Genomic DNA, 111206 nt, shown 5'->3' on the forward strand with positions numbered 1-111206 from the left:
GGTTAAGCCACAGAGCCTAGGACTTGCCGATCAGAAGGTCGGCGGTTTGAATCCCTGTGATGGGGTGAGCTCCCATTGCTCGGTCCCTGCTCCTGCCAACCTAGCAGTTTGAAACACGTCAGAGTGCAAGTAGATAAATAGGTACCACTCTGGCGGGAAGGTAAACGGCATTTCCGTGCCCTGCTTTGGTTCGCCAGAAGTGGCTTAGTCATGCTGGCCACATGTCCCAGAAGCTGTACACCTTGGCCAATAAAGCGAAATGAGCGCCGCAACCCCAGAGTCGGCCACGACTGGACCTAATGGTCAGGGGTCCCTTTACCTTTACACTTTCTGGCAGTGACTCTCCAGAATTGCAGGCAGGGGACAGTCCCAGCCCTACCCAGAGGTGCTGGGGATTGAACCTGAGATCTGCATACCAAGAAGATGCTCTGCCACTGTGCTACTCCCCTAAAGAGCCCAGAAAGCAGATGCCAGTCAAAGTCGTAGACAACACTGGTCTAAATGGATAAACAGTCTGACATGTTGCAAGGCAGCTTACTAGACTCTTAAAAAAAAAAATCACCAGGGCTATATTCCACTCCAAGCCAAGCTTTGTTTTATAATCTAGTTCTTACTATTTTAAGATACTTGGGCAGTTACAGGAACAGGCTGTTAGTGTCCCTAGAGGAGAGGAGATGGGTTATTGTTAACATTCCTCCGTATTGCTTAAGGCCTCTCTTGTGAAAGAAAAAGCAGAACCGCCAGGCAGGCTTAGTCGCCAGAAGTTTTGAGACAGACAGACTGACGACGGCTCCTCCTGGTTCTAAATTGCCTTCTTCTCCCAGAGGAGGAATGTTTTCTTCGCTGCTAGTTGCCGTGTAGCTTGAGCGTTTCTCCCAACATGAAGGTAAGGCAATCATTGAGCCAATTTCTGCAGATGAAACCCAAGTCTAATGCAATATTCATTTATGCAAGGCATATGGATGCAGAACTACCAGGATGTAAGGAGGGGGGAGTGTCGATGGGGACATGTTGAGTTGCAATAACTGGAACCTTTAAATTCAGCCACACAACTTTCACAGCTTCTTGCCTTTGAGTTCTGCCTGATTTGGATGCGATCCTAACCCCATTTACCTGGGATTTGGCTCCCTTGCAGTCAATACAAGTTGCTTCTGAGTAGGCATGGTTAGGCTTATGCTGTTATACTTGGAAAATCAGTCCAAATGTGAGCCAAACAATAATCGAAGCCTTCCCTTCCTTCTTTTTAGGCCCTTGGAACATTCGTTCTGATGGCAATTGTGGGCTCCTTTCCTGCTTTTTCAAGGTGAGCGGTTCTTTGGCACTTTGAAAAAGGATGAGCATATATATTCAGCATGTATTTTCCCCTGTTCAGCGGTAGGGCTTGAGTAGCTAGTATAAGTTTAGGATTGAGGGTGATCTTTCCTTCTTCTTATCTAGGTTGCCAACTTTTTTCTCTCTCTGGTAGGGCTCCTGTGCATTTAACAGCTGCACGATAGGCAGAAATTCAGCTGGTATAAACAGGTAGACAAAGGCTATTGCAAGGGAGGGGGTGGAATCACAAACAGAATTCCTGCTTTTAATGCAATTGTTAAAGGTAGAAGTCCTGGACACTGATGGCTGCACAAAAATTAGAAATTCAAATCTGTGATTTCCACCACCCTGCAAGAGCTCTATGGGGGGGAAAGAACCCCATAGCTATTGCATGTGCAATCTCCATATGAGATTTTTCATATTAAGATAGAATCATAGAACCATAGAGTTGGAGGAGACCTTGTAGACCATATCTTCTCACTCCAACATCCCTAACAGATCACATCTACACTTATACTACTTTAGCAGTCACGGCTCCCTCCAAATAATCCTGGGAACAATAGCTTTTAAGGGTGCTGAGATTTGTCAGGAGACCTACAATTCCCTGCAAACAAACCACAGTTCCCAAGATTATTTGGCAGAAGCTGTGACTGTAAAAGTAGAACAAGTGGTACCACTTCAGTTTCTTCAGAGTAAACATGCTTTGATACTTGCTGCACATTTCCCAATGCCAGGAAGCACTGCTGTACAGTGGCACCTCAGGTTACATACGCTTCAGGTTACATACGCTTCAGGTTACAGACTCCGCTAACCCAGAAATATTGCTTCAGGTTAAGAACTTTGCTTCAGGATAAGAACAGAAATCGGGCTCCGGCAGCGCGGCAGCAGCAGGAGGCCCCATTAGCTAAAGTGGTGCTTCAGGTTAGAACAGTTTCAGGTTAAGAACGGACCTCCGGAACGAATTAAGTACTTAACCTGAGGTACCACTGTACTTTTGTAAAATCAATTGCTGGTGAAGCTGCAGCAACCACCGGCTGTGCTGCTTCAAACTTCCATATGATCTGCTACATAAAAAGCATGGCCTTGTGCAGTAACAGAAGGGGGAAGAGCTGTGGCCAGGCAAGCAGAGAACTGGAGCAGCCCAGCAGCAAGGCAAGAAGAGCAAATGGCTTTTCTCAATACAGTCTTATAGTGGGGATAGCAATCTTCCTGCACCTCCATTAATTCTCTGTTGTCCGTAGGACTTTCTCCTCCAAATCACTGCCTTCCCACACTTTCTCCTATATCAGTCTGGATTTTCTCTTACCAGGGATACTCCAAAAGGAGAGGGAATGAGAAAATCTGGATTGAGGAAGAAGAAAGTGTGGGAAGGCAGTGATTTGGAGGAGAACGTCCTACGACAAGGAAGAATTGATGGATGCACAGGAAGCTTACTATTGGCATCATATGACCATATGCATGAGCCTCTCATCAGCAACATGTGCAGCCTAATAATAATAATAATAATAATAATAATAATAATAATAATAATTTATTATTTATACCCCGCCCATCTGGCTGGGTTTCCCCAGCCATTCTGAGTGGCTTCCAACAAACTATTAAAATACAACAGTCTATTAAACATTAAAAGCTTCCCTAAACAGGGCTGCCTTCAGATGTCTTCTAAAAGTCTGGTAGTTGTTTTTCTCTTTGACATCTGGTGGGAGGGTGTTCCACAGGGCAGGTGCCACTACCAAGAAGGCTCTCTGCCTGGTTCCCGGTAACTTGGCTTCTTGCAGCGAGGGAACCACCAGAAGGCCCTCAGCGCTGTACCTCAGTGTCTGGGCTGAACGATGGGGGTGGAGACGCTCCTTCAGGTATACTGGACCGAGGCCATTTAGGGCTTTAAAGGTCAGCACCAACACTTTGAATTGTGCTCGGAAACATACTGGGAGCCAGTGTAGGCCTTTCAAAACCGGTGTTACATGGTCTCGGTAGCCGCTCCCAGTCACCAGTCTAGCTGCCGCATTCTGGATTAGTTGTAGTTTCCGGGTCACCTTCAAAGGTAGCCCCACATAGAGTGCATTGCAGTAGTCCAAGCGGGAGATAACCAGAGCATGCACCACTCTGGTGAGACAATCCACTGGCAGGTAGGGTCTCAGCCTGCGTACCAGATGGAGCTGGTAAACATCTGCCCTGGACACAGAATTGACCTGCACCTCCATGGACAGCTGTGAGTCCAGAATGACTCCCAGGCTGCGCACCTGGTCCTTCAGGGGCACAGTTACCCCATTCAGGAATCTTAACCACATTTACTCAGAACATTCTCCCAAGGAAATGTTCATAGGGCAGTAGCAGCACAGGGTTGCAGCCAATGCTACTCCTTCTCAGAGTAGTCCCACTGATGTTAATGGACATGATTAACTTAGGTTTGTTACCTGGATCTGCTCTGAGCGGGACTGACTATAACTCATAGTTTATATAGGGACTAGGTTGGAAGGGGCAGTGCTGAACAGGATGATTGAGATGCAGGCCATCCACTAACTCTGGGATTCCTCAAGATTACATTGTTATGAAGGAAATCAACAACTTTTCAAAACAGACAACTACAAGATCAAATGGGAATCTTTCCGAGACCTTCCTGCAGATGCTTGTGATTGAACCTGGGAACTTCTGCATGATCTTTACCATTGGGCCTATGGTCCTTCTCCCAATGTTGAAACCCTGACAACATTTTTCTTTCTCCCCATATAAAATCCAACAGGGCTTCTCCAGTCGATTGCAGCTGGAATCCATTTGGTCCTTGGTCAGAATGTGATGGCTGTACTAAGACTCAGGTACAGTATAAATGTGTGCCATTTGTACGCTACTCGGGTAGTAATAATAATAACAACAGCAATCTTGTTGCCCAATATTTTACCCAATATTACCCAATATTTTGTTACCCAATATTTTGAGGATCATATGTTTATTAATAATCATGAAATAATTGCATTATAGAGGTAATTTGTTGATTTTAAGTGATGGTTACGGATTAAGATCTAGGACAGGAATGGGCAGACTTGCGTGATGCACTTAGTTCTTTTATTAATACTCCAGTATCTACCAACCAGAACCAGGTGCAAATAGCATATACTTAAAATTTTAATGACACATACACACACACACACATGGTGCTTTGAAGTACATTCTGAACCCTAGGGGATTTATTTTCAGCACCAGAATAGAACTCAGCTTAACCCTTTCATGGGAAATCCTTTTAGCTTTCCTTCATTTCAGCAGTCTAGTTGAGATGGGAAAATCATTTTGTTATTACTGTTAAACGACTAAAAAATTGGAAACCCTGGCCAATCTACTGCAGATCTCCCAAAGATCTACCAGTAGATTGCCCACCCTTGGTCTTGGGCACAATCGTTTGGGAAGTTCTCCTGCTCAAGTGCCTTGGAATGGGAACTGCACAGCAACACTGCTGAGCTTCTGCACAGCCTGTTATTTCAAAAGGGTTTGCACAGGAGAACTTTCCAGAGGATCGTGCCCTAGATAAGGGGCTCCCAAACTGTGGTCTTCAGGCCAGCAGATGACCTATAATGTATCTGTGGATTTGTGGTTTAAGATGGGAGATGGTATATCCATCATATTAAATTGGTGTTTGATTGTATTTTTGTTGTTTCTTTTATTTCTTATACAGTGGTGCCTCGCAAGACGAAATTAATTCGTTCTGCGAGTTTTTTTCGTCTTGCGAATTTTTCGTCTTGCGAAGCACAGTCAAGTCGCAACTGCACCTCTTCAAGCAATGCACCCTGGGTTTTAAGAAAAAGGAAACAAACTTGCAAGACGTTTTCATCTTGCGAAGCAAGCCCATAGGGAAATTCGTCTTGCGAAGCAACTCAAAAAATGAAAAACTCTTTCGTCTTGCGAGTTTTTCTTCTTGCGAGGCATTCGTCTTGCGAGGTACCACTGTATTGTATTTCATGGCAATATGAATCCACAATTACACGTTAAGTTGCAATACAATGAAATACAATGTATAATTGGGGGGGGGGAAATAAAAATACACTTAGTATCGTACTACCACAATACATTAAAATTGCTACATTGGGCAGAAAAACCATTACAGGGTCCAGCAAGAAGACACTCTGCCATTTGCAAGTGGCCTGTGAAGAGAAAGATTGGGAACTGCTGCCCTAGATCTTCTTCTGCAATCATTGCTTAAAGTCATTCTTCTCCAATCACTACAGGTGCAACCAGAAGTCCTGTTTATGAGCATTCATTCATTTATTTTAACTTGGGAAGGTTAAATGATGCTGGCTATTTGAACATTCATTCTGATTTGTTTGTGGGAAGATTAGACAACATTGTGTGATGGGTAGCTCAGTTGTTACAGCATGAGACTCTTTAATCTCAAGGTCGTGGGTTCGAGCCCCATGTTGGGCAAAGAGATTCCTGCATTGCACATAGCTGTCAACTTTTCCCTTTTCCCTTATTCAGAATAAGGGAATTTCCCTTAAAAAAAAGGGAAATGTTGACAGCTATGGCATTGCAGGGGGTTGGATTGGATGGCCCTTGTGGCCTCTTCCAGATCTATGATGCTGTGATTGTGGCAGAGCAAGTGTTATCCCACACTTTCCAGTGTATCTTTCCCTACAAGGCATCTCTAACTGTGCAAAGTTAATTTGCCAGTACAGTGGTACCTCGGTTTTCAAACACTTCCGTAGTCGAACATTTTGGAACTCAAACGCCAAAAACCCGGAAGTAAATGCCTCAGTTTTCGAACATACTGAGTTCTCCATACTGAGGCTTCCATTTTGAGGCTTCTGCTTTCAGTTTTCGGTTTTCAAACGTTTCAGAACTCGAAGGGACTTCCGGAACGGATTACGTTCAAAAACTGAGGTAGCACTGTATATGACTGAATCCCACCTGAAACACCCTATACAGTGGTACCTCAGGTTAAGTACTTAATTCGTTCCGGAGGTCTGTACTTAACCTGAAACTGTTCTTAACCTGAAGCACCACTTTAGCTAATGGGGCCTCCCACTGCTGCTGCGCCACCGGAGCACGATTTCTGTTCTCATCCTGAAGCAAAGTTCTTAACCTGAAGCACTATTTCTGGGTTAGTGGAGTCTGTAACCTGAAGTGTATGTAACCCGAGGTACCACTGTATTTCACACCTCAATCTTATTTATCTTTACTCATAAGTAAATCCTACTGAGTTAAGTGGGACCACATGTGCATAGGATTGCTGCCTCACAGGGCAATCCTATGCGTGCCTATGCAGGCACAAGTCACATTGTGCTCAATGGCGCTTACTCCCAAGGTATAGGATTGCAACCTCAGCTAGCTAAACTACACTACTTTAGCTTTCCTATATTGATTAATTTCCTCGCATCTGAGTTCTCTAGCAGAGGATATATAAATCCAGGAACAGACAGCCTATAAACCAAACTGCTGTTTTTCATTTGCTGCTGATGTGGCCAAATAGAACCGCCTGTTTTCCCCACAACAATAACTCTCAAATTAAAATGCAAATTATTTCCGTGTTTATATTCTTCGCTGGTTACTTTTACAAGATTCATTGCCTGAGTAGCTGAAATGTTTCTCGGTTAAGGCAGCGCCAGTGAACAATCCAAGTTTCCTTACCATATTATTAGTTAATTTTCTCTTTAAGCAAACTCCCACACCATAACATGTGGTCTAGCAATACAGAGTTTTTGGCCTTCAGTAACCAACGCAGGGAAACTTAATAAGGATTTCTGCTTGAGTGACAATTTGAAACTGGGTCTCTCTTACCCAAATACAACACTTTTGAATATGCGGCAGTATAAAACACACATGGGTAGGGTTGCCAACTTTTAAACCAGATCCTACTCCCACGCCTTATAACAGCAGCTTGTTCTGCAGACAGGTGCACATGTGATGTTGCCAGTGACGCAATTAGGACTGCACTTTGGGGATGAAGTTCATGACTCTACATCTGACCACTGAGAGCGGCAGATGATAGAAATAGAGGCAAAAAGGCCCAGCATTGACCTACCTGCCTCCACAGGAAATTTGTGACATTCTCCTTTCTTCAAAGGGCACAAATTCAGAGCTAACATATCATCTGCCTTGCCCCTGAGAGCACCACCGGAACCTACCTCTAACCTAAAGGATTGCTTTTTGGATTTAGATTCGCAGACGGACCGTAGCAGTTTATGGGCAGTTTGGAGGACAGCCATGTCCAGGAAGTTCCTTTGAATCCCGTCCTTGTGTTCCTACGAGAGGGTGTCCAACAGAAGATGGATGTGGCAATCGTTTTAGATGTTCATCGGGTACGTCGCTTCAGGAATCCAACTGACCTGTTCATTGTCCTTTCCAACTCTATAATTCTATTATTCTATGACTGTTCCACAGCAGAATCTGATAGGACCAAAAAGGGGGAGATATGGGAATGCAAGTGTAACTCTTTATTATGATTTTTACTATTCATATACACACACACAGAGAGAGAGTTCTTTATGCAGGGTCTCTAGAGGGACTCACAGTAAGTGACTTATACACTGGTAAATAACAGAACTCTCAGGCATCAGGTAACGGCACATAAATATTGTTGCCTGCACCCCAATCTCTGAGCTTTGAGAGACCCCAGGAGTTCCAGTGCTTACCCAGGGTACAGTTTCCTTGGAAGGAAGGTTAATGGAGACTTGATGTCTTTAGGATATATGGTTTTATTTACACATATATACAACCTGAGGTTTCCAGAAAGCCCCTAAAGGGCCTGCCAAGGAAATTTGTGCCTTGTCACAAAGGACAAATAACTAACCCAAAAACTTAATGGGAGGTGGGGGCTGGCTTTCAGTTCCAAATACCAAACCAAAGCAACCCATTTCACAGAAAGGAAATTCCAAGACGCTTGGAGAAACATGTCTATCCACAAAGCCACAAAAAAATGGCAAAAATCTGCTGATCCATTCCCAAACATAAAACAAAAAGGAAAGAAAGAGGACATTTGAAGGCTGAAGCTTTGCTTTCCGCTCAGCCCAGCATTGTCAAAGAAAAGAAAAACCCAACAAAATATAAAATAAAGGAAAGAAAGAAAACCAGGAGAGGACAGGGGCCTCCATAAGTACCAAGTGAGTTATTTTGGGGCGTTGTGGTAGGTGATCCATGAGATAGTCATGTAGGGGCCCCACCTTTCCATGATGGAGGAGGAGTCTCAGAGGAATCAGTTCTGTTCTCTAGGGGGGTGCAAGAGTTTCTTCATCATTCCTATGTTACCTGTCTTTATGGCCATAGGGCAGTGCATTAGCAAATCCTTGGTGTGCAATGGAGATCACGACTGTGAGGAAGATGGCGCTGATGAGGACCGATGCGATGAGATCAAGACGGTGTGTGAAAACACCAAGCCACCTCTGAAGCCGCCTCCTAATGTAGAGCTTACAGGAGCAGGGTGAGTTCTTTGTCGTTCTTATTCATTTTGATGGTTATCTATGAGTCACAACAACATTTAGCTTCTATATAGGGCAAAGCGTTTATGTCGTTTCAGGTCTTCAAAGCATTTCGCATCAATTGTCTTGTGGCCATATGCAGCGAGAAGGTTATCTTTTCATGAGCGTTGTAGTTACTTCTTGGACAGGCCATTTGGCATCTGTTTTGAGGGGTCCTTAGGGAGGGAATTGCTCTTAAGGGGCCCTCCTCCCAGAGCACAAAGACCATTTCTTTCTTGCCATTGTTGTTGCTACTGCCCATTTCCCTGTCTCTCCCACTGAGCCTTACCTTCCTTGCCTTCCTCAAAAAGAGAACAAGGCACCTGGGCCGACTTTAGCATATGCGCCGCCAGGGTGCAAAGATTCGCTCAGCGCCCCCAAATTAACTTTTATTGAGCTTTTTTTGGGAGGGGGAAGCCAAAGTTGACCTTTTTTTAAGGGGGGAATCGCTCACCTGTAACAACCATGCAGTGGGGGGGGGGACTGCTTTTGTTTCCTGACTTGTCGGGAATATTTGATGCTACAGAATAACAGAGCGATGGAGACTTTCGCTCCATTGCTTTTCACTGTCGCTGATCGAAAGGGACCGGTATAAAGTGGTACCTCGGGTTAAGAACTTAATTCGTTCTGGAGGTCTGTTCTTAACCTGAAACTGCCCTTAGCCTGAAGCACCACTTTAGCTAATGGGGCCTGCTGCCGCCGCCGCACCGCTGCTGCGTGATTTCTGTTCTCATCCTGAAGCAAAGTTCTTAACCCGAGGTACTATTTTTGGGTTAGCGGAGTCTGTAACCTGAAGCGTCTGTAACCCAAGGTACCACTGTACAGTAGGTACTCCCCAGAATTCAGTGACTGGGTGCCCCACACCCCTTGCATCACTGGGTAAAGACGGCCCTGCAAGGCACAAAGAGGTTGCTACTGCTGCTCTTGTCACTGCTTGCTTGAGCAGCTACAGCAAGGCCAGGAGGCCCCAGAGCTCCAGAGGCATGGGCCTTGCATGACAATGTAGACTTCTGACCAGAAGCGCCATCTTCTCAAGTTGATTGTGGGGGCCCACCGAGACATCAGGACATCAGACGTCACGCATGTGATGTCATAGGAGGGGGCAGAGTTGAACAACGTACAATAATTGCCACAGCTGTTCTTACAAAACACTTGTGGGGTAGGCCAATATAATAATCCCTATGCTGCAGGTGGGTGAGGTATACTCTAGCACCTCCCTGCAATGGCTCATAGGAACGGTCACAATGAACTACTGCTGCTATTCCTTAGCTCTCGGTGGATTTACCAAAACTTCAGCATAAATGGCAGGTGATTATTTCAAAGCAAATAAATTACAGGCTTTATGTGTCCCCGTGGCCTTGTTGGTGACCTCAATTCAGGCTGAACACAGGAGGAGAAAAAAGATGCGAGGGGATTGACCATTGTTGTTTGTCAAGTTGCATTAATTTTACCTAGAAATGTAACATAGCAGGGGCAGTTGCCATAGAGATAAAATGCATTAGAATTATCAGGTGCTTGCTCTTTTCTGTTGACACACTCCAGGGGAAACATTTTGTTTTATTTTCCCTGATGTAACTTGCAATGGCAGGGATTTGCATCGTAGCTCTGCCAGTACAAAATCTCATTACAGAGTGCCCTGTTCTTTGCATTATTTAGTTTTGGAAGTAGTCTGCTGATGTATGCTAACATTTAGTTAACAACTGATGTTTCTAAATCCTGTGAACTTTGCAATCTGTGTCCTGACTCTGATTGGTTGCAGCTTTGACGCTCTTACGGGTGAGAGCAGAGGTGGAGTCATCCATACTAAGAGCTTTGGCGGCCAATGCAGAAAAGTGTTCAGTGGAGACCAAAGAGAATATTATCGGCTGAGTGACAGTGTCCTTGCTTACACATTCCAGGTGTGTTCGATTGCTTGTTTTTCAGTCACAGTATCATCTGAGGATAGGAACAGAAGCAGCCCACTGGCTGGGGGGGGGGGGGGCAGAACTTTAGCATCCTGGCAGCTGGGTCTCTGTTGCCTATCAGGCAAGGCAAAGAGTTTGGTGCAGTGCAAACACACTGGCAAGAGAGCTGGATTGGCTCAGCTGTTGCATTTGCACCTTGTTGAACTACTTCCGCTATGTTCCTCCCGACGACCAGTAGCAACACACCTGTATGGAAGCTAGTGTAGTGGTTTTGTCCCACACTGCAAACTGCTTCTAGACAGGAACATAAGAAGCTGCCCTATACTGAGCCAGCCCGTTGGCTCATCTAGTTCTCTTTGTTCTACACTGACTGGCAGCTGCTGTCCATGATTTCAAGCAGGGCTCCACATGAACATGCTGACACCTGAATCTGGGACCTTCTGCATGCAAGCAAATTCCCTACCACTAGTATACAGTCTTTTTCATGGGTGGCTCAGTCTGCTTCCAGTCAGAGTCCATTTTTCATGTGTTCATTCACAAGTCTATGCCAGCTCTTTTTCTCAATTTAAAAAGGACCGAAAAACTTAAAATGTCCTCATCACGTTTTTTATTTTTATTATGGATTCTGTTTTTTGTTTTTTTATGTTGTGAATCGCCCTAAGATCTACAGGTATTGGGTGGTATACAAATAATAATCATAATAATAATAGGTATACAAATATAAATGTTTTATCTCAATGCACACATTTTAAAAAGCACTTTATTCTGCAATATGCATTTTGGGTATGTTTTTAAAGCTGAGAACTGTATTGCAATGTAGAATGTGTGAAACCCATAGCATAATTATTTTATGAACCAGTGATTAGTCCAGGTGATGTGAATTAGGTTGGTTTGCTTAAAAATACAAGCTGAACAACGTTTTTTTTAAATGCAAAGGTGTGTTGCGGGAAGCAAGAATGTACATTATCTTTAGGGTTCAAGTTCAGCCATACTGCATGGACACAGCATTTGTCCACACTTTCTAGGCAGAGGTCCACAAATGCTCCGTCTCCGAGTGGTTTTTTAACCTTGGCTTTCCCCACTAAAACCCACTCTTTAAAGCTGAATCGGAGCAGTCAATTTTGGTTTTCCGTGGATGGATGTTTACTCCAATTGAGCTTTAAAAAGCGGTTTTTGTGGGGAAAGCTCCAGAGCAAAGAGAGGGGCTTGGAGACAGAGCTTTAAATTGTGGGCTTTGCCTGGAAGGAACAGAGGAAAGGCAACTCTGAAGAACCTGCGGTACAGCACAATAACTTTAAAGAGAAAGCATGTATCTGGCAGTCACGACAGAATTGCTGGTGCGGGGGACAGGTGCTTTATAATACACTAAATTTTGTGTAGTTTGTGGATTTTTAGGTTTAATGTTTCACACACAATTTTGGGTGGCATGAGTTAAATTTGTACCTTTCCTCAAGAAAATAGCTAGCATGGAGGTACCTAATGTCTGGGCTGAGAAACAATATAATTGCCAATATTTTATTTATTTCCAGAGAATTTTATATATAGATACCTTTTGCTTCTTTTTAATAGGTGACCATTCAGAATGACTTCAGCGCTGAATTTTACAACAGTTCCTGGGCATATAGAAAACACACAGAGAGGCTTGCAACTGGAAAAAATTACCACCGGGAAGAAGAAAAAACAATTGAAAATAGCCATTCAAAGGTACCCAGTGTTCTGCGTAATTTCTTGCAAGCAATTTCCCCAAATTTAATGCATTTTTAATGTTATTTTCACTATTTGTGTGCTTTAATACAGAGTGTCTATTAATATACACAGTTATGCATGCATATCGTAAGTTGGAAACGTGCAAAATTTAAAGGATCACTGTGCTTTGATTTGCGTTCTGTTTTGCACACCAAATTCATGTCAAAATGTGAATAGAACTGAATTTCTTCCCCATCCCTCACCATCCATTACTGCAGTGGTTTTCAACCAGTGTGCTATGGCACCCTGGGGTGCCTTGAATGATGGTCAGGGATGCTGTGGGCAACACTGGCCCTCTTTCCTTCCCTCCCTCCGCTGATGCCCTCTTGCATCTCTGCCTCTCAAAGGCTTGCACAGCTGTTTGTTGCAGCAGCCCTGGCTACAGACTCCACAGTAAATGGTGCCTCTGGGGCTGGCCCAGGGGGTGCTGGTTGCCAGGAGCTGAGGCGGCCTTGGGGCAGGTGAAGCAGCTCAGAGACTCAGAGACCAAGCAGAGCAGAGAGGAGAGGAGGCTGAGGAAACATTCCACAAGGAAGGATGTTCGAAAAGAGTGAGAGGCTGCCAGCTCTGCAGGCAAGGGGTGATGTAACAGAGCTCCTGAACCCCACAGGGGTGCTGCAGAAATAATGTAGTTGGTCAAGGGAGCCGTGGACCCAAAAAGGTTGAAAACCTCTGCATTACTGGATCGGGGAGTTTGAAATTTCAGTATTTCCCTGTTTGCTGAACTCTGACACCAAATAGCTAACCAGCATGTGGAATTCAGCAGTTAACAAAGAATTCTTTATCCAGGAGATATCAGCTGTAAATTGCTCTTTTTATAAACATTTTCCTACTATTGTAAAACAACTGCCTGAGTTCTATATATTTTTTGCTTTCCTAGAGTAATCTGCTCATGGTTATCGAAAACAGTGTGGAAGTTGCTCAGTTCATCAATAAACAGCCGGAACTTCTAAATCTTGCTGAGCCCTTCTGGAAAGAGCTTGCTAACCTTCCCACCTTCTATGAATATAATGCATACCAAAGGCTGATTGAACGTTTCGGAACACATTTCTTGCACTCTGGATCTTTGGGAGGACATTACAAAGTTCTGTTTCATGTTGCTTCAGACAGTGCAAAAGCACAAGGTAGTGTACCGGTGCACTCATTCCCAAATAGTAAAGGAGTGAGGTAAAGGTAAAGGGACCCCTGACCATTAGGTCCAGTCGCAGACAATTCTGGGGTTGTGGCAGTCATCTCGCTTAACTGGCCGAGGGAGCCGGCATACAGCTTCTGGGTCATGTGGCCAGCATGACTAAACTGCTTCTGGTGAAGCCACAGCAGCGCACGGAAATGCCGTTTACCTTCCTGCCGCAGCGGTACCTATTTATCTACTTGCACTTATGACGTGTTTTCAAACTGCTAGGTGGGCAGGAGCAGGGACCAAGCAACGGGAGCTCACCCCGTCACAGAGATTCGAACCGCCAACCTTCTGATCGGCAAGCCCTAGGCTCTGCGGTTTAGACCACAGCGCCAACTGCAGTATAAAGGAGTGAGTTTGGGAATAAAATGCATTCTATTCTTGCATGCAAGCAGCAGAGAAACCCCAAAACATTATTCTCTGTTTATATGAAATGCGGAGGAGCCCTTAACCTAGTAAGCAAGAGTAGAATCTAGTTTTAGAACACTTCCAGACTGTCGCTGTTTTGCGGGTGGGATACAATGGTGTAAGGTAAAGGGGACCCCTGACCATTAGATCCAGTTGTGACCCACTCTGGAGTTGCGGCGCTCATCTCGCTTTATTGGCCAAGGGAGCCGGCGTACATCTTCCGGGTCATGTGGCCAGCATGACTAAGCCACTTCTGGCGAACCAGAGCAGCGCACGAAACTGCCGTTTACCTTCCCGCCATAGCGGTACCTATTTCTCTACTTGCACTTTGACATGCTTTCGAACTGCTAGGTGGGCAGGAGCAGGGACCGAGCAACGGGAGCTCACCCCCGTCGAATCCCCGTCGCGGGGATTCGAACTGCCAACGTTCTTATCAGCAAGTCCTAGGCTCTGTGGTTTAACCCACAGCGGTGTATCAGCCATTAAATTCACTCTCTGTTTTCCCACTCCTTCCCACCCGCAGAGGACCCTCAGAATGCGACTATACTCTTACTTCAGAATATACTGGTTGGAGTTGTTGCTACAAGAGCTCAGACCCCCTTTAAATCACTGGAGTCCTTGGCGTTGATCCTGTTTCTTACCCCTATTAGCTGTATGATCCACAGATCTCCTGTTACAGGCTGCCACTGGTATATCCAAACCTGTTTTTCTCCTCCCACCTTCCTTTGGATGCTGCTGTCACTCACCATTTTTACCTGATTTCCTCTCCCTCTTCCAGAGTCTGGGATACTTACCTCTTTTGTTAGCCTTCCTCCCCCAAGATGGTAAAAGATTCATGCAGCTAGCCTATGTAGGTTGTGACACTACCCATCTAAATGGCTATTCATCTGCGTCTTCATCTACTAATATAGGTGATGTCAGCATCTTCATCTCTGCTTGCCAGCTGATTTCTGGCAAGTTGTGCTTGGCCTTGATGGAACCAGAGACTGGAGTCACCTGTTGATGGTTCCTTTACAGTTCTGTTTGAGACCTTAAAAAAATGTGTAGGCTGCCTTGAAGCCTTTCGCTTAGGCAGAAAGGTGGGGTGCAGCTCTTAATAAACAAGCAAATCAGTAAATAAATCCATCTTGCTTAAGAAGTTCCAAGCTACCTTGGGACCCAGTTCTGTGGGACATTTTCCTGCACATTGGAAATGATTGCATCGATCGTTCATTGATCATCAAGGTTAATGCCCATTTCTTGGCCTAGGTTTGAGCATGCTGGACATGCACAAATGCACTTCATCAGGGTGGAATTTTCTGTTCGTAAAGAAGAAGAAAACAGAATGCAACAAACTAGATCAACTGCTGCAGCAATCTTCAGGTAAATAGTTGTGTGTGTGTTCTTGGAGAGGCTTCCTGATCAATAGCAGTCGTCCGGCTTAACCGATTGGAATGTTTCACTAAAGCAAACAGGAGCCTGCTGGTCCTACTGTATTCAGCTTCGCAGCTCCCTTGTCTCCAAGGGCACAAAGAGGCAGAGCAAAGAGCACATGGGGGCCCTTCTCTGAAGGAGTTTAAGACTGCTGGGGAAACAGGTGGATGAGGAGGAGATGCAGGGGGAAGTGCGAGGCTCTGGCAACTGCTTAACTGAGGCCAGTCTTGCCGTACGTTTCTCTGTTTGTATTCTGTTTCACTGAGCGAAAAATCAACTTGACTGCTTGTCTCCGAGTCTCTGTGCTGACCTGCAGCTGAACCAGCCCTGACCCAATGATGGCCCCCAACCTGGTGTCAGGAGTTCAGCCTACACTCGAGTACGACCCTGGTAGAGACACATGCCTGACTGGCATGTTCCCTCCCTCCTGATCGATCGTTCGGGAGCTTCATAAGCTTTCTTCAGCCCAAACATCACAGCGACCGATGCCAACAGACACCGGCACACTTAGGGATCCACAGAGTTTGTGCAGTTGCATAACAGAACCCCAGCAACTCAGCATTTTGGCTAATCTACTTTATTTACATATAAACACACACAGAGCACTGCAACATGGCTCCCTCTCTCTCTAGCATCAGACAGCAAAGAGAGAGAAAACAAAGGACAATAGTCCCACTTCACGGAACGCAGTAACACAAACATCCTGTCTCCGTCACTTCCCACTCTGTGGAGTCAAAACATATACCGTCATGTGATAGACAAAAATCCCATGACTGCAATCATGGAGCAGGAATTCTAACACTTGGATGGCTTTACAAAGAGAGTTAGAAACAGTCATGGAGATGGCTGTGCTCTGTCTCCAAGGTCAGAGGCAGCCATGCTTCTGAATATCAGGCGCCACATTAGGGAAGAGGGCTCTTGAGCTTGAGTCCTGCTTGTAGGTTTTCTATAAACCTCTCATTGGCCACTGTGAGAATAGGTTGCTTGACTAGATCAGCCACTGGCCTGATCCAGAATGCTCTTCTTTTATGTTCTTATACTATACAGTCGTATGTTGGAAGTCGAACGGAATCCGTTCCGGAAGTCTGTCCGACTCCCAAAACATTTGGAAACCAAAGCTCGGATTCTGATTGGCTGCAGAAAGCTCCTGCAGCCAATCGGAAGCCCCGTCGGACGTTTGGGTTCCAAAGAACATTCGCAAACTGGAACACTCACTTCTGGGTTTGCAGCTTTTTGGAGCCAAAACATCTGAGTACCAAGGCGTTCAGGATCCAAGGTACAACTGTACTTAATTTATATGTTCTTAAGTCCATTTAGATGTCAGTTGTACGTGCCACGACACAACTGTTTGACAATATAAAACGCTTGTTTTTAAAATGCTGTGCTCTTTTTGTGCTTCCAGGTACCAGAAGCAATCAGATTCGAGCTGACCCGTTAGTAGAGGGAGGAAGTCCCGGAGCTGTAGCTGGGCTAAGCTACATGGACATAAATGATCCTGTGGCAAATACGCAACGATACTCCTTCTGGGCTAGATCGGTGTCCTATTCTCCTAGAGTCATTAAGCAAAAGGTAAAACTCTGATTTGTGTGATTTATTTTTTTTATTAGATGAATCATTCTCACACAGTTAAACGCCAGGGATTTTCAGCACATGAAGTGGGAATATGCTTCTGAATACCAATTGCTGGAAGCCAGAGGAGGAGAGAGAGATCTCTTGTTCTAGAATCCTTCTTTTAGCTGTTCAGCCCCTGTGAGAACAGGATGCTGGACTAGATGGACCATTGCATTGACCCAGCAGGGCTATTCTTATGTTCTTATCATGCTTTTTGTCATTGTTTCCAACCTTCAAATGTTGATCTCATCTTCTGCACAGAGCTTACACACATGCCACTTGCATGCTGCATGAACCCTAGAGATAGGTGCAACTGTTTCAGCTACCCTCATTTTTCCAGTCTTACATTCAGTTCTCCACAAAATGCCTCTTTATATGTTCTCCCAAAAATTAATCAGCGTTTTAGTGCATTTATCCCAATGTAAACATTTTTGTATGCCTAATTTTGCCTAATAGACACATTTCTGCAAGCAATTTCTCCTAATATAATGCATTTTTGTATTATTATTTTTTAAGAATGCTCAGAATTTTATGCACACTTCCCCCCAGACATGTGCATTTTCCTACATATTATTTGGTTGGAGAATGGCATCGCAAAGTTCAGAGACGTGCAAATTTCAAAGGATAGTTTGGTTTCGATTTGCATCTTGGTTTGGGGGTTGCAAATTAGATCGGTTCGCAGTTAATGCGAACTGAACCAAATTTCTCCCTCATCCCTGAGTGTGATCTGGTGCACTGCAAAATGCAGGCTTCACTCATCACACACAGAGAGCTTATGTGGATATCATGTGTGCATGCAGAGGCTCTGTTTTTACAAAGGAACAATCAATGCTTGGGCATCAGGAGCAAGGCAGTGGGCATGATGTTGAGCATCCTTGAGTCGTGACCATCTGAGAATGTCTATTGGCTTCTTATAAGTGCAAAAGGAGGACTCCTACTGGAAGGCATCATGAGGGAGGCTTATGCCTTCAGTTCAATACCACTCCATATATCCTGAAACAGCTCTACCATCACTGTCCCTGACATGGCTACTGCCACCCAGATCTAGACAGGACTTCCATTTAGTATAAGTTACTCATGCCCACTTTTTAAAAAATAAAAAAAAATCTCCTTTCTTTTTCTCCTTCATTGCAGTTTCCCCAAAAAACGCCATTCAAGTGAAAGGAAGTTGCTGCTGAGCTTGCTAAGTCAAATAAATCAAATAAAAGCAGAAATCCCTGTGAGCATTGTACCTTGTTTGCAAGTTAATTAAGGTCCCTATACTCAGCCTGAGCATCTAGTTTGCTCAGATCCAGTGAGTAAGCAGAAATTTCAAGATGTCAGAGTTAAGCAAAGCAATTCAGCGTTATTGCATTTGGCATAATTAAGATTCATGTGCACAATGCTTGCCAGCTGTGTAGCCCACGTGAGCAAGTTTGGTTAGGTATAGGCATCACACAGCAAACATTATCCTGGGTGACTGGCTAACTTCATCTAATGAATGAAACACCCCACCCCCCCAAAGACAAAACCTCAACAGATGCACAGGTCAATACTTATTCGCCTGAAAACACGGTCCACTTTTTTCATGAAGTATCTGCGAAAATTCTAGTTACAGGTAGGTAGCCATGTTGGTCTGCTGTAGTCGAAACAAAATAAAAAAAATCCTTCCAGTAGCACCTTAGACACCAACTAAGTTAGTTATTGGTATGAGCTTTGATGTGCACGCACACGAAAAGTGTATCTGAAGAAGTGTGCATGCACACGAAAGCTCATACCAATAACTAACTTAGTTGGCCTCTAAGGTGCTACTGGAAGGAATTTTTTTATTTTATCTGCCAAAAGATGGACTTGCTTTAGACTATGCAAAGAAAAAAAGAATGTGAAACAGGTTGAGATGTACACGCTGCATCTTGCATGCCACATGCAATTTTAATTCTTAAAGGGATTCCACTGGCAATTAAAATAGTTTTAACTACTGATTATTTTGGGCTGTTTAGTCATTATTGTTGTCTTTCATCTGTTAATTTTGCTGCTGTCCTTTTGGAAGTTGCTCTAGAAATATGGCAAAAGGCAAAGTTAAAAATAAAAACAAACAATGGAAGTTTTCCACTCTGATGTCCAAGGAATAGTCTGAGGATGCTCAGATTCTCTGTCACTCTTAAGCAGGTCTGAACCTATCCACCTCTTGAGTGAAATACCACCTGGAAGCCCTATTATCATGATTGTAACAAATAAAGGTCATTTAGGTCCCACTGATTTTTACAGGAATGTTAATCACACAGGACTCACAAGCATCAATGTTGGCTGCATTGAACATTGCTCCTAGTTTCTTGAGGCAAGAGTAGAATTAATACTGTGCCAAAATTTGGCCTCCAGTTTCACAGAAGTTTTCTTCCCCTGAAAAGAAAATAGGTTTCATTTTTTCCCCTGCCTAATTCTCAGGGCAGTTGAGAATTCCTTTAAAATTTCAGGGGTTTTGAGCGCACCCCTCATCACTGCAAGGTGGCTAGGCATGGGGGGGTGTTTCTGCTTTCTAATAAAGATCAGACCAGCACTGTGCAGCCTCCCCAGCTGTCCACGCTTACTGATTAAAAAAACAACAACCATGGGAGGAATTGCCTCCAGGTGTCTTCTCCTGGGTTTTAATTGAAACATGTGCACCTTACTCAAAAGTAGGGGAAATTCAACGAAAACACTGCACCCCACACATGAATTTCATCTTCTCTCCCTTTGAATAATTTTTGAGTGCAATTCCCGCCTCATGGAGAAAAAATGGGGAGCCAAGTAGAATGTAAAAAAAAAGTAATGTTCTTTGAAAACAAACAAACAGTAGGACATGTTAATTATATATATATATATATAGCTCACACCACTGTATGAGCTGGTGAAGGAGGTACCTTGTGCATCCGTCAAAAGGCATCACCTGAAACGAGCCATCGAAGAGTACCTGAGCGAAAACGATCCCTGCAAATGCCGCCCGTGTCGAAATGGCGGTGAGCCGGCTGTTGTGGAAACTCAGTGCCTATGCTTCTGCAAACCGTATACTTTTGGAGCAGCTTGTGAACTGGGAACTCTTGTGCAAGACCAGCCAGGCAAGTAATTTCTCTCCTGTTTTAGAGTGGAGGTGTTTAAAGCAGGTAGTGCAATGTGTGGAGACTACAGGCCCTCCCCCAAATGCACACACACACATGCATGCATGATGTTACTGTGATTTGAAGTTACTTAGGGCTTATCCGCACTACATTTCTCCTGCTGCTGACCCACCCCCAGGGAAACCTGATATTTCAGGCTTCCTCAACCTCGGCCTACAAGTCCTCTGATCCCTAGCTAGCAGTACCAGTGGTCAGGGATGTTGGAAATTATAGTCTCAGAACATCTGGGGGGCCGAGGTTGAGGAAGCCTGTGATATTTAGTGCTGACTTGGAGCAAACGGCAATGGGGTTTTCTGCCAGTTACCTTTTTGTTCTGATTTAGTGCTAAAAAGTGGGGTTTGGGGGGGGCAGTGGGGCAAAGGCAATACCACTTGGACCTCTCCCTACAAAGCATGGGTCAAGTGGAAAACCACCCAGACTCATGCTTTCTAGGCATGGGTTAAGCGAAAGTGTGGATAGGTCCTTAAAGTGCAAAAGGACCAACTCTTGTCTCTGGCCTCTTCAACGCCAGAGGCAGGCTTGCAGGATCTACTGTAACTTGCATTTCTTTTACTAGAACCTCAAGGTAAACCTGGTTTCAACCAAACCTGGTTCTAGTAAACCTGGTTTCAACTGAACCTGGAAGCAAAAGAGTGGTTCAGGGGGAGGAGAGTCTGATGCAAAAATGATAGCTGAGGAGCTGGAGATAATAACCCACCACATTCTGGAAGTCACATGCTGGAAGGTACACATCTGCTTTCCATAGGCATCCACAGGATTTTTTAAAGCAAAACACCAAATAGGGGAGCAGGCCAGTTTCTCACAACAACAGCAACAACAACAACGAGAATAGTGCCTGTGCATTTCCTCTCATTTCTCAGGTTATACAAGTCCTGGAAGCTTGCTCTTTGGGGGGAAAAATAAAGCTGGGAATCGGGATTACGATTCACCAGGGCAGGGGGGACAACAGTCAGCTTTTCTGTGAATTGCCATTTGCTCTGATTCAGCAGTAAAATGCAGGTTTCCTGGGGAAAGTACTAGGACAAAAAAGTGCTTTTAAGTGCTGATCTGTGCCTAGAAAGCATGGTGCAAAAGGAAGTCTGGATGAGCCTTTAGTCAACAGCAAGCAATTATGTACCCATAATTTATGTGTGAGGAACACTGGTGCTGAGAGATAAGAAATCAGCACATCAGGATTTCTGCCCCCTCCTTACTTGCAATTGTCAAACAACTGGGAGTCATGAACTCTTGCTGATTTACTGCAAATCACCTAGGGCTCTGCCAAATGATCTCAGTTGGTCTTCTGTGCAGTTGCAACAATGTGTGAACTGTAGGGCCACTGTAATAGTTAACGGCTTAGCTATTTTCACCTCTAAGAAGGGGAGCAGCTGATATTGAAAGCTGGTGCATAGACAAGGGTGCAGTTTGCCCTCACTCCTTAAGGGGAATCAAATATATCAAATTTCCTAATATTGTCCAGGTTTCAAGCGCTTCCCTCCAGAGGGAGGAGGGTGCAGGTGAATATCTTGTGACGGTGAGTTGCATAGTATCCTGTGTCTGATCCACTGAAAAATGATACATGACCTTTCCTGCCATTATGAAGGAGTCATTGATGGAAGCTGGAGCTGCTGGTCCTCATGGAGTTCTTGTACAGGAGGAAGGAAATCAAGAAGTCGAAGCTGTAATAATCCCAGTCCCAGTGGCGGTGGAAGGTCCTGCATCGGAGAAGCAGCTGAAAGCCGCCAGTGTGAGGATGAGGATTTGCAACATTTTCGGTAGGTGGAAATGATACTTGCTAAGAGGAAATATGGTTTGGCAAGTCCTGGAGTCACCTGAGACTTGTTGCAAATTATACATTGAAGAGAGAGTCAATGTATTGCTCTCCTGAAGTTGCTGAGCTACAGTTGCCATTATGCCTGACCACTGGTCATGCTAGATGAGGCTGATGGGAGTTGTCATCCTACAACATCTGGAGGTCAGCCCATATACATGGTGTAGTGAAGTGGTTCTCAAACAGTGATCTTTGGACCACCAGTGATCCACAAGGTTCATTCAAGTGGTCTACAGTGCATCTGTGGATTTGTGGTTGAAGACAGAAGACAGCACATCCATCACACTGAATATGCCTGTTGGCTTTTAATGGTATTTCAATTGCTTCTTTTATTTCTTATGTTGTATTACAGGCATTCTGTGTTGATTTTGCCACAGATCCTACCATTTTTACTTTGTGCTCATAAAGTAGTAAGAATAATTATAAAACAACATGGAGACAGGGAGACCCAGTTTTGGTGCTGGGTGCATGGCTTGGAGTTCTGAAACCACCACAAATGTCGTATAATATTATGGCCTATTAAAACCCTAGGTAAAAGCTGGATTATCATGTTTGTCCTTTGATGCTATGGCCTGTTGGCTACGCAAATAAAGTCCTTGTTGTTGTTGTTGACCACAAATGTCTACCAAGTGTTTCAGATGAAACTTTTCAGTGCCTTCAACAAATGGTTTGGGAGGACCTGAAATGGCAACATTGCAGAAATTGGGCAAGCACAGTTCTGGTTGGAAAATCCAGTTGTATGATCAGGATATACCGTATTTTTCGCCCTATACAACGCACTTTTTCCCCTCCAAAAATGAAGGGGAAATTATTATTTTTTATTCATTTCCCCCCAAAAAATGAGGTGCATCCTATGGGCCGGTGCACCCTATAGGGCGAAAAATACGGTAAACACTTTTTTTAAGTTTCAATTTTTCAATCTCATTAGATAATTTTTTGTGACCTGGAAAAAGTATTTATTATTTGTGACCTGGGAAAAGTTAGCTCAAACTAACTTTTTTTCATGCAAGGATTTGGAGCATTTCATTTAGGCTGGGACAAGAAAGGGACAAAAGTTAGTGAGCATCCATTAGCTGCTTTTTCTCTATGAGTGTGTTTGTGTCCCTCTCCAGATGCTGATAATTTAAATTTGATAGAAGCTTAATGGCCTTGCAGAAACAGACCCCTCTGAGAAGTAAAGTGTTTTGAGATTAAAGGTGACAAATCTCTTGAACTCTGAAATAAGTTATAATCATAATGTTTTGCTTTATAGTTCAATAGAACCACACTGCTTTGATGTGTCTATGCTGGGCACAGAATCCTGCCCACCACCTCCTCCCTTGGAAAATGGATATGTGCAGGTAAGTGAAGCACAATAAAATGCCCTCCTTATGAAGGTTCTCTGCATAGATAAGAATAGTAAAATTTAGGTTGCAGTTCTGCGTACCTCTAAGGTAGCCCATGCGGTAACCTCCAGATGTTGTGGAACTACAATTTCCATCAGCCAGCATGGGCAACAGTCAGGGCTGATGGAAGTTGTAATAATCCAAGCAGGATCTGAAGGCCACCTGTAATTCCCACTTGCCCAGGAGTAATCCCCATTGAACTCAGTGGAACTTAACATCTGAGTCCATATGTTTGTACTTTGATTGTACTACAGTGGAACCTCGGGTTACAGACACTTCAGGTTACAGATGCTTCAGGTTACAGACTCTGCTAACCCAGAAATAGTACCTCGGGTTAAGAACTTTGCTTCAGGATGAGAACAGAAATTGTGCTCCGGTGGTGCGGCAGCAGCAGCAGGAGGCCCCATTAGCTAAAGTGGTACCTCAGGTTAAGAACAGTTTCAGGTTAAGAATGGACCTCCAGAATGAATTAAGTTCTTAACCCGAGGTACTACTGTACAGTGGTATCTCTGGTTACATATGCTTCAGGTTACAGACTCCGCTAACCCAGAAATAGTGTTTCAGGTTAAGAACTTTGCTTCAGGATAAGAACAGAAATTGGGCTCTGGCGGCGCGGCGGCAGCAGGAGGCCCCATTAGCTAAAGTGGTGCTTCAGGTTAAGAACAGTTTCAGGTTAAGTACGGACCTCCGGAACGAATTAAGTTCTTAACCCGAGGTACCACTGTACCATTTCATATATGGATTTCATTGCTGGTTCACTGGTTTATTTAGGCAGTAAGCAAGTTTACCTAGGCAGAAATATCCATGTCCTGGGCCACGATGCTGATCATTCAAAAATGCAATCAAATAATTCTATAACGCTGTATATTTTGTATAATTATGTCAGAATTATTCAAGCATGTAAGAATAGAGAGGCATCCTTCCACTCAGTGACGCTCAATTTTTCTACTTTTTAGGATGCCGATTCATCCTATCCTGTGGGGAAGAGCATCATTTACACCTGCAATAATGGATATGCTGTTGTGGGGGACCCGGTGGTGACCTGTGGCGAAGGCTTGAGGTGGACTCTTGGACAGATGAGCTGCCAGAGTATGTATCTATAAGCCTGGCTGCAAAGTACAATTCACCATTTACATTTGCATGCCCAGGCAGAGACCCCGCACCCCGACCCCAGGCGACACCCGGGTGGAATAATGACTTGTGACAACGTGTTATGGGATTAAAATTGGCCACAACTTTATTAAAGATTCAGATGTAGGAAGACCTTGGCTTAGGCATTGGTCGTTTATCCCTCCCAGTCCCCGGCCAGGGATCTGGGGCACATCAGGGTTAGCCAATCTGTCTGGGGACTGGGCTGGCTCTGGAAGACGTATGTTTAAGCAGAGAGCCTGCCCCCTATTTCACCGCAACACAGGGGAGTGCACTGACAACCTTTCAGCGCATGGCCAGTGACTCCCCTCAACACAACCCCTTTAACAGGGAACCCTGGGATCACTGCCGCGGGGGGGGGGCATGTGTCAATGCTTCACACCCCCTACCCATTTAGGTAAGATAGACTAAAGGATTCCGCCCAAGGCCTATAACCGCCAAAGTTGTGACGATTTGCTACGGGGAAGGCGAAACCTGCCAATGCAGGGAAATTCCTTCCTGGTCCTTCAACAGCAACCATTGTAAGACTGTAGCAGTGCCTTGATGAGCTATGCAGAACTGGCTAAATTGACATACAAACTGCGGGACAAGGACAACTGTGACTTTAAGGAAGAATGGGAGCTTTTTACAAATTATCTAAAAAGACAGCAAAATGAACTGGACCCCTTGGCAGGTTTTGAATAAACATGCACAAATTTATTGGTTGATAACATGATAGATAGATAGATAGATAGATAGATAGATAGATAGATAGAGTAAGGATATGTATAATTTTATAACATGCAGAGAACAATATGTGCTGAGAAATCAGAGAGAGGAGCTGAGGGAAGTCTTGAGGGGGGAGGAAGGGTTTGAAGGGAGGAAAGGGGGAAATAATGAATATGATATGTTTTGACAGTGTGCATGTTCAAATTGTTAATAAAAATATTTTTAAAAAATAAATAAATAAACATTAATATAAAAAAATTAAAAAGACTGTAGCAGTGCCTGCATACCTGTAAAGAAGTAGTTAAAGGTAAAGGGACCCCTGACCATTCGGTCCAGTCATGGCTGGCTCTGGGGTTGCGGTGCTCATCTCGCTTTATTAGCCGAGGGAGCCGGTGTACAGCTTCCAGGTCATGTGGCCAGCATGACTAAGCCGCTTCTGGCGAACCAGAGCAGCGCACGGAAACGCCATTTACCTTCCTGCCAGAGCGGTACCTATTTATCTACTTGCACTTTGACGTGCTTTTGAACTGCTAGGTTGGCAGGAGCTGGGACCGAGCAACGGGAGCTCACCCCGTCGTGGGAATTCGAACCGCCAACCTTCTGATCGGCAAGTCCTAGGCTCTGTGGTTTAACCCACAGTGCCACCCGCGTCCCTAAAGAAGAAGTTAACCTGCAATAAAAGGCCTAAACGAAGGGCGGGTAGGGCGGGTGAAGCTCTGGAGCTGACTGAGAGTTCCCATGTCAGCTCCGCCCCTTTTATGCTTAAAGAGTGGACCCAACCCTTATTGTTCCACTCACCTGGCTCTGCCTCCCCAGTCACGATTGGCTCTTTGAACGGAGGTTTGGCGGGAACCTCAAGGTTTGCGACTTGGGGAGGCGGTCCAGGAGCGCTCCGCCAGGAGTCATGTAGGATCAGGGGTGCTGTGTGTATTTGATGTGGAGAGTGGTCATTCTATGCCAGGAAAAGATGCCATTCTTAAATTTCTGTCATGCAGCTGTTCAAGACCATTGCCGAAGGAGATGAGGAAAGGAGTAACAATAGTGTGGTGTGGTGTTTAAGAGCAGTAGATTCGTAATCTGGTGAACCGGGTTTGCTTCCCCACTCCTGCACATGCAGCTACTGGGTGACCTTGGGCTAGTCACACTTCTCTGAAGTCTCTCAGCCCCACTCACCTCACAGAGTGTTTGTTGTGGGGGAGGAAGGGAAAGGAGAATGTTAGCCGCTTTGAGACTACTTCGGGTAGTGATAAAGCGGGATATCAAATCCAAACTCCTCCTCCTCCTCCTCTTCTTCTTCTTCTTCTTCTTCTTCTTCTTCTTCTTCTTCTTCTTCTTCTAGGTGACTGCTGAGAGGGAGCATTTGTTTTCACCTCACAGCCCTCAAGGGCTAGGGATACAAATGTGTTTTCATTCTTCCCTCCCTCCAAGGAGCTCTGGCTATAGCTGACACGGCTCTCCCTTGCCCAGTTTATCTTTGGGGCAGGGCCTTAATGTTCACCCTAATGAACCAGCCCCCACAGCTTGCTTCTCCTCTTTATTCCTTAGAAACGGCTTGTGTCTTGCCTGCATTGGAAGGAGGACTGAGTGCAGACCCAGTGAAACCGTTGTATCAGATTGGAGAGAAGGTAAAGCTGTCGTGCCCAGAAGACACGCAGTTGGAAGGAGCAGCTGTCCTTTTGTGCGAACCCACCCTGAAGTGGTCTCCTAACGTCAACAATATCCAGTGCCGGAGGAGAGGTACGTAGTTCTAGGGCAATTTTTTTGGTGCACTTGAAGCCTGATCTTTCTTTGGAAACTTCAGAGCAACTCCTGTGGGCCTCCAGAGAAGCATTCCACTACCCAAACTTAACTGAGCATGTTAAGACCAGATCAGTTTCAGCCAATTAACAACACCCTGCACCGCAAAAGCTATTCACTGGGTGCAGAGACATTAACTGGATTTCAGAGAGTCTTCTCCCATTTGAAGGAAGGCAAGTCTTGTCACTTTTGCCTGTGTGCAAGAGCTGCTTCCTGCTATTAGGAAGGGTGGGATCAGTGTTGTTTTTCTAGAAAAAGAGGTGCCAGAACTCACTGTGAACACCTCCTTTGTTCTCTTAGAATGGCAATGGTGCTTACCTGAGAGGTGCTGGAACTGAGTAATAATAATAATAATAATAATAATAATAATAATAATAATAATATATTATTTATACCCCACCCATCTGGATGGGCTTCCCCAGCCACTCTGGGCGACTTCCAACAAAATATTAAAATACAGTGATCCATCAAACATTCAAAGCTTCCCTAAACAAGGCTGCCTTCAGATGTCTTCTAAAAGTCTGGTAGTTGTTTTTCTCTTTGACATCTGGTGGGAGGGCGTTCCACAGGGCGGGTGCCACTACTGAGAAGGTCCTCTGCCTGGTTCCCTGTAACTTGGCTTCTTGCAGTGAGGGAACCACCAGAAGGCCCTCGGCGCTGGACCTCAGTGTCCGGGCAGAATGATGGGGGTGGAGACGCTCCTTCAGGTATACTGGACCAAGACCGTTTAGGGCTTTAAAGATCAGCATCAACACTTTGAGTTGTGCTCAGAAATGTACTGTTCCTTTGAGTTCCCCCTGAAAAAAGCCCTGGGTGGGCTGATGATGATAATAATAATAATAATAGTAATGCCACCAATTTGGAGTCAGCTGGTAGGCTTAACTCCTCTCTTTCCCTCATTTTCAATGGGAGAAGGTTGAGTTTCAGAGCACTATAGTGGGCACTTGCTGCAGCATCCAAGGGTCCAGGGGAACTACATTTCCTCTGCTTCCCAGCATTACTAAATTGTGCAGTAACAACGCACCATAGCACCCATGTCCTCAGTCCCAGCTATGGCATTCCTTGGACGCCTACGCCCCCAACAATCCATGCTTCTTTTCACTGGTAAGTTGCACAGTGTGAGAGGAGGAGGATGGGGAGAACTCCAGAGAATGATGCAGCACAGAATGGGGGAGGTATATGATGGATTGATTAAATTTCTATACCACCCTTCCTCTGAAGATCCCAGGGCAGTTCACAACATAAAAATACAAAATGAAAACACAAAATACAGAATAAAACGAGAACAAAAACAAACCAGTGACACCCCCCAAACACATTTAAAAGGCCATAAAAAGTCCAGTCAGCCCAAGGCCTGGTTATGGAGAAACATTTTTCACCTAAAGATATGTAACAAAGGCACCAGGCAAACCTCCTTAGGGAGAAAATTCCACAAATGGGGAGCCACTGCAGAAATGGCCCGTTATCATGTTGCCACCCTCTAGAACTCTCACCAAGAAGATGGGCCTCAGATGATGATCGCAGGGTCCAGGTCAATTCATACGGGGATAAGCAAGCCTTGAAGTAGAAGAAGAGTTTGGATTTGATATTCTGCTTTGAGACCCGAAGGAGTCTCAAAGCGGCTAACATTCTCCTTTCCCTTCCTTCTCCACAACAAGCACTCTGTGAGGTGAGTGGGGCTGAGAGACTTTAAAGAAGTGTGACTAGCCCAAGGTCACCCAGCAGCTGCATGTGGAGGAGCGGAAATGCAAACCCAGTTCACCAGATTACGAGACTACCGCTCTTAACCACTACACCACACTGCCTCTTTTGCGGTCCTAAGCTGTTTAAGGTTTTATAGGTCAAAACCAGCGCTTTGAATTGGGCCGAGAAATTAATTGGCAGCCAGTGCAGTTGGGCCAGGATGTTTCAACCATCTTGGCCACTGAATTCTGTACCGGCTGAAGCTTCTGAACGTCTAACTCAGTTCTAAAGCCCCTGCTTTGGATGCAAAAGGTCTCAGGAAAGACTCCAGCTTGAAACCAGCTTCTGCCATTCAGTGTCAACGATACTGAAGCCAATGGACTGACTCTGTATGAGACAGCTCCCTCTGTTTCCAGTTATGGATCCAGTTCAGAAGGTTTGGGATTCAATTCAAAAGTATACTGGGAGGAGGAGATACCTATAATTTGGCTCCAAACTTCCCCTCCCCTCCTCATGTTGGAATTTGCCCCATGACCGCTGCTATATCAGGGTTAGCCAACGTGATGCCCTCCAGATGCTGTTGTACTACAACTCCCATCAGCCCCTGCCAGCATAGCTAATGATCAGGGGTGATGGGAGTTGTAGTGCAGCAACAACTGGAGGGCACCGCGTTGGCTACTCCTGTGCTAGATGGTTAAATTCAGCCCAAGGTTGTCAGTTGTTAACCCTTTCAGTACCGTGTGGGCAGAGAGAAGCATCAGTGATGAAGAAAGAGAATGCCTTTTTAAAAAAAGTTCACAAAAGAAATGAGTTGCCTTAAAACAGGTATATTAAAAATGAATGGGCTGCATTAACTGTGTTTGTGAGAGCTTCTAAAGTAAACATAATTGGCCTTTTTGAGTCACGGTACTGTGAAGGAAAAAAATCAATAGATTTCCTCCTCATTGTAAAACCAGAGGGAAAAGACAGGTCTAGTCGCTCCAGAGGCTGCAAAGGGGGAGGATTTTAATTATGTTTTGATGGATTGGGATTACATTTCAAGTAGAAATAACTCAGGACCGGAGGTTCAGTAACAGAAAAGGCCACAAACAGGCCAGTCGTCAAGCATCAAATTTGTGCAGTTTCTTTTCCTGGTCCTTTGGTGGTTGTCCTTCTGTATTGCTATGTGCGCCCCCAATCTCCAAGAAATCTCAGGAGTGGGGACTCGGCATGCATCTCTTCTTGGAGCAAAGGTCACCGGAGTCTTATGGCGTCTTTCTGATAGATGGTTTTGTTTACAGGCTGAGCGTAGGCTAGAAGGTGCACAGCATTAGCATTCGCAGCCGATCTTCCTTTCCCATCAGGTTTCTAGCAGGGCCGCCAGTGCCATTTCTTTGGATTCTTGCAGAAAGCAAATCAGACCACTGTTTGTTTTGAGCTGGCTGGCTGTTCTTCTTCCACACTTGCTCCCAGCCCAGGGAAAGAGAGGGAAACTGAGGCCCCATTCCCAAACGGCTTTCCTTCCAGCAAAGCCCACCGACTGAGAGGAACATAGAACGCTGCCTTATAGCGAGTCAGACCACTGGCTCCATCTTGTTCATTGCACTGATTTGCAACTGGGCCAAGCTCAAGGTGTTACTATCAGTATATAAAGGCCTTAACAACCAGGGGGCCAGTTTACCTGTGAGATCGCCTTGCCCCATATGTGCCTCCTTGGCTGCTTCGATCAGCGGAATTGACACAGGTACCACAAAACACCCTTTCCACATTTGCGAGAATTCAATCTTTTAGGGTGGTTGCATCTACCCTTTGAAAATCCCTGCCTATGGAAATCAGGCAGGCACCTTCACTGTGCTCTTTTTGGCACCTGCTGACAACACAACTTGAAGGAGCATCTCCACCCCCGTCGTTCTGCCTGGACACTGAGGTCCAGCTCTGAGGGCTTTCTGGCGGTTCCCTCACTGCGAGAAGTGAGGTTACAGGGAACCAGGCAGAGGGCCTTCTTGGTGGTGGCTCCCACCCTGTGGAACACCCTCCCATCAGATATCAAGGAAATAAGCAACTATCTGACTTTTAGAAGACATCTGAAGGCACCCCTCTTTAATGTTTTTAATGTTTAATGCTGTATTGTGTTTTTAATATTCAGTTGGGAGCAGCCCAGAGTGGCTGGGGAAACCCAGCCAGATGGATGGGGTATTCTTATTCTTATTATCATTAATAATAATAATATACTATTGTTTTGACAAGCCTATCAAGAGATGTAGGAAGTTAATGTGCGTTTTGGTCTGCTTTTTAGCCCTATTGTTGTTTTAACTTTTCAAAAGTTTTGCATCAATTTTTGTTTCCTCGGGGATCGTTTTATTGTTTTAACTCTTTAGTAAACTGCTTTTAGGTAATTTTTTTTTTTTACAATCAAGCGGTGCATAAATTTTATGAAATAAATAAAAGATATCATTGTCTACACTGACTGCCAGCAGCTCTCCAGGGTTTCAAGCAGGGATCACACTCCCAGCCCAAATTTGGAGATTGAACCTGAGGCCTTCTGCATGCAAAGCAGATGTCCTGCCACTGAAATGTGGCCCTTCCTGCCGAACCCACATAATGCTTGGATGGTGTCGAGGTCTTACCAAACATGCTAACAGAGTTAAAAGGGCATCCTTCGAAATTAGCCATGCGCCAGGCTCATTTTGTGACTGGGGATTGTCAGGAGGGGAGAGCGCTTCGAGAAGCCTTGTCACCGTGTATGGCTGCGGAGACTCGATAATAAAATTGCCGCTGCTGGCACTGAGATCGAGGGAGAGGAAATGCCTCGCCACCCAACTCCAGAGAAAACAAAGCAGGAAGGAACATTGTCGGCTCTGCCAGGGCTATCAAGATAATCTCTGGCCTGTCTGCTCATTCCATTCTAGATCTTCTGTTTCTTCTTTCTCCTCAGTTCCCAGCACAGATACTGGGCCAGTTGCCCCTGAATGCCAGCCATGGGAGAAAGCCCAAGAGGCAAAATGTGTGTGTAAGATGCCGTATGAATGTGGGTGAGTTGCCATAGGTATCTCATTTCTGTTAGAAAGCTAAAGCCTCCAAGGGCATGAGCCCATGACAGATTAGAAAGCTTTGGAGAAATAAAGCGAGCTTTGCTAGCAATAAAATACCATTTTCTCAGCCCTGTCCCACTTTAGTCCTTTTCATCTTTTTACCTGCCTTGATGGAGCTGTCGTTTGGTATTAGTAGAGAGATAGCTTGGCTAAAAGAACAGAAAAGGGAAAGAGGGCTTTGGTTGTGTAAAACAGGGAGAGAAAAGGAGACAAAAACATATATTCTGGAGATTTGGAAGTGTGGCAGCGAGTTACCTTAGATCCTGCAGGGACCTTTTTCTAACAAAGGCAAGTGAGCATGTGAAATAAAAATGGATGGTTTTTATTTGGGGGATGCTAGTCAGATAAGTAATAAATAATTTGATTCCCTTTTTCTGCTGAAGCGCTGGAGAATCCGTCCTGTGATATTGGGAATCTCTGTCAAGTAATGTGTGCCCAACCTGACATTCTTCTTTTAAGTTTATTCCTAAGGGCCCCTCCAGACTGCTGGGTGTATTTTTTGTGTGGGTATATTCTGCAACATGTCATTGACGGGTTTATACTGAACTGTCCACACATCATTATTTTGCTGTGTGGACTGTAGAGAATTCTGGTTGATGGGAAGCATTTGGCTTTGTGGGTCACAAATTGTGCAGGCTGTCCCCGTAAAGCAGGGATAGGTAACCTGTCACCTTTCAGTTTTTGTTGAGCTACAACTCCCATCATGCTGGTTGGCGCAGACTTAGCACAGGGCCTTTCCAGTGGTGGTCCCCCAATTGTGAAATGCCCTCCCTATCGAGGTATGTCTGTTTCCCCTTTTATCAACTTTCAGGAGGGATTTGAAAACATCCATGTTTACTCAGGCATTTGGTGGCTGAAGAATACTGTTCCTGCCAACCCTGGGATCATTGTTTTTAACCACAACTGCTTTTAGGGTGTTTTAACTTGTAGGTTTTTAATTCTTTTCGGAATATTTTAACTGTTTTTAAATGTTTTTGCTTTGTTGGTTTTTAGAATGTGTTCTGTTTATGAGGTATAAATTCAAAAAAATAAAAAAGCCCTCACCATTTGCTACTCTTGTTGGGGCTGATGGGAGTTGGTGTCAAACAACATCTTGGAAGGCTGCAGATTCCTGCTGTAAATTTCAGCCCCCTGTCAATAGTGTGATTTCTTGCTTTTCCTCCTAGCTCTTCCCTGGACATCTGTGCTACAGACCAAAGAACCAAGAGAAGCACATGGCTAACCATCTGCAAGCTACATGCATTGGAGTGCATGGGCAGGCAATATGCTTTGGTCAGCAAGGAAACCTGCAGGACTCCTGCTGCATCCACAAGACCTTGTGGCTCATGCCAGCTGTGGGAGACATGTCATGGTAAGAGGTTTCCCCAACATCCTTCTGCACCCAAATTCCTGACCAGATAATTCAATTTGTGGGTGCACTTGCTTCCCACCCCACCCCGGTACTTCTAAATGTGATTTACTGGGAATAGCAGGAACAAGCTTGGATTGAAGAAAAAAATATGTGGTTGACCTTCTAGATTTAGTGCAGAGTTATCTTAGGGTTGGGACGCAGGTGGCATTGTGGGTTAAATCACAGAGCCTAGGGCTTGCCAATCAAGGTCGGCGGTTCGAATCCCCGCGACGGGGTGAGCTCCCGTTGCTCAGTCCCTCTCCTGCCAACCTAGCAGTTCAAAAGCACATCAAAGTGCAAGTAGATAAATAGGTACCACTCTGGTGGGAAGGTAAACAGCGTTTCTGTGCACTGCTCTGGTTTGCCAGAAGCAGCTTAGTCATGCTGGCCACATGACCCAGAAGCTGTACGCCAGCTCCCTCGGCCAGTAAAGCGAGATGAGTACTGCAACCCCAGAGTTGTCCATGACTGGACCTAATGGTCAGGGGTTCCTTTACCTTTACTATCTTAAGGTTACCCTCCCCAGAGTTAGCTGGGGCATTTCCTCTGTTTCTGGCAGAGAGCTTCAGAACTATGGAGAAGGAAAATTATGATTTGTTACCAGAGATGAGAGCAAAGGTTAGCTATAGGATGAAGTGTACAATGGTGGTCTTCAAACTTACTTTTCTCATTGATTTGCTTGCTGAGGAATACCAGTACACCCGCACTGCAGGGTTCTAGGGAACATTCTTTGAACCAAACTACAAATTATGTTCACTTTATAGAAGCGGGTGTTTTTCATTTAAAACCCAGTTGCCTGATTGGACCCTAGTATGTACAGGTAAGGGAGTTGTTGTTGTTGTTGTTTTATTTCTATACTGCTCTATACCCGAAGGTCTCAGGGTGGTTGACATGAAGGATCACATACATAAAATCAAAATACAAACAGCAACCCAATAAAAAAAACACCCTAAAAGGAGCCAGCATTTTAAAAAGAGTATAGGATGTAGATCAGGTCAGGCAAAGGCCTGGTTAAAAAGGAACGTTTTTGCCTGGTGCCTAAAGGTGTATAGTGAAGGCACCAGGCGATCTTCCCTGGGGAGAGCATTCCACAGACTGGGAGCCACTGCAGAGAAGGCCCATTCTCATGTTGCAGGCTCAGCATAGAAGGGGAGGGTGTTAAAGAATTATTTATTTTAAAATATTTCCAGGATGCTTTGATGAGTAAAACTTACCCAAGGCTGAACAACGTACTGAGCAGCAGAAAAAATACAGCTTACAACAATTTTAACACATGAGCTATTGCTGCAATCTGCTCCGATTGTATATTTTATCTTTATGAACTCTGTTTTTATTGTGTTATGTTATGTAAGCTGGTCTTTGACCGTAATAAATTATCTGTCCATCTCAGCTTACAACAGTAATAAGATAGAATATGACACAAAACACCCACTGCACCCATGTAATTCATTGATGGCTCCTTGTACCCCACATGAATTTCACTCTAGATTGCTCCCTCTTCTACACACATACACTGGCAATTTGTGCAAAACCAAAACTTAACTGCAACCCTGCACTTCAAAGTAGGCGTGGCTCAGGGCTAGATCTGTCCTGGCAAGCTGCAGGAAGTGACCTGCAAGGTTTGTTTGCTGATCATTTCAGGAGATAATACACTCTGCCTGATATTTGCAGAGTGATCTTTAAATCAGCACCTGGGGCGGTGCAAAGTTACTGAGCCTTTTTTTTAGGAAATCAAAGTTGCTGTGCCGCATTGGAAATTCCCATGCTGCCCTACCGACCCCTGTGGTGCCCAACGCCACGCCCCCCGTGCAGAACGTAGGAGTGGGCTGTGTGACTATGCCAGATTCTAGAGCACTTGGACGTCAACTGACTAATATGGCTGATCACACAGGTGGCAACTCCACCATTTAACTGGCTTATTTACTGAAAGGTTTGCTGTCTTTTGAGAGAGGAAAGAGGGAGAGGTTGGGTGGGGAAACTGCAAGAAAAGCTGAGAGAAGAAAGAGACTGAAAGAGGAAAACAGAGAAAGTTGGACATACAGTATATGGTTAAAGATTTGGAGTTCCATGATTGAGATGACTAGAGGACCCCTCTGCTGCAAGTTGAAGCTTAGAGTGGTTTTGAAGAAGTTGAAGATGACTGTGTTAGAGTATGGCAGTGCATTTTGTTTGGTAGGTCTTTAGCTGTCTCAAGCCAGCAGTAACACAACACTTATTTCATATTGTCTTAAAGCAAGCAGATGGACTGTACAGAGCCAGACTTTGTCAGCCAACCTGAAATACTCAAAGGTCTTGACTTATCTTGTATCAATAAAGTGGGAGAGAGGCATCTAGCTGAGATAAGGAGAGGTGCAGTGTTTAAACATCAGGCCCCCCTCCTCCTTGCAGAAGCAGCTGTCTCCAAGAGACTCTGGGAGATGGTTGAGTCCCGCTGAGGCTGTATATCATCTGCCTGAGCGGCTGAGCTTCCCCAAACCAGCCCCAAACCTTGCATTGGTGCTGGGGAGGATAAAAGGAACACCTGCGAAGTTGGCTTCTTTTGGTCTTCCTGTAGCTGCTTGTTAATCCAGGTCGTTCGGTGAATTACTGTCTCATTCACTATTGTTTAATTTTTCTCATTTGTGGCGGTTGTTTAGATCCAACCAACCAGTGCACGTGCAAAGAAGCTGGACAATGCGGTGACGCAGGAATAAGCATTTGCGTTGAAGTGGAAGGAAGGGTCGCGCAGCAGACCATGACTGAATGCGAGGCTGGCATCCTCAAGTGCCAGGGGGAGAACATCACTGTTGTTAGCATAAGACCGTGCGATGTACAAAATCCCTAGTCTATGTTTGCTTATTGCACTAGGATAACCACTCGGCTTTCCAGTGTGTTATACACTGTATTACATTACTGCTGCAACCTTTGGCCAAGTCTCTCTGGGGCATATATCTCAGTTATGTATACTTGTTGGTTTTTGTTGATTACATTTGTATATTATTGAGAATTGTTTTATTTTGTTTTATCTACCCTGCTTAGGAATCATTTGATTAAGCAGTTTATATGTTCTTCTAAATAAAATAAAAAAGTAAAGGGTCAGGAGAATGGTGGGATGAGGATTATTAAAACTAGCAAAATGGATATAACTTTGTAGGTGATAGGGGAAGAGAAGGCTTGTTTATTTCAAGGACATATGGGGGGGAGTGCATCCCCCCCCCCCCCCGATGGCTGTCATAGAGGAGCAGCCCACCCAGTGTCAAACACAGGATAGATTTTATTCATACTTCAGATGTGTACTTAAGTATGGCACTTTACTTTTTCCTGTGGTGGTAAATGGCAGCTGTTCATTGGTATGGGAGAAAGTAAAGGAGGGCATCTGAGGAAACTAGTGATGTGCTATTGAATTGTTCTCTGCACTTACTGACTCACCCATGGAAAACCAGGCCTCCCCTCTCTTCTTCTCTGGTCTCCTTTGGGAGGAAGGTTCAGATATAAATTTAATAAATGCCCAAGAATATCTCCATAGGCTCACAGTTAGCTCTGCTTCTTGACTATGCCAGATTCTAGAGCACTTGGACGTCAACTGACCAATATGGCTGATCACACAGGTGGCAACTCCACCATTTAACTGGCTTATTTATTGGAAGGTTTGCTGTCTTTTAAGAGAGGAAAGAGGGAGAAGTTGGGTGGGGAAACCGAGAAGAAAGAGAGTGAAAGAGGAAAACAAAGAAAGTTGGACATACAGGAAGTCCATGACTGAGATTACTAGAGGACCCTTCTGCTGCAAGTTGATGCTTAAACTGGGTTTGGAGAAGTTGAAGATGACTGTGTTAGAGTATGGTAGTACATTTTGCTTAGCAGGTCTTTAGCTGTCTCAAGCCAGCAATAACCCAGAACACTTATTTCATATTGTCTTAAAGCAAGCAGATGGACTGTACAGAGCCAGACTTTGTCGGCCATCCTGAAATACTCAAAGATCATGACTTATCTTGTATCAATAAATAATGGTTGTTGTGTTTGTTTGTTTTTTAAAAAAGGCTTTGGTGTGATTCCTGTTCATAATCCCCTTGGAATTGTTTTATAACGTTGTTTGCCACCCTGGGCTCCTTTGGGAGGAAAGGTGAGATATAAATTAACTTCCCAGAATGCCTTGGGGGTGATGCAACATGATGTAGCCTTACTCTTAAGACAGTACAGTCGTACCTTGGATCTCAAACACCTTGGCTCCCGAACGATCAAAAATCAAAAGTGAGTGTTCCAGTTTGCGAATGATTTTCGGAAGCCGAACATCCGGCACAGCTTCCAACGGGCTGCAGGAGCCATGCTTTGGTTTCTGAATGTTTTGGAAGTTGAACGGACTTCCAGAACAGATTCCGTTTGACTTCCAAGGTACGACTGTAAAGGGAATGTGGCCAGTGGGAAGCAGCAGAGAGAGAGCATTGAGCTTAAAGGAAGAAAGAAAAACTTTAGCTACATCCTAAGTTTAAGTAAGGTAAATGGCAACTCCATCTCATATCCCTCAATATTTTTGGGGAGGGATTCATTTCATCACACACACCCATTCCACCTAATGAATGGTTGAAAAAGACAGTTCTGAAATCTTCAGCAGTGCTGTACTCTTAGGACATATGTAAAGCACTCCTTACTTCAGTGATTGTCATATATTGATACCAAAGTACTAACGTCCATTGATATTTATTCTGAATATACCATGCTACCGAAATATGTCTGTCCATAAGGAGATGAGTTTTGACGTCTATTTTAAGGCAAGCAGTTCCCAGGATGAAAGGATTCCACCTTCATCTTGGTGCATTTCATGGCCCCCAATGCACAGAGGGTGTATGTCCTCTTTGAACGCCCTCTTCTGGTCTGGATGCAGTAAAGGTGGCCCTCATCCTTTGGGCACTGGTTTGGAAGCAAGCAGGTACACCGTGATTCCGTTTCTGTGAATGGGAAATGGCTTCGGGTCAGCTGAGCATGATTTCTGTTTGCTTGTTCAGAGCAGGGGTGGATCACTTTCTGGCCCCCAGATGCTGCTGAAATACAATGACATCATCCCCAACAAACATGGCTGATGGCCTGGGATGATGGGAGTTGTAGTTCAGCAGCATCTTTCAGGCCAAAGGTTCTCCACGACCTGATCAAAGGTTTATACAGTGCATCATCCTGTTTTCTACAGCGGCCAACCAGATGCTTATAGGAAACCCACAAGCAGGAAAGTTTAAAAAAAGAAGAAGCAACAGTCTTTTCTTGCTGTTGCTTAGTTATTGGTTTAACTTATATCTGCTTTTCCATCAAATGGTACTCAGAGTTGATGAGCTCCATATGCTCCTCACTCCCCTCTAGTATGTGTAGAAACAGCCTTCTTGACTGCTGGACCTACTACTGGTTTCGTCTGCTCCATCCTCCAGAGCCTGTCTTTGCATACAGGGAGAAGTCCTAACTCACCGAGGGTATGAGACCCATCGGCTATCCTCACCTGGTTTAGCTGGCCAGTCAAAACCATTCCCGGGGTGTGGCTGCTGTTGCATGCTGACAGCTTCTAGGAGCCACAGGAGAGAGCTGAGTGCAGGTTGGGAACCAAAGGTGGACAAATTACTCCAAGGAGCACAGTGTCCTCCATGAGAGGTAAAGGTAAAGGGACCCCTGACAGTTAAGTCCAGTCGCGAACGACTCTGGGGTTGCGGCACTCATCTCGCTTTACAGGCCGAGGGAGCCAGCATTTGTCCACTCCACAGACAGTTTTCCCGGGTCATGTGGCCAGCATGATCACTTCTGGCACAATGGAACACTGACACCACAGCAGCACACAGAAACACCGTTTACCTTCCCGCCAGAGTGGTACCTATTAATCTACTTGCAATTTTTGGCGTGTTTTTGAACTGCTAGGTTGGCAGGAGCTGGGACCGAGCAACGGGAGCTCACCCCGTCGCGGGGATTCGAACCGCTGACCTTTTGATTGGCAAGCCCAAGGCTCAGTGGTACCCTACACACTATATAAAGTGTAAAAAATAGGGGATTACACCACGTCAAATATGATCTTCGAATTGATTATAACATAATAATGGAAATGGTATCCATAAGCTCCTTTTGCATGTCAAGGCCTCCTTCCAAGCATATATCACACATTCATTTTGACACATTGAGGGCATTCAATTGCAACGCCAGCAGTGGTGGTTAATTTAGGAATACCAGCTAAAATACACATCACCTATTTCTGGAATAAATCAGTTGCACCTCCATTAGCAGAAAGTTTTTAATAGAACTTGGGATTTTGCCTTTGGGGCCATTCAGACACAATGCCCTCACCGCAATCTGACATGACAAGAGTAAGCCAGCACAAGCTTCAGGGTCCTACACTCCCTCCCTCTTCTCGCTGCACATGGTGCAAAAATAACAACAATACTAATAACAAAGTCTGAGCATAGCTTGTGACAAACCGTAGTTTGCTTTTGCACCCAAACCTGTTATACTCTGACAACAATCCTCCATCTGACTCAGAGGCAGACTCAGAAGGAGCTGAGGCAATCGCTTTACCCTCCTCCCAGATAATCCAACGTCAGATTATCAGGTCTTAACAGACCCTTCCAGGCCAGAGTACAGCCCTCCAATTCTATTATTATTATTATTATTATTATTATTAGTATTAGTATTAGTATTAGTATTAGTATTAGTATTAGTATTATTAGTATTATTTGGATTTATATACCACCCTATACCCGGGGGTCTCTTAGCACCTCCTTAGCACCTCCATGCCATAGAAGTCAGAATAGGGCAACTGCTCTTTAAATGAAAATATGGTTCCTCAGAAGGGGCAGGGTAAATAGGAAGTTGAGGCCAGCCAGCCTTCATAAGAACTCACTAAGGTGTTGGGGCAATAACTCTGAGTGAATACTTCCCTGTGAGCTCTCCAGGGTGCTGACAAGCTGCCTTTTTGCCCTGGTTGGAACAGACATCTGAAGGCAGCCCTGTTTCGGGAAGCTTTTAATGTTTGATGTATTATAGTATTTTAATATTCTTTTGGAAGCCGCCCAGAGTGGCCGGGGAAGCCCAGCCAGATGGGCGGGGTATAAATAATAAATTATTATTATTATTATTATTATTATTATTATTATGGTAGCTCCCTCCTGACTTGCCTTGCTATGGCCTTGCTTTTGGGGATGTGACCTCTGTCGTATCAGTAAGTGCCTGGTGTTCACCTGGCCTCCGCTATGAAGGAGAAGGAGAGAGAGAGAAATCCAGCAGAAATGGTTTGTTTGGCTACAAACCAGGACTGCAAACTACGAGTACAGGCAAAACAGCAAACTCTCATCTGCTACAAAACATGGCTGTATCAGACATTAGTCTTACCCAGAGTAGACTCACTGAAGGTCAACTAATTTCAACTCAGTTGTCAATTAATTTCAGTGGGTCTACTCTGAGCAGGGCCGGCCCACAACATTTTGGAACCTCAGGCAGACCCCAGAATGGCTCCTCCTCCCGTCCAGGGAAGAAGGGTTGACGGAAGAGCTACATCAAGAACAGGGGGGTTAGGAAGAAAGATTGACATTGGGATTGGCTGCCCCGCTGAATCTTGCCACCTGAAGCAGTTGCCTCACCTTGCCTTATGGGTAGGCCGGCCCTGACTCTATGGCTCAGTTGGATACAGCCCTATAACGAGAGCTTTCTAATACGTGTCTACATTTGGAGGAGGCAGCACTGTGTCTGCTCACTCTCCTAATGCGAAATCATCAGCACTAGCTGCTTTAAATCAGGTGTCACCTCCCTTGTCAATATTTTGAACCACCACTTGTAAATAATGTATAATGTTTTGTTTTTCTAATCTCTTCTGATGCAACTGGAAGTTGCTTCCATCAATGAAACAGTCTAATGACAGTACTGAGACCAAGCTCTTTTACATAGGGCTGCCTTGCCCTGTAGCAGTCAGATTGTAGCTGCAGAGGGAATATTATTTCTCTGCTTCCAATCACTATATGTTATTTTCATAAAGAAAAATAGTTCTCATCCAAATTGGAAGGATGAGCGAGTGCGGTTTTGCTTCAGGTGTGAAAGCGTCTAGAGTGGTTTCTGCTTCTGGCTAAAAGGAAGATGATCGTCTTGGGGGAGGGGGGAGAAGGGAGAATTTAACCAGACAAACCATCTTTTTCCTGGCAGAAAACTTATTCATGTGTTCTCAGCCAAGGCAATTTACGAGAAAACCCACAATTGTTATCACCCTGTTGCACAGTGAACAACAAGTTGCATAACAAACATTGACACAAGGCTTCGTTTTTGCAGAGATCTACGTACTAACCAAAAAGGCATTTTCTTGCAGCCACTTTCCCCCTGAAATCCATAAATAAACATGGATCTCACACATGTTCCCCCCCCCCTCATTTAAGAATATGATTTTGAAATGTCTTGGAAATGAAACAGCATGACCCTCTCCACATTTTTTCCCTACTCAGTAATAAGCCCTCTAGATTTCAGTGCCACTGACCTCTCAGGAAGTATGTGGAGGAGTGCAGACGCATTAGCAAAATTATTTCAATAGTTGTAGGTTGATCGCCCACTAGCAAACAGACAAATCAAAAGGCAGGTGACTTTTGGACCAAGCTTGACAAGGTGAGAGCACTTTTATATGCCCAAGTGACAGCAGTGGCTAGAGGGGGTTAATCTCTTACCACCTCCAGGTTAGATTAATGTGCTTTGCAAGGGGATCCATTGAAGACGGTAATAATAATAATAATACCTTTATTGTCAATGTACAACCTGTGTACTGTGAAATTAACTGAGCCTCCCCCACAACACAAACACTCAATCTCATTGCACTCTGTGTGCTTGTTGCACAACACACCAACCCCGAAAGTCAGTTGCACTATATTATTTTCCATTCAGCAGCCTAACAGCCCACGGATAGAAACTGTTTTTTAGCCTGTTGGTACAACTGATTATACTTCTATATCTCCTGCTCGAGGGTAGAAGATTAAAGAGGTGCTGGACGGGGTGTGAATCGTCCCTGAGAATTTTTCTCGCTCTCCTAAGGCAACGATCCCTTGTGATGTCATCTAGCAGGCTCAGGGGACAGCCCATGATATGATGTGCTGTGTTCACCACCCTTTGTAAAGACTTTCTGTCTGTGGCTGTCAAGCCAACGTACCACACTGTGATACAATATGAGAGGACACTTTCTATTGTGGTCCGGTAGAAAGGTGGTGCTGTGGTCTAAACCAGTGTTCCCCAACCTTGGGCCTCCAGCTGCTTTTGGACTACAACTCCCATCATCCCTCGCTAGCAAGATCAGTGGTCAAGGATGATGGGAATTGTAGTCCAAAAACAGCTGGAGGCCCAAGGTTGGGGAACACTGGTCTAAACCACTGAGCCTAGGGATTGCCAATCGAAAGGTCACAGGTCGAATCCCCACGACGGGGTGAGCTCCCTTTGCTCTGTCCCAGCTCCTGCCAACCTAGCAGTTCAAAAGCACGTCCAAGTGCAAGTAGATAAATAGGTACTGCTGCAGCGGGAAGGTAAACGGTGTTTCTGTGTGCTGCTCTGGTTCACCAGATGCGGCTTAGACATGCTGACCCGGAAGCTGTATGCTGGCTCCCTCGGCTAGTAAAGCAAGATGAGCGCCGCAACCCCAGAGTCGTCCGTGACTGGACCTAACGGTCAGGGGTCCCTTTACCTTTTTAGAAGGAGGTCATCAATTGTTGTGTAACATTGTTCTTTCGCAAGACCCTGAGAAAATGGAGTCTCTGTTGGGCCTTCCTAACCACCTGAGTTATATTGTTTTTCCAAGTGATGTTTTCATTAAGGTAAACTTCCAGGAATTTAAAGGAAGAGAGCCATATGGGGACTCATAGCCCCATATGGGGATTAATATATCCCATATCAAATGGCAGAGAGGCAAGGAGTGGGCCTGCAGCAATTAGTCCCACCCTGACATCACGTTCTCCTTCCTGGATTCTCAAGTTTACTGCACAAAAGTCTGCAGGGAGTAGGCTTCACATGTGTAGTTGCCTAACCAGAGGCAACCTCAGATTCTACAACTCTAATTGTTCAGGGTTCCAAACTCACGGTTTGCAATCCTGGATTGTGGACAAACCACAGTTTGTAGGAACTGGATGCAAAGGCAAACTTTAAGTTGCAAGCTAATTTGACCAAACAGCAACAGGAAAATTAGTGTTATTGTGATAATCAATTAATACAATTAATTGTTACACACACACACTGTGATTACTTGGATTTATATTCTGACCAGTCATGGATTTACGTATAAGCTAAACAAGCTATAGCTCAGGGCATCACTCTCTTGGCCCCCCCCCCAAAAAAAAAATAAAGGAAAAAACACCTGGACATACTTTTCCAAAATATAAGATAAAAAACAAATAAAATAAAACCTACATACAGCAACAGTGTTTTGTGTTGGGCAGGCTCCTATTTGTTATGTGCAAATGGCTTTAGATACCTATTAGGTCCATAAATTACCATATAGCATATATTCAACACAAAAAACAGCGACAATTTGTTGTTGACAAAGGACAGTTGGACATATAAAGGGCCTCATTACCTTCAGTAGCTTAAGGCCTCATCAAACCTAAATCCAGCCCTGATTCTGATGATAAAAGCATGCATCTATAGTGTTTCATAATTTACGTATTAGCTAAAATTGTATATTTTCTCTTAACACTTAACTGTCTCTTTTCAACATGCCTTTCATTTTACGTTTAAAAAGTTCATCCTTCCAGGTCAAGAAACTTACCTGAACATGTTTCCCAGTCATAGCACACATCATATCCACAAGGTTCTTTCTTTGTGCTGTTTGCTGAAAAGCTTGCCCTCTCGACGGCCCAGTTCAAAGGCGTGTCATCACGGCAGGGTCCAGAATGGAGGAAATGGAACCGTTCGGAGCCATTGCACCTTTCAGCCAGATACTGGCAGCTCGGTTTTGTAAGGGCTTGTTCAGATGCCCCATCTAGCACACAGATCTCTTCAGAGTAGAGACTGTCAAGAGATAAGGGTGAGGGCTGGGATACAATATGGTCCCACCGTTTCTTCTTGCTTTTCTGAGGTGGCCTTTTAACAGACTAATGCATCCCCAGAACACCTGATCTTCCTTTGCTGCTTAAAAAAAATTACACTGAAAAGAGCAGTACACAGGCTTTTCACAGCTATTCCAGAGTTCAAGAGATGCCAAGGACTTTGCTGCTTCGTATCTGCGCTTGTGTTGGGCTCCAATTCATGCCCTTAATCTATCATTAGGACAAAACTAAGTAATCATTACTCTTGACAGGTGCATTCATCTTACACACCTCACAATTACACAATAATTATTGTATTTCAATATTTTGTTGGAAGCTGCCCAGAGTGGCTGGGGAAACCCAGCCAGATGGGCGGGGTATAAAATTATTATTATTATTATTATTATTATTATTATTATTATTATTATTATTATTTTACACTGAATAGAAATGCATCTCCCTTCACAACCATCTAGTTCTCCATAAAGTCCTTATTTAAGCATGAGATTGCAGGTATTGGGAATTTCAGAGTCCTCCAGAAAGTTGATGTGCAATTATGCCTGCATAGATCACAGAGCTCCAGGCTCCCCCGCCACCTGTTCCACTTGTTATGATCTTATCTTTAACATCAGCTTATGGCCACCATAAGGAGGAGTCAGGACTTTGAAGGGAATCATTAAAATATTTATTTATTTTATTTATTATATTTGTATACTGCCCTTTATCCATAGATCTCAGGGCGGTTCACAGCATTTGTGTGTGTGTGTGTGTGTGTGTGTGTGTGTGCTGGTGGCTTACCCTGGGCAGACCCTTTTGAACAATGGCATCAACACTTTAACAGAGGTCGCCAGTGTGGTGATCACGTGCACACAAGTGCCCACCGTGGCCTTCCCTGATGCCCGCAGGGTCCTCTCTCTATACTGAAATTAGATCTGAAATAATTCGTCTATTGTAGCCAAGAGAACAGGTAGCAGTGTGTGTGCTTGGCTGCAGTTTTGCAGCCTATGAAAGTTTCACAGGTTTGCAATGCACCCACAGGCCCCAAAAGGTAAAAGGTTGACAACCTCTTCTTTAGAACAACAGCATCAACACATTTACCCTGTTTCTTTTGGCATTTTGACATCAGATTGTTGTTTCAGAGAGCTTTGTGACCTCCCAGAATCTGAGATGGTTTTCCTCCTGGCTGTTTTTCTTTGTGAAGCATCTTCTGTCAAATTGCTTTGTCGCTTTTCTTCTTCTTGCTGTTGGTTTTACCTGATTGCTGCTGTCTAATTTGATTAGGTCCAGTTGATTAATTTTTTTAAATACTATTAAGCTTTGATTGTGGTGTGTGTGTTTGTTTATTTAGGGCTATGCAAAATTTGCTGGACCCAAAAGGTAGGATATGAATGTAGTAACAAATAAATATGGGTGCACGAAGGATGGAGTGAAGACAAGCTGCAGGACACCCCTATTCTTATCACCAAATAAACTTTGGTGCAGATCATAATCTGTGAGGCAGAATGCACAACATCAGACGTGTATTATGTGGTCCACCAGAAGCTCAACAAACCTCCTGCTTTTGCTGTCCTGCAACTACAGGAAGATTGCTGAGCAACCGCCAGGCCACAAGACCAGGCTTCTAGTCAGAATTAACTTCATCAGGCTTACTTACTCACAGTCCTCCTCAGCAGATATACAAACGCACTGAGACTCCACCTCTTTTTGTCCAAGTGGACAATTCCCTCTTGAATTCATCTGCCCATCTGAAGAAAAAGAATTAAGCAAGCATCACATATTGGCAGTTCACAGCTACAGGCTTCACGGTGGACTGCCAAGTAGGTGAGCAAAGTTTCATTATCCTAGCTAGTCTGGAAGAAGAACAGAAGTTAGGGATGTCAACAAAGACCACCATATACAACCCCCTCCCAACACAGCTATTTTTATATGATGTTTTTCATCTCCATTTAGAACAGTCCTGGACAACCCACAGCCCACCAGCCTATTGAAGGTTTGACAGCCCATCGGGCCCAAGCTGGCTAGCAAGCTGGACTGAATGAGCCCTGAGTGGGACACCATATCCTGGCTGGTAGACAGTGTTTGATTTATCGTCTCACAATTTGTGCATGCTTGATTCAGAGCCAGTGGTTGTCCCCTGCTAAGCCTTCAGCACAGGGTGAGGAAAATACAGTAAATGGTGAATACATAAGAAGCCTAATGTCATGAGTGCAGAGACTGGCATTGGTAGGGACTTACCTTCCTTGCAAGTAAGTGATGTCAAAACAGGAGGTGTCCATGATAGATCAGCCCCACAGGTGTACATCTTTTGGCCAGTAACAACATGACCACCTGGGCAACTCAGGTGGATGATGTCCCCAATCCGGTACTGGAATTTAAATGGGGTGATTCTGACATCATTGGACACAGGCGGTCTGGAACAAGTCGACACTGGAGTTTAAGAGATAAATTTGGATGTCTGAATGAGTAAGTTGATCTTTGGATGAAGGGTGGTGGGAGGTGGGAAACATCTCACTTCCTGAAAATGTAATGGGAGAACTGGGATAAATGTTGCACCCAATGCTCTTAAGTGTGTGTGTGTGTGTGTGTGTGTGTGTGTGTGTGTGTGTCTGTGTGTGGAATACACTTCTGCCTACACAATGGGACTTCACATTCCTCTGTGCCCGAAAATCTGCGCTGCAGTGGGGGGGGGCAGCTTCTGGATCAGATTTTGGATGTGCATGAGAGGCTGCAGGTGGTGGAGAGGAGGAATGTGAAAACCCATTGTCTGAGTCTGCTTCCACAATGTTGGATTCTGCCCGTAGATGATAAAGAGCTTAACTTCTATTCTTTACACCAGAGACAGGGAATCTGTGGTCCTCTAGATACTGGTGGCCTATAATTCCCATCACATCTGCCCATTGGCCATGCTGCCTGGGGCTGATGGGAGTTGTGGAGTCCCAAGGAATATCTGGAAAGCCACGGGTTCCCCATCCCCACTCTCCACTCAAGCTATTCTGCTGATTCTTACATTGGCACTCGACCGTGTGTTGATTCCATGTTTTGTCCGGCAGGCACCTGAGGAACTGGTACCCAATAAGGTTATAGCCACTCAGGCAGACGACTTCTGCTTCTTCTCCAACGGAATAGTGCGTTTTCTCATTCTGCAATCAGGGTAAGAACAAGTCATGAAGTGGGTGATTCACTGGCTAAATGACAAAAACTAGATGACCCCGAGGTCTAGTGTTGGGGGAGAGAGGTCATAACACACAATTAAGTATAACATGCAGGTCCTTCCTAAGCAGCAATGAGAAGATTAGGAGCAAAGCTGGGTTGTCACACACACCTCTACACACTACCACAAGAGGCAATGATGGCCACAAACCTGAATGGTTTCAAAAGTGTATTGGCCAAATTCATGGAGGTTAAGGCTATCAATGATTGCTATGCTCTGCTTCCATGACTGGAGACAGCAAGGCTTATGAATACTGGTTGCTGGAAACCACAGGTTGGGTGGGGAAAGAGTGCTTTTGTGCTTGGGTCCTATTAGTGGGTTTCCAACAGGTATCTGGGGTGAGGGGGCAAGGTGGGAACAAGATGCTGAACTAGGTGGGCCATTGGCCTGATCCAGCATGTTCTTACATTCTTAATCCAGGTCTTTTAAAATTGTTGCTACTGAATGGTCTCTCCATCTTCGGTTTTGGTGAACGTCTAACTAGTTCTGGCACATTTTAACCTGTACATGCTCACAAAACTATTTCAAAAAGGCGATTCTCACGAGACTGTTCCAGGATTAGTGCCCTGAGCCAAAGCCTTCTGCCGGATGGTTTGAGACACCCCCTCCCCCCAAAAAAAACCCCCTTTCTGTTGCAGTTTGTGAAATGTTCCTCACCCTGATGAATCCATTTTCTGGAGGTACTGGAGTCAGGCATCCCAAGTCTTGTTCAGGTTGATACATATCTACTTCTCTTACGGCTTCATCGTCATTTATGCAAGGAGCCCCTCTGAAAATGCATGAGTTAGGAGCTTATTAAACAAACAAGAGTAATAGAGAAGACATTACAGCCTTAGAGTGCAGTAAAGCTGTCACCCCCCTCCACATCAGCATGGCTTCATTAGTGTCAGATTCGTTTCTGTTTGTGTACACACCAGGTGGTGTTAACCGAGTGGGGGTGTCCATGGAGAAGATCCTAGGTCCAGCTCCCAGCATCTCTAGGTACAGTTGGGAAAGATCCTTGTCTGAAACCTTGGAGAGCCACCTCTAGTCAGTGCCTTCCCCAACCAGATATTTTGGACTACAACTCCCATCATCCATTGCCATACTGGAGTTGATAAGTGTTGCAGCCCCAAAATCTGGAGGGCTAGATAGACCAGTGGCTTGACTTGGTATAAGACAACTTCCTGCATTCCTATGTACCACCCACCTCCTCCAGATTCAGGGAGGGCTCCAAAATGCTAGTGCCAGCACTATTTGGGTTGCAACCACACAGTGACTTTGAAAGGGGACTTCTTTGTTTTTATCCAGTGCACATTCACTCCCTCTGGTGCACTCACTTATCTTTATCACTCAGCACTGCAGGATCAGGGGATGGGGCAAACTTTAGGGTACCGTATGATGTGTAGCTTGAGTTTGAGCAAAGGACTCTGTCCACTGGTGGCACTGCATGGATGATGTGATTCTTACTTGTCTTCAAACAGTGAAATATAGCAGTCTTCCTCTCCTTCTCCATCACCTTCACAAGGTTTTCCTCCACTTGTGGGCGGGGGATTGTTGCACAACCGAGTTCTCCTCCTCTTGAAAGATGCATCACATGAACTCCATGCAGACCAGCAGCTCCAGAAACCATCTACTGCAACTAGCATTCAACACAACAAGGTGCAGATGTGAGCTCATCTAAAGACCACTGGTATCAACAGAAAACCTGTTACCAAACTCAGTGGCTGCATCCATATTTAATAAAACCAATTTCCTGCTTTATGGTTTAGTGTGAACAGACAGAAGTGTACTCTCACATTGCCCGATCACCCCAGCTTCACTTCTCCCCTGGTGTGAGCAGAATAAGCAAACCCTAACAGGCCATCACCTCCTGGCAAATAGAAGGGGAAGAAATGGAGGCAGTGAAAGATTTTACTTTCTTGGGCTCCATGATCACTGCAGATGGTGACAGCAGCCATGAACTTAAAAGACGCCTGCTTCTTGAGGGAGAAAAGCAAACCTAGACAGCATCTTAAAGTCCCATGGACTGCAAGATCAAACCGACCCATTCTTAAGGAAATCAGCCGAGTGCTCACTGGAAGGACAGATCGTGAAGCTGAGGCTCCAATACTTTGGCCACCTCATGAGAAGAGAAGACTCCCTGGAAAAGACCCTGATGTTGGGAAAGATGGAGGGCACAAGGAGAAGGGGCCGACAGAGGACGAGATGGTTGGATAGTGTTCTCGAAGCTACCAGCATGAGTTTGACCAAACTGCGGGAGGCAGTTGAAGACAGGAATGCCTGGCGTGCTCTGGTCCATGGGGTCACGAAGAGTCGGACACAACTAAATGACTAAACAACAACAACAACAACAACAACAACAACAAACAGGCCACTAACACTAGCCAACTTCAAAAGATGACTTGCTGGTTGTGACTTCCAAGGGAGGAACAAATCCTGATCTCTGGTTCAGATGCAATGGGACACCAAGGCTTCTTGGATGGTTTGCCCTGCTCATGCCAGGGGAGGAGGAAAGCCTTAGAAACTGGACAAATTGCAGAAGCACAGCGCTCATTCCCAGTAAGCCATGATAAGCAGTCTGGCTTATTGTTCTGGAAAGCCAGTGTGGCAGTGTGGTTAGGAGGACCTGGGAGACCAGGTTCAAATCCCCCAAGGTCACTGCCTCTCAACCTAACCTACCACACAGGGTTGTTGTGGGGATTAAACGAGGAGAGGGATGAAGCATGTACCATCCCCTTGAGATCCTTGGAGGAAAGGTTGCGGATCGGTGGAGTAAATGCTTTGCACGCAAATTATCCCCACTTCAGTCCCAGGCATCTCCAAGCAGGAGAAACCTCTTTTCTGAAACTCTGGAGAACTGTTGCCACACATTGTAGACATTGCTGAGTTAGGTCTGGCTTAGCATAAGGCAGCTTCCTATGTCTGAATGCAGCAACTGAGTTTTCTCTCTCTCTCTCTCTCTCTCTCTCTCAACACACCTTTTGTAATAATGTTGTCTTGCCCCTTTCTGAAACCATCAAAAACAGTTCCACAGCCCATTCCATGATTCATTCATTCAACCAATCTGTATATTAGTCATCCGACAACAAGTGTTCTCAAGGCGACATGGCGCACGAAAACAGATTTTTTAAAAGATCACGGTCCCATTAGAACAATGATTGATAAAGCAACTCTAAAAACAAAGCAAGCACTTCAAAGCTGAGATCTATAGAGTGACAGACAACATGTTTGCCTTGAGCCAAGTGTAATCAGGAGCAGAAAACCTATCAAAATAATAATTCTCAGCCTTTCCATTGTCGCTCTTCTTTTCTACTCCATGGCCCCATTAGCAGGTCAGATATGACAGACTATGCAGACACACCAAGGACTCAGCTATAAAGCTGCAAATAAAACATTTTAATAGTGTTGTAAAGAGCATTGTACAAATGTGACACTAGATGGCGATGGTGAGCTATGGCAAATTCAATATATTTATCAAAACATTTTTTTAAAAAAGCATTTTTATGTTTTTTATATGTGTCTAGATTCCACTCAAGAAGCTCCTTGGGCATCAATATTTTCTATGGCTATCTGCAAAGTCATGCTTTGTGGGGAAGGGGGTCCCTTGCAACACTGGGTTTTAGATGGCAACCTCTTTCACTGTGTACAGCTGTTGTCCCTGTGGCGATCACACAGGGTCCCCAGACGTTTCACCATCTTTTGATCCCTGTGCCACCACTTTATTTCTCAGTGCCACCACCCAGGCCCTACCTGGTACAATACTAAGTCCAGTCAGGGTTAAATTGGAACATAAACTTTTGTTTATTTATTGCAGTTTGACAAGTGTGTGATTTCATAAACGATTTCGGTCAATTACAATCATGGGGTGCCTATCCAGACCTATAACTTCCACTACCTGCTCTCACTCACTAAACCACCTCTCAGATATTTACTTGTCTTCCTAGCCCCTAACTATTCCTAACTCAGCTTATTTCACTACACTAACTCAGCCTACCCACAAACTCTATCCCAATTCACTCCCACTCCAACCAACCACCCAACTCCCAACGAACTCCTCCCTTCACCCCTCCCAGAGGGGGTTTTATAGTCCCTCTGACTCCACCCCCTGGGTTCTGATTGGGTAACCTGTTTAACTATTTCACCTCCAGCACTCTCATATGTTAACGTCACAGTCCCCCTGCCCCCAAGATAGCACTTTTCACAGGACTCCAGGAAACACCCCAGAGGCTGTGTCCTGCAGCTACATGGGGCAGCAAAAAATGCTGCTGGCCAACCATTCTGATATGTTCACTCTTACTTTCACCAGCTTGTGTCTCAACCATTTAGCACTAGCACCAACATTCCAGGTGAGACTGCTGCAGTGCGTTGTACCTGGAGCTGCCTTTGAAGACCCCGTGATTACTTCACTTAGTACAAAATGTAGCAGATGGGTAGCCAAGGCTCAAATGGTACAAGATACCATATGCATGGTGAATACCTGACTGGTAGTCTGGGGCTCGTATCTCACAGTTATCACCGTAAGTTCCAGCTTTGCAGATACACAGGCATTCGGTCCCAGATAAAACAGGGTGACCATTGTTGGGGCATGGGGCACATCGGCATGGATCGTATTTCTCCATATATTCTGAAAAAGCCTTCCTGAGATTCCTGCGTTTGGTCACAGCACATGGGAAGTTCTTCACCAAATCCAAAATGGGGGTCACCTAAGAAGGAATTACACAGAGTTTCTCAAATGTTGTCATGGTGAAATCCCCTAGGTCTTGTTTGGCCCTTCTCTATACAACCAAGAAAAAACAAATGTTTCTCTTGTGTTTTCTGCTTTTTCTGTACAAGGGCAGTTGAATTACAGAATCATGTCACTGGAAGAGGTGTCTAGTCCTATTGCCTGTTCAGAGAAGACCAGCCAGATGCCCCAACATAGATTAAATGAAATGGGAAGAATCAGGACTTGCACAGACAAGGAACAATTTTACATAAATCAGCACATATGCAAATGGAAAAAATAATAATCCTCACTTCTTCTTTTCCGTCTAGGAGAGGTGAGTATCTTACCATCACAGTAAGACCCGTTTTCCTTGTATCTACTCTTTATTTTGCTTTCTATCTCTGTTATGTACTGAGTTGAATAGGATCCAAACTGCAGCAGTCTGATTGGTCCTAGAACAATAGGATCCAAAATGCAGCAATCTGATTGGTCCTAGAACAATAGGATTCAGAATGCAGCAGTCTGATTGGTCCTAGAGCAATGCAGCAGTATGATTGGTTGGCAGGAACCACCCAATCCTGCTCCAGATAGAAGTGAATCCACAACCTGATTGGCTTACAGTAGAATTCCGGAATTAGCCAATCATGTGCAGCCCATTGTGTAAATAATGTATATAAAGCAGATACTGTGAGGGGACATTCATTCATTCCTCCTCACCACTATGAGCTGAATAAAGAGCATGAAATCACTTTGCGACTCTGAGTATATTTCAATCTCTTACCTCAAAGTCAACCACCACTGGGTTTTCCTTGGTTGATTCCATCCAGTCGGTAAAGATAGTTTGTCCCGGGAAAGACCCTTTTTTCTCCCAGCCTAGCGCTGCAGCATACTGTGCCCTTCCACCCTTGACCAAGGAAATAGACCGTTCAGATGACTTCAGCATGGAACCTAAGATGGATATGAAATCAGCAAATGCAACACACACACACACACAGAGAGAGAGAGAGAGAGAGAGAGAGAGAGAGAGAGTGTAAGGTGATGAGGGAGGGTCATGAACTACAAGTTACAGCTGCCAACTGGGGGTGCCAACTAAAGGTGCCTTACTTCCTATACCCTTCTTGGTCTGGGCTTTGAACCAGTCAGTTAGAGGAGGATCCATAATGGAAGAGTGGCCTCTCAGCTACAGTACTGACTTGAGTGATGTCAGCTGACCCGACAGCCAAAAAGTGATCAGCTGACTCCGCAAACCATTGGAGGGGGACCAATACCTATTCCACCCTCCCTCCCTCCCTTTCTGTCTCATCTGAGCAACTTGTTCCAATGGCTAGTAAATGTCCTATCTCCCACTGGATCCAGAACTCGAACTTAGATTACGTTTTCATCCAGAAACTTTGATGTTAATTGTTAGTGTTTTGAATTTTATTGTATTACTTTCTTCCTTAGTGGGTCATGCAAACCACTATTCTGAATAATGCTTTTCATAGGGTAAAGGGGCACTGGGGGCGATATTATAGAACCAAGTGTGGGAGGCAGCCTGCAAAAGTTTAGATACTGGTCAGACTTGGCCAGTGGTAACCATTGTGGTGTCTTTCGGACTACACTTCCCAACAATTGTGACCATTTGGTCATGCTGCCCAAGGTTGAATTTCAACAGCTCCTAGAGGGCACCACATTGACTACCGTTGGACTAGTGTCTTGGGAATCTTGAATGCAGAATATGGGGAGCTCTAGATGCGGGTGGCGCTGTGGGTTAAACCACAGAGCCTAGGACTTGCTGATCAGAAGTTCGGCGGTTCGAACCCCCGTGATGGGGTGAGCTCCCATTGCTTGGTCCCTGCTCCTGCCAACCTAGCAGTTTGAAAGCACGTCAAAGTGCTCCGGCGGGAAGGTAAACGGCATTTCCGTGTGCTGCTCTGGTTTGCCAGAAGTGGCTTAGTCATGCTGGCCACATGACCCGGAAGCTGTACGCCGGCTCCCTCGGCCAGTAAAGTGAGATGAGCACCGCAACCCCAGAGTCGGCCACGACTGGATCTAATGGTCAGGGGTCCCTTTACCTTTAGGGTAGGATAGCTACCTTCATAGCTCTCGGTCATTTTACTCCTGACGCAATCGTAATGAATATCTGTTTTCTTAATGAAGAAAATATAGGTTCTTGTCGTTTCTGTTCGCACACAGCGTTCCATTTGTTCCTGGGTTAAGCCTAGACACCATTCAACAGCAAAAATAGCAAATGACATTTCACAAAGGAGAACTGAGCATCCACGATATCAAGCACAATGGCATCTGATCCTTGAAAGTGGTGGTTGTCAGGCTGCGGCCAGCAGCTCACACTCAAACCACAAGGCACGTTTGAAATATTCTTCCACTATGAGAATGTCACGTTTTTCTTTCTTTCCCTTTTTCAAGAGGAAGATCCAGTATCTCATGGCTGTGCAGGAAATTTAGCTTTCCCGTTGTTCTAATTTAGATTCCCTGCTAAAGCTAAGAGGGTTTGGAAGAAACAGCTCTATCACTTTAACCCATTTCTTGCCAAAAAAAGCATTTCCTTTATATCCATTTTTCTCTCCCCCTCCCACATGGAAGCAGTATTTTACCCTTTTCCAATACACGTTGAAAATCACCCCATCCCATTTCACCCCATGTTTGAGGCTGGGGCAAACAGGACTCACCACTTCCTACAAAATGTTATTTGGATTTCACTAGTGTGATGGGACGATGAGCTGCTTGTGTGTAAAATCCTAGTCCCTCAGAGTTTGGTCAAGTTTGCAAACCTCTGTCTGTAACGGAGCCCCTTAAACATGGCTCCGTCAGTCGCTGGCAGATTCCGACAGTGGTTGCTTTCGGAATCGCTTCCAACATAAAAGCTCCTTAACGGAAACACGTCTTCTGGACTCTCTGCGTGACAGTTTCCGGCGAGGAGTGGGTGTCCCTACAGGAGGTCCTGAAACCTCCCCACTGTTTTCGCTGGAAGTGTCTCTGAGCCATCCCTCCAGCTCCCTTTCCCTCAGCTCAGCTCCTCTCCCCCTACTGGTTCCCTCTTCAGCTGCTGAGTCTCTCCCAACCTGTGTGAGCCCTTTCACTTCCCTTCCTTCCGATGGCAGTTCCCTGACATCCACCTCCCCTCCAGGGCCCCCTTCATCCCCTCTCGCCCCCTCCTCTACGGGCGGTGAGGAGGCAAAACCCCGGAATGAACTTCCTTCATCTTCCGATGTCCCGAACACTTCTCTCCACCTGTTGCGGTTCCTGGTCTCGAAGTACTCCTCCTCCTCAGAGTCCATCTCCCCTTCCCCTTCCGATTCCGAGAATCCTTCCAACTCCTCCTCCTCATCGGTGGTCCCAAAGTATTCCCTCCGGAACCTCTCCACAGGCTGAGGTTTCCTTGGGAACCTTTGATGGAACGTTTCTATCAATACCTCGTCATTGATATCTTCTGCCATTACCCAAGTGTTTTCTGACTCCGGTTCTCCTTCCCACGCTACCAAATACTCCACCTGATCCCCCTTCCATCTGGCGTCGAGGATTTCTGCCACATGGCTGCTGCATTCTCTTTCTTCTATGACCGGTCCCCGAGTGGCCATCCCTTCTCGTCCCCCCTCATACGGTGACAGTAACGACCTGTGAAATACTGGGTGCAGTTTCATGTGGTTGGGTAACCGGAGCCTGAAAGCCACTGGGTTGACCTGTTGAATGACCTCAAAGGGACCCAATCTCCTGGGTCTTAATTTCTTACAACCTCCTTTGAACGGCAACCCTTGGGTTGACAGCCACACCCTATCTCCCACCCTTATGGTTTCACCTTCCCTTCGGTTCTTGTCTGCCTGCCTCTTGTATTCTTCCTTCGCCCTTTCTAAGTTGAGTTGGAGCTGACGATGGATTGCTTCCATTTCTTCTACAAAATGCTCGGCTGCCGGGACACCCCATCTCTCCCCTTCTCCCCCTGGGAAAGCCCTGGGATGACACCCATAATTAGCCAAGAAGGGGCTCATCCCTGTGGACACATTCTCGGCATTGTTGTAGGCAAATTCCGCCAGCGCCAACTTTTCTACCCAGTCATTCTCTCTGTCATTGACATAACACCTCAGGTATTGCTGGAGGACCCCGTTTGCTCTTTCCGCCTGCCCGTTGGTTTCAGGGTGCCGGGCAGTCGAAAAGTTGACCTCCACCTGCAGTAAGCTCATGAGCTTCCTCCAGAACCTGGAAGTAAATTGTTTTCCTCGGTCTGAGACCACCCTCAATGGCATCCCGTGCAACCTAAAAATGTGTTCTACAAATAACTTCGCTGTCTCTTCCGCCGTGACTGCATGCGAGCAGGCTACAAAGTGGCACATCTTTGTTAGTAGGTCTACCACCACCATGATGGCTGTTTTCCCCTTGGACTTCGGCAGATCAGTCATAAAATCTATCGACACTGCCTCCCAAGGTCGTTCTGGGGTTGGTAAGGGTTCTAATAGCCCCGCCGGTGCCCGCCTCTCCCCTTTGGCTCGCTGGCATTGCTCACACCCTCTTACATACTCCCGTACATCTTCCCTCACCTTAGGCCACCAAAATTCCCTGGTGACCAACCACATGGTTTTGTGTTGTCCAAAATGCCCCGCCGTGGGGCTGTCGTGCAACTGCTTGAGTACCCTCCCCCTTAAGTCTCCTTCAGGGATATACAGTGCCCCTTTGTAATACAAAGCTCCATTTCTTTCCTCAAAACCCCCTGGTTCCTCTCCCTCACCCCTAAGACCTCTGAGCTTATTCTGGGCGTATTCATCATTCTCTGTTTCCTCTACCAGTTCTCTTTGTCCCACCAATGCCGCCCCACACACCCAGCGGTCCTCTGGAATGACATGTCTCTCTTCGGGTGCTCCCTCCCCCTCCAAATATTCAGGTTTGCGTGAGAGAGCGTCCGCCCTAATGTTCTCTGGGCCTGGCACGTAACAAATCTCAAAGTTAAATTTGGAGAACTCCTGGGCCCATCTCACTTGCCGTTGGTTGAGCACTCGTGCCGTCCTCCAATACTCTAGGTTCTTGTGGTCAGTGCACACTTGCACCTTATGTTGTGCGCCAATTAGCAGGTGCCTCCATCTCCGGAACGCCTCATGAATGGCTAGTAGTTCTCGGTCATACACCGTGTAGTTCCTCTCGGATTTGTTCAGCTTTCGCGAAAAAAAGGCACACGGTCTCCACTCTGACTCCTCCTTCCCTGGCTGCAGAAGCACCGCCCCAATAGCTCTGTCTGATGCGTCAGTTTCCACTCTCATCGGTTTTTGTAAATCCACATGCAGGAGTTGTTGTTCCGAGGCGAAGGCCCTTTTTAGTTCCTCAAATGCTCGCTCCGCCTCCTCAGTCCAAACGAACTTCTTCTTACTGCTGAGACAGTCCGTAATGGGCGCCGTCAGGTGGGCAAAGTTTCGGATGAACTTACGATAGAAGTTCCCAAATCCTAGGAACCTCTGCACATCCTTCCTTGTTTTGGGTGTTTTCCATTCCAGCACCGCCTGGACCTTGCCGGGATCCATGGCCAATCCCTTGTCTGACAGGCGATACCCCAGGAATTCCACCTCCTTGGTATGAAACTGACACTTCTCCAGTTTCACCCACAGCTGGTTGGCTTGCAGCCTGCTCAACACTTCTCTGACGTCTCTCACATGCTGCTCCTCATTCTCAGAATACACCAACACGTCGTCTAAGAAGGCCACACAATTCTTGTAAAGCAAAGGCCCCAGGACATGGTTCATAAACGATTGAAAGCACGCGGAGCCTCCTTGTAGGCCGAAGGGCATAACTAAATATTCAAATGCCCCCAAAGGGGTGAACATGGTGGTTTTCCATTCATCCCCCTTCCTTATTCGTATCAGGTTGTACGCCCCCCTTAGGTCCAGTTTAGTAAAAATCTTTCCCTTCCTGACCCTTGTCAAAATGTCGTCAATCCTGGGCATAGGGAAAGCCACTGGTTCTGACACTGCATTTAAGGCCCTGAAGTCACACACAAGCCTCGGCTTGTTCGTGTTTTTTTTATCCACAAAAAACACTGGGCTGCCCCCCACCGCCCTGGACTCTCTGATGAACCCTCTCTTCAGGTTCTTGTCAATGAACTCTCTTAGCTCCTGCATCTCTCTGTCTGACATGGCGTGCAGCTTGCCTACAGGGAGCTGTGCCCCAGGGAGTAAATTGATTTGACAGTCAAAGGGTCTATGCGGGGGTAGTTGGTCAGCTTCCCTTTCGCTGAAGACGTCGCGGAGATCTGCGTATTGTCGTGGTACCTTCACGTTCTCCGTTACTTCAGTCCCTGCTAGGGTGGCTTGGGCCCCTGCCAAACCCTTTCCCTCTTTGCAGTGTTCTAAGCAATGTGCTGAACCAAAAGAAACCACTCTCTGATGCCAGCCCACCAGCGGATCATGTAACGCTAGCCAGCTCATCCCCAATATAATGGGAGCTCCTCCCAAGGTGGCCACATTAAACGCTATCAGTTCGGTGTGCCTTGCCACCTTCATTATCATTGGGACGGTCTGCAAGCTGACTTCTCCTCCCAACAGCTCCCTGCCATCGATCGTGGTCACCTGCAGGGGGTTGCTTAAAGGGATCGTCTGTATCTGGTGTTCAGCTGCAAACTCTTTGCTCATGAAATTGCAGGAGCTGCCTGAGTCCAACAGCGCCTTTATCTTTAGAGGGTGTCCGTTTGGCAGCTCTAGCGCCACTTCTATCACTAGGGCGGGTTTAGGAGGTTCTGGCGTGGGCACTTTCACTGCTCTTTGGCCTGGCTGCTGTGCCCCGACGGTGGCAGCCAGGCGTTGGCTTTTACTTGCTTCGGTATTTCTTCCTCTCTTCCCTCCACAGCTCCTACCATCCCTTGCCATTCCTTCCTCTGGGGGCAGACTCTGGCAAAGTGACCTGGCTGTTGGCAGAGATAGCATTTCCGGGCGCCTTTTCCCTCTTTCTTTCCCCCCTCACTGGGCTTTGAAACTGCGCGCGCGCGCGCTGTTCCGATTTCCATCGGCTCTGCCGGCGGGAAAGTTGGCTCTGGAATGTCTGGAATGCGGAACTCCTTCCAACGTTCCCCCTTCCCTTCCCGCCTCTCCAATGCTCTCGCCTCCTGGCGCGCTCCTATGGTCAGCGCTGATTTGGTCAGCTGGTCCATAGACTCCGCCCTGGGCGCCCGGGAAAGTTCGTCTTTCACAGCCGAAGAAAGCCCTTCTTCAAAGAGCATTTGAATGGGTTCCGCCGATAGATCCCACCCCAATTTATGGATCAACATGGTGAACTCAGTCCAGTACTCACGGACAGATCGGCTCCCCTGTTTGCAAGCCATTAACTGTCTGCGGACCACTCCCTGTTCAATATCGCTGGAAAACATCAGATCCATGGCGCGAAAGAACTTCATCGTGTCCTTTAGGACGTCACTATTCGCTGCCATCAGGGCTCTAACCCAGTCTCTCGCCCCCTTTTCAAGATGCCCAATCACGAAAGCCACTCGTGATTCCTCGTCAGGGAATTCATCAAACTGCAGATTGAGGGCATATTGCATCTCTGTCCGAAAGCCATGATAGTCTTTGGGCTCCCCCCCAAACTTCTGCACCAATCCTGGTACCTTTCTGACGCGCTGGGTGTCTTTCCCCTTTTTGTCTGCATCCTGAGCCCTCCTCTCCTCAAGCCTCGCCTTCTGCAGCGCTAGCTGGACCTCCAACACCCGGTACCTTTCTTCCAGGCTTGGACCCGCTCCAGCTCCTGCTTCTCCGGTTCCGGCTGGGTTGCTCATGATGCCTTCTCCTGCACAAGCTGCTCACGAAGACTGTCGGAATGCTGTGATGGGACGATGAGCTGCTTGTGTGTAAAATCCTAGTCCCTCAGAGTTTGGTCAAGTTTGCAAACCTCTGTCTGTAACGGAGCCCCTTAAACATGGCTCCGTCAGTCGCTGGCAGATTCCGACAGTGGTTGCTTTCGGAATCGCTTCCAACATAAAAGCTCCTTAACGGAAACACGTCTTCTGGACTCTCTGCGTGACAGTTTCCGGCGAGGAGTGGGTGTCCCTACAGGAGGTCCTGAAACCTCCCCACTGTTTTCGCTGGAAGTGTCTCTGAGCCATCCCTCCAGCTCCCTTTCCCTCAGCTCAGCTCCTCTCCCCCTACTGGTTCCCTCTTCAGCTGCTGAGTCTCTCCCAACCTGTGTGAGCCCTTTCACTTCCCTTCCTTCCGATGGCAGTTCCCTGACAACTAGTCTGGAAGCAGAGTTGCTATCTCACTTCCAGCTTAAAGCAGTCTTAAAGTCTGATTCTTTTATTCTTGATTCCAAGCAAACTCCACAAACCCAGGGTAGAGAAATGTTCCCAGACTCATGTTTCCCCATTCCATTCTCTGTTCCTTGAAAAAGTACCAATTATTGTCTCACGATGTAGATAGGCATACCTGAATTTTTTGTCTGCTCTTCACTGTACTGGTAAAGAAGGTCGTATTTGCCTCCCATTGAGCCAGATTTGTAGTAATGAGTCCCAAAGTCATCAAATATCCGGCTGTAAAGGGCATAGTTGTATTCCAGAGGCAGGCTGTTGAGGGCCTGTAAAAACACTCCAGAGAGGTGCAAGCCCGACTGCTTCACTGTGAAATTCGACACAGCAATCACTTTATGGACCCTAATGAAGTTGGAATTCTTGGAAATGGAAAAAGATTGATCATGATGAGAATTATTATGTCGTCTCTTCCCCAACCCTCTGCCCTGGCCTTAAAAACAACAACCCTATTTATCCTCCCTGGCCTATACAATGAACAACTTGGTCGAGGGTGGGAAATTGGTGGTCCTCTAGATGTTTGCTGGACCCCAACTCCCAACAGCTATGCTGTCTGGGGATGATGAGAATTGTAGTCCAAAACCTCTGGAGGGCACCAGGTTGGCAAAGGCTGTCTAGCACAGAGCTTCCATTTATCTGTGAAATCGTCATACACCATATATGCTCACCAGACTGCTTTGATCTGCAGAACTGGAACTGTTATAGGTGCCACATAATAGTCATTCCACACTTGCAAGAAATCAGCTTTTACATGTGGCAGTCCCTCCCTGCCACATAAAGCAGGCAACTTTACACTTTTAGGTAAAAGCATTTTTGTTTAAGCAAACCTATGCAGATATGTTAAGTATTTGCATGTGTTTAAATCTGTGTTTATTTTATCACTGATTTCAATTATTATTTGACCGTTTTAAATACCTGTTTTTAACTGTCTTTACCAATAATTTTATTGTTTTACTCTTTTCATAACCCACACTGAGAGGTTTTTTTTAAAACAATCGAGCAGTGTATACCTTTTATTTAAAAAGCAAACAGACAGACAATGAATAAACAGGAAGCAGCCTACACAAAGGGCTACACATTCTCACCATTTTGTGGGATGCTTTGATGGCTTCGTGGAAGGAACTCGATGCCGTAGTTTCTGTGTTTGACGTTGACCCCCATAAATACGGGATTCCCCAATTATCTTTCCCGTGTCCCCTGAAATACTGCATATTGCTAGAAGAACATACCAAGGGTGTTAAATCTGTATAATAATTTGTTTTCAGGTCATCTTCTCGATGCTTCACCTGTCAAGAGAGATCCACAGATTCATGTTTGGGTTGGAGAAGAACAATGGAAATAAAAGCCTCTGGCGTACAGCCAAGTGAAATAAATGTGTTGCTTTGCCAAATTGCTTTAAATATAAACTATGTGATAAGTTACTTTTAAAACGCCATTGTTTACAAAAGAAAAGAAAATGAACATGGATTTCAAAGAAAAACAATATTATGAATTGGTACTGTTCAGAATTTTATACCATTCATACAGAATTTGACTTCACCCCTGGAGGCTTACTGTCTCACAAGACAGACAGATGCCAACAACAAGAAGTCTACAGAATTTTGGACAATTTTATATACAAGTGCTGGTATAGCACAGAGGCGAAGAGATTGAAGGCTCGCTGGCCACCTTAGTTGCTAGTCCTACAGAAGGCCTTGCCAAGCCACCTGAAAGTGGACAGACTCAAGGTTTGCAGGCACACGAAATGTGCTCCTTTTGTCTTCACTCTTCAGAAGGACGCAGCTCCCGCCATAGAAAGAAAAATCCAGGACTTCTCCTCGGCTCTCTCCTGCCAGAATATGGTATCTAGAACGACAGGTGGATTAAGCAAAATTGTGATTAAGCAAATAAAGATTAGATTACCTTTAAATGATAGAAAGCCTTTGTTGCTGTCTTGCACCTAATTTGAACCAAATCACCAAATTTGTTACACGTCATCTAAAAAAGTACCACAAAAACAAACACCTCAGCACTCCAGGGTGGCCTCACCTTCATGGATGCTCTGGTGGGGCCCTTGCTTAAAGTTTGATTACCCTAATTCATAATTTTTTATGTAAATATACAGCATATCCCACAAGTGTCCCAGAAAAACAGAGACATCCCGTTTTTTATCGCAAGAGAACGGCAGCCATTTTGGTTGCTGGGATCTTGTGCAATTTTGCGCTGTCTTTTCAGGGCCGCAATCTTGTGTGGCAAGCCAAAATAGACATTTTGGTGCACGGTGCAAAATTGTGCAAGATCACGGCATCCAAAATGCTCTCACAATAAACAATACAGTATAAGCACTTGTGGCATTTGTACAGAGCCCCCGGTCATCTCACGGACTATTGACCCGTACACCACTAATCCGTTGCCACCAACCAGGTCTTCCCCGGTAAATCACTTAGTCTCAGTCAGGTTCTTAAGTTAACAAAGAAGAGTGTAGTTTATTGCAGACACAAATGAACTTTAACTGCATTCAAAACGTTGTTACTCTTTACCTTCTTAGTCTTATTTTTATCCTGTCTCTAACTCTTCTATCTCCCCTCACACAAGAACCAACTGCACTAACTGTCTCTCTGTTTCCAACTGTCTGCCAGCTGCTTTCCCAACCAACCAACCAACCAATCAACTAAAACCAACCAACCCAAACCTTGGGCTAAGCCCTTTTATAAACAGGCAGGCTCCGCCTCTGGCTTTTCTATTGGTCTACCTATTAACTCTTTCTCTCCCCCTGTACAGACATTTTCAAACAAACGGCAAACACCACAGCACTGCTCCCCCCGTAGCATCACATTCACCTAAATTGCCCCTATGAAGCCCAAGTGAAAGCAATATACCCCAGGCCCATGAGTTGCACACTGGGTATGGTCTTGACTGTTGAGCGGCAGGTGTTCTTTATCCTCCCACAGTGCCTTTCATCTGAATTGTCTCCACAGTCATTGTCTCCATTGCATCTCAGTTGTCTGGCAACACAGCGACCTGTTTCGGAGAAAGAACAGCAGGCATGACGACTTTCAGGTACGAGTAAGCCTCCCTCACGGCACAACTCAAGTTGTGCTAGCTAGGATTAATTGAACAGCCCAGCAGTGTATTTAATGACTACTTCAACAGATCATAACCATATGTGGGAGAGAGGTTGTTTTTCGTTCTTATTTTCATTATGTATTTTGTGCTTTTAAATATTGTATTTTTATGTTGTGAACCACCCTGAGATCCACAAATGAAGGGCGATATACAGATTTAATAAATAATAAAATACTAACAACAAGAAGAAATGTGCTGGTTTAAGAACCCGCAAAAGAGCACTCAAAATTGACAGGCCCTGAAGTAAAACAGCATCATAGAATCCCTGTTCCAACCATATATATAGGTGTGGTTTTTTTAATTGGAAAAGGGTTGCTTTTGTTTGTTTTATTTGTTTTGAGGGCGCTAAATATGTTTAGAAAGTTTGTACGAGTTTAAACTTGTTTTAGTCTTTCCTGTTGTAGTTTTAGCTTTCTGTATGTTTTAAATTGTGGTTGCAAATCTTTTAGCGATAATTGTTTTATTTTTATTTTTGTAAATTGCTTTGAGGTATTTTCTACAATCCAGCAGTATATAAATTTTATGAAATAAATAAAACAAATAATACTTTTTGGAGTAGTGGTGGTGGTTCTGAGCATCATCAGTTTTTCTTCTGTGAATTGGTTATTTTGTGGTGGGCACAACAGTTTATTATTTCCAGATGTGTCCTCTCACCCAGAAAAGTTGGTGACCTCAGGCCTTGAGGTTCAGAATCCATGAGGTAGAAATAGATAGATAGATAGATAGATGATACAGATAGATAGATGATAGATGATAGTTGATAGATGTTAGATGATAGATAGATAGATAGATAGATAGATAGATAGATAGATAGATGATAGATGATAGATAGATAGAGATGATAGATGATAGATAGATAGATAGATGATAGATAGATAGATAGATGATAGATAGATAGATAGATAGATAGATAGATAGATAGATAGATGATAGATAGATAGATGATAGATAGATGATAGATAGATAGACACCATCAATTGTATCCCACAGAGAGATGTATAAATGCAGAAAATACCATTTTCACACTGGAACTTGTTCCCACAATTGACTTCCTCTATCCTGCATAACTTTGTGGGGAAGCATCTCCGGAAATCTGTCATCTGCTCAGTACAGGGTTGACCTCCAAACTGAGATGGCTGTACCAGAGACCTGACACGAAACTGAAACAGATGGAAATACAAGGGTGGAATCTTCCCACCTATGTCCATTTGACTCACAATCAACTGCATATACGTGCAGGGCTGACTCGTGCCAGAGCACTGGGAAAACGGGACACCTCGGGATCCAATCAGAAACCAGGATTGGCTTCTGTAATTCTGGGACATCTCACTTCAATCAGGATTGTTGAGTGGTATGGTATAAGATCCTCCGGGCTTGGCTCAGCGGGTTGGATCTCGGCTGAGCCGGGAAGGGGAAGTCACAACTGTGTAGCCAATGCCGGCTCAAGACATTTTGCTGCCAGAGCCGAAGGGCAAGATGGGGGTCTTTCCCAAGGCAGAAACAGAAGCCAGTGGAATGACATTTGAACCCTACTTTAGTACTGGTGTCTTCCACTGTACTTGAGGGCAGCAGGCTAGCACATAGCTGTCAATCGTCCCTTAATTGCCTGGAAACTCCCTTATCCCAGCGCCGTGTCCCGCTGCTGTCCCTTATTGATGATGTCTCTTAAATTTCCCGGGTTTCAAAGGAAGCAGCTCCTCTCCCTCCCTCCCTGCCAGCCAGGGAGGAGGGAGGCTCCAACTGGGTTGCTTGGCTGCATTGCTCACCCAATAAGGAGTCTAAGAATGACTGGGGGGGTGGAGCTTGCACGCCTTGTGCTGATCAAATCGGCCACGTTGCCTGGGGACTCGCCTTTGCTCAGTGCTTCCCAGCAGAGAGGTGATGGTGGTTTTCCTTGCTGCATCCCCTTTGCTGGGTTGCTGCGCTGTGGGAACCACCGCTTGAGGCTTCGTTTGGCTGCTGGCTGGGCTTTCTGCCTTTGGCTCGGAGGGGCTCAGAAGTTGAACATACCTGTGCTTGGAAAATCCCTGATTTTGGCTGCTGATCCCTTATTTTCGAGGCTGCTGGTCCCTTATTTTCAAATCTGTAAGTTGACAGCTATGGGCTAGCATAGGGGTTATAGGGCAGGCCACATGGTACTCACAGCTTTGGCCACTCCCCGCACCTCAGTGTCTGCCGCCTGAGGCACAAAGGCAGATTACAGAGTTCCCGTTTTTTCATGTGTCCCTGCAGTCAAATTGCTTACTTGCTTTTTAACACATGGGTCACACTCTGACCAGGAGCCCCAGTCACTGATCTGGCAGTTGATGGGGCAGACTTGCTGGTTGCAGGCCCGAGTCTCTCTCCACGTGCACAATCTGTCGCAAGAATTCTTATAATAGTAGGCATCGTAGCTGCTTTCCCTGCAAGATGAAGGTGCTGCAAATCAGTGCTGATTCTAAATGGCCCTAAACGGCCTTGGTCCTGTATACCTGAAGGAGCCCATCGTTCAGCCCGGACACTGAGATCTAGCACCGAGGGCCTTCTGGCGGTTCCCTCATTGTGAGAACTGAGGTTACAGGGAACCAGACAGAGGGCCTTCTCAGTAGTGGCCCCCACTCTGTGGAACACCTTCCCTTCAGATGCGAAGGAAATAAGCAGCTATCCTATCTTTAAAAGACATCTGAAGGCAGCCCTGTTCAAGGAAGTTTTAATGCTGTACTGTTTTTAACATTTGATTGGGAGCTGCCCAGAGTGGCTGGGGAAACTCAGCCAGATGGGCGGGGTATAAATAATAAATTATTATTATTATTATTATTATTATTATTATTATTATTATGTCGGGGAAATGGTGGAGCGGGGTAGGGGAGGGTTTACATACAGTCAGTCCCAACCCTGTCATATTCATTCCAGGCATGGACAGGGCCCTCCCTTGCTGGCAACAAGTATCTTGACCACCCACCCCCTCCAGTCACATGGGGAGTATGAGAAAGGGCCCTATGCAATTCTCCACTTATGTGCATAGGACTCCTCAGCATGAGGCAGGAATCCTGGGCCTGTCAGGATGCCCTTCCCATGGGAGAGTTCTATATATGTCATGGAATCGTAGAATTGCAGAGCTGGAAGGAACTCCAAGGGTCATCTCGTCCAACCCCCAGCGATGCAGGAAACTCAACACATGGTCTCCCATCCAATCTGAAATCTCACCAGACACTGCTTAGCTTTGCAAATGTGCTAGAAGTTTTATTGCTGCACCACGGATCTTTACTGCATGGCACCCATCCCTCCACTGCCCCCTGGAAAGCTCTGTTGGGGAGGGGTGGTCCCAGAGGATTCTTTGTCCAGGACCCTCTTGAATGTGGCCCTTGCCAAAGCGTTGGTTACTGATGGAAGCAACTAATGTAGGAAGCTTTTGCTTCCTTTCCTAACCCTCTCCTTTCTGGTTTGTCAGACAAAGCAAATAATAATTATGAATGGATGACTATATAAATTCAAATTATTGCTGTTAAGAACTTCATGACAGTAAGAGCTGTTCAATAGCGGTACAGACTACCTTGGAAGGTGGTGGACTCCCCTTCACTGGAGGTTTTTAAACAGAGGTTGGATGGCCATCTGTCAGGGATTCTTTAGCTGTGATTCCTGTGTTGCAGGGGGGTTGGACTAGATATGGTAAAGGTAAAGGGATGCAGGTGGTGCTGTGGCCTAAACCACTGAGCCTCTTGGGCTTGCCGATCAGAAGGTCAGCGGTTCGAATCCCCATGACGGGGTGAGCTCCCGTTGCTCTGTCCCAGCTCCTGCCAACCTAGCAGCTCAAAAGCACGCCAGTGCAAGTAGATAAATAGGTACCACTATGGTGGGAAGGTAAACGGCATTTCCATGCACTCTGTTTTCCATCACGGTGTTCCATAGTACCAGAAGCAGTTTAGTCATGCTGGCCACATGACCCAGAAAGCTGTCAGTGGATAAATGCCGGCTCCCTTGGCCTGAAAGTGAGATGAGCGCCGCAACCTTATAGTCGCCTTTGACTGGACTTAACCATCCAGGGGTCCTTTACCTTTTTACTAGATATGGATTCCTTCCAACTCTACAATTCTATGATGATTATTATTTCTATAGCATAATTCTGGAAATTTAGTATGAGTTTGTTATGAATGAAGGTGAGATCTTTTCCCCCTCTGATGTTCTAAAGGTGGGGAGGAGATCTTGTAATTGCTAATACCAACCTTGATCTGGTTTGCGTCCCATGATTACAAGTCTGTGAACAGCTGGACCAGGAGCTCCATGGGTAATGGTCACAGTAGCACCCAAAACTTTTCCTAATTACAAGGCTCAGTAGGATAAGGAATACCAAGCTGGTTCTCTCCATCGCCTGAAAGCGTCCAGTTACAAAGAATATGCAAATAAGTAGTAGTAGTAGTAATGTAAGAATAATTTAATTCACTGTTTTACTTGTAGGAATAGTCAATAAATACACTATCCTATTTCCAAGAACCAATAGTATGTCCTGGATAATATTTTACACACCAGTAAGGACATGGGTGGCGCTGTGGTCTAAACCACAGAGCCTAGGGCTTCCAATCAGAAGGTCAGCGGTTTGAATCCCCGCAACGTGGTGAACTCCTGTTGCTCGGTCCCTGCTCCTGCCAACCTAGCAGTTTGAAAGCACAACAAAGTGCAAGTAGATAAATAGGTAAGGAAGGTAAATGGCGGGAAGGTAAATGGCATTTCCGTGCACTGCTCTGGTTCGCCAGAAGCGGCTTAGTCATGCTGGCCACATGACCCGGAAGCTGTACGCAGGCTCCCTCAGCAAATAAAGCGAGATGAGTGCCGCAACCCCAGAGACATTCGCGACTGGACCTAACAGTCAGGGGTCCCTTTACCTTTAAGGGTCTTCATTGGGCTGTGTTGTTGTAAACCCTGAGCATGCTGACATCTCCACCATGTTTCTTGATGTCTCCAATTCTGTTTGTACTCACTAGTTGCATTTGCAAATAGAGAGAGTGTGGTGTATGGGGTGTTAGGGGAAGGGTAGTACCTCTGTTGGGTTCATGTTTTTCTCCTCTTGGGGTAGTTTGTCCACCTTTGCTCCCCAAGTTACCCTCAGCTCTCTCCTGTGGCTCCTAGAATCTGTCATCATGTTACAGTGGCCACATGCTAGGAACAACTTTGCTTGACCAGCTAAACCAAGTGAGGGTCGCCAATGAGCCTCAAAACCTCAGTGAGTTAGGCACTTCCCCTGCATGCAAAGACGGGCTCTAGCAGATTGAGCGGATGAGACCAATAGTGGGTCCAATGGTCAAGAAGGCAGTTTGTGCACATACTGTAGAGGGAAGTGAGGGGCTAATGGGGCTCATCAACCTGGGAAGGTAACCCATCTAGGAAAACGCTGATCCTAAACCTCTGCTGCCTTGTGGGATATTTTCAGAAGGAAAGGCTAAGAAGTAAACCCTACACAAATCCAGAGTGGAGTTCCTAAAATGGTTGGATGGTACCTTGTAATAATAATAATAATAATAAATTTTATTTATATCCCGCCCTCCCCAGCCGAAGCCGGCCTCAGGGTGGCTAACAAGAAGTATGCCTCCTTCCAGCAATTCCTGGAGCCAAGCAGGTGCCAAACTTCACCCCTAGAGAGGCACTCGCATTGTCGCTTAAAACAGACAGATGCCAACCAAAACCTTAACTAAATGGAATCTCTGTGTCCAGAAGCAACAGAAAGAAGGCCGTTTTCAAGCCCTGCTAGGGGCATTTCTCATAATATACATTTAAAGCATATTCATTCAACATATGTTTAAAGCACATGACTTCCCCCAAAGAATCCTGGGAACTGTAGTTTGTCAAGGGTGCTGGGAACTACAGCTCTATGAGGACGAAACTACAACTCCCACGATTCTTTGGGGGAAGTCAAGAGCATTGAATGTGCTTTAAATGTACACTGTGGAGCAGTTCTAGAGGCATTTGGATGTCCTTTGTTTACAAAAGAGGTTGTTGATCTCAAATCTTCATGTGACCCAACATGGCAATTCATAGATTTGCATATTTCCCTGAATTAATGCACATAAAGCCCGATATGCAAATGAATCAAGCATCTGTCAAAGAAAGAGACTTACCCTGCTTGGCCAAAAACCATGTATGGAAGCCACAAAATGCCAAATCCACTTGGTAAGAGAAAGAGAAGATTTGCAGATTCAGACCCTCGGTCTACTCACAATTAGTATTGAATTCTTTTCTTTTCTTTTAGCTGGCTATCAAAACTAGAAACTGGGTTGGCCTTTCTGATGAGACGTTTATTTGTATTAGTTACGTTTTAACAGAACAGAAACTTTATTCCCCAAATGTATGTCAAGCGGACTCGAGGTTATGGTCAATCAATGCTGAACACAGAATGGCAAGGCAATAGGCAAATACATATTGTACTACAAAATAGCCCCCAAGCCACCTACATTAGACAGGATTCTAACCATCACAATATGCACCAGTGGGGATTGTGTGAAACCAGAATTACATAATAGCCCTAAAACTGCCACTTTCTGAAGCTCTGGACTTCCCAGGGAAGTTCTCTGAAGCTGAGGAAAGCTTGCATCATCCAGACATATCTGGAGTGTGGCCTCCTACACTCTTGGTTGGCTTCTGAAGTCAAATTTACATCTAAGGCTGCATTCACATGGCAGCTCATTCCATTTCCCCACATTCCCTGTCAATTTCCACATTGCATTTGATCTTTCGCACAATGTAAGAGTCACTTCTGAGAATCTAATGGAAGTTTAGTGCTTATTTTCTTGTTAACTGGCTCTGGAAATAATCTGTTTGCAACCTCATTAGCCTAGAAAATTGATAGAGTAAACATGATGGAATTCAGGGTGGTATATACTGGCATGCTGTTCTTTCCTGTCCTTTTCGTGGGTGACGAGAGAAGCAGGCATGTGTGGAAAGGGCAGGGGAGTAGAGGCATTGTCCAAAGGCTTCCGTTGTTGGGCCACACCACGCCCACTGGTGTGAGTGAAATTTAGTGTGACATGCCGGTCAAAAAGCCACGGCATGCAACAGGTTCTGTTGTGTGAAAGGAATATTAGAACATAGGATAGAAGTAGTGGCATTATAAGCAGGAAAACAAATACAACGTTCCTCGCATCTGAGCAGTGCTGGATTTATGTATAAGCTAAACAAGCTATAGCTTTGGGCCCCATTCTCTTGGGGACCCCCAAAAAATTAAAGAAAAAACAACTGGATGTACATTTTCAAAATATACGATAAAAACAAATAAAATAAATCCTACATACAGCAACAGTGTTTTATTTTGTGTAGGCTCCTATTTTGTTATGTGCAAATGGCTATTATGTCCATAAATTACCATATGGTATATATTCAACACAAAAAACAGTGACAATTTGTTGCTGACAAAGGACAACTGGACATATAAAGGGCCCCATTACCTTCAGTAGCTTAGGGCCTCACCAAACCTAAATCCGGCCCTGCATCTGAGGAACAAGGAAGCAGCTGAGGGAAAGCCAACGGCAACCTTGTGAATTTGTAGAGCTGCCTTAGAGCAAGTCATGCTATTGGGCTGTCTAGCCCAGTCTTGCCTGCTTCAGTAAGTGGTGACTCTCCAAGGCCTTTCCCAAGCCTACGTTCTGAGATTCATTCTATTGGAGGTGATGAGCGTCAAACCTGGACATTCGGCATGCAGAATATGTGCTCAACCCGACCACTGATCTTCCAGTGAGGCAAAAACACTCAAAGGGGGTGCAAGGCAGAGCCAATGAGTGGAGTGGCTTGAGGAGAGACAGAAAGGCCCGGAGGGTGACATTTCGCCCTGAGCCTGAGGGTTCTGTCCCCTGGAATAGATTGCCAGCTCATGTCAGCTCTCTCTAGACTCATAGAGGGATACCTTTGCCAACTGGTAGGTCCGGCCCTGACATGCAGCAGTTGAAGCAGCATCCTCCCGGAGGCAGTATGAAGGGGATAGAAGGCAAGAAGGCAAAAACTAGTGTCTGAAGAGTGAAGTAACAGTTTATAAAACTGTAGTAGGGAGGCATCAGTTGTGACCCACTTCTGACAGCAAAATGCCTCAGGTTGACACTGCCCTCTGTCCCTAATTTTACTCAATTCTTACTAGTCAATATTTTTATCTTTATTTTCTATATTTTAGCATTCTGATCATGTTGAGAGGCACTGTCATGGGATTTTCATAAAGCGGCTTCTTGTGAGAGGAAAGGTACTCCACACTAGGACTGTGTGCATCTTATAAGTAGAGAAGCTGGCTTCTTTCAAAGGAAGGACACTGTACGCACGGCCAGAGAAAGTCAGCTAATGGAAAGCAGGATTGGTATGGCCTTGAACCCCCATGCACATTTGGGCTGTGAGAAGAAATAGCCCTCAATTGGAAAGCTCCATCTTTGAAATCCAAGCTGCATGTAGAGGCCCAGAACAAATGCAGCCACGCAAGCTGCGAACCCAGCAGTGACCCCCGAAGGCTCTTAGTCCAAGCAGCGTCCTTCATGCGCTACTTCAAAGTTCATTTTGGAGCATTTCATGGCCCCCAGTGTGCAGAGATTGGCTGTCATCCTTCTGTGCCGAACGTTGAGGCAGAAGAGGTGCTCCTCACTTGGCGGGCACTGGCTAGGGATCAGGCAGAAGCAGGTATTGTGCGTCTCTGCAAGAGAGAAACAGGTTTTTGTTTCACTCAAATGGTACCCAGAGAAGAAGAAGAGGAAGAGTTTGGATTTGATATCCTGCTTTATCACTACCCGAAGGCGTCTCAAAGCGGCTAACATTCTCCTTTCCCTTCTTCCTCCCCCACAAAAAACACTCTGTGAGGTGAGTGGGGCTGAGAGACTTCAGAGAAGTGTGACTGGCCCAAGGTCACCCAGCAGCTGCATGTGGAGTAGCAGAGACGCGAACCCGGTTCCCCAGATTACGAGTCCACCGCTCTTAACCACTATACCACACTGGCATGTTAGAGGCTGGAAATATTATAGAAGCAAGACAGAAATACAGCGTCTGGCTGGAGTCTCTTCCAGCCCAACTTTGAGGTGCTTGGGATTGAACCTGGCACCTTCTGCATGCAAAGCAGATGCTTTGCCACTGAGCTATGACTGTTCCCTAGGAAGTTCACAGCTCCTGACATTAGGAGCTGCCAGGTCAAAAATTAAGAAGTTGTTTTCTTTTCCTGGTCTTCTGGAGATGTGCTCAACTCACCCACTGAGAAACAATGTACTAACTTGTGTTAGCTTATTATACTTCAAAGAAAAGAGTTGATTCTCTTTCACAGGCCAGCCTCATTCTGACCTCTCTCCACACAGCCATTGCCCTTCCCTTTCTTGGCTGAACCGTTCGGTGCAACAGGCCAGCCAAGAAACATTTCGTAACCTTACGGGAAAAGCCATGGTTGTTTCTCCCTCGTTGCACAATAATGCTTGAACAAACAATCCCACGGGGATTTCACTTCTTAGCACAGGCACGCACTCAGAAATATACCAGATCGTTTTCATAAAACAAACTGTACTTTCCCTTCCCAGCTGCTGCTATTTGTACAAGATGGAGCTTTCAACTGTGTGTTGGGAGCTGGAAGGAGATCACAGCTCTCCTGGGACCACCCTGGGATTTCCAAGACGGATAACATTCTTTTCCTCTATTGGCCATTGCTGGCGTTGGCAGTTGGCCGTGTTGGGTGCTTGCTGCAGCTTAGTTGGTATAGTAACCTATAATCTGGGGTGGGGAACCTCCAAGTCTGTGGGCCAGTCCACATTAGCCCACGGAACCATTTCTCCAAACCACACCCACCCACCCATCAACTGACATCACTGGTGACATCATCTGACGGCCGTGAGGGTGGGTTGACTCTATACACCTCTGTTCCTGGGCAGCCAAATGGGCAGAATTTAACCCCTCACTCATTAGCTGATGGACAGGGGGTTAAATCATAGAATCACAGAATTGTAGAGCAGGAAGGGACCATGAAGGTCATTGAGTCCAGCCCCTGCCCAAAGGAGTCCAATCTTTTGCCCAGCTCGAACCCATGAACATGAGATTAAGAGTCTCATAATCTACCATCTGAACTATGCCAGCGCTGCTCAGTTTGGCTGAATTCCATGCCATGGAAACTCCTGCTAAAACCCAGGTTTGGCCCATGGAGCCAAAAAGGTTCTCGCCTCTGTTTTAATCGGTTAATCAACTTAATTGACTAAAGATGCAACTGTAATTGCTGCAAGTGCGATCACAGTGCTGAGCATTAGCCCAGAGCCACTGAAGGACTGAGGAGTCATGCTTACCTAGGCAGCTCTCCCAATCGTAGCATGTGTCGTAGCCGCAAGGTTCTTTCTTTATGCTGTTTGCGGACATTTTGGCCCTTTCCTTGGCCCACCACAAGTCAGTGTCACTGAGGCAAGGGCCAGCATGCAGGAAATGGAGCGAATCCTCTGCAAGGCATTTTTCTGCCAAATACTGACAGCTGGGCTTTGTAAGGGTTTGCTCAGAAGCTGTATCCAGGACACAAACATCTTCAGAGTAGTGTCTGCGAAAGCACAAAGAGAAAGAATTTAGTGGACAGTAGGAGGAGTGAAAGGAGAAGCTAATTCTAGTTTTGTCCCCATATTCCTCAACAAAAAGGAGGAACCTGACAGCTAGAGTCACCTTCTGAATTGGTTGCAAAAAAGAGGGCAGGTTGAGGTTAGTGGGGCAGTGCCCTGTTTGCCCAAATGAAATAGTCTCTGATGGATGGAAGGAAGGAAGGAAGGAAGGAGCAGCCTAGGTTCCATCATCTTTAAAGGGGGACTGTAGAACAGTTGATTGTAAATAACCTGAAGCCTGCTCAGCACATTGGAGAGATTCAAGGAGACAATGAATCTAAAGTCTGGAATGTCCCTAGGCTTATCAGACAGCTTTATGAGACTAACATAAATCTGACATGGAGGCAGATGATGCTTTGTTTGTTCTTCAGAGTGTTGAAAAAGGTACATAAGAAGTATCATTGCTCTCTGTGAGTACAGTAATCTCTCGCCAAACAGGTTTTGTAGTGGGTTTTCTTTTTGGGTGGGGATGCAGCAGGGTAGTGTTTCAAAAACTTATTTGACCAAGGATGACAGTGGAACAAAAGAAATATGTGTGTGCATCAACACCTCTGTCATGCTGCTTAATAGCTATTGTCTGTTTCTTTATTTACATATGTATGGGGAATCCCACAAGCCTTGAAATCTCATTGAAACTTCCCACTCCAGCTAAAGAAGTTTAGAGCTATAGATATTTCAACATGTTACATGTGGGTGGGGAGGGGATGAAGCTTTCCTTACCCACAGTCCTCTGTTGGCGACAGGCACACACACTGGGATCTAGCCTGCTTTTGGCCTGGCCTGCAACTGCCTTGAGCTTGAGTGTGACCATCTGGGGAAAACAACAACCAGCAAATCATGATTTTCAAGGGGCTTGGAAACACAAATCCTACTGCAGATAACATAACATATGAAGTTATTTTATGCTGAGTCAGACCTTTGGTCTATCTAGCTCAATACTGTCTGCACTGACTGGCAACAGCTCTCCAGGGTTTTAGGCAGAGGTGTCTCTCTGGACATGCCAAGGAGTGAACCTGGGACCTTGTGCAGGCAAGGCAGAGCAGCCACGGAGCTGCAGTCCTTTTTAAAAAAAAAAAAGATATTTATTAGATTTTCAGGAAAAAAAGAATTACACAAAAACAAGAAAAGTAAAAACAAAAAACAGAAGTAAAAATACAAGAAAAATACAAAATACAAAGTACAGAATAAAAGAATAAAAAACACTTAAAGAAGAAAAAGAGAAAAATAGATCAATTTTTCTATGCCTTATATTCATATCCTTGTTTCCCTAACCTCCTCATACCTCCCTTTTTTGTATTCCAGTTCAATTAGTTAATTCAGCAATTTCTTTCCCTCTTTATTTTCTCATGATCCTTTAACTTAATATACTATGACTTTAAATTTTCACCTGTTATCAATCCTTTTTTACATACACCTTTATAGCATTACTGCTTAAACCACCTAACTTCATTCTAACATCATTCTAACATTCATTAATTTTGCAATATTTCTGTAGATAGTCTTTAAATTTCTTCCAATCTTCTTCCACCAACTCTTCTCCCTGGTCTCGGATTCTGCCATAACCTGGTAACCTTATATCCGAGGCCCTTAAGTCCCTTCCATGTCCCTTCCGCAGCTCTTCTTCATATTCTCCTTTCACTCGTGGGAACTCCAGCTTGACAATGTTTTTGACCCTTCTCAACAAATCAGCCCCTTTTCCATAGTCCAGACTAAACTCCATGTGGTATTTAAAAACATGTTTCAGAATCCCTTCAAAATTAAGAGCCCCCACAGCCCCAAACATCTCACGGCCCATTGCCAGACTTGAAAAGTCCAAACATCCCTGCATAGGGGGGTCTATCCAACCCCCCATTTCCAAACCAGTCCAAACTTTATCTTTCCAAATCTGGCTTTTTCCAAGTTCATTTGTCAAATCCAAAAGCTCATGTTCCTGCAGGGCCACAGCTCCCTCCATCTCTGGCGCCCAAGATTCAGCAACATCCTCTTCCCTCATCTGTTCTGTCGGGGCACACTCCTGATTTAATTCCTGGGTGGGCTCCATATAGTTTCCCACTGCCTGTTCAAAATTTCTGATCGCATCAGTCATCAAATCCGTCTTCTCATTTAGCTGTTCCAGTAGGGCATTTGTTTTACAGAGAGCACACAACAGAGCTTCTGAATACATTGTCCTACAAGGTCAGAAGTCTATTCCCACGATTGTAATCTGTAACAGCTGCAAGCTCACGGAGCTGCAGTCCTTCACCTGCATAGAGCATTGACAGACGTAGAGACTTGAAAGGATTAAGTTTGAATGTGGTATGAAATGAGAGAAGAAGGCTTTGAAGAGACGCATACGGAGAACTGATATATTAGAAGCAAGAGAGCACAGCGGCAATAAAGCCTAAAGTCACAAGTCAGGACCGGAAAGGAGGACATACTATATCAGAGAGGTGCATAAAAAGTGGTTTTGGTGGGTGTCCATTTCTTTATTTGTTGCATTTTTATTTCTCCCTGCTCCTAGAGAGCTCAAGGCACCATTCTTCTTCTTCTTCTTCTTCTTCTTCTTCTTCTTCTTCTTCTTCTGTCACTCGTAGCCAAGTAAGATTGTCTTCCATAAATATGGTTTTAACAATGAGTCCATAAGTGACTGTGGAGACCAATTCTGGATCCACACGTCCTTCCAAGTGGGGAGATAGGTTTCCAGGTGGGACTTAATCATGGTGAGGTGTTTCCCTTAGCGTGTTTCTCCCTTTCGTCCTGAGTTTGAGCATCTTCAAAGTCCATGACACTTTTGGTAAAGGCTGCTCTCCAAGTGGAGTGCTCACAGGCCATTGTTTTCCAGTTGTCAGTTTTTATACTACTATGTTTTTTAGATTTGCCTTGAAAGCGTCTTTGAGTCTCTTTTGTTGACCACCAGCATTACACTTACCATTTTTAAGTTCAGAATAGAGTAGTTGCTTTGGAAGACGATAATCAGGCATCCACACAACATGACATGACATATGTAGTCATGCACTTTTATCTTCACAACAGCCCTGCAAAGACTGAGAAGCAATGACTGACCCAAAATCAACCAGTGAGCTTCATAGCTACATGTGAATTTGAACCTGCACCTCCCCAGTCCTGGTCTGGCAGACTACTAGCCACTGAACCACATAGAATCAACTTGCTCCCCTTTACCTTTCTCACAGGTGAGCAGGCTCCAAACAGGAGGCTTCCAGGATGGGCCTTTCCCACAAGTGTATTGTCTGTGGCCACTTAGGATATAGGTTGCAGGGCAGCTAAGTTGGATGGTTTCTCCAATGCTGTAGTCACTTTTAAATGGAGAAATGGATACACTAGGAGATGCTGATGGTCTGAGACAAGAGGATGCTATAGCAAAATAAAATAATAAAATAAGCATCTTGTTATAAAAAGCCTGCAGGTTAAACATGCAATTAAAGATCCTCTCATATGTTTAGTTATCCCTTTGCTCCAGATTCAACTAAACAGTTGCACTAGCAGAAGCGAGAGCAACAAGTCCCACTAACACAATGGGGCTTTCCCCCTCCTCCTCCTCCCCATAAATCGGCTTTGCAGGGGTTGGGAGAACCCACAAAAGGTCACACAGTGGGAGGGGGGAATCGTTCTATCTGGCAAGGGTTTTTCTGGCTCTTACGCTGGCAATCGACAGGCCTCTGTGCCCACGTTTGATCTGGTAGGCAGAGAAAGAACTGATACCCCACAAGGTTGTATCCACTCAAACAGACAACTTCAGCTTGTTCGCCAACAGCATAATAGTTCTTTTCATTCTGAAATCAACAAGGAGAATTGGTTTTACTCGCTGAACAAGTTTTTTAAAGTTTTGGAATCACAACTTGGATTGGTAACACAAAAGCTCTTCCACAGAACCTTTCTTCAGGATATCACTAGCTCTTCTATTTATCTGGGTAAATGCCATCCCATTCTTCTACACAAGTACTCCCAGGGAAATTAGTGTATCCAAAAAGTTCTCTACTGTTCCTTTATCTGTGCAACAACCCTGTAAAGTAGGTGAGGCTGAAAGTAAGCCAATGGTTCCAGTGGGCTCCATGACTGAGTGGGAATTCCCAGGAGGATCTCCCAAATCCTAGTCTGACAATCTAATCTCAAAAACATTAATGTTTTATCTCCTCCACATTCCCTCTGATGAATTGAGGGAAATTAAAATGGCAGCTCTCAGCTGCTCATAGAACACTGCTGGTCCTGCCACCAACATGGATGAGAAATTCCAAATTGGTCCAATAAGGCAAGAAGGGGCCCTTCAGAGGCCTCTCAGGCCATCTCTTTGCTGAAGACAGGAGCAAGAGCAAGCTAGGCATTGAGATAAAGGCTTTAACCCATTTAGAGAGAGACAAGTTCCAACACTCACCCTGATGAACCCATGTTCTGGAGGGTCTGGTTTGAGGCATCCAGATTCAGGCTGCTCAACCAAAATATCCCTTTCCTTTTTCTCGTCACCATCGTTGAGACACAAGGCCCCCCTAGAAGAAAAGAACCGCTGAATTCATGCAAGCTTTATTTGCTTACTGCTTACTAGAACCACCCAGGGCTCTTCCATTTTCCTTTCTTAAATATTAATTTAAGTAATTGTCACAAAGACACCAGTCTCCAGTAACCTTAATTCTGAGGAAACCAAAAACAAGGTAGGTGCTTCCTGCCAAAAAAATCCTCTCACTGCTCAGAGATTTGGGTGGACATAAGAATACTATCTTCACTGAGGAGCAATTGCTTTTTAGGGTTCTGGAGCCCTGTCTGGGATCGAATCTGAGTTGTAAAAAGGCATCATTTTCCATTGTCTCTTTATTTGTCACATGCAGCACTGTTTCCGTTCCACTACAGATCATCTTCTGCCAAAGACTACATTATTTGCCTCACTGCCTGCTGTGGTGGACTTATCTGACTTAATTAATTATGTAGATTATGTAACTGACATTGTCATTACATTATTCTACCTTTTGATTTCAACGCAAAGGAGACACAATGCAAATTGTGTGTGTAATAAATGATGTGTTGTTTGTGGAATGAAAGTAGCAACAAAACCGATCATATGCACCAGATTTATTTCTATCCCAGACATGGAACAATTAAGTGAGCATTGGCAGTTTCCACTCCTGGCTCCATTTTCATTGAAATTCTGCAAATAGGGAAACTGCAAAATCCTGGCAAATGGAAATCAATGGATCTACAGCCCTTCCCACAATTAGCCCTTCTAGTTCACTCTTACTTGTCAGCAAATATGGAGAGGTAGCATTCTTCCTCTTGGGCCCGTTCACCTTCACATGGTTTCCCTCCATTTAGTGGTGAAGGATTATCACACTCACGGGTCCTATATCTCTTATGGCCAGCATTACAAGGACCCCATTGAGACCAGCAGTTCCAGTGACCATCCACGGCGACTGAAACAGATGAGAAGAGAAACCCCTAACAAGCCTGGAATAACCACAAGTTTCACTGAAATGTTACACAAAGTGAGAACAACACACGCCTATACCCAGCGCTAATAATAATAATAAATGATAACAATAACAATAACAATTTATTATTTATACCCTGCCCATCTGGCTGGGTTTCCCCAGCCACTCTGGGCGGCTCCCAACAGAATATTAAAAACACGATAAAACGTAAAACATTAAAAACTTCCCTAAACAGGGCTGCCTTCAGATGTCTTCTAAAAATAAGATAGTTGTTTATTTCCTTGACATCTGATGGGAGGGTTTTCCACAGGGTGGGAGCCACTACTGAGAAGGCCCTCTGCCTGGTTTTTTAAAAAATGCAACACCGGTACTTATGTTTTCTTAAAAGTGTCGTGGGTGCCAGCACAAAATGGCTACTATAGACAGCAAAAGAAGAAGAGAAGGTGATGGTACCCTGTACTGGTGAGCACTGTCACACAAAAATTCTTCTTCTAGGTGTTATAGTTGTATCTGCACTTCCCTGCATTTCTGCCATGGTATCAGGACCATGCGAAGCTGAAATGCTGTTATAAGGGTTGTTGCACGTTGTTGTATTTGCTATGACATTGCTGTTTTATTATGTTATTATGAAACTGTTCTTGCGGTGGTTGCCTATGAGGTGCATCCCTTTTCTTTGAGCATGATTCTTTTTGCGTAAAAGCAGCATGCAAATAAAATTATGAAGGACTATACCAGATTTGTAATCAGGTGCTTTCATCTCACAGTTGTCGCCATATGTACCAGCCTGGCACACACAGAGGCATTCGGTTCCGGAGAGCACAGGCCTGCCATTGTTGGGGCAGGGAGCGCATCGGCACGGGTCAAATCGCTCCGCATATTCTGCAAGAGCTTTCCTGAGGTTATGCCGTTTAGTTGCCGCACACGGGAAGTCCTTCACCAGATCCAAAATGGGAGCCAGCTAAATGAAAAGAGCCTTGTGGTAACATCAAGTGCAGTGCATCTTTATCTCAGGAACGGGGGACATGTGGTCTTCAAGATGCTGTTGGAAGCCAACGCTCATCACCAAATGGGCAGTGTTCAGGATGATGGGAGCTATTTGTTTGGTTCATAAAATTTATACAGTGCTCGATTGTTTAAATTCTAACACTAGAGAGCCAGTGTGGTGTAGTGGTTAAGAGCGATAGACTCGTAATCTGGGGAACCGGGTTCGCGTCTCTGCTCCTTCACATGCAGTTACTGGGTGACCTTGGGCTAGTCATACTTTTTTGAAGTCTCTCAGCCCCACTCACCTCACAGAGTGTTTGTTGTCGGGGAGGAAGGGAAAGGAGAATGTTAGCTGCTTTGAGACTCCTTCGGGTAGTGATAAAGCAGGATATCACATCCAAACTCTTAAAAAAGGGGGGGGGGACGACTCAGAGTGTTTTACAAAGAGAATAGTTATGTGGTTGGAGTTCCACAACACCTGAAGAATTGCATCTCTCCTTAGGTGCTTTACAAAGTTAGAAGAACATAGGGAGCTGCCTTAAACCAAGTTGGACTATTCTTTTACCCACTTCAGTAGGTACCCACCAATTGTCTATACCACTGGTCTTCATCTGGTGGGTAGGTGCCTCCTATTGAGTTGTGGGCTGATATAATAATAATAATAATAATAATAATAATAATTTATTATTTATACCCCGCCCATCTGGCTGGGTTTCCCCAGCCACTCTGGGCGGCTTCCAACAAAACACTAAAATACAATAACCTATTAAACATTAAAAGCTTCGCTAAACTGGGCTGCCTTCAGATGTCTTCTAAAAGTTTGGTAGTTATTTTTCTCTTAGACATCTGATGGGAGGGCGTTCCACAGGGCGGGTGCCACTACCGAGAAGGCCCTCTGCCTGGTTCCCTGTAACTTGGCTTCTCGTAGTGAGGGAACCACCAGAAGGCCCTCGGCACTGGACCTCAGTGTCCGGGCAGAACGATGGAGGTGGAGACGCTCCTTCAGGTATACTGGATCCAAGGGGAGCGCCAAGAAGAACTCTACCACCATGCAGATGTCTGGCCTAAGATTAAGAAACAGGTCTCCCAAAAACATGTTTGGGCTAAAAGCAGGTTCGAAAAGGTTGAGGAAACCTAGTCTACACTGCCTGGTTTCAGTCCTGGCTTGAGATGCAAGGGGTTGAAGCTTGGATCTTCTGAATGCAAATCAGATGTTCTACCACTGAGTTACACAGCTCTTCACCTATCTCTTTAACTTTATTTTGTGACCAGAATATCCACAACAAGATTAATAAATGCTTTCCCCATTGTGAACCGAGGACCTATGTTCATCTCTTTGTGGGCTAAAAGGATACACTACTTCATTGCTTCTGCTTTCCTACCTCAAAATCAACAACGATTGGATTGTCTTTGGTCGATTCCAGCCAATTTGTGTACACGGCATGCTCTGGGAAAGATCCTTTCTTTTCCCAGGCCAGTGCTGCAGCGTATTCAGACCTCCCTCCTTTTACTAATGAGATAGACTTTTCAGAGGACTGAAGAAAAGAACCTGGAACAGATTTGAAAGGAGTGGTTTTTGGTTACCAGAACAATGCTTAAATTCACAGCATCTATTCAAAACCGACGCAGACGGTGGTTTGCAGAAAACCACCTGAAAGAATGAATGATATACTGGCCATGACAAACCTCTAGCCCATGGGCATAATTAGGTCTATTAGGTCTCTCTATTTGGTCCATGAAGCCATTTTGACCAAGCCATGCCCGCCTGCTTGTTTCTGTCATCATATATTATGTCAAACGTGAGTCAGCTTAGCTGAAAATGAGGTTTGTTTTGAAGGCAACACTGATGGTTGAGCTACATAGCAAGTGCTGGCATGATTATTGGCACTTGTGACGACACAGGGCTTTGCATGCACCAGCTATCATCTGAACGTTGGCAAATGCCATGCCCTGCCACTTGCAAGCTGGTTGTCGCCGCTTGCAGAGATGCTGTTTTTTTGCCCACACAGTTTAATCCTAAACTGTGCGAGCAGAGAAAAATGGGTTACCTAACATCACTGAATGTCACCTAAGTGAATAAGAGAAAAGCCCACTAAATAGTCCAGTGAGGTCAGTGGCTATGGAATGCTGACTGACTGTTGGAGGGGAAGTAATCAGAAAATTGGGTGGGAGGGGGAATGGAATAAGCTTGTCCTGAACAAGAGCAGAGCAGACTGCAGTATTACATCAGTGCACCAAAAGAATAGAGACTTATACACCAAGGAAGGTCACTGGGTAGGGCAGGTGTAAGTTCATTTAATTTACATAGTGTATGCAAGATGCAGGATGGAGCTTTCCACAATACATTCCATTTCTTTACTTACGTTTCTTCCTTTATTAGCCACTTGTCAGCTGAAACTGTCAAGATCAAATTAGAGTCGACATGCATTTGACACTCTTTTTTAAAAAAATAAATAAATAAGCAAATAGCATCTGCTAAGGGAGGTATTAGGGACACGGGTGGTGCTGTGGGTTAAACCACAGGTCGGCGGTTTGAATCCCCACGACGGGGTGAGCTCCCGTTGCTCGGTCCCTGCTCCTGCCAACCTAGCAGTTCGAAAGCTGCTTCGGCGGGAAGGTAAACAGTGTTTCCGTGCGCTGCTCTGGTTCGCCAGAAGCAGCTTAGTCATGCTGGCCACATGACCCAGAAGCTGTATGCCGGCTCCCTCGGCCAGTTAAGCGAGATGAGTGCCACAACCCCAGAGCCGGTCATGACTGGACCTAATGGTCAGGGGTCCCTTTACCTTTACCTTTAAGGGAGGTATTTCCTCCTAATGAAAATAGCAGCTACAAAAAAAAAAAAAGAGATTTCCAAGGACAGCAGCAGAGAAAGGGCTAAATTCCTTGACCATGTCTGCTTCAGTTAACCCTCCCCAAAAGCAATTAGTCTCTCACAGTGCTTTGAAATCGTGAACATTGAGACTATTCTAGAGCAGAATTTAATGGAGGTTATTTTTTAAAGAATGAAAAAAGCTGAATCCCTGGATATCAACATAATGCACTCTTTGCAAGTATTTGCCACTGGAAAAACAAAGGATATTGAGGTTATTGCTTATTCTTATTATTCACCACGACACACTTCGAGGCAATAGGATCGCTAGAAATCCACTATCCTTTATAGCTACCTTCATGCTTCTCACTCATTCTGTTGTTGATGCAATCTGTACGCACTTTCTTTTTCTTCCTGAAAAAGACACGCCTCGTTGTTTCTGTCCGGACACACTCATTTGCTTCTTGCTCTGTTAAACCTGTAGTGGGGAGAGAAATCATGTCCCCAGTACTTAAAAATTCACAAAGCAACTCAGCATTCATGTTATTTTTACTTATTGTTCTGCCTTGCAAACAACACTGTGGGAATAGCTCACTGTCTCTTTCTGAAGTGGAGAGCAAATGTTGTTCATCAGAACTGGCTGAAACTGGTCAGTGCATCTTAGTGAGTAAGCAGAAAGGAGCAGCTCCTAAGTCTCATGTCTGGCAGCATTCTGCTATTACAGAAAAATAACAATATGTGCCTGGTTTGGAATCAGAATTCTAGCAATCTTAAATAATACAAAATAACACAAACCTAGGCTGGTTCTAGACACATCAAATAAGTGTTTCAGGAAAATGCACTGTAAACTTTGTAAGAGAAATCACGTTGGTGTCACAGTGTTATAATGCATATAAAATGCATATAAAACGCTTTTTCTTTACTAATCTAGCTGAGCCCCTAATGAGTTCAAGGGGTATGCTTTGACCACAAGATTCAACTTGCATCTGTATGTGCAGCTTTGGGGAGCGGTAGGATCTGTTTCAATGGTGCTCTCTGTCTTTCCAAAGCAAATCATTTAGAACCACATTGGATCCACCCAATTAACTACAATGGATGGTGTAAAAATGCCCCCACCCGCCTTTTTCTAGAAGAGGGTGAAATTTGCAGCGAGGATGAAATTTGTAGGTACAGCAGCCCATCCAGAATGGATTGCTTGCCAAATTCTAATCTAGGCAGATAAATCCACAGGCGTCTTGTGCAACCAGCTTTAAGGTATGATTTTTCAAACAAAGGAAAAGTCTATACATTTTTCATTTCTATATTGCCAGAACTGGATGTGAGAGGATGAAGCGTGCCAGAGTTCAGAAACCTAGCTGCCATGGTGTTCCTGCAAGGGCAAGATTTACAGGTCTGTGGTAGGAACAATGGGAGTTATAGGGGGATGTTGCTGAGGAAGAGAGCATGGAACCAAGGAAATGTCACACAAACCAAACATGCACACAACCAAATTTACTCAGTTACTCAAGACGTCATTGGTCAGAGCAGGCATAAGAGAGGAACTGCACTGTTCATAATTTAAACATTCCTCTTTGTGCCCTCTTCATGGGAAATCTAAACAAACATTCCTTTTTCAGGTCCCCTGCCCCCAAGATTTGGTAAATATTCCCTCATGCATATCCTATTTCATTATATCACTAAAGAGACGTCTGGAAAAGTTTGGTTTTTTAAAAAGGAACTGATGCATATCCTCTCCCATTCTCCCCCAAACAGGGCCATTTACTGTTGTTAAAATGGTGATGTGATCTTCCCTAGCTAACTGCCACATACCTGAATTTCTCAGCTCTTCAGCACTGTATTGATAGAGGAGGTCATACGTGCCCCCCATTGAACCAGAAGTATAGTAATGAGTCCCAAAGTCATTGAATATCCGGCTGTAAAGGGCATAGTTGTACTCCAGAGGCAGGCTGTTGAGGGCCTGTAGGAAAACTCCAGAGAGGTGCAAGTCTGACTGTTTCACTGTGAAGTTCGACACAGCAATCACCTTATGGACTCTAATAAAGTTGGAGTTCTAAAATGGAAGAATTAAAGTTAGAGTCTGTTCCAGTTGCTAATAAGGCACTTATTTGATTTTTATGGCCATTCTTCACCAAATGCTCCCAGGGCACGTTACATAAAATGACAATGGTTTTAAAACAACATAAAATTCATTAAAACCATGAATTAAAAGCACAAAGCTCAACAAGATCACATGAGCAGCAAAACAGGAGTGCAGCAACATAAAATAGCAGGAGGGGAAACTGCTACTCGTCCAAATGCCTAAGACAGCACCTTGATCCAAGGCCAAAAAAAGTATATCAATTGCCACAAGATATACCTGGAAATAGATGGGCATTCCAGAACACCTTGGAGCCACCACAGAGAAAACCATTTCATGTGCTGCTGTCACTTGAATTGTAGTGTTTCTCAGGGCTGAATACATACCCCATAAGTGTCCCCCCAAAAACCTGGACATCCCATTTTTTTATCACAAGAGAATGGCAGCCATTTTGCTTGCTGCGATCTCACAGTGCAATTCCCCCCTACTTAGCACTTTTGGGAGGGCCATGATCTCATGTGATGCCCCCAAACACACATTTATGGGTGCCATGCTTGAAAAAAAGCAACTTTTTTTGCCTGGGGGGAACTGTGTGTTGGGATACTGCCAGGGAGATAAAGCCCATCATGACTCCACGTCGCCTCCGGAGATCCATCGATCTCCCGTAGATACAGTATCAGCAATTAGCGACACGAGCCCCAGAAATAGCTTCCCACATTCCAGAGCTCGTGCACGCTCTATCAGCAGAATTCACACAGCGAAAGATGCACGCAGGAGAGCATTATTTACAATTTTATTCAGCGTTGGTCAGAACAAAGAAAACATGACTGCCTGCTTCGGTGTCTCAGGCACAGAGAGAGAATGAAAGCATAGACACACAGAAACATCCTGTGAACAGGAAATACGCAGGCTGTGACACAAACATCCTGCTCCCTTTTAAGGTGGAACGGAAATATCCTAACACTGTGGTGTGAAATTGCACAAGATCATGGCAACCAAAATGGCCGCCATGCTGTTGTGATAAAAAATGGGGAAGATGGCATACAGGAAGATGGTGTTCCAGATTTGGGCTTCAAAGAGGTGGAGGGTATGTGAATACAGTGGAGCAGTTCACAGGTGAATACCTATAGTACATACCTACACACACACACACCCTAATACCTTTTGTTTATCATTTGCCCAATTCTGGATGAATTTGTGTCAGCACTCAACATCTGAGTTCACCATAAGTGGGAGTGATGGCTAATAGCAGCCATGATTATGTCTCTTCACCTTTGAAGGCCAATAAAACCAGCCACCTGCGCCACATCTTACAGCAATGAATTTGTTGGTGAGAAACTTAACTTTAGTTCTTTCTTGATTTTTGGTTCCTTTTATTGCAAATTACAACAATTCTGTCCAGAATGTTCTATTTATTACATGCTATCAGTAAATGGACAAATCACTAGCTCCGGCTCCAACAATTTATTTATTTCTAAAATCTTTTCCCATTTACAATCCCTGGCCGTTGTTTCTACTGTGATATTTTATAGAGTATATGAATGAATAAATAAACTGGTTTAAGAGAAAAGCTTATCTCTACACTGCAGACACTAAAGTAATTATGTTCATATTTGTTTAACTTGGGGAAAGAATTTTTTTACTTATTAAACAAATGCTACCAAGAACATTACTTTAAAAAATAAATATTATACCCCATAACACCCACACTTTTACTGAAACATAGGCTATTATGAATTCATTTAGAATTTACAAGTATACATTAGAAAGAAAGGACAAATGTTGCACCATGATAAAAAAACCAACTCACCATGCAGAATATGCTTTCCAGAAAAAAAAGAGAGATTTGCTCATTACATTTATTTGCCATTTTTCCTTTAAAGAATTCAAGCCACAGTGCAAAAGGTCCTCCCTCCCATTTTATACTCATGACAACCCTGAGAGGTAGGCTAGGTTGAGATGTCATGATTTGCCCAAGGTCATCTAGTGAACTTCCTGGTCAAGTGGCAAGTTAAAACCAGGTTGCCTGAAATCTACTTCAACACTTTAGTCCCTGAACCACACTAGGTCTCATCTTAACTGTTGCCAGAGATATTAGGGCAAAAAGGCATCTAGATTTAGCACCAGTGATATCTGCGCAGAATAGGTATGGGTGAATCTGTCAGTTTTGGTTTCTGCCATTTTTTCCTATCTTAATCTAGTTCTCCACATTTCCACAGCAGTCTTCCATTTTCAAAAAAATGTAATCTTGAAAACTCATCTGCATTTTAGTGAAAAATTCTCAAAAGATATATATTTTTACTGGACAATCTCCCTTGCTATGATGCATATTAGTCTGCTATTTTTCACCAATATATGCACACTTTATCCTAGTATATGCAGTTTTGTACACATTCCTTGACTGGGGAACTGCATTGCAAAATTCAGACAAGTGCAAATTTCAAAAAACGGCTCTGTTTGTATTGTTTCAAAAAGTGTGGATGTTTGCTTTTAAATGCAACTTGGATCTAAATTCTCCCCTTTCCCTAGTGCAGAATAAATATAATTGGTTTGGAAGTAAATTCCCTTCGTTTTTTTGTCAAGACATGAAAAGAATTGCCTTGCTTGATCAGATCAAAAGTCTAAACCAGCATCACAGCCTTCAATAGCAACCTCAGGCGGTGAGTGTCGACAAAAATGGAGTCACGGAGACAAGAATATTAGCATTCTCAGGGGGACTTCAGTTTTGGCAGAAGTACACAAAACCCAAAACAAACAGTAACACACACACACACCCAAAATTACAGCCCAGTGAGGGCTGAGTATTTTCAGCAGCCACAGAACATTGATGGTCAGATGGGAAACAGAAAACTGAAAATTAGGTGGGCAGGGAAATGCAATACAACTTCCTGAGTTCCTTACACTGATATTATCCTGGAGATGGGTATGGCAGGGTGGCAGGAACCCTGAACAGGAACACCACTGCTAGGAAGTGAGGATACATCACACCATTTTGTTGCAAGCCTCACTTGCTCCAGTGATCTTTGGTTGTCAGATTTAATGCACATGGTTGTTGAAAGGGTGTGTGTGTGTAAAAGTTGGTATTAAATAGCAATGGAATGCAAAAGCTGAGTCTGCGGTTAATTGCATAGATGTATGCAAAATGAGCGTGGTGATCTTCCCTGATAAAAATAGATTCATCTCAGCATCGCTGCAGAAACTAACAGCTGTATTGAAACAGGAAAAGCATTGTCTCTGTTCAAACACAAATGAATACAAGTTTTTGATCAGATGCAATCAGGTCTACTAACCTTAATCTCAGTACAGAAACATTCTCAATAGACACGCCTTAAACTTTATGATAGTGTTTCTCCCCCAGCCCTGATTGCAATGTATCGAATATTATCTGTCTTTCCTGCACCACCAGACATTGCTAAACAAGAAAAGATAACTCTTATTTCAGTTGTATTGTAGTGGTTTCATTGGGCTTAGAAAAAGTCTAATTTCACCCATCAGGAGACATTTAAAAAGAAAAAACATATAAGCTGTATATGAAATATAATGTCTCTGTATTCCCTTTCAATGATCTGAATGGACTGCTCTAAACTAATCTGCTTTGATCAACACTTTCAGACCTATGATACAATTTTCTGCTTTCCCACAATGCAGATACTTCAGTAAAGGAAAGGTTTTGTGTTCCCTGGAAAATAAACCATATCCTTTTCCGCTTCTGCTGGTCAAGACTTGAATTCAGCACTGGTGGACAGAGACTGAAAAAAAGGAGAGAACAAAAACATGAGTACCTTTTTATATGAAGCTTGCACAGCCTCTCTGAAGGAGGATGAAGATGTGACCTTCACTTTAGTCTTTCTGGAGAAGAGCAATGGGATTCCAGAAGATCGTCTGCCTGAGCTAGAGGAAGAGCTGCTTCCAGAGGAAGAAGACTCTAGAGGAATTAAATCACTGTAAAAATCAGATGCCACATCGTCCTCTTCATTCTCTGTCTGTGGAGAGGGAAAACAGAGACACCCTTTTTAATGATATGCACCCACAATAAATATAAGGCATAGTTCTATTCAAAAATTATGTCTCCTACATCCAGATCAGCATGTCACCAAGGAGGACTCAGGTTCAGATGTCCCAAAAGTCACCCCACTTGGGGAGTAGGGAGCCTTCAGCAGCACTTTCTCCATCATTTTGGCCTAAAAACATGGTTTCCCCTTCATCTTTGGACTCTGGGGATGACTCCACTGTAGTGTCTGCAGTTCCACAGCCATACAGGAACACGAAACTGCAGGGGGGAAATTACACGACTCCCAGAGAGGGTAGAACCACAAAAAGTCTTCAGATGATCTGATCCTTTGCTGCGACAACATCTACCATAGCTCAAACAGTGGGGAACTGTCCAGGGTCCTGATTTGCCTGCTCTGCCTGCTTCCACTTACCCAGCAAGCCTCAAATCCCAATAGAACAGGATGAATATTGCTCAAAGATACATAGATTTCTGGAAAACGTCCAGTCCTCTGTTGCTAAAGTAAAATATCATTTGCCTTATAATCATTGTAAAGCTTCTGTATGCAAGATCTGGTGTTTTGTATTTTTTGACCGGTACCTGAAAGCTGACCGTCTCTAAGTTTGCAGGAACCCGAAATGTCTTTCGTGTATCATTATTTTTCACAAGTGTACATTTGCCTCCATTGAAAGAATTGCCAAGGACTTCTCCTCTGTTCTCCTGTGCCATAATATGAAATCTGGAGAAAGGGAAGATTCCAGAAAGTTTGGTTGGTCACAAAAAGCACCAAGGGCCAACTTGTCAGTCAGATAAGACGGATAAATGACTTGACTGAATAAATAACACTGTGTGCCTATGCATACTTACTGGGAGGGATAGCCTGAAAACCAATGGGACTTACCTCTGAGTAGCTAGGCTAGAGTATAAATTTATCCCTCTCAACTTGTCCACTGTTCATGTCTATCCTAGCTAGGGATGCGGGAGAGAATTGTTTAGTTCACATTTTAGTGTGAATCTACATAATATGCACTTCCCAAACCAATACAGGAACAAAAACACAAACTATCTTTCAAAATTCACACTTTTGCAAATTTTGCAATGCAGTTCTTCAACTAAAGAAGGAGAAGCATGGGGAAATGTGAGAAATGTGCACAAAGATGTGTAGATAGGTGAAAATAATATAGAAAATGCAATATATCAAGGAAGACTGCTTGCAAAAATGTGTCTATTAGGTAAACTTGTGTACAAAAATGATTATATTAGGAGAACGGAATATGAAAATCCATACAATTTTGCATGGAGACTTAAAAATAAATCGCAGACTGAAGTGGGAACGAGGCAAACTGAGCATAAGATTGGAAAAATGAGAAACCAAGAGAAACTGAAACTGATTAGGTTCATCCACCCCTAGTCCTACCTTTCCCATGTATTAAGAATGCCTGTTTATAAAAGCAGAACCTGCTCCTTCATAGCTAAGCAGAAGTAAAGGTAAAGGACCCCTGGATGGTTAAGTCCAGTCAAAAGCGACTATGAGGTTGCGGCACTCGTCTCGCTTTCAGGCCCAGGGAGCCGGCGTTTGTCCACAGACAGCTTTCCGAGTGGCCAGCATGACTAAACCACTTCTGGCACAACGGAACATCATGACGGAAGCCAGAGCACACGTAAACACCATTTACCTTCCTGCCGCAGCGGTACCTATTTATATACTTGCACTGGCATGCTTTCAAACTGCTAGGAGCTGGGACAGAGCAGCGAGAGTTCACCCCGCCGCGGGGATTTGAACCGCAACTTTTCGATCGACAAGCCCAAGAGGCTTGGTGGTTTAGACCACAGTGCCACCCACGTCCAGCTAATCAGAAACCAGCTTTAAAACCACCTCCTATCAGCTCATTCCATCTTTCTCAGAGTTAACACAATTCATCAGCATGAAAGTTAACCACAGCTTTTGGAGTTGTTTAAACATCAACTCCTCTTCCCAGGGAACTCTGGGAATTGTTGCTCTGTGAGTGGAATAGGGGCTCTCCTGGGTTTTAGATCGTGGGTTATTCTGATCAAGTGAAACTTCTGTAGGAATTTTGAGGTATCTTAAAAATAATTTAAATGGGATTAGCAAGATTTTTCAGTTTGCTCTGCTCCACCTTGTGGTGGGGAAAGTGTGAAAGCAAGTGGCTTCATTATACGAGGGGTTGGGTAGAGTGTCTGCTGCAGTTGAACTAGACATTTGGGAAATCCAGTCATTGCAGAACAATTGCAAGAGGATGCAATTTGTAGAAGAGGGAGGGATTAATCCTTTCTCTGCCTGTCATTTGCTCCTTGTAATTCCCCCTCCAGTCAAATAAATCCCCCCAACAAATACAAGGAAAAGCAATGTAAAAATACAATATTAAAATCAGTTAAAACAAGTTAGATTATCAGTCATGTTATGGTAATCAATATATTTTTTCTGTTTACAACAATTTTTAGGAAACCACAGTGATAATAGTGCATGCAGAAAGCATACTTGGATTGTATATTTATATTCTGTTTGTAAGGTGTTCTTTTTAACTTATTTACTAGATGTGAACAAGCAAAAGACATCTAAGAATAGCTTCCTTACCCATGGCCTATTAACTGCACGCTAGGAATGCTCTCGTGCCTTCTGTTGCACACAGCCTTCACACGGCGACAGTTCCTTTCATCTGAATTGTCCCCACAGTCATTTTCGCCATTGCATTCCAAGTTTCGGCCAATGCACCGACCTGTTGTCAGGAACATAAGAAAAGACCTGCTGTATCGGGGCTAAAGACCTATCTAGTCCAGTACTCTGTTCTCACACAGTGACTGGCCACAAATTTATCTAGTTCACTTTCAAAGCCATCCACATTAGTGGCCATCCAGCCCATCAAGATGCCTGCCAAGATAGATTTGGTAGGTATGGGCCCTGCCTTTCACACCATAGTTTTAAGAGTTAAAAGCTATTGTTTTAGATTATTGAACACCCACACCCACACCAAGAATGTATTATTTCACTAAGTCAAGGATAGGGAACCTGTGCGTGGCCCTCCAGATTCAGATGCTAATCTGGAATGGAGAACTGGTTAGAGAGCCTAAATAAATGGTGTCAGAGCTTAAATAAATAAACAGGGCTGTATCCAACAAAGTTATTGCACAAGTGGAACAGCTTCAACTCATGCAATGGAACTTCCCCTCCTTCTGTTCCTTCTGTTTCCCCCACACCCTCCAAATTCACTCTGTGTGTTCCCCCAGCAGATTGGAAAGGAGTACAGGGGTGCATGGGGGAAGGAGACAGTCAACTGCACACATGGAACTTGCTTCACTACTAAAATGGTTGTAAAAATTTTTTATGGTGCATCTAGATTGAAGGAATCAAGATACAAATATGGGTTACCATTTTCACACTGGAATTTATTCTCGCAGTTTACTTCCTCTATGTTGCATTGTTTGGTTGGGTAGCACCTCCGGGAATCTACCAGTGGCTCATTGCAGGGTTGCCCCTTAAACTGAGAAGGTGTGATAATGGATCTGACACGAAACTGAAAGGCAGAACAAGGACATCACCATCATCACCACCACCGTCAAGTAATTTATATTCTGCTTAATTGCCAAAATGGCTTCTAAGTCATTTACGAGTATAAAACCCATGACCAAAAAATAGAAACACACATTATTAAAATACACAGAAAGCCATTCCACCAAAACATTAAAATAAACACCCCCAATACAAATGTGCAATTAAAAAGCCCATTAAAATAACACAGCAATTAACAGTTACAACAGGAGCTTTAGGCCAGGAGATCAGAGGACTGCTTGTATAACAGCAGTGTCTTTATAAGCCGGTGGCATGCCAATACTGATGGGGGTCTATTGTAGTTCAGCAGGGAGAACATTCCGTAACACTGGTGCCACTAGTGAAAGCAGAGTATGAGGAGAGGGCAGTGAGATTTTGCCTCCCCTCTCCAGATAAATTTAAAGAAACAGTACATGTCTTGAGTTGAATAGTTAGTGGGAAGATAGGAAGGAGCCTTAGATTGAGTCAGACCAATGGTCAGTCTAGCTCATTATTGTTTACAGTGACTGGCAGAAGCTCTGCAGGGTTTCAGAAGGAGAATCTTTCCCAGCCTTACTTGGAAATGCTGAGCATTGAAGCTGGGACTTTCAGAATGGGTAGTGAGCTGTACTTTGAATGAATCAAAATAATACAAAAGGCTCACTCGCATTTCTCATTGCCTGTCAGGCTTCAGGGACTCAGTTTCCTCCCCCCCCCCCCTTTGCTCGTAGACAAGCAGAACAAAGAGAAAGGAGTCTCTTACCAGTTAGAACTTTAATGATCACAGCTAGAGAACAAAGAATCCATTTCCAAGGAATGAAGGTGCTCCCAAGTAAGGGTTCCACCCACTTCCTCCCTAGTCCCACCCCCCCCGGTGACTTCCACATCTTGCATCCTGATCTCGCAACCACTGTGCTTCCTGTGCTGCCACCTTATCTGCTCTCCTTGACCTTGGGCTGAGTGGCTGGACCAGGCATAGGCAAATTCAGCCCTCCAGATGTCTTGGGACTACAACTCCCATCACCCCTAGCTAACAGAACCAGTGGTCAGTGATGATGGGAATTGTAGTCTCAAAACATCTGGAGGGCTGAGTTTGCCTATGCCTGGGCTGGATGCTTTCCAACGACAGTGAGTCTGTTAACTCTCTCTCTCTCCCAGTTCTCCTCCTCCTAGCTGTTCCTCACCCAGTACTTCCCAGCTTCTGCCTTCTGAACTATGTCCCTCTGCAAACCACTGTTCCAAATCTATTCAGGATCCTGATCAGGGGGAGGGGGAGGCTCCCACCATTCCTCCTCAGTGCAGCCCTCCTCTGCACGGTCCCTGACATTGACTTCCTTTCATGCCCACCTCCCTTCAATTTTTGCACTTACTTGTTTTCTAACACAGGGGTCACATTCTGACCAGGGACCAAAGTTTCCAAGCTGGCAATTGATAGGGCACATCTGCTGGTTGCAGGCCCTGGATTCCTGAGTTCTGCAGAGTTGGCCACAGAGGTTTTTGATATAATAGTCATCCATCCTGATTTGCCTAGAATGCAGGGGGGAAAAACGTGTTTGTGGCCAAACAAACAAGGGAAGCAAAATAATTCCCACCTTGGAACCTGCTGGCCAAAGAGGACAAATGAAGATGAATTAATGTGCAATTAGTTGCTGCAAGGAAGCCTTTTGTCTCAAGGACGCCTGAATGGACCTGGAATGCCGCAAGTTGCACTGGCTCTGCCACAAGGGATGGAGGATTGAGATGCCTGCCTTGTCTGACAGAGGGCTGATAAAAACTAAAAGAAAAAAAGTTTATTTGAAGCATTTCAGGTTTTCCAAAACTTTGGGGAGGAAGATTAGCAGTGAGTCACAGGGATTGGCAGATAAAGGGCAGATAAAGGGGAAACAACATGTGTTACTGTTAGTAGATAAAGCTCTTAACAGCTTGGGGGCAGTTTACCTGCAAGATATCCTTACGCCATATACTCCCACTTGACCACTTCAATTTGTGGAACTGGCACTGTTACAAGTGCCACATAATACAGGCAATGACCCTGGCTCCCATTGGTGGCACATAAGCCAACTCCCCCCTGTTATGCCCCATTATGCCCTGTTACTCCCCTGCCCCCCATCACACACCCCCAGTTACACTTCCAGGTCACCCCGATGCACAGGTGTCCAGTAGCACATCAATTGGTCATTGCCTGTACTCGTTCTACGTTTGCAAGAAATTGATCCTGTAGTGTGGCAACACCCACTCTTAGACTGAATCATAGAATCGTTGAGTTGGAAGCAACCATGAGTGTCATCTAGTGTGGAACTCCCTTGTGACGTTAACGTATGAGAGTGCTGGAAGTGAAATAGTTAAACAGCTTACCCAATCAGAACCCGGGGGTGGAGTCAGAGGGACTATAAAACCAGCTCTGGGTGGGGTGAAGGGAGGAGTTCGTTGGGAGTGGGGTGGTTGATTGGAGCGGGAGTGAATTAGGAAGAGTCTGTGGGTAGGTTGAGTTAGTGTAGCAGAATAAGCTGAGTCAGGAACAGTTAGGGGCTACGAAGACAAATCAGTATCTGAGAGTGGTTTAGTGAGTGAGAGCAGGTAGGTCTGGATAGGCACCCCATGATTGTAATTGACTGATACCGTTTACAAAACCACACGCTTGTTAAACTGCAATAAATAAACAGAAGTTTATGTTCCAATTTAACCCTGACCGGACTCAGTATTGTACCAGGTAGGGCCTGGGTGGTGGCAGTGAGAAATAAAGTGGTGGCACAGAGATCAATAGACGGTGAAACGTCCGGGGACCCTGTGTGATCACCACATCCCTGTCTACAGACATCAGGCAAACACCTTCCCTCTATCCTTTCTCAATGCCTGCTGAAAACATTTTCGTCTAGGCATATTCCTAACAGACAACTTGAAAGATAAAAAGGTATCAGTTTGTGAAGTCAAAGGTGTCGTGTCTCTCCTACCTTTGCCTACTTTGAGTGCCATAATTACAAGTCCTTGAGCAGCTAGACCAGGGAGACCATGGGTAATGGTCACAGTAGCATCCCACGCTGCTGTCAATTGTGGCATGGAGGAGGAGGAGGAGGAGTAGGGGGGTGAAATTCATTTTTCTCTCCATAGCTATAGGCAGGGAGTTAGCAAAAGTCAGCAAAGTCTGCAATGCAGAAAAAGAAGTTGTCATTACAACAGCTCAACATCCGTCGCTATAATATGGCAGCTTAATAGCTAATCTACTGCGCGGTGCCCTGCAGTGAATGACCGAAGCTGAATCAAACTGTGATAATCACTGGAAGTGTGTGGTGAAAGCAGGATGGGACCCAAAGCCTTTAATATGTACCACTGTGCAGTGGTACGTAGCAAGGTCAGGTGGTACCTTGTGCGGAGAATTTCTTGTCAAACCCCCCCCCCCCACATTGAAATCTAGTTGGACTCCCAAGAGACTGCGATTTACTCACAGTATAAAAAGACTGCCTGTGATCTACCCATTGCTTTGGGGGGGGTTGGCAAAAGTTGAACTTTTTTTGGATTCCAGGGTTTGGGTCCAGAGTTCCCTCCACCCTCGGCTTGTTTGCTCCCCTGCCTCCTCCGTGTCCTCTCCCTACATGCCTGTATGCCTCCTCCAGCAGCCCAGGAGTGCAGTGCTGTCAAAACAAAGGGGGAAGGAGGGAAGACTGCAGCTCCCCCCCTTCCCCAGACAGATGGGGAGTCGCGGGTGGGTGGCGTGCCAAATGTCACCCCCCTCAGAAATGACACAAGGGCAGTCCGCACTCACCTTGCTCCACCCCTGCCACTGAACAAGCAGTGAGGAGAACTCAGGCTGCAATCCTAGACACTCTTGCCTAAACTCAATGGGACTTACTTCTGAGTAGACACGCCTAGGATTGTTCCGCAAAGGCGTGTGCATGAGCGTAGTGTGGATGGGGGCAGCAGCTGCATGCAAGCTCTGCCCCACCCTTCTCGCGCACACATTATTTCCACTCAGACACCCACCTTTCCCGTGCTGAAAAAGGAGCCCCTCATTTTTCATTTCATTTCCCCACTAACATTCAGTCATCACATTTAAAGCACATGACTTTCTGGGAACCAGGAATCTTTTACTGACTCTTAAAGGAATAATAAAAGAGCTTTCAATGTTCTTTCACATCCGAGAATAATTAGCCTCCTCAAGAAATATCTCTGCAATGCTAATTCCTCTTGAATACAGCCGATAAGCAGCACACAAAGTATCAAAACAGTTGTGAACCTTATAAACATTTTAACAATTACATTGCAACAGCTCCTCTCAAAATTAAACTTCCCAATTTATGATAATATTCACCTCATTTTTAAAACAACCCCCAATCCTTTATATATTTAGCTTTCACATGATGTTACAGAATTTTCTAACCATTTATATCCCTGTTTACAACATTTCAAAACATTTTGTCCTTATCTGCTAGGACTGCTACCTATTTCTTCGTGGACCAGAAAAAAACAGCAAAGCTCACCTGCCTCAATGCTAGAACAGTTTTACTGGCTTAATTTTCATGAATCAGGACCCTTTTAAAGGTGCAGGAGCAGAACAGGGAAATAAAAAGGTCACAACCCAAAGAACAACATTATCAGTGCCATGAATAACACCACTGTTCTTCCAAAAGTTGATAAAGGACTGCCATCAAATTTCAAAGCTATCATTCACCATACTTGCTTCACTCCTTTTAACTAAGCCCCTATTTCACATACTCAACAAATAGCATTATAAATCAGTTCCTACAGAGCTCGTAATTGCAGTCCTTGGGATCAAAAAGTAATTCTCGAAGTTCTCCTCTGTGACAAAGCATTCCCTGCAGGAAGCAGAAATCACACCTCATTAGCAGCTGAACCAGATTAACAACATATCTTATTCCCTAGAGGTTTTTTTCAGCTCTGAGACCGGAAGGGGTTTGCCACATCCCCATAAAGCATTTTTGGTGCATTCCTTATTTTACGAGGAGGATATCAATTGGATCTTTTAGAAGAGACACCCAAACTGGAGATCTGCTATGTGGGTTTATTCACAGTAACCACGAGTCACCTTGCATACAAATACAGCAAAAACTTACCTGTGCAATTTGTGTGAAAATAATAATTCACAGAAGGCTTCTGCATGCAAAGTGAATCCCTTTGGCGGCATCTATCAACCTAAATGCAATGTGGACGTTAGCCCATCAGAACAGGAGTCTTTATGCAGCGATGGTGCAACTCATAGGTTTTGTTTGCATTCAATTAAAATGTAACCCAGGGATACAATCCTAAACCTGCTTAACTATGGGAGCAAGTCTCATTGACATTGTGCTGTATCATAACTCATGAGTAGACATAGTTGCATAAGTGTCTGTAGCTTCTATAACAAAACAACAACAACAATGAATAAGTAAACCAGTGGAATTTATTTACTTGCCGGATGTGTACCTTACCTTTCTTGCTATGAGTTCACATGCCAATAGATTCTAAATACACTAGTGGCCAAAATTGTGGAAACCTTTTGGGGAAAGTATATTTCCAAGGTTTGATGGCTCATAACACCTGATTGGCTCGCTAAACGCTCATGCTCATTGGCTACATTCAAATAAAGGAAAGCTACTGCCTATCAACCTAAGCAAGTTGCACTCCCCTTTTCTGGTTATTTGGCTATAACTTTTGATAGAATACAGATAACTGAACAAACTTTATTGCATTACATTCTTCATTAAATTATCTTTCCATAGATACATAATTTCATGGCATTACTTCAAAAGAAGGTGGTGCTATGAGCCATCAAACCTCAAAAATACACTTTTCCCAAAAGGTTTCTGTAATTTTGGCCACTTGTGTAGTATTTTCTGTTGTATAAGTCTTTGTTTAAGATCCATCGATATGTCTGATCCCAAAGCTAAAACATTTTCCTACTGTCTAGGTAATAATGAACATTCCAATTCTTTATTCCAATTATTTCTTAAACTCTGCATATCAAACTTATTTATTGTGCTCATCCCTAATTATCCTGCTTGTATGTTGCCTTTAGCAGAGGGTTTAAAAAAAGGGTAAAGGACCCCTGAATGGTTAAGTCCAGTCAAAGGCAACTATGGGGTTGTGGCACTCATCTCGCTTTCAGGCCGAGGGAGCCGGCATTTGTCCACAGACAGATTTTCCAGGTCATGTAGCCAGCATGACTAAACTGCTATTGGCGCAGGAAGGACTGTGACAGAAAGCAGAGCATCCAGAAACGCCGTTCGCCTTCCCACCACAGTGGTACCTATTTATCTACTTGCACTGGTGTGCTTTCGAACTGCTAGGTTGGCCAGAGCTGGAACAGAGCAACAGGAGCTCACCCTGTCGTGGGGATTTGAACTGCCGAACTTCTGATCAGATGTCAAGGAAATAAACAACTATCTGACTTTTAGAAGACATCTGAAGACAGCCCTGTTTAGGGAAGCTTTTAATGTTTGATGTTTTATCGTGTTTTTAATATTCTGTTGGGAGCTGCCCAGAGTGGCTGGGGAAACCCAGCCAAATGGGCGGGGTATAGATAATATATTATTATTATTATTATTATTATTATTATTATTATTATTTTGCAAACCACTTAAAGATTTTCTTACAGTCAGGTGGTAGATACGGTTTGTTAAATATAAATAAACAAACAATCCATCCAAATCACATTCCACACACATGGCTTCTCAAGAACCCCGGAAATTATTGCTTACCCTTTACAAAGATGCAGTTTCCAACGTCCTTAATAAACTTCCGTTCCAATTATCCATTGGGGGGAGGGAGGGAAACACATGTACATAATGTGCTTTAAATATGTAGTGTGGATGGGAGCTGAGTGTGCTGGGAATGGTTTGATCTGAGAACCAAATGCCTCAGGAGGCAAGGAAATGTTGGCTGAAGTCATTTTCATTGCATTTTCCCGGTTTCTGTCTGGCTCTCTCCAGGCATTATGCCTGGTACCTCGGGTTAAGAACTTAATTTGTTCTGGAAGTCCGTTCTTAACCTGAAACTGTTCTTAACCTGAAGCACCACTTTAGCTAATAGGGCCTCCCGCTGCCACTGCACCGCCGCCACACAATTTCTGTTCTCATCCTGAAGCAAAGTTCTTAACCCGAGGTACTATTTCTGGGTTAGCGGAGTCTGTAACCTGAAGCATCTGTATCCTGAAGCGTCTGTAACCCGAGGTACCACTGTACAGAATAGAACAACCCATGTAGGAGGAGGGCACAGGTGAAGGAAGTATGGGGACTGCCCTTCTGCCTGCCACTGCAATTCTTATTTGCCCCTACAAACGCCCACAGGCCCCGGGCAATATTCAACTAAATAGATCTGCTAGGACAAGGAGTTCCACTTGCTCAGTGGAAGTTCCTCTTGCTCTTCCTTTCTCCAAATGCCCCAGTGCCATCTCTAGATCTGCTCCAGAAGATTGGAGAAAACCCCAGAACAGATTTAGGGTGACACAGTGGGGTGCACGGGATCAGGAGAGAGAGGAGAAGTTCCTTTGTGTAGATCTGTTTTGCTGGATACTGCCCCCAACCCCAAGTTTTGCCTTGCAATATTATCAAATGTTTTTATGTGCTTTCAATTTAAAAATAAAATAAAATTGTTCCATATATGTTTTTCTTTTATTTCTAATGAACATGTTTTATCACAACTGTGTTTGCTGCCTTGGGGTCCTTGGGGGAGGAAGGGTGGGATATAAAATTTCATTAAGAAGCTATGTAAGTAGAATGTTATTTTGCTATGGAGCAAATAGACTTTGCAGGCACTATGAGGGAAAACAAAACTGCATATAAATAAAACCTTGATGAGTCGGTGCAATTTCTCAGGGCAGATTTTGCATAGTTCCAGGTTTGTTTGTTCATTAAATAAAGAACACCTGGAATGGTACACTTTCCCGGAACATGTTTCTTGCAACCACAACCACTTCCTGTAACATTTATAAATCCATTACTGGAAGCCAATATGTGTGGGTTTGTGTGTATGTGTGTGCGTGCACGCGCGCTTGCACACTTGTGTGTGTGTTTGTGTGTAGTTCAAGTAGATCTGGAGAGCTTAATGTTACAACAGCTGCTATAGATATAGGCACACACAGAGACTCACACCTTAAATAATTAAGCCACAGATTCACTGGAGTTAAATATATAAATGTATATTGAGAGCTCATTATTTTTCTTCCATTTTTTCTTCAGTTTCTTCTTCAAACTTTCAAGAAACTTCGCCTGAAAGGACTTCAGCAGATCCAAGGACTTCAGCAGATTCAGAAGTCATTCTGCCTTCTTTCCTTTCATTGGGAGATGGGATGCAGAGTTTGTGTGTAACACTGCTATTCAATTCTGAAAGAGGTGCTGTCAGGTGAAATTTATAAAGCTGCTTTTCAGGAAAGCTGAAGGGTGGGTTCCGAGAAGTCTAACATTTTGAATAGATAAAGAAATTTAGAGTGGTTCACAATTCAAGGTGAATCTACCTAAATAGCACTTTCCCAAACAATTTGTGAACCAAAAATATAGATTCCAGCTCTAGAATTCTATGATTCTATAGACATCCTTCAAAACGTGCACTTTTCTGAATTTTGCAGTGTCAAGTAGTATGCACAAAAATGCATATACTAAGGTCATGTGTGCATAAAATGCGTACTTGCAAATTATATTAGTGAAAAGAACATACAAAAATGAATTGGGTGGAAAGGAATGCTTGCAACAGATGCAGACATGCTTGCCAGTCTAAGCTTAAATGTAGTATCTTCTGTGAAAAGCCATGAACACAAAGACAGAATTAGCTTGCCAGTTTAAACAGGCTCACAGCCAAATGCCCATCTGCTATAGTAACTGGGCAGCAGGTGGGGAGAAGTCGCACCTTGGATTTGTATAATGACAGGATGACACCTGGTGTTTATTAAAGTTCCTTTTTCACACACTGCCTGCCTGTCAATCTCACACTCCCTGGGTTATAGACAGTCAGAGCATGGCAAACTGCCATGCACTTGAATAAGCCCTCTGTTCTGTGACCTCTCAGTAGCATCCAAATTCATTCAGCTGTGTTAGTGTTGCAGTATCAGCACATGTTGGTGTCATCATATAAGAAGCATGGAGTAACAATAGGAGGGTTGCTGTCTGGTAATGCATGGTCATTTTTCGTTTCAAACACACGCTTCTGGACCACAGGGGAAGAGCTGCAGATCAGCCTTCTTTGTGGTCCAGCTCTCACTTCCACACATCACTACTGGAAAAACCATAGCTTTAACTATACAGATCTTTGTCAACAAGGTGATGTCTCTGCTTTTCCTTAAAAGGTAAAGGGACCCTTGACCCCTGACCAGTCACGGACTACTCTGGGGTTGTGCACTCATCTCACTCTATAGGCAGACAGTTTTCGGGTCATGTGGCCAGCATGACTGAGCCACTTCTGGCAAACCAGAGCAGTGTACGGAAACGCCGTTTACCTTCCTGCCGGAGCGGTACCTATTTATCGACTTGCACTTTGACGTGCTTTCGAATTTGCCATCCCCACCTGGGATCTACCTAAGGAGGGCTTGGAAATATGTCCTGACCATTCAAAGCCTGGTTGACATCTGTTACATTACCAGGGTATGCATAGGTGCTTCTGAAGGAGCAGTCAAGGGGTTAAACAGGCAACGGAGGCAGGATCCTTTTGCTACAGAAGTTCCTACAGGTCGACGCTGGCATCACTCTTTCCTCTTGTGTCAATCAACCAACACAACACAAGAACAAGAATGTGTTCATTGCCCAACTTCTCCACTAACTTATTTTCTAACTTTCTTGACATGTGCTGCTAATTCAACAAATTTGCATGCTTCCGGTGACTGCAGTCGTGCGAAACTAAACTTCCAGCATCAGTTCAAGCTCAAAGGTTAGAAAGTTAGATTGATCATTCAACAAAACATCAAATGGGAAAAGTTTCCCCTTCCCCCCAATTTCCTAAGGCTCTTAAAATTTGTTATTGATTAACCAACTGATGGTTTAGAGGTAGAGTTGCACGGGCTGGGAGCCACTTCAATCTTCCCCATGTATCTTTAATGTTTACTATTGCTTAAGGATTAGTCCAGGCAGTAAAATCTCTCCCTGATGGGGAAATACCCAGCCTTTCCTCTTTCATTTCTAATGCAAAGTAAGGCACTCACTTCCTGATTGAGTATCAAAATGTTCATGAAGTCCATGTTCTTTGGTGCTCTGCCAGACTCAGGGTGGGACTTCCCCTTTGCTCCCTGTGATGTTCTCTCAAATGTGCCAGTAAGGACTGATATCAGATTCCATCATACAATGTTGTTTCATTTATTTAACCATCAGAGGGTAGTTTCAGTGTTTACTTGGTCATGTTCTGTGCTAGCTGCCCCCCAAAGCTAAGGCTGATGGGAGTGGTAGTTCAGCAGTGTTATGTACCGAGTTGAATCCACTCTCAACTCCAAGTATATTTCAAGCAGCATCTGCAGAGCCAAAGGTCCATAATAATAATAATAATAATAATAATAATAATAATAATAATTTATTATTTATACCCTACCCATCTGGCTGGGCTTCCCCAGCCACTCTGGGCAGCTTCCAACCAAATATTAAAATACAGTACAGTGGTACCTCAGGTTACATACGCTTCAGGTTACATACACTTCAGGTTACAGACTCCGCTAACCCAGAAATAGTGCTTCAGGTTAAGAACTTTGCTTCAGGATGAGAACAGAAATCATGCTCCGGCGGCACGGTGGCAGCAGGAGGCCCCATTAGCTAAAGTGGTGCTTCAAGCAAACAGTCTGTGAGCACCTAGAAAGGAATGCTGTGATCACCAATAGTCAGCATGGATTTCTGAAAAATAAGTCATGTCAGACTAACCTGATCTCGTTTTTTGACAGAATTACAAGCCTGGTAGATGAAGGGAACACAGTGGATGTAGCCTACCTTGATTTCAGCAAGGCATTTGACAAGGTGCCCCATGATATTCTTGTAAAGAAGCTGGTAAAATGCGGTCTTGCCTATGCTACCACTCAGTGGATTTGTAACTGGCTGACTGACCGAACCCAAAGGGTGCTCATCAATGGTTCCTCTTCATCCTGGAGAAGAGTGACTAGTGGGGTGCCACAGGGTTCTGTCTTGGGCCCGGTCTTATTCAACATCTTTATCAATGACTTGGATGACGGACTCAAGGGCATCCTGATCAAATTTGCAGATGACACCAAACTGGGAGGGGTGGCTAACACCCCAGAGGACAGGATCACACTTCAAAACGACCTTGACAGATTAGAGAACTGGGCAAAAACAAACAAGATGAATTTTAACAGGGAGAAATGTAAAGTATTGCACTTGGGCAAAAAAAAATGAGAGGCACAAATACAAGATGGGTGACACCTGGCTTGAGAGCAGTACATGTGAAAAGGATCTAGGAGTCTTGGTTGACCACAAACTTGACATGAGCCAACAGTGTGACGCGGCAGCTAAAAAAGCCAATGCAATTCTGGGCTGCATCAATAGGAGCATAGCATCTAGATCAAGGGAAGTAATAGTGCCACTGTATTCTGCTCTGGTCAGACCTCACCTGGAGTACTGTGTCCAGTTCTGGGCACCACAGTTCAAGAAGGACACTGACAAACTGGAACGTGTCCAGAGGAGGGCAACCAAAATGGTCAAAGGCCTGGAAACGATGCCTTATGAGGAACGGCTAAGGGAGCTGGGCATGTTTAGCCTGGAGAAGAGGAGGTTAAGGGGTGATATGATAGCCATGTTCAAATATATAAAAGGATGTCACATAGAGGAGGGAGAAAGGTTGCTTTCTGCTGCTCCAGAGAAGCGGACACGGAGCAATGGATCCAAACTACAAGAAAGAAGATTCCACCTAAACATTAGGAAGAACTTCCTGACAGTAAGAGCTGTTCAACAGTGGAATTTGCTGCCAAGGAGTGTGGTGGAGTCTCCTTCTTTGGAGGTCTTTAAGCAGAGGCTTGACAACCATATGTCAGGAGTGCTCTGGTGGTGTTTCCTGCTTGGCAGGGGGTTGGACTCAATGGCCCTTGTGGTCTCTTCCAACTCTATGATTCTATGATTCTAGGTTAAGAACAGTTTCAGGTTAAGTACGGACCTCCAGAACAAATTAAGTACTTAACCTGAGGTACCACTGTAATACATCAAACATTAAAAGCTTACCTAAACAGGGCTGCCTTCTAAAAGTTTGGTAGTTGTTGTTCTCTTTGACATCTGGTGGGAGGGCGTTCCACAGGGCGGGCGCCACTACCCCATTCTTGAAATAAGGGGTGCATTTAGGTAGAGAATGCCTTCAGGAAAGGCTCATGGCCAAATGGAGGATGATAAAGCATATTTTCTTGACTCGCTTCATTGCGCTTTCCCTTTTCATCTGTTTTTGCACTGCTTATTATGTGCTGTTTAAAGGTACACTCAGGTAAAGGTAAAGGTAAAGGTAAAGGTAAAGGTAGACCTGCCCGTACGGGCCAGTCTTGACAGACTCTAGGGTTGTGCGCTCATCTCACTCTAAAGGCCAGGAGCCAGCACTGTCCGCAGACACTTCCAAGTCACATGGCCAGCGTGACAAGCTGCATCTGGCGAGCCAGCGCAGCACACGGAAACGCCGTTTACCTTCCCGCTAGTAAGCGGTCCCTATTTATCTACTTGCACCCAGGGGTGCTTTCGAACTGCTAGGTTGGCAGGTGCTGGGACCGAACGACAGGAGCGCACCCCGCCGCGGGGCTTCGAACCGCTGACCATGCGATCGGCAAGTCCTAGGCGCTGAGGCCACCCGCGTCCCCTATACTCAGGTAGATTACTTATTTATTACTGCAATTGCTAATTCCAGGGAATAATAGGGTTTCAAGATTATGGACATATTCATGATTGTGTTAATGGATGTTTTCAGGCCATTTGAATTGAATCAACTTATGTAAAGATCTGGTGAACACGTTATATTACATTGTCAATGTTTCTGTCTGCCATGGTGAACGATCCTCAATAAAACATTGATAACCAAAAAAATCAACCTTCCCTAGATGAAAATATCTTGTATGAGTGACATTTCCATACTCGCCACTCCGAAGAAAGGAGTTCATATATTTTCTCAATATGAATTTAATTGCATTTCGACCACAGGAAGTCAAAAACATTCTGGACAGCCACTGAGTGAATTTTTTAGGCTTGATGAATTCTACAGGGCTGCTAAGACTCCAGTCTCTCTCTTTTTTGTCATTAGAACCCTTAATTCATTTACTGCAGAGTTTGGAGGACCTTGTTTTTAATCAGAATTGTAAAAGATTGCCATCCCCACCTGGGATCTACCTAAGGGTGGACTTGGAAATAAGTCCTGACCATTCAAAGCCTGGTTGACATCCATCTGTCTTGGGAGACAATGGAGGAATGTGCCTTTGGGGGTGAAGTCAAACTGTTGGAAGGTTCCAGCACTTGCTCCAGCTGTAGAGACATGTTTTGTTGCAGCTGGGGCAGATGAAGGCATCTGATTGTGCTGCTGCAGGTGTACCATGGCGTTTTTTCTTTCCACGCTCCTCCCAGTGGTCATTCCTCCTCTGGTCACTGCTGCAGATGCACAATCTGACTGATTGTTTCCAGGCACTGTGGTCGTCTGGCAGGGATTCCCCCATGGCAGGGTTAATGCTGCCCGCCTTCATGTCACGTTTACAGATCTCTTCAGAATATAAATGTTATGTACTGAAGTTCTCACCCTGGGCCAGCAGGGGGATACTGTAGATAGTTATGCAAATAAGGGATCGAAAGTGACGTTCAGTGATTGGATAGATTTAGAAAATTGTTACAGTTGCGTTGTACTGGAGCTCTATATAAGCAGGCTGACTGCACCCTTCAGTTCAGTTCTGTTCTGGCCTGTGAATAAACAAGAGCTGTTTGAAGAATCACTGTGTCATCTGATATGTTCACCCACAACTTAACAATAAACAAGCAACTATGCAGTCCTATAGATGTTTACTCAGAACACTGTGCTTAGAAAGTGTGTTTAGGATTGGAGCCTAAGGACTGCTTCTTGTACTTATGAGTGAACAGAGAGACATTAAAAGTTCAGAACATTGTATTATCTCTGTATTATCTGCACTGCCCTGACTGATCACAGCTGTCCAGAGTCAAGCATATTAAGGCAGCTTCCTGTGGGTCCCTACACATACTGTATTTAGCATCATACAGTGGTACCTCGGGTTAAGAACTTAATTAGTTCTGGAGGTCCGTTCTTAACCTGAAACTGTTCTTAACCTGAGGTACCACTTTAGCTAATGGGGCCTCCCACTGCCGCCGCCATGCAATTTCTGTTCTCATCCTGAAGCAAAGTTCTTAACCTGAGGTACTATTTCTGGGTTAGCGGAGTCTGTAACCTGAAGTGTCTGTAACCCGAGGTACCACTGTATTGAACTATGGCTGCCTCCCACTGTAGGTGCTAGCTCCTAGAGACTGAAGCACTTGGGGGGCAAAGGTTTTTTCCCCCCCAAGGGGGTCAGGCCCCCTCAGTGTTCAGAGGGCATTCAGCTCCAGCCCCTGGCTCCTGGCGACGTTGTGCACAAGATGTCAGAACATCGCATCTCCTTGATCACCCTGAGAAGCTGCCGCTTCTGCCTCCCACAATTTGTATATGTAATCAGGAGCTACAATAATGTGTCTACTCATAATCAATGGTTTCTAAAGGAACCATTTCTGTTGCAAGCATGACCTCTGTATGGAATACCTGCTAGAATTTGGGGTGATGTTTTTCTGATGTTTTTTCCACTGATGTTTTTTCTTCTGTAGGACAGTTACAGATGGGTAGCCGTGTTGGTCTGCCATAGTCGAAATAAAAAAATTCCTTCCTGTAGCACCTTAAAGACCAACTAAGTTAGTTCTTGGTATAAGCTTTCGTGTGCATGCACACTTCTTCAGATATCTGAAGAAGTATCTGAAGAAGTGTGCATGCACACGAAAGCTTATACCAAGAACTAACTTAGTTGGTCTTTAAGGTGCTACAGGAAGGAATTTTTTTATTTCTTCTGTAGGACAGTTCATGGTCTAATTAGAATCATAGAATCATGGAATTGTAGAGTTGGAAGGGAACCACAAAGGTGATCACTGAAGCTATATTTACCACACTTTGAGCGTTCCTATCTTAAAGCAATGGGTTAATAATCTCTATTTAGTAGCTATAACTATTTTTGCTGCTGTTAAAAGGCTTCCTGCTAACTCCAGATGCTTCCTTTTTAAGACCTCTTTAAGACACCCAAGTAAAATATACAGAAGATTAGCAGACACAGATTTCACACACATCTCTATCTTCTTTCATCCTTTTTTATGGCCACACTAGATTTGGGCCAAAATTGGGGAGGTTGTCTAAAAGGAAATAAAGTACATTGTACTTAGTGAGAAAATGGCACTTCTTAGAAGTCTGTTCTCCTCCTCTCTCCCCTCCCCCCCCCCCCCGGCTTTAATAAATAGTTTAAAGGATTTTAATAGTGGCTGTTACTATGACAACTTGCTATAGTAACCAAGCAAAAACCAAGGTTTTGCACTCAAAAAAGGAAACCAATCTTTGCTGCCAAATGAAAGAGACATATTAGCATTTTCCTGTGCTTAAGTCCGTCAGTTTAATATAATGCTGAAGAAAAACCAATTCAGAATAACCGAAGCCTTTCATTACAGCCAAACATTTCCTGGGCTTGCAAGATAAAAATCTTACGGGCCATATTGGCTCAGCCAAATATAAATCACAGGCATTGAAATAATACATATGATTGGAACTGACTGGTGTTTAAAATGCAATGTTTGAGAGCTTTAGAGCTGCACTGATGGAGCTCCTCTCTTCATGGACTTGCCCATTTCTGTAGGCTTTGATGATTCCACAAGGGAATGGAAACTGCAGTTGGCTTTGCTGAAATCAGGAAGGACATCTAACTTGTGTTTCGTTTTGCAGCTCATCCAGGAGGTTAACACACCACTACCCTCTCTAAAGTGAGCTTGAGGTTGTGAGCCAAGGAGGTGCAGTAGATTGAGAATTAGACTTAGACTAGAGATGTCGGAGAATTCCAACAAAAAAATGAAAACAGGAGAAGAAATTGCCAGTGTTTGCACATTTGTCCGGTATGCAGAATGTACATCAATCTAGCAACTATTATCATTATTCACTGTTGCTTTTAGTCTGAAAATGGTACAGTGGTACCTCGGGTTACAGACTTCAGGTTACAGACTCCGCTAACCCAGAAATAGTACCTCGGCTTAAGAACTTTGCTTCAGGATGAGAACATAAATCGTGCGGCAGCAGCGGGAGGCCCCATTAGCTAAAGTGGTACCTCAGGTTAAGAACAGTTTCAGGTTAAGAACAGACCTCCAGAACGAATTAAGTTCTTAACCTGAGGTAGCACTGTACATAATAGGTTATGCCCCCCTGCCATTTGCATTGCATTTCCTTTGCATTGTAAAGAATGGGGTTGAATTGTTGCTGTTGGCATCCGTCTCAAGAGACAATGGAGTGCACCTCTGGGGGTGAAGCCTAACCGCTGCGTTTGCAGCATCAAATCAACCTCCCCTTGGCTGCAGGAGTTGCTGGAAGGAGGCATACAAGACACCATCCAACCGCCTTAGGGACTCCACTCCAGATTTGTGTAGTGTTTATCCTTAGTCTTTTCTTCTCCAAAAGATATCCTGCAAGGGAGCGGAGGTTTAGGACCAGAGTTTCCCTTCTCCTAGATGGGTCATCTTCCCAAATTGACGAGCCCCATCTGCCTCTATGGTGCAGAATAATATAACAAAAAAAAAATGTATGTAAGTTATGTCAGTACCTGCTAAAAACATTTTTATTTAGGCCAGCCTACCCTGATACACGAGGGATGCGGGTGGCGTTGTGGGTTAAACCACAGAGCCTAGGGCTTGCTGATCGAATCTCCGTGACGGGGTGAGCTCCCCTGCTCGGTCCCTTGCCAACCTAGCAGTTTGAAAGCACATCAAAGTGCAAGTAGATAAATAGGTACCGCTCCAGCAGGAAGGTAAACGGGGTTTCCGTGTGCTGCTCTGGTTCGCCAGAAGCAGCTTAGTCATGCTGGCCACATGACCTGTATGCCGGCTCCCTCGGCCTGTAAAGCAAGATGAGTGCCACAACCCCAGAGTCATCCGCAACTGGACCTAATGGTCAGGGGTCCCTTTACCTTTACACAGAATGTTTACATGTGCAATCACTTATTTAAACTATTGTTTGATTTTTTTGGGAATAGCTGTTTTAAACTATTTTTACAGCCAATTTTATTGCTTTATTATATTTGTAAACTGCTTTGGTATTGTTGGGTTTTTTACAATCAAGTCGTATATAAATTGTATGAAACAAATTTTAAAATACATTATATAATTAAATTACATAATTTTGCCGCAGCAGACAGAGATAAACAAAGTAGGTTTTTTGCAGAAGGTGAACTGCAGCGGAACAGTAACAGTGTTGCATGCAACAAAGCTAAGCGGGGTCCAATATGGTTTCAGATTGGATAGGGCCTCCCCACATATTGAGATTCCTGCATTGCAGGGGGCTGGACTACATGACTCTCTACGGTTCTATGATTCTACGAAATACATCCTCTTCACTGACATCTTCTAACTGAGCTCTAAAGAATCCCAACTCTCATCAGCTCCACCCAGCATGGGCAATGGCCAGGGACAATGTGAAATCTAGTCTAGCAACATCTAAAGGGTCACAGGTTCCCCCATCCTTAATCATCAATATATACATTATGTATAGCTAAGGTCTTAATAATTTAACACCATCTCTGTGTATCATGCAGGTCTAAATGAGAAAACAAAAATAATATTTTCTTCATTCAATTATAAGGTTGCCAGGTTTTAAAAACTTGCTCTGTATTTTTAACAGCACCCTGACACACAGAAATTTAAGGATTCCTCATTGTTTACTTCCATACCAGGAAAAACTGCTTGACTGGTAATTTCTGTTGTAAGGGACTAGCAAAAAAGAAGAAGCTGGCAACACTTTTCTCATGGGGGAAGACAGAATGCTATCTACGGATTGAAATCTAAGGTCTTCTGGTTGCTATATAGTGAGGCATCAGATCTGCAAATATGCAAAACTTATGCCATTTTTAAAAAATGCATAATTGCCTACTAATATATATTTGGTTGCATAACCCTGAGAAAAATTAATATCCTATACTTCAAAGCAAACTCCACCACTAGGGAGCACCAGCATACTAGATATTCAGGAGGTCTTCTTCTATTAAAAGCAACAAACACAAATACCCACTGAAATAGTTTAAAGTCAACGTACTCAGGTAGCTTCAAGCTTCCATCAGGCAAGCAGCTCAATGAGCTTTGTCCCATTGATTTTAAGGAAACTGACACCATAATCAATATGCCACATATTCCTGAATCCTGAATCGTCCAACTGGTTTAATTAAAAAAAAAGCATTGAAACTCATGGATTACATCCTGAAATGAATGAATAGGATACTTCCACATTACCTGTTTCCCTGCTGGTATT

General features: G+C 44.5%; 3 protein-coding genes across 4 annotated transcripts; 1 reads left to right on the top strand and 2 right to left on the bottom strand.

Annotated features, from left to right (window-relative positions):
• Nucleotides 1–651: 651 nt before the first annotated feature.
• On the top strand, nucleotides 652–36651 carry C7 (complement C7). The gene is made up of 18 exons (XM_080972516.1): nucleotides 652–886; nucleotides 1248–1303; nucleotides 4055–4127; nucleotides 7457–7598; nucleotides 8563–8716; nucleotides 10513–10651; nucleotides 12227–12361; nucleotides 13284–13527; nucleotides 15237–15350; nucleotides 16804–16970; nucleotides 19858–20086; nucleotides 21729–21900; nucleotides 23209–23296; nucleotides 24298–24430; nucleotides 26744–26935; nucleotides 31593–31689; nucleotides 32916–33100; nucleotides 35776–36651. Exons 1-18 carry the CDS (start codon nucleotides 881–883, stop codon nucleotides 35961–35963), a joined length of 2514 nt encoding a protein of 837 aa, XP_080828642.1. The 5' UTR covers nucleotides 652–880; the 3' UTR covers nucleotides 35964–36651.
• Nucleotides 36652–37797: 1146 nt separating this feature from the next.
• Nucleotides 37798–69596, bottom strand: LOC308457999 (complement component C6-like). The gene is made up of 18 exons (XM_080972448.1): nucleotides 69477–69596; nucleotides 67590–67735; nucleotides 65633–65789; nucleotides 64403–64547; nucleotides 63141–63282; nucleotides 61989–62127; nucleotides 61368–61568; nucleotides 60404–60644; nucleotides 54091–54216; nucleotides 52798–52964; nucleotides 51789–52014; nucleotides 48779–48950; nucleotides 47987–48098; nucleotides 47126–47258; nucleotides 46354–46545; nucleotides 45773–45863; nucleotides 43860–44101; nucleotides 37798–38061 (listed from the first exon to the last, which is right to left on the bottom strand). The coding sequence occupies exons 2-18, from the start codon at nucleotides 67730–67732 to the stop codon at nucleotides 37880–37882; spliced, it is 2811 nt and encodes a 936-aa protein (XP_080828574.1). The 5' UTR covers nucleotides 67733–67735; nucleotides 69477–69596; the 3' UTR covers nucleotides 37798–37879.
• A 36-nt stretch (nucleotides 69597–69632) lies between these two features.
• LOC308457991 (complement component C6-like) lies at nucleotides 69633–98197 on the bottom strand. Of its 2 annotated transcripts, none has more exons than XM_080972422.1 (19): nucleotides 98180–98197; nucleotides 97826–97904; nucleotides 95708–95898; nucleotides 94127–94283; nucleotides 92598–92742; nucleotides 91806–91947; nucleotides 89810–89948; nucleotides 89001–89201; nucleotides 84951–85191; nucleotides 83497–83619; nucleotides 81715–81881; nucleotides 80081–80306; nucleotides 79159–79330; nucleotides 78304–78415; nucleotides 77572–77704; nucleotides 77094–77285; nucleotides 74655–74745; nucleotides 73638–73879; nucleotides 69633–72019 (listed from the first exon to the last, which is right to left on the bottom strand). In XM_080972422.1, the coding sequence occupies exons 3-19, from the start codon at nucleotides 95860–95862 to the stop codon at nucleotides 71844–71846; spliced, it is 2814 nt and encodes a 937-aa protein (XP_080828548.1). In that variant the 5' UTR covers nucleotides 95863–95898; nucleotides 97826–97904; nucleotides 98180–98197; the 3' UTR covers nucleotides 69633–71843. The 2 variants fall into 2 exon arrangements, with proteins under 2 accessions (XP_080828548.1, XP_080828547.1); XM_080972421.1 differs by lacking the exon at nucleotides 98180–98197 and adding an exon at nucleotides 97498–97567 and having other exon boundaries at nucleotides 97826–97905.
• Between the last annotated feature and the right edge of the window lie 13009 nt (nucleotides 98198–111206).

This window comes from Podarcis pityusensis (assembly GCF_964106645.2).
Source record: "Podarcis pityusensis genome assembly, chromosome: 11".
NCBI lineage: Eukaryota > Metazoa > Chordata > Lepidosauria > Squamata > Lacertidae > Podarcis > Podarcis pityusensis.

What these genes read in the sequence shown, in the direction of transcription:
- LOC308457991 (XM_080972421.1), bottom strand. Translation starts at nt 97,896, where the DNA reads ATGCCGCCAAAGGGATTCACTTTGCATGCAGAAGCCTTCTGTGAATTA. An exon ending in TAGAGACGGTCAGCTTTCAG is followed by an intron (nt 89,202 to 89,809) that starts GTACCGGTCAAA and finishes CCCTCTCCACAG; the next exon opens with ACAGAGAATGAAGAGGACGA. An exon ending in AGCACCTGATTACAAATCTG is followed by an intron (nt 79,331 to 80,080) that starts GTATAGTCCTTC and finishes CATCTGTTTCAG; the next exon opens with TCGCCGTGGATGGTCACTGG.
- LOC308457999 (XM_080972448.1), bottom strand. Translation starts at nt 67,732, where the DNA reads ATGGAGAGAACCAGCTTGGTATTCCTTATCCTACTGAGCCTTGTAATT. An exon ending in ACCCATGTGTTAAAAAGCAA is followed by an intron (nt 64,548 to 65,632) that starts GTAAGCAATTTG and finishes CATCTGTTTCAG; the next exon opens with TTTCGTGTCAGGTCTCTGGT. An exon ending in ATCACTTACTTGCAAGGAAG is followed by an intron (nt 45,864 to 46,353) that starts GTAAGTCCCTAC and finishes CTTTTTCTTCAG; the next exon opens with ATGGGCAGATGAATTCAAGA.
- C7 (XM_080972516.1), top strand. An exon ending in ACTGCTGCAGCAATCTTCAG is followed by an intron (nt 15,351 to 16,803) that starts GTAAATAGTTGT and finishes TTGTGCTTCCAG; the next exon opens with GTACCAGAAGCAATCAGATT. An exon ending in TCTTGTGCAAGACCAGCCAG is followed by an intron (nt 20,087 to 21,728) that starts GCAAGTAATTTC and finishes GCCATTATGAAG; the next exon opens with GAGTCATTGATGGAAGCTGG.